Consider the following 125,020-nt stretch of genomic DNA (forward strand, 5'->3'; position numbering starts at 1 on the left):
GGAAGGTGGATGGGGTGTATATACGCACTCCACGCATTTGTGAAGGTCTTTGTGGTCGAGTAGGAGTAGTACGGGCTGGTTTGGATGTGGATGTAGCCTGTGATGTGGGGGGCGATCTTGAGGGCGAGTTTGATCGTCTATCCAGGAAGGATTAATGGCCGTGGCCGGGTTAGTTACGCCCATCCTAAGCAGTGTGCTGGCTGGAGGTGTTTTGAAAGGGCTGATTCGTTACATACTGCAATCTCGACGGCCAATTCCTCGACGCTGGGCCCGGGGAACTTGGGAGATAGCTCAATTGCTTCTTTGACGGATGCGGTGATCAGGTCCTTGTGCTCGGGCTTGGAGAGCTCTCCCAATGCGATTGCCTGGGGTAGTATGGTTTGGTGAGTAAATGATACTTAGGGATTGTCTCGGCTGCAGCGGACGACTATACAGTACCTGATTGGAAGTGCAATCCTGGAAGGGGCCGAAGGTTTTGGCAACTGATCATGATAGACGACAGTTTGGTTAGCTCCGCATTCGAAGCGATGGGTCTGATAATAAAAGCTGCACAGACCTTGCTCATCCATTGTATCGCAGTCGACAATGGTCCTTTGGCGGAGAGCATCCAGTGCTGTCTGCGGGGTAGCCATTGTGATGATGGTATGAGAAGGAGTACCAGGTGAGTTGATAATGGCAGCAAGTTAAGGAATGATGGAGTAGAACCGGAGAAGAGGAGGGGAATGTGCTTATAAGAGGGATGCAGCAGAATGGCCTGATCGGCGCATTGTCAAACAAAGCAAGCTCGTTGTTCTGATAAGCACTGCCAACTCTGTACTAGCTTGACAAAGGTACTATACCTACCTTCGTGTTTGTAATTGACACAAGGACACAAGGTCGTAGGATATCACTTCGCCGAATCAAGGAATTCGATATATGGAACAGAAACAGCATGTAAATTGCGGAGATAATCAATCCGATAACCACCGTTCCCCGCTGAACGATTGTCAGCCACTTCGCGTGATTTCATGTTTCCGTGGAACCTCTCAAGGAATATAGAGTACAAAGAATGGCATCTGCCTATTTATTTTACTTGCCTGTTGGCTTCAAGGCTCTTTGTCAACACGTTGCTTCCAAGTTGCAAGCACGAGAAGCAGACTCTACATACATCCTCACAATAACTTCAAGATCCATTCTAGCCGGCAACCATCGATTACGTACTGGAAAAAAGTCCCATATTATGGAAGAAGTTCACCGAAAGGACTTTGTCGCCATCGCCAGGGTTCTTGCTCCGCCAGCGTCGTCACCCCCCGATCCGTACCGCCGTGTGCGAGCTGAGCTTCTTGCTGCTGTCGAAGACGGACCACATTCACCACAATGCCCCTTCGTGTCATTTGCACCGGCGGCGCAAAATGACCTTCTCAACATGATTGGGACAATCGCTGGCCCGAAGGGCACACCCTATGAGGGGGGCTTGTTCCAGATTTCTCTCTCTATCCCCTTGTCGTATCCGAGCCAGCCCCCCCCCCAATTGTCGATTTGCGACCAAGATCTGGCATCCGAATGTCGGCCACGATGGCAGGATCTGCTTGAACATCTTGGAAGAGGATTGGAGCAAGGCTCTTTCTATCCGAGTGGTTCTGATCTCGGTTGCTGCATTGATTGGAAGCCCTGGACAATTTATGGAAGAGGAGGGCGGGACATCAATGCCATTGCGGCCAGAGGCGGCACAGATGTGGTTGGAGAACTCGGCAGAGTTTGAGAAGACTGCCCAGGAGTGGACTCGCCGATATGCCATGTCTTTCCAGACCGAGGGTTAGTTGGTATTCCGGAGAGACAGAAAGCCTGCAAGAGAGATTCGAATTCGAACTACAACCACGCAGTGACCAGACTCATGCAAAGTAGTATTTCTTGTTTGGTAGACAGAGAAAGATTACCTAGGTACAGAGCTAAGAATGATAGTATATATTATCATAGATGCATTCTTGTTATCCTAAGGTATAGTCAAAATTGGAGTATTGGAAAGGTAAGTTATAGATCACACGATCATAGCTTCGTAACTAGTAAGTATTGTATATAATAACACCCAATATCCTTCTCACAATAAAGACAATCCTTGCTTCCTATGTGTAAAGCGGCCCTCGATTTCTACCTTCTGTGCCTATCCGGGAAAACGGAAATAGTCTCATCAAGTATGGTTATCCATTTGCAGAAGGCAAAGTTTCAGGACTTTAGCTAACAAGACTGGTAAATCACTAGCTTTCGATGAATAAGCGTCACAATACAGCCTCCCACACTATCCCACTCAATTGTCTACTGTTTTGGTGGTTTGATAGTTGGGGTATTTTAGGCAATCGTGTTTAAGCAACGTTAACAGACTACTCCGTAATTTGCACCGTTTTAGCGACCAGTAGGAAAGTGCCTCTGACTATAGCACATTGGGTCAGTTCCTAGATAACAATGATATGAGCCTGCACGTGTTCCGTAAATCAGTAGAAACACCATATTGACAGTGTTTCTCTGCCTTCTGATACTAATCCAGCTGCTCACCAGACTATTGTACTGCAGTAAGAAATCTACTAGCCGCTATCAAAAAAGAGCTGCTTAAGAGAGTATCAAATTTCTTGCACCCCGGACCAAGCGATAACGACGTCTGAAAGGCTAAACTACCTGGTAAATTTTGAAGGCCAGTTTTAGAAGCATCCAGAGTAGTCGGGCGCATCTTCAGGACTAACAGCAGAACAGGCCACTTATACATCTGACTATAGTATACCTACCATTCCCCTCAGACAGTAAGCAGTGGTCATTTAGCCTAAATCGGAGCGGGGTGAAAACCATTGCTTGTCGATAATCCGACACGATTGTTCTTCCATTCGGCCCGATAGTTCTCTCGCCCTCGAAAGGATCATCGGCAAGAGAATAATCACTGGCGAATTGGGATTGGATATGCTGCATCAAATCTGCGGTGGGGTTGTTTTCCCTTATCAATCAGATGCCGCTGTCTCAGCCCTAACAATGCCGACATCTGAGGGTAGTCCGGGTTAAGGGTTGCTCGTGCAAACATCGGCAATTGATTGACAGTTGGGATACTGCTCATTTGACTGACTGTTCCCTTTGATGATTGGCCTCTTCCAGGGGCCAGTTGTTGTTGTTCTTGAGCCGCTAGTCGCGTACATCCATGATCATGTTAACAGTAGGTAGACAGACCACCGGCGGGCATCACTGCTGCAGGCCGCAGGAAGATGACCACTGTTCCCAGTGACCTAAACCCTGAATCAAAACTCTAAAATCAGAGCTGCAGGACTTCAATCAGGAGACGATCTCAGCTGCCAATATTGAAAGCCGTTTGACAAGCATCCGATTGTATGCACAGAGACTACAATGGCAACCAAGTACCTTTCAACTACAGACTACAGCATGTAACCCTGATATGAAACCCTTTCATCTCATTGACGAGAGACAAATGGGCGATTAACGACGGGACAAGTCCTTCTCAGGTATCTCATTGACCTCTGCGGAAACGACAGAATGCCGAACCAGTGAGGCCCTGCATACCACGTCAACATCATCCCAGATGGTAGACAACGTGTGCGGAGACCCTTGGGAGAAGGAAAGGAAAGGAAAGAGAGAGGAAGAGAAAACACGCACACAAATGAAGAAAAGAGCTCGGCACAAGCGCGGGCGGTGAGGGAATGGAAGATGAATCTTCCGAATGGTAATGCAGCATTGCTCATTGGCCCAGAATTCCCCTCCGGAGCTGGTCCCGTGACCTGGAGTCGAACCCGAGGTTGTCCGTCCCGTGATTCCGAACCGCTACGAGAGTCGGGAGTTCAAGGCTACTTTCTTTCCTGGTCGACCACGAACCTCGAACGACGACGACATTCCTTTTTCTGTCCACTGTTCAATCCCCAGTCCCTGCGCCGCCTGTCAGGTCCTTTCACACGCGTCACAATGCTTTCTCAGAAGGTTGCCCAGCAGTCGCTGCGACGGCGTACGTTCTTGCTTCTCGACCCTGCAGCCATGGGGCTCCGCTAACCGATTCGTTTGCAGTCGCCGTCCAGCAGCCCTACGCCCTGCGCTGGTCCTTGATGAACTCCGTCTCGCCTGCCGCCGTTGCTCTCGGAAGAAATGTTCAGATGAGGTGAGTCGCTGCGCCGAAGGATGGATGGATTGTTGCGACGGGCGTCTCCATTGGGTGGATGTCGCGATCTCGAATTCGACCGCAACCGCGTGAGGCGAAGGCCATGAGAGATTAGACACATGTGGGGATATAGCACACAGGATCGCTAAACTGTCTCGTCGGATTAGACAAGCTACCACCAGCACGACCACCTCCGACCCCAACAAGCTCCTTGCTGAGCAGCGTCTGCGCCGCCCCGTCGCTCCCCACCTTTCCATCTACAAGCCCCAGATCACCTGGATCGGCAGTAGTTTGCACCGTATCACCGGTATCGCCCTGTCCGGCAGTCTATACCTCTATGCGACTGCCTACCTCGCTTCTCCCATGCTCGGCTGGGACCTCGGCTCTGCCTCCGCCGTTGCCGCTTTCGGTGCCCTCCCCGTCCTCGCCAAGGTCCTCCTCAAGGCTACCATGGCCATGCCTTTCACCTACCACTGCATGAACGGTGTTCGTCACTTGATCTGGGATACCGGTCGCGGTCTCACCAACCCCCAGGTCATCAAGACCGGCTGGACTGTGGTTGGCCTGAGTACGATTAGCGCTCTGATTCTTGCTTTGCTGTGATTTCGCTTGTGCCATACCTTTTGATTCCTGCTCTGTCTAAAATGTTCTTCTTGCAATATATATTCAATAGCCAGTCAATGGATGACTGATTGCTTTTTTTTCTTTTGGAAAATCCCGGTCTCCTACGTCTTCGTCATGAAGACATGTTTTACACGGCCTGCAGAAGGAAGCGGCCGTGTACCATTTCGTAGGGCAATCCTCGGACATTGAGCCCCTGTCGTGGATATTGGTATAGGGGGGATTGATTCATACAGCATACGAAGACAGCACGCGAAAACAGCACCACATACTGCGCATATCACTAACATTGTAGCCGGACTAATATCATTCTCTAGAACATTTGCAACAATAACTCCAGAACCCCCATCTTCGGTCCAGTCTATAACGGTTTCCCTATTTCAATTTCACAATCCCTGCTAAACAAATTCTTCACGCCGATGATTTTCTTTTGTCGCCTTTGGTGCTTGAACAGCCGCAATCCTAGCCGCAGTATTGCCATGTGCCACTTCTTCGTCTGTTACATAGTTAGAACCGATACTTCTATGTCTTTGGCTCTCAAGGTGCGCATCTGCATGTCTCTCGCAGCATGTGCACGCTCGAGCGGGAAAGAATGTCCTCACCTATACAGGAATTCCTTATTGATCCAACGACTATCGATCATCATGGTCTGATTTCATGCCGGACTTGGCGGAGGGTTGGGAGGGAAAGGCTGAGGTGAAGGCGGATCATGGACCGAACAGTTACTCAAAGGAATTCCCTCCCTGTTGATCTCAACTGGAAGAAGGACCATGCCCGACCAAACTTCGGAACGGAAGTTGTACATTGTCCAGAGTGACATGTTGCGCTGTGAAGAATCGAACCGGATAGGCAGACTGCGGATAGCTCGGGGTATTTTCGTAGCCCGGAGAGGAGGATGTCTTGGGCTTGCTTGATACCACTGACAAACAGAGGGGGGAACAATTGACTGGAGCTGCTTCTGAGATATAAGACGAAGGCAATGCGAGGCACACACACGCACACAAGAGGTCTGATGAGGAGTCACTGCAGAGCGAGCTACAACCTTCCCTTTATATACTGCCAATTCTGAAGTCCAGAGACCGGGTCGAAATGGGCTCTGGACTGGGTCGTACACCGCTATACTGTTCGACTTCCGTCTCCACGGCAAGAGGCCGCGTGGGGGATATGACATTTCCAATGGCCTTAACGCCGATCACTCCGCCAGCGTTGATAGATCTCGATGAGTCTCCCGCCTTGTCTGCAAGGGACCGACGGGAATGAGTCTCGTCTAAAGATGTCGGACAGTGTGCTTGCAGCCGCGTGTCTTGGTCTTTGACTACAAGACAATACCTCAGACACACTGGAGAAAGAGAACAGAAGAACTATGATGAGCCAAGACATACTAGCAGACTGACCGATCACCGGCACGCTGTGTGAACTAACAAGCATCGAAACTCCCTCACGTCTTTTGACTATCGCAAGTCATATTACCTCAGATCTTAGAACCTGGGCCAGAAATTGAGGCTGGTATTTTCTGCCTGCTCTCCATACCTAGGGCCGAGGGTCGATGCACACACCTTGCGAACAGACCCTGGAACGTAGACGCCAGATGGACGTTTTACGATCTTCCACCCTCTAAGGCGATTCCGGCAGCTTGGCCCGAATTGTGGCTTCAGGATTCCCGGGGAATTGGGGGCGAGGGTGCGTTTGCCTTTGCATAGACGCGGCCCCAGAAAGTTTGCTTCGATACAGGGATTCTGGAGAGCTTCCATCTTTGCAAACAACCGGCCTCTGCAATACTGCGCCCATCGACCATCAAGCTTACAGTAAAAGTCAACCTTGAAGCATCTGGCAAGCCCGTTACTGGTGACTCGCTCTATTACGTGTACACTGTTCCCCATTTGCCTACTCGTCTTCCTCCAGATTGCCCATTTTCGCATCACCGAGGCAGGTCTTCGTCGGATCTTTCCAGTCAGCCTGGATTTCTAGAAGCGGTCTGCAAACGGCATGATAGTAGTTTCGGGTATATGGATATTCCTGTACGACGAAGGCCTCTTGGATGCCATGTCTATCACGCGGAAGCACGTGGACAGATTTCTGAGCTCGAATCCAAAGCACCCAGAATCGAAACGATTCTGACCCCAAGTCTCGGCAAATTGCCTGACCAAGCTCTTTCTTCTAAACGGCTAATGCATGAGACCGCCTCCAGTGATGTCTCAAGTCTTCCTCCCGACGGCTTCTGACGGAGTAGCTGCTCAGAGTCGGGTAGAAGGCGTTCAACGGCCGCTGGGCATCGTACTCCTTCCTAATCAAAGGATCTTGTGGTAAGTGGCTTGCTCTTGACTTCCTACTACTCACTTTACGGGTAACTGCAATTGGATCTATGTTCCCCGCAGAGCGGTGTCGTCCGGAGAACGGGGTCCAATACAAAGAATTGACACCTTGAGGGGTTCTCGTTGTTGGCTCAAGAGTTTCGGGGGCTTTGAGAAGGACTCGTCTCCTCTTCGCCTTGCGTTCAATCTATATCACCTGCCAGTGCAACACTGGCCCGTTGGAACGAGAATCTCCCGGTCGTTACGTTCCCTGTCAATAGCAGCTTTGAAGTATACTGTCCCGAGGGCGACTGGTATCACCTTGCTCCTCAATCTTGGCAGTGCGATAAAAGCGAAGCTCTTTACCGCTGGTCTGTTTGTGTCGGCCGAGCCTGTCTAAAATGATGGACCACGACTGTCCAGGGCATACGAAATATGCAGAGGCCGTTCCACCGAGCTCTTCCGACTCGTCCACTGGAGGGATGGATCTTAACAGCTCCATTGCACGTTGGATATACACAAGGAAGAACGGACCGACAGGGGTGACACGGAAACTGCCCCGAGGTTTCCGTCATCCGAAATTTCGGCTCCTGGTTGTTACACATTACAGACAGGGTAGGAAGTGATATGCGGCCCTTACCCCCCTCCCCTGTCAGGCCATATTGCGGTGTAGAAAGAGTCTCCAGGCGGGCAGCTCTCACTTAGGACGGGCAGGCTGGCTCGGGGCTGGGCGGTTTACTCTCTGAGGTTCCCGTCCATCCTGTCAACTGTAGCGTACGAATAGCTCTTCCGTAGATGACTCGTGTTCCGACAGGCTACAATCATTATTACATTTACATTGACGAAGGTCCTATCGATTTGGTGCTTGTCCCTCGTATCTTTCGTCTCGAACTCCGAAGTGATCTAGCAAGTCACTGGAGCTTACGGGTTCTTGCGCCTAGATCTACCCTAAGATCTCGCCCCATCGTAGAAGAGGGAGAGAAGGGGATTCATGGGGAAGTACGTAACCTTCCGTCGGTTCATAGTACGGCATTCATTGGCATACAGTGGGCCTTGAATATGATGAGAGAGAGGGTAGATACTCATGTGTCAACTTTGAGGTTAATGGCAAGATATATAGTACCAATGCCGGGTTCCGATAACGCGGAGATGTCCCCGGAGCCATTGTTGGAGATGGGTCGCGATATTGGTCCACAGACCCAGCCCGTTAGAGCTCGAAAGCCCTGTATTAGGCTAGCATAGCAAATTCAATTGTTATTACTGTGGCGAGAGGGGTAACTTACTCATGTATAACCTACAAGATTTGTTAAGGTACTATACAGTACAGTGCTGTAGCCGCTCATGCCCCGGCCCGCCAGAACGGGACTGAAGGGGAGCGCCGGAGGATGTACTAACCCAATCTGGAATAGCGCATCTCCGAATTCTTCCTGGAAGTCCATCATCAATCATAGTTGTTGTTGCCATCGACCGTGCCAAAAAAAAAAAAAAGAGAGACAGCCCCGGACTGGCGAACTCCTCACTCTCACACCCCTTCTCCACCACTCCGAGTTCCGGTCTCTCACAGATTCAATGGCTTCAACACTGTCCACTCGCGCGGTCAGGACACTCTCCGGCCCCGCGTGCCGCACCCTCGCTCGTCCCAGCGCGATCGAATCCGCTCTCCTTCCGCGGCGAGCGTTGTCGACATCCACGGAGGCCGCGCCTGCCAGCCAGCAAGATCGGCCGCGGTGGTCCTACACGCCCGAGCGTGCGAAGGCCCCCTTCAGTCTGCGCATTGATTCCAAACGCCCGGCCTGGAACTCCAACTCCGACCCCAAAGTCCTCGATCGGTTCTACATCGGCCTGCTCGGCCCTGATGGCGACAAGGTACTATCGGACGAGGTCAAATGGCTAGCGGTGACGCACAAGAGTTTTGATCAGGGACGGAGAGGTTACAACGATCGTTTGGCTTTCTTGGGTACGTACGGGGGAAGAAGGGAGGAAGAGGGGGGACGAAGGGCTTCCTTCCCACTTTTACCGATGACATGACGACGGCGGCGGCGGCTAACCTTCGATTTTTCCTTCTGTTGATAGGCAAACGCATCGTCAAACTACAGGCTTCGCTGGCTCTGGTGCAGGGTCCAGCTGCCAGCGCCCCGACTCCGGACGCCTATGGCCGCACGCCCTTTACCCATCCCGATCTGGAGGGCTTGAGCAACCTCTCTTACAACGTCAAGAACTTCATGACACACAAGGCCAAGATGGCGCAATTGGCAAACAAATACGCACTCCAGAAGGTTTTGAGATGGTCTCCTCGGCAGGTGAGTGAATTGCGTTGGGTTGGAATGAAAACCGATGCTCTTTTTCCCCCTAAGCCCCCCCCCCGGTTTCTATCATGCTACAATGGAGAGCGCACGTGAGATGGGGAAAACAGGCTGTGGCTAACGTGTGGTCTCTCAACCTCTCTAGCCTCTCAACCTCCAGGCTTCCGGATTGGAACTCGTTCTCGCTCACACGATGTACGCTATTATCGGCGCCATCTCGCTGGAGAAGGGCGGCGACGTCGCCAACAAGGTGGCACGTGAGCGGATACTCAAACCCCTGGGCCTTGGGCTCGAGGCATGAAGACGTCGGGGAGGCAGGACCGAATTTGAATTCTTCGGGGCAATTCTTCGCAGGGAGCATATCTAGGCGTTTATTTTCCTTTTTTGCCTTTTCTCTTTTTTTTTGTCCTAGGGGATCTTGGTTCCCACTTGTGTACTGGGGGATCATCACTTTTCGTTCGACCGTATATTATGTATTTTTAACCACCACCACCACTACTACGACCTGTGCTATATGGAACTGCAAATACCAACCCGCAAGATTTCTTTACTCGCTCCTGGATATTCGAGTACATAGCATGTAGCAGGTTAAGGTGGACAATACATAGATTAAGAGAAAAAGATAGGAATGTACGGTTCCTCTGACACCGCCCGAGTAACAGTAAGCAAAATACTCGGCCAGCTCTTATGGAACCCTCGAAAAATTCGATGCATCGTCTTCGCACCTTGGTATCGCAAGATCAGCCATGGAAAACCGAGAACAACCAACAGAATGTCGAGTTGAACTTGGAAATCGCTTGGATGCAATTTACACTGGCTTGCACTGTCTAGAAAGGGCGTATGGTACAAAGAAAGAAAAGAAAAAAAAAAAGCCGGAGGAAAATTGGCAGCAGAAATGCGAATTTATAGTGTGCTTGGTGTCTACTGCGCTAGACTTCTTTGAGAGTAGCTCGGCTCCCTGAGAAGGCTTAGCGGCACGTGTCCTGATGCCTGAGGCGTGGTTACTTACCAGACGTTAAAACTGGTAATGAATGGCCAGAATGCGAGGGGGTCTGGTGTAAGGTTTGTATCAGGCCAGACGGACAGCCGCAATCCAGCCCATTGACAACTTTAGGTATGAGTTCACTAACTGCCTTAACTTTAAGGTCAGATACACCAACCATCTTGTACTGTACGTGTATCTTGTTGCAGCGCTGTTGATGCTTCTCCTCCATTGACCTCAACTGACATTGTTCACCTTCAGCTCAAATCCCTCCCTTTTTCTAGATCCAACAAGCATGTCGAGTAACTAGTGGTCTGGCTGGCCTCCCCCGTTCACACTCGCCAGCGTCTCTCTCCCGCACCGACTCCCCTTCCCATCTCCATCTCCTTCCTGGCCAATTCTCACTCTTGACCACTTCCCTACTCCCTCGACGTCGGATTTCTTCCCATCCTTGTCGCCATGGCGTCGGCTATTTTCTTCCTGGATCTGAAGGGCAAGGTAAAACTACCCCAGCAGTGCCTCCGTGTCCATTCTCCCCCCCTGGTACCTGACCGTCTTAGTAGACCCTTCTAGCCCGGAACTATCGCGGAGACATCCCTATGTCCGCGGTCGAGAAATTCCCTATCCTCCTCAGCGACGCCGAAGAAGAGAGCTCCGCTGTCGCCCCCTGCTTCTCCCACGAAGGAATCAATGTACGTATCGACCTGCTTCGCCGCAACGCCGCCGCCGCCGCCGCCGCAGGTGCGGCGCACACACATGCACCTCCCTATTTACCCCCGCTGTTCCCCGCAGCCCGCACCCAGTTGCTGCTGGCTTCGTACCAGCATCACTCATCACCCCCCTCCCATACCACCTCAATGCGTTCTTGCTTGGAAACGTGGTGCCTACCGCAGCTATATTTGGGATTGGTTCGTTTTTATTAATTATGGCATTCGGCATAGTACCTCTACATCCGTCACAGCAACCTCTACATCCTGGCCCTGACTAAGAAGAACACCAATGCCACCGAGATCCTCCTCTTCCTACATAAGATCGTCGAGGTGTTTACGGAATACTTCAAGGTGTTGGAGGAGGAAAGTATCCGGGACAATTTCGTTATTATCTATGAATTACTCGATGAGATGATGGACTTCGGGTACCCGCAGACCACGGAGAGCAAGATCTTGCAAGAGTAAGTTTCTTGGATCGGTCTGCTGCTTGCCCAAATAAAAAAGCACATGGCGGATTCTTCCTCAAACAAAAACAGCGGGGTGCTGACTCGGGGTGCGCAATAATTCCAGATACATCACACAAGAATCACACAAGCTCGAAGTCCAAGCCCGACCACCTATCGCGGTCACCAATGCCGTCTCCTGGCGAAGCGAGGGGATCCGCTACCGCAAGAACGAAGTCTTCCTCGATGTTGTCGAGTCCCTGAACCTCCTCGTCTCCGCGTCTGGTAACGTGCTGCGATCGGAGATTCTGGGCGCCATCAAGATGAAGTGCTACCTGAGTGGGATGCCGGAGCTGCGGCTGGGCCTGAACGACAAGGTCATGTTCGAGACCACGGGCCGCGCCACGCGCGGCAAGGCCGTCGAGATGGAGGATGTCAAGTTCCACCAGTGCGTGCGACTCTCGCGCTTCGAGAACGACCGCACCATCAGCTTCATCCCGCCGGATGGCGAGTTCGAGCTCATGAGCTACCGGTTGAACACGCAGGTGAAGCCGTTGATCTGGGTGGAGTGTCTAGTCGAATCTCACTCTGGTTCGCGAATGGAGTACATGCTAAAGGTGCGTTGACCATCCTGAGAGAGGGGCAGATGCGATGTTCAGGGTTGGTTGACTAACGGCACACATCCGCTACAAACGATAGGCTAAAGCGCAATTCAAGCGCCGCAGCACAGCCAACAATGTCGAGATCCTCGTCCCCGTGCCGGAAGATGCCGATTCGCCGCGGTTCCGCACCAACATCGGCACCGTCCACTACGCCCCCGAGAAGTCCGCCATCATCTGGAAGATCAAGCAGTTCGGCGGCGGCAAGGAGTTCCTGATGCGCGCGGAGCTGGGACTGCCCTCCGTCAAGGGCGATGACGAGCACGGCGGCGGCATGACGGGCGGCTTCGGCGGCAGCATGGGCGGCACCGGCCAAGGCAAGGCCAAGCGGCCGATCAACGTCAAGTTCGAGATCCCCTATTTCACCACCAGTGGGATCCAAGTACGGTACTTGAAGATCACCGAACCAAAGGTATGTTGTAACGTCTTAATACATCCATTATAGATTTCTTGAATAGTTCGGTTCCCGCTAACCCGATGGCTTCGATAGCTACAATACCCTTCTCTCCCCTGGGTACGATATATAACCCAGTCGGGCGATATCGCCGTCCGCATGCCAGATGTACAATGATGTATAGCGTTTTCCAACCCTCCCACCCCCACTTCGCATGTCCCGTCTTTTTTTTTCTGTCTCTTCTTCTAGTCCAAATCAGATCTATTATAAATACTTTCTCCCCCTCCTTGCCCATGGATCAGCCCAGTACCTGGCATTTCTATACATACACAGTCATGAAAACAGGTTGGCTGTCGTGCTTTCCCCTTGCTTCTCCTTTGAGAGTCGTTTGGGTAGGGAAGAGCCGGACGCCGGAGCAGCCCTACTCGCGACCTCTTTTCATTTCTCTCGGAAGTATGATTGTATATCCCTCCTTCTATGTCCAGACGGAAGTATTCCGTACTTAGGGTGATAGTGCTGGCTTTGTAGTGTACATCCGCATCGTTGTCTCTGCTCTGCCTCAGGCCTCAAGTCTCAGGTCTCAGGTCTCAGGTCTCAGGTCTCAGGCTTCGAGCTCAGATGGAGAAAAACCAGCGGAAAAGCTAACGGTGTTTGGTCGGCGTCGAAGACATCGTCGGCGGGAATTAGAATCGAAGTCGGCCGAGAGAGAGCCGCCGGATAGACCATCCGTAGGGTTGGTTACTAGGTACTTACTAATAACACAACCTACTAACTTAGTAACCGGACACCCAATTGTGATTCCCGAAATGGATGTAGAAGAGGATGACACTAGGAAGAGAAGGAAGGCAGGCAAGGAATGAGAGGGTTGAGAGAATATATAGAGATATGTATGTAGGCTATCGAGTTCTTTGGAGAATCAGGTATAGGAATGAGGAGTCGGTGACGACTATGCCAAAGCATGCTTTGCGTGGGAATGGGACAAGGTAAGTAGTGGGATGTGGTCGAAGAAGTGGGAAGCTTTTTATTTATAAAGGATTTTTGAGCTGACAAGGCTTGAATACATACACAGATACATACAGGACAAAGGCTTAGGAGATTGACGATGCGGCGCATGATGATCAGGTTTGGAGATTGAAGGGTATCTTTGAAGGATAGGAGTGTGGGGGGGGAAGGGGAGTTGCATTGTGTGGTTCAATGCAGGCACTGAGATTTCTCCGGTCGGGGCCAAAGGAATTGGAAGCGTGGGTGTGGTGTCTAGTTTGCTTGGTGGTGCAGTAAGGTTGTTTGGCATGGGGTGGGATAGAGGATATAGGGGGGGGGGGGGGAGTTAGACCCTCCCTTTTTGGCCCCTTTAGACAGGGGGATATGCTCCTTGTTATGGTGGATGTGAAGGCGGAGAGCCGCGCATACGCTTCTTCCACATCGGACGGACCGCGTGCCATTGCTGATGAACTCTTGATGGGGAGGTCAATTTGATCTCTTGGTCGATTGCTTTGATGGTAAATCAATCATGCGCCCCATTGGTCCCGTCGGGCGATTCGACGGTAGGGAGCGGGAATCCATCGCCGTGGCCGGTGGCCGCCGCTTTGGAGAAGCCCTCGCGGGCGAGCATGGTGTTGAGGACGGCGCAGTTGTAGGCCGCTTCGCCGGGGGGCACCACCAAGAAGATGTAGGTGTTGTCCGTGAACCGGCCGAGGAAGACGTTGAACTGCGGGGTCTTGGTGTGCATGACGACGAACCCCGCAGACGCGGGCGTGGTGTGGGTGTTGCGGGCGGCGCAGTGCTTGAAGGCCTTCATGATATTGGAGAGGCGCTCGTGGCGGTCGTAGATCGGGTTCATGTCGCCGATCTCGGATGACACGGACGTGACGGTGAGGAAGGTGGAGCGCTCGAAGAGGATGACCTCCTCGGCATCCACGCGTTTGGCGAATGCGTGGAGAAACCGCTCGATGACCGTCAGGTTGGGGATGAGCTTGTGGACGATGCCAGCCCAGGCCTTGTAGAGGGACTGATCCCAGATGCTGCTGCCGAAGGTGTCGATGGAGAAGTGCTCCGACCGGCTGCGGATCATGGCGGAGCGTTCGTCGTAGATCCGTTGCCGGTGCTCGGCCTGAATGAGGTCGAGCTTGTGGACGAGGCAGAAGACGTGGGCGTTGGGGCTGTACTCCTTCAAGGCATTGATGATGGCGTTGTAGGTGTCGAGGTCGCGCTCGACCTCGCGGGACTCAATGTCGAAGACGTAGATGAGGACGGCAACGTCGGAGAAGATGTTGCCTCGTTGGGAAGCGAGGTAGGTCTCCATAAAGGCATCTTGTCTAGAATGAGAATCTTCGGTCAATGGATGGATTATTCAATGCAAGGCCCGAGGTGTTGATTGACCTACCCTCCGCAATCCCAAAGGTTAAGCGTGAGGTTCCCCATGAACTTGACATGACTATGCTCGACATCAATGGTGGCACCCAGGCGTCGGACATCCTTGGCCACGTAGTTGCTGAAGATAATTGATCGCATAGAAGATTTCCCCGAGCCACTCTTCCCCATCAGAAGAACCTTTCTCTTCTTCTTGCGGAGATCCATATTTGGGGGGGGGGGGGGGGGGGGATTACTATCCCGTTGACCGTACCCCGCACTTAAGAGAAGGATAGAATCTCAACCGGAGAGATCAGGAATGAGGAGGAGAGAGTGCTAATCAATGGGAGAAGAAAGGTAGTTTTCATCCATCTGAAAGTGGATCTTGCAAGGGGAGATTGGTAAGTGGAGGTAGAGAAGCTACAGAACGAAGGCTCGCTCAAGCAAAGGGCCGGAGGAGTTGGTGGACCAGCCCAGCCTCTCCCTCCCGTCCTCCCCGTCCTTCTCAAGCGTCATCGCTGTTTGGGTCAACAATGTTCCGGAGGCTGCTACCTTCCAGTCACGTGCAGTTACACGCATCGGGTCATTTCCATATTAAGCCTGGAGACTCACACGTGGGCTTCCCCTCAAAAGGTAGTCAAGATATATCATAAAGACTGTACTGTATGTACATACAGTTGTACAGTTGTGCAGTTGTTGATACAAGTACTCGAGAACCTCTTTGCGACTTCTTTCAATTCATTCCCCTGTAATGATTGATGTAGAATGTACAGACCAATATCCATGTGTACATGAAAAGTAAAATATCAGAACCCCCCCTAGTAGAAACAAATGTACAGCAGACGCCAATTAGGTATAACATTCAAGGCGTTCCAGTCCAGAATCGACCCGAATGGTGTTCTTCACACGCAGAGAGGGAGAACAGTAAATATGTAACAAGGCGAAGGAATATCCGGTCATCAAAGTCATAAGCACGTCCACCAGCCGTAAGGTAATCAGCAAACGCGAGCTGGCGGAGTCAGGTATCCAGGAAATCAACGAGGTATGCGATCATTAGAAAACAGTGCCGTCCGAGCGTATCATGATGGGAGGCTCCTTCGTATTGGGCCTGGATACTTCGGCGATCTCGCGACCACCCTAGAGTTGCTTGTCAGCATGTTTTCACCTCAATAGGTATCAGACATGGATTTCCAGCTTACCTTCCATGAGCCTGCCTCTAGCATCTGTGCAAGTGTCAACTGGTCTTCTCCTACCAGCCCAAGCTGCCCGTTGACTTCTGACAACAGCTCGTCTAGGAAGCCAACAGTGACGGCACGCCACTCCACCACCACATCATCATCCGTCGAGAAAAGGGGCACAACCTCGACATTTGGCTGTCCTTTAATCTGAGCATTCTCTCTGTATGCCGTGAGCCCGCGCTCCAGGTCTTTCTCCTTCAGACTCAACAGTCCCATATCAATCAGGAGGCCGCCGTTGCGATATTCGGGAAGACCCGTCAGCAGTTCACTGCCCGCAAAGTGGATCTTCATCAATTTCGACATGGGAACCATGATGGAGTAGCAGAGCCATTGCGTCAATTTGTGGAACGGGACGATGTTCTCCCAGGGCTGTGCGGGTGGCGATTTAGGTAGATCAGAGCAGGGCCATGCGTCTCCGATAGACAGGCCGTCGATCTGCGTTCTCGATGGAGGCCAGATCGGGGTGAGTCCGTCCATGAGCACACTCCAGAGGGTGGTGATAGGAACGATCGGAACGGACGAGGCGAGTGTAGACGGGTGGGAAAGAAGGTAATCTGCATATCGTAGGTTAGCCGGTGTTAGGCAGAAGACAGACCGGTCGGTCTTCGCTTACCTAGCAAGTTTCCGGGTCGCGCATCGACGCCGAAGAAGTCTTGGTTGTTCAAAGCTTCGGAAAGTCGGATCAACAGTCCAGCGCGACCTTGAATGCCTGCAAGCGGGTTCTGCTCCGAGTGTTGCATTCCCTTAGCAAGCACCTCCACGGTAATCTTCTTGAGCCCAGCGCCGTCCACCTGACAGGGTTCGGTGGGGTCGCTGCTGAACAAGCCACTCTTGAACATTTCCAACGTAGCTACTGCCAAGCCTTCGCTGCGAGAGTAGATCTTGCCCGACTCCTTGGATTTGTAGGACCATCCGTTCCCTGCGCCCGCATCAAGAAGAACGGAGACGACAAACAGATCGATCAGCCGACGGGTCCGTTCTTGCGCGTCAATAGTACTAGGCCAGGACTGAAGCAGTTGGTTGACGCGGGGTCGGCCACCCACGTCAAAGTGCTGCCAGCGTCCATGAGGAGGAATCGCGTCGTAGTCGGGAGCATAGTCTCTCTAGAAGGAACCAGCTTGGTTAGCACACCGAATCCTGAGACAAATACGACGGGGGGTCCCCAAAGTGCGTGCAGTTTCCTCTAACCTTGATGATAGATACAATGTACGAGGCAGTGGCAATGAATTTGCTCATATCAACATCAAAGTGGTTGAGTCTGTTTCTCTTCGCCTTGTTGAGAACGTATGAGCATCGTTCGCGGACGGCGTGGATGCTCCGCAAATAAGCTGCGGGATCCAGGGCTGGATCGGGCGGTTTGGCAATCGGCATCTCTGGTATGGAGGCAGGCAACCCGCTTCCCTTATACCCGGGGGATCTCAACGATGCACTCGAGGTACGGGCACTGTTGGCGGAGGCAAAGGATTCCTGCTCATCCTTCTCACTCTGGATCGAGTTCTTAGAGTCTTTGCGCTTGAAAAGACCCATGGTGGGCGGAGAGTGTGTTGGTTGGTTAGAGTGGGTGAGCGGGTGGGCGAGATAGATGGATGAAACACAGCGCTCAGAGAAAAGGAAAAATAGTTTGTTTTCCGTTGAAGAAGTCGAGGATGATAAGAACCGAGGAGAAAGAACGACAAAGTTCCAAGGCTAGACTGAACGTCTGGTGTCAGCAGCAGAAGTGCCGAACGCAAAATTGGGCACCCAGAAGAGAAAAAAGGTCGTAAACAGAACGAAGAGATCTGCAGTGGTTGCTCCTGGCGGGCGAGAGTGAGAATGAGGGGGAAAGAGAAAGAGAGAGACTGGAGTGACGGAAAGGAAAAAAGGACAGGGCCCTTAGTTTTTACATATGAGTTTACTTTTGGGATCTGGCTAGCTGTCTAGATTTTGCTTTTCTTCTTTTAATCTGAATGTGAATTTTATTTTTGGGGAGGAGGGGGGGGGGGGAAAGAGGGTGAATTATTTTTACATGAAATTACCATGTTTTCTTGTCATTTCTGTGCCTAGAAGGATTTTTCTTTTGTATTTTTATTTTTGTTTTTATTTTTCCATTTCTTATTTATTTTTTTCTTGTTCATTTAGATCAAGGTTAGCAAATGGAGGGGGGAAAAGAGTCAAACTACTAATAATAAGGAGGGGAAATAATAATAACAATAATAACGACAACAGCAACGACAGTGTAATACAGAGCGGGGGCAGTCGAGGGGAAAGTCGAGCTTAGAGAACATCAGGAAAGGTTAGGAAAGGTTAGGAACCTTAGGAACCTTAGCAGGGCTACTAAGACCTCCCTCATTGGCACGAAAAGGACCCGGGTAATTGAGCCACGGCCCTCTCTACGGCGCAGAACCAGTAACCTAGTCGAGTCTCGGAGTCGGAGGTGGAGAGCTTGGGAGGGGGAAGTTGTTTAAACCGGCTGCATGGCGGATTTTAGTCTCTGATAGAGACAGATGGGTTTTGGTTTCTCTAGTCAGTCTAGTCAGGGGGGGCCATACAGTGAGTGCATACTCCATACTGCATACTGCATACACACCAACTGTTAACCAAGTAAACATAACATAACAGGAGGCAACCACCGACAGTCCATGGAGCTGATGTTCAGTCAGACCTAATATTTCTGGCCCCGCAAACCAACTGGTGCTTCTAAAGACCTGAGAAGCTGAGGGGTCAATGAGTTCATTCAGTTTATACTCCGTAGTGTGATTGATGACCATCGAGGCAACACATCCGAAGCTAGTGATGAGGTCAGAGCCGTCGCAATCTCACCCTGTCCTTTGTATAAAGTCCTAGACTTGTACTTAGTAGTACTTGTAGATTGTAGATTGTGCAGTATGTACTACTGTACTGTGTGCCCTAAACCTCCTGCGATGCATGGCAGCTGCATCCATCTCAGTACCGCATACAGCTGCAATACCGGACTTTGCTATATTATACAGTACCATTCTTCTCTGGTACCATACCATACCTAATCAATACCTTCTCGTCACTACAGGACCACCCAGCACTCGTACTAACTTAGTTGTCTCCAGCTTACTTTTTCAGGAGTACCATGCGCCCCTCAAGGCAGCTATCAAGTCGGCCACTGTGTTAACTCGTTGAGTGCCAATTTCCCAGGTATGGGGCATCTGCTACGGAAATGGATCCAAGAGGGGACCGCAAGACGCAGGTCGAAAAGGCCACCTTCAACCCCCTCCCCTCCCCTCTCCTCCCCTCCCCTCCCCCCGTGCTACGGCCGACAGACAGGCAAGTCGGCTGTCCTGGACCCAGATCGATGGAACCAATGAAAAGTAAGTTTAACTAGTGAGGATCAGAGAAAAAAACTGATAGTCTAAGAGGAGCAGGGTGAGCACGGACAGACTCGCGCTCAAGGCTGTTCCGGGTCTTGGAGTCTTGTCTCTTGCGCCGCCGCCCTCTTTTCCCCCTCGCCCCAGTCATGCGGATCTAGCGGTTTGCCGGCAGCCATTTTCTTTCCACTCACTGCACATCAAGGACCTCGCTTATTTTCTGCCACCGTCTATCTTAACTCGATTAGGAATTACTACAATTGCATCTCACCTGAAAGAAATGGAAAGGAAAACAAAACCTTCAAAGACGCCAAAGTCTGCGGGCGGGGCAGAAAGCGTAAATGGATATGAAGGGTTCTGTTGTCGTTGTTGGTGGTGGTGGTGGTGGTGGTTATTGTTGTTGTTGTTGTTGACTTTGGGGCTTTGTTGACTGCTGTGAGCGATTTTGGCGGATCTTCAGCACATACCCAATGAAAATTCAAAGATACAAGCCTACTCAAGTGCCAGCTTCGAATTACCTTGCTGATTGACCGAACCTAATTCGACTTGCAAAAGCTCCCTGGTATCCGCGCGGATAACAGCCGAGCCCACCTCATTTGGGTTTCTACCCTATCGGTTGTTTTCCCCTTCCCTCGGGGACGAACACAGAACACAGCCCTGAGAACAATTGCTAGCGATGAAAAAGGCGACAACCCGAGGGCGTGCGCTGAGAGGTTAGCCAAGAACACAGGGGTTTTCGCACTGTGTGGGTGTTGGACGCGGAATGCGATACACTGAGTGTTTCGCACTATTGACCCCGTAAGTAGAATCAACGCCCTTTCATTGCCAAATATGCGCATTTTCATCTCATAATTGATTGACACACTACTCCAGCTTTGCTAGCGCTAGATGCCCCTAGCGATAATGACCAAGCTTTAGATCCACTGCCAGTGGCAAATCGGTCCCAGTCGACCCCGACACGGTGGCTGGAGACGGCATCAAGCGTCTGAGTACCAAGAAAGGCCTCTTGACTCTGACACATACCCCTCCACGGAGTCCGTCTTAGATTACGGATATCCAACCTTTGCCACATTTAGCACCCGGAATTATTGTATCGCCCATCTAAGCCTCAATAACAGTCCCGAATAAGCTACTCGAGTAGGTCGGAGCCTCGGAGGTAACTTATCGGCCCCAACCGATGATCTACAGGTGAGTCCGTTAGCAGAAACATGGAAATCCGATGCTCAGGGTTTTCACCTCTATGCAGGATTCTTCTCCCACTTGGTTGTCGGTCGCTATAGCAGGCAAATGCGAGTCAGTGACCGGAGCCATTACAGGGGAGAGTCGCAAATAGTTTGCTCCTGCGGGGCGCCGTTCCACACCAACTCGAGGATGATCATGGGGAAGAACCATATGACCCTCGAGTATTATTGAGCATTGACTACTTACTAGCCAAGGATCTAAGGCCCCTGCTTTCGACTATGGGCCATTTATGAGCATCACTTGGCCTTTGCACCAACTACTAAGGTCATTACATCATCCGAGCCGTCTCTCGCGTCCTTCACGGGTGAGTGCGAGTCGTCATGCTATCACTAATTCACTATTGTAGTGGCACCTCGAGACCTGAGTCTAATTCGGTACTAGCCTTTGTACTAGATCGGCAACTCTATTTGCATACTAGGTAGTCATCCACGAATGCGCGCTCCGAACGGGGACGATGCGCCGATGCGCGCGGCTATGGCTTGGAGTGAACCTTAATGACTCACGCTTCGGCCGGGACCTCCTCCACACCGGCGTCGATCTCAAACTGCAGCTTGTGTGTGCGAGATGTGAGTTTGTGACAACCACAAGTCTACAACTCATGTTCGCGTCCATATGCAATTCGGCTGACATGTTTTGCTGGTGTGCGAATTGCCCGTGGGCTTTGCGCGACAGTACGTGGGTCGTCGCGTATCTGAACCATGGATCGCAACATGTCCAAGCGCCGCCAAAAGTTTGGAACGGGGATCTGCCTGGGGCAACACTGGGAACAGCTCTTGACCGTGCTCGTGTGTGTGGGACACATATCCACTGACAGTGGATACTGGATTTCAGTGCCCGTGTGAGGCTGTCCCGCTGCAGATGAGCCGATAAGTCTCCTGCAGAGCGGGACTCAACATCAGCTCGAGCGAGAGTACTACTCGTAGCGCACTTCGGTCGCTGCTTGGCTCGACTGCGTTCAATCAGATATCGACGTTTCAACGCTACAAGCTGTTGATGTGGAGAGATGAGGTCTGCTAGCCCGTTGATGAGACTACCATTCGTGACAGGATGTACTGCACCATAGGAGGTATGTCGTACACTTGCTTCATATCATCCCCACAGATTCGAGTGCATTGTGATAGGCTCACCGACTGATAACTGCCGCTTGATCGGACGATCATCGGTACATCCATGCTTGGTTATGTGGTCACCTTTGTCACTTCAAAACGCCCAAGCCACCGACGTGAGCTCGAGCTAGAACATGTCCGTTGCGATAAAAATCCCCGCATTGGGGTCTTTGTTGGCGAAATCATTAGGTGGTCTGATGTTCTATACATCCGTAGGACTTCACTGTCTTCTGACACTATACTTTGTGGGCAACAATTTGGAAGGCCTGCAGGCACTCGAAAGCAGCGCCTTGTTTAATAATGCTCGGCTATTACTCGCCATACACTATGCGGTATGCCTTGCGCATGTTCTGATACCATGGGGACCGTGAATCCAGCCCGGTGCGCAGGAATACTCGTGCTCGGACATTACCAAGTACCTGCTTCTCGTCTGGAACGGGTATCATACCGCCCGCTTCTGACCCTGTTTTCAGCACCGTGGGTACAATACTATACCATGACTGACCCATGAGGGAGAACTGCCAACGGCTGAGGGTAAACTCAGTATGGTAAATCCATTAGCCGATAGAATAAATTTCCAAAGTGCATTCTCGCGCGTTCCCTCAAGTCGTAACACTGATATTGTCTCTCAACTCCTGTTGTCTTGTGTGGCCATAAGTACCATCCTCGCTTGTCGTTTTGATTCCCTGATCGGGGAACGTAATCAATCCTACTTAGCGGCCCCACCTCAGGGTACCTCAGCTCAAGTGGGAAAAACAACATGTGGCTGACAGGCTATACTAATTGCGCTCGGGTACCCAACCTCTCTACCTCGGCCAAGGACATGCATCGTACGACACTGTGGACAGCTTTCTAAGACTTGACGCATAACTCAGCTAGATCAATGGCTTCCGATCAGAGACACATGCTTGACCTCTTATAGCAAGACACTACTGCATAAGCATGTACTGTGTAACTATGTACTAGACTAAACAGTAGAACCTCCTGGCTTTCACCATGAGCCGGCGTGCCGCTAACGCAGAGGGACACGGTCCTGGCCGTCCTGCTGGGTCTGCCGGATTACAAGCTTTAGGCTCATCAGGTAGGCGTGTCAGAATACGGGTACGTACAATGCGTTCGGTCCCGTATTTACCCAACTGTACGTATGCTTGCTCTCCAGGGAAGGAATGCACTAGCCACGCTGCCAATTTATATGCTAAACATCGTCAACTGCGTGGGTAGAGCACGTTGGATCCGTGACCTACGCCATTAGACCCTTGAGATCTCTCAAATTGAGAACCTCGAACAACCAACATCGTAGGACTCCGGCTCTCATACATCCTTGCCTGGTGTGTCTCGCATAAAGCGCCTGGGTCATTCGACAAAAAGAAAAAAAGCAATCGACAGCGCTGGGATTCGAACCCAGGCACCCGAGGGTATGAGATTACTAGATCTGATGCGAAAAGCACACAGATGTTCAAGTCTCACGCGTTAACCACTCCGCCACACTGCCATAACTTGGAAAAAGTGGAACCCGAAAAGACGCCATACAGGCTCCGCGTCGCTAGTGCATCACGTGATACGCGATAGCTATACGATTGACCGTAGCCCAGTATACCTTATTGACAAAAAGCATATCGTAGTTACTTGCTCCTGGCTGTGTATTTTCGAGGGGAAGCCCGTAGTTGTGCAGCTGAGCAGCTTCTTGTTTACCCTTGTAAGAAATGGTCAATACCCCCGCAAACTCTATTCGTCGCAGTGCTTATCCACTCCGGGCATGATCACCGCCGTCAACTATTGACAATGCGCGTCCCTCATCTAAATGGCTCCTGTCAAATTTCGATGGACGGTAATTCTGGAACATAGAGTACCTTGCTGGTACTTTGTGTATTAACTGTTGCCCTGTCATGTGAAGACTTTTGAGTTCCAGCCATGATACTTGTCAGTTGCCAAATCGTTCGAAGCAACCCTTTCATGATGATAATCAAACACACTAGTTCTATGCCCCAGATCTGAAGGCAAACCAGCCTTATAATTCAGACCTCCACTTTCACCGTGAGAGCCTTCCCGCACAATTCTGCGAGTCTCGTGCATGCAGCACTCAATTCGAAGCGCGGAGATGAGCTTCATCGACTCTCCGTCGACACTAGACCCGAGAACGAACAGCGCACCAACGGAGCAGCCTGGAAAAGCTCTGGTCAATCTATCTTGTCATTACGAGACCTCTCGCCTAGAACTTCCCTTCACTGAGGGTTGATGATGCTGATGGAGTCACCGAGAGCCACCGGGACCCATCCATCCAGACCAGCTCTGCCCAATTCTGGCTAGGGCATATGGAAGTATGGACGGCATCGGAAAAGTTAGGGTTAGGATGCTAAATCTGGGCTGGAGTTTCCACTTTCTCCAGAACGAATTGCCGCGCTGTTTGGTCGGCGTCAGACCCGATTGCAAACCTACGGACCGTGTCATTCTCCCATTCGGGACGTCAGGATGTCTTTCTCCACCGGCTGGAAGGAATCCACTGCTGATCTGCCTCCTTGTGCCGTGACAGATGGGCTTTCCCTGCCGCTCCCAAGGGTCAGAGCCGGAATCCCTGGTCAAGTCTTCTCCGGGAGTGTCTGTGACTCTGTAGCCGTGATCAAAGCGGTAGAAGCCCTCGTCTATCCTTTGCATATATCATTAATCTGCTGCATGGCACACTAATTCGGACACTCTGCCTACGTACAGTAGCATGAGTATGAGTTCAAATGGAAGCTCAGATCCTCGTCCAATGCGTTGGACACGATCTTGCTTGATAAAACCTGATGTCTCTTCTACTCTCGTTTCCCCCAGATGAGAACTTTTCCAATCTAGCAGAAATTTCCGAGACAGTCAATAATCCCTGCAAAGCCCGATCTAGCCAAAAGGGTCTCTAAGACTAGATTCGAAACCCAATGTCGTTGATGGGTTAGTAAGCGGCTACGGAGGCCGAACGCATAGTCACGTGGAAATGAGCACACAGCCACATCGTCTCAGCCATGTCAGCCACGTCAGCCGCGGTGACGATCGCGGCCCTCCAACAGCTAGGCGAAGCTGGCGACAGCCGCGGATAAGGCCATCGGACTACCATTTCTGACTCTGAATTCGGATGCAGAGCCTGACACTCTTTCATTGAACCCACTGTGACCTTAGATTGCGGCTCATATCCCCAAGCTCGCCTCATTGCCGACTCATTCTACTCGAACCGCCCCCGCATGGTATACTACGTTCATGGTGGGTTCACCCTCACCTGCGAATTACTTCTCCGATCCTAATTCCAAGCGTCTAGGCCCAAGCCCATTGATTCCTCACACCCGATCACAATGGATGACTTAAGCGGTCTGAACTGGGCGTCTACCTCGTCCAACAATGACACCCGCAAGCCTCCCCCCATGAGTTCGGGTTCTTTATTCCAGAATGTCCGTCGCAGTGAACTATCTGGCCGATCCACGCCGTTATCTGCATCCTCCGGCCCCTCCAATCCGCCGTCAAAGTCCGCAACACCAGATAAAGACAGCTTTGCAAACCTGGTCTCCTTCAATGCAGCTAGCGCGAACAAGAATCTCTCGCTCCTCGAACAACAAAAGCAGCTAGAAGCGGACAGGGCCAGAAAGGAGGCGGAGAAGAGATCCCGGTTCGAAAATCAATATGGGGGACAGAACAACCAGTTCTGGGACAGTCTTGAGCGAGGGGGAACCCCGGCAGCCTCGGTGCCTGCCACTGCCACGGGACAGCAAAGCGCAGCCTCTGCCGATGAAGATGATATACTTGCCGCCTTCAATGCATCCGCACCCGTAGATGCCTCGACGCACTTTCCTGTACCTAGTGCAAGCCCTGCGCCGCCGGTCGGAGCAGGCTCCTCTCAGGCTAGCCATAACGGAGCAGGCGCACCGCTGCACGGAGGCAGCAGTATGGCTTTCCCCGACGACGACGATGATCCATTTGGCCTCAACCAGTTGAAACCTAAGCCCGCGCAACCATCGCAGCAGTCCCAAGCTGCCAACGATGATGACGATTTCCTCGGTTTGTTGGGTAAGCCAGTCTCTGAGCTTCCTCGGCCAGAGCCTCCCGCCAAACGACCTACACCCCTGGAGGCCGAGCATCATGCTCCATCCCCGAGACCTACAAGTGGGATTGATCACGCCATCGCGGAGCTTGTTGATATGGGATTCCCTGCGGATAAAGCCAGCCAGGCCCTGCGCATGACGTCATCTGGTACGGATGTTCAGGCGGCTGTTGGCTTGCTTCTCACTCAGGCGCATGAAGAATCCCGTCAGAAGTCCAGGAGTAGGCCATCCGGAGGTGATCGCGCCCCCGCTCATGCTGAGAGAAGCAGAGAACGGAATGAAAGACCTAGCCGCGATGTGCCCACGTGGATGCAACAAGAGCGGTCCCGGAGCAACAACCGCTCGCCAATGTCCGCGGAAAAGGACCCGTCTCAAATCGCAGCCGCATTTGGAAATAACCTGTTGAAGACAGCGAACTCTCTATGGAAGACTGGCAACAAAAAGCTGCAGCAGGTGGTCCAAGATTTCAATGTGGATCATGATCCCAGCCAGCCGCGATGGATGAGGGAGACACCCGCTCATGCTCATGGCGAACCTTCTGGTGATCATCCTCGCGAAGATCGTTCGCGAACTTCTACGCAGCCCAAGGCACGGTCTGAAAACATGACCGATGAAGCATTATTGCTCGAGTCAGGCGGCCCAGTTCGTTCATCACGAAACCCTGCACGGTCGAACGATGGGCCTGCGCCTCGCACTGCCAGCACCAACGTCAGGCGACAGCCGTCTCCGCCAAGGGATCGGCCGGTACAACAGCCTGCGTTCATGCGGCAGACACCGAGGAGTGAAATGAGGGATCCGAGATCCCGTTTGACAAAGTCTGCTGTGGAGGAGCAATCGGCGCAAGCTTACGTTAGCCCGGCAAGAAGAAAGCGCCCTGTCGCTCAGTCCCCTGCCCCGGAGCCGCAAGTCGACCTGTTTGATTCCGCAGCTCCAGTTCCAGCTTCAGCTTCAGCTTCAGCTTCAGCGCCGAAGTTGAAACCCTCACCTTCGCCCGCTCAACCCTCGCGTACCTCCACACCATCTAAACCTCTACCCACCCGACCCAAGGTTCCGGCACGATCAATCCCTCCCGTGTCGCCACAAGCACTTTCTTCGACCCATCGTCAACGCGAAATCGCCGCGGATGCTTACAAGCGGGGCGACTATGGTGCCGCACACGAAGCCTTCTCCGCAGCTCTGACACCTTTGCCAGATACACATCCCATTACCATCCTTATCCGCAGCAATCGCGCCATGACGGCCCTGAAGGTTGGTGAGCCCAAGGTGGCAATCGGAGACGCGGACACCATGCTGGAGTTAATTGGCCCAATGAAGGGCGAAGGCGAGAGCATCGACCTCTGTAATGGCGAGGCCGCCAAGCCGATGAAGGACTTCTTCGGTAAGGCGCTAATGCGCAAGGCCGAGGCGTTGGAACAGCTAGAGAGATGGACCGAGGCCGCACAGACCTGGAAGCTCGCGGTAGAAAGTGGACACGGAGGCAGCACGAGTATCCAAGGTCGCAATCGCTGCGAAAAGGCCGCCGGAATCAGCAAGCCCGCCGCCAAGCCCGCCGCGCCTGCCCGACGCCCACCTGCTCCTGCGCCGAAGAAAGCAGCATCTGCTCTGGCCGATCTGCAAAGCTCATCTGGCGCCTCATCAGAAGCCGTCACTCGCTTGCGAGCCGCTAACCAGGCGGCCGAGCGCGCCGACGAGGAGAAATTCGCCCTGTCGGAGAGCGTCGATGCCAAATTGGCGGCGTGGAAGGGCGGGAAGCAAGACAACCTTCGGGCCTTGCTGGGCAGTCTGGATAGCGTGCTCTGGCCCGAGGCCGGCTGGAAGAAGGTTAACATGTCCGAGCTCATCATGCCCAACAAGGTCAAGATCCAGTACATGAAGGGCATTGCCAAAGTGCATCCCGATAAGGTGGGTAACAACCTGATATGTTCATGCCTCATGATCGTCTTTCAGCAACTGACTCTTCATCTAGATCCCCACAGATGCCACGACCGAGCAGCGGATGATCGCCGGTGCAGTCTTCGGCGCCCTAAACGATGCTTGGGACAAGTTCAAGAAAGAAAACAACCTGTAAAATAAAATACATAACCTCGGTTCTCGCCCATGAGGTTCCCTCCGATTCCCCATGATTACCTCTTCTCCTTGTCAGCCCGGCCTCAGACGCTTTCCCAGATCCCTTGCTTGGGTGCTAAGTGATCTCAATCCATGATGTTTTTGAACATACACAAATTTCATATTCTCCCTTTTTTTTTCTCGTTGTACTCTGACGGCTGCTGACGACGAAGCTCCATGAAATATTTTCCCATTTTAGCATTTTATTTCTCTTGTACATAGATAGAAACTAGAAACGGGGGCCAGGGGTGGGGCCCATTGGGCAGGGCATCCATCCCCTCGTGTATGAATTTTTTTCTGATGGCATGAAGATGAGATGCACATTGTAGACTCTCTTGAATCGATCGATCTCCACGCAGAAAACCGAGCACATACTTTCCACCTTTCTTGTTCTTGCGACATGGCTGGCCAGGCTTGGTATACCCATCCTATTGGTATGGGGTATCCGTGTACATCAACCACTACATAAACATCCCTGGTGGGTTTGGAGGACAGGACAGTTTTACATCGCGTCTGGGAAGATAGGCCCTAAGCTTTTTTGTTGATAAGGAAAAACTAACTAAGCTTCTTCAGAGGCATCGGCCGGCTTTTCCCCTCCTGCTACTACCTCCTCCTGCTGCTGCTTCTGCTGTTGCTGCTGCTGTTCCTCGGCTTCCTCCCGCTGCAGTTGCTCGCGCTTGAGCTGCTTCCTTCCCTTGGGCTTATCGGTTTGCATGGGCTGATCGACGCGGTGCGGGGGCCACTTGTCGCGGCATCTCTGCTCGTCTTCCTCGGTCCACTCGCGCGGCAGGACGGCGAAGACCAGGTAGGAGGTGTGGGTCTTCAGGTTGTCTTCGGTGCGATGTACGAGACGGCCTTGTTTGTACAGCGGGATGTTGCTAGAGGAGGAGGAGGGGGCCGCAGCCTGTTCCTCCTTTGCGGGGACAGCCGGTCCCGAGGACGCGGGCAGAGGGGTATTGGCGGTGGTGGTGCTATTCAGAAGGTCATCCTCCTCCTCCTGCTGCTGCTGCAACTCGCGATACTTGCGGGAGTGTTCCTCGACGTGGCGCATCTTGGTGACGGCCTCGTCGACGGACTTGGGGAAGACGACGGCGCCGCGCACCTTCTCGTACTCGAGCCCGACCTTTTCCCGCTTCACGTCGATCCGGTGGTTGTTGACCTCCACCATGGAGATGTCCAGCCACGACAGCTGCCGCAGCACGCTCACCGTCCGTTGCACCTGCTCCAGGCAAGGGGAGAATGTGCACAGGTAGACCGGCGACGTCGGGTCCAGCGGCGACTCCGCGCCCGAGGCCGGGTGGCGCACGAGGTGCTTCAGCGCGAGCCAGGGCGCTGGCAGATCCAGGAACACCGCGTTGGCCTTGGGCGAGGTCCCCGTCTCCGCGTCCCCGACGAGGAACCCGTCCTGGTAGACGTCCCGGTGCGTGACGTGCACCAACCCGTCCAAGCCGTGTTCCTTGAGCTCTTGCCGGACCTTGCCGACGCGCTGTTCGTGGAATTCGAAACTGGAGACTTGGCCGAGGCGTTTCTTGTTGGGTAGTGAGGTGGAGGAGGAGGAGGATGAGGATGAGGGGGGTGGTGTCGTGTCGTCTGTTGTTGTGGTTGTGGGGTATCCGTTGAAGACCGCTCGGACGGCCGCGTGCGTGAACGAGCCGCTGCCCGCGCCGGCCTCGATGATCGAGCTGCCCGGCCGTGCGCGCAGCCGGTGCAGGATGTAGCTGTAGTCCGGGGTGTAGACGACCTGGGTGCGGTGCGGCAGGGACATGGTCCACAGCTCCGGGGTCGGGTAGACGAGGTGCAGGAATCCACTGGCCGCGGCGACGGCGGCCTGCGGCGAGCCGGATGGGCTGTCGTTGGCCCCCTCCGCCGAGTCATTGGTGGTGAGCACGTCCGCTTTGCGCTTCAGCTGCCGGTTCTTCTTCTGCGGGCCGCGGCCGCGGCGCGAGCCCGTGTCGACCTTCGAGGCGATGATCTGCGAACCCCATGGTTGGCCGGTGAGGGTGGTGTGCGGGAAGGAGCCGAAGCGCGTGGTCGTCACTTTCCCTTCCTTGTAGCCGGCGTTGTCTTCGTCGTGGAGCTGGAGGACGGTCGGGATGGCTTGGTCGCGGCGGAGGTGGAGGAGGGCAAGCTGGTTGAGCTGCGAGTGGGAGCCCGGGGTGAGAAATGGTGAGGCCATTTTCTTTGGGCTGAATTTGTGGGTGACCGCCGAGGAGGAGCGAGGATTGACCTTGGGATGCGATGGAAGTGTCCCCGTCGCCGAATTGAGGGCTTCAAGGCTACTTTCGAGCTTCTTCGACTTCTTCAACTTTCTTTTGCGACGGCGGCGTCACTTGCTGAAGATCCTCCGTTCTATACTCGATTGGGAGATTGGCTTAGGGCTTAGGGCTGTAGGTGTGGAAGGCGGTGAAGGGTGCAGAGGAGACGGCGCTGATTGGTCCCGTTCGTCTGTCAGCTGTTTCTACTCCATCGTCAACAAGTTTCGCTAGGTATCAAGAACGTTCCTATAGTTCAGAGGCTCTGGATAATGGGTTGAATATTTGTTCATATCTTGAAGTCTATGGACTCAGTACTACCTCTTGCTATCTGAATCTCGAGAAATTGCCCCGAAGGGGAGGGGCTGTGATCTCGGAGATTCATATCCATCATCTGATGAACTCGTCCATCACATGCTGCAAACTCCCCCCCGAAAGGGTCGATAACATGCCCATGAATACTGGGGTCAGGAACTAGAAACAACATACCAAGAACGTCCGGGGTCAAGAAGGTCTGGCTTGGCCTGGACTGTTTGTGCTAATCAATTCAAAATTGGTCATGCATCCATGCTCACTGGCCTTTGTTGTCGCCTCTTTCTATTACTGATCATTAACCTCGGGGCGCTGAACCTCGGCAACTTTGCTCTTCCCCACAAGGGGTCTCCAACGTCTTAACGCGGCTTTCCCCAGACTATCCCCAGCTATCCAAGACCGTTAAACTTCGGATCTCCTTAGAAGATAGAGACTTTTGGTTACAGTTCTTACTCGGTGTTTTCTCGCGTCATCTGAACCCATCGCAGCATTTATCCCCTAACACTTTAGCCGGTGGAATCGGTCGGCCGTCAACATGCCTTTCAACACCCTTCTTACCAGGAAACTAGGCATTAAAGGTACGTCCAGAATCAACAGACTGTCTGGCTCACCTGCTGATTATTTCAAGTCCCTGTTGTCCAGGGAGGTATGCAATGGGTTGGATACGCTGAGCTCGCGGCGGCAGTCAGCAACGCAGGCGGTTTGGGAATTGTACGTATCCGCGATCGCCTCAAAATCAGAATACGAAACCAAGAAAAGGCTAACCCATGGAGAACCTACTCAGCTCACTGCCCTCACACAACCCACCCCGGAAGACCTCCGCAAGGAGATCCGCAAATGTCGAGCCATGACCAAGAACCCCTTCGGAGTCAACCTGACCCTGCTCCCCGCCCTCGTTCCTCCCGACTACGCGGCCTACGCCCAGGTGATCATCGATGAGGGAATCAAGATCGTCGAGACAGCCGGAAACAACCCGGGCCCTGTGATCCAGCAACTCAAGAAAGCCAATATCATCGTCCTGCACAAGTGCACGACGATCCGCCACGCCAAGTCCGCCATCAAGCTGGGCGTCGACTTCTTGTCGATCGACGGATTCGAGTGTGCGGGCCACGTCGGCGAGAATGACATCACCAACTTCATCCTCCTCAGCCGAGCGCGCCAGGAGCTCAAGGTGCCGTTCATCGCCTCCGGGGGGTTCGCCGACGGACAGGGGCTGGCGGCGGCGATGGCCCTTGGAGCGGAGGGCATCAACATGGGAACCCGGTTCATGTGCACGGTCGAGGCGCCCATTCATAAGAATGTGAAAGAGGCGATTGTCAAGGCGGATGAGACGGACACGGCGTTGGTGATGCGCCGCTGGACGAACACGACCCGTCTGTTCGGGAATAAGGTCTCCAAGGAGGCTCTGAAGGTGGAACGGGAAAGCAAGACGGGCGAGTTCAGCGAGATTGCCCCCTTCGTGAGTGGCAAACGAGGTCGTGAGGTGTTCCTGACCGGTGATGTCGATTTTGGTGTATGTTGTTCCTCTGCCACCCTCTCTCCTTGCGGTCTTCGGAATCTCCTGGCCTCCGGCTAACTTTATCTTAGGTATGGACTGCCGGTCAAGTCATCGGTATGATCCATGACATCCCGACATGTGCTGAGCTTCTCGAGCGAATCGAAAAGGAGGCCGTCCAGGCGTTGGATCGGGTGAGGTCGTTGCACACAGCAACGGCCCAGAGTAAGCTGTAGAAGAGCCAACCTGATTGCTGACTGGACGGATCGAGAGGGTGCTACGGTACACGCGGGATATGTATTACGTTTAGTTCTTTATGCAAGGAATTAGACTTCATCTCCGTTTTTTTTTTTTTTTCTGCGGTATAGTCTTTTTCACGTCATGTATACAGAGGCGTGCTCACCCTTGCAGAGCGATGCGCTCTGTCAAGGGATGGAGGAAGGGGTGATGCTGAACGAAACAAAGTGTCTCGCCCTCGCCCATCACCCTGCGACCAGTCAGAAATAGCACGATGGTGCCAAAACGTTCTCCTTGATCAACACATGATGCATACCCCGCGGTGATGCAGCTGGGCCCTCTCCTTACATGCCCCTCCCAATACGCCGGAGAATTGCGATCGCCAGTCTACTGTACTCCCCATCAGCATCATTGTATGGTCTTGGAAAACGCTGACCTAGCACAGAAGAACTGCAGAGTCGCTGACGGGTATACCGGGTAACGAGGTTACAAAGCAGCTGCACTGAATCGCCACTCGGGATACTGGACGGCTATCATGATCTTAATTTGGACTTACCCTCCTTGCAGCTATTCAGTCAAGTCAAGGTCTAGACTAGACGTTGTGATACTTTGTACTATGTCCGGTTCGCTGACTAGAAGCTCCTAGGGATTGATCGTCTACTTGCAATGAAGCCTCTTCGGTATCTGAGACCCGGCGAACTAGCCTTCACTATAGTGGCATCACGATGCTATCACCACCTTACCAATATTTGCAGCAGGGGCACACTCTACTCGACAAGACCTGTATCTCGCCTATCGCAATCACACCCTCATATAGGGGTCAATGCAAGAGTTATCTTGACCTTCAAAACCCCCAGCGTCCAATAATCTAATCCAACTCAATAAATCCTCCTATGACCTCAAGACAAAAGATCGAGTTTGGAACTTTATTCCCTCCCCTCCCCTCCCTGTCCCGGAAGTATCAATCTCCCCGACAACGACCACAAAAGAAAGAAAGGATAAATCCAAAATCAGTGTTGAGACAACAAGTCCCAGCGGAGTCGGTAGCAAGTGACCAGAGCCCGACGAGAATCACGAAGGAATACTTCAACAGCAACAATCCCCCACCTCAGAATAATCATGACAAGATCAAGCGTGAACTCCGACCTCATGCGTCGACCCCGAAACATGGGGGTTCTCTTCACGCTCCTCCTGCCCTGCATTCAGGTGCGCAAGCTGCGACGCTCGCGCCGCCAACGTGATCACCATACCTCGTGGTCCTGCGCGGGAATCCCCGAGTTTGAGGAGCAGCACCAGCACCAGCACCAACTTCAGGGAACCACCGAGAAAGAACTTCATAACCAAGACACCGAAGGGTACACGGAGCTGTCGAGCTTCCCCGAGAAACCACAACAAGCCGCAACAGCAGCAACAACAACAACAACGCTGACGCACACGAAGTCCATTCGCCTGGTCAGCTGTGCGGACTCGGAATGCTCGACGCTGGGGCCGGACGATGGTCCGATTCTGGAGAAGGATGACGAGGCAGGGGACCAGGAGAGGGAGAATTTCCTGGCGGGCAAGGAGAGCGCGTCCGAGAATGGGAATGCGACTATGTTGTCGTTGCTGTCGGATGAGGAGACGGATGTGGAACAGTCGAGTGGTGGTGGTAGTCCGCCGCTGGTGCAGAGGGTCATTGCCATGGAGGTGGTCCCGTCTTCACGGCCGCCATCGCGCGCTGGCGCTGGTACTCCAAAAAGTAAAGATGATCTTGATCTGGAGCTGGCGAGCCGTCGGGTCCCCCCAATTCCAGCGGCTGATCGACGGCCCCGGCCGGCGAGTATGGAGGTTCACTCTTCTACCGGGGGCGCGCTGAAGCTTCCCGAGATCAAGAGTCGGATGATCGACGATATTCCGGAGGATGTCGAGGGGGAGATCGTCGGCGTCAAGGTCCGGCCTTTGAGGCAGGCTGCGAGGAAGAGTGCGGTTCTGAAGCCGACGGGTCAGGAAGAGGAGGAGGAGGAGGATGAAGATGACAAGAAACGCTCCTCAACCTGGCGACTCAGTCAACGCAAGTCAATGATCGAGCTTTTCAGTCTTCTTCAATCCACCGCCGCGGCCGTCGCCGCGGCCCCGAAGTTCTCGAACCTCAAACTACCTCTCACTCAGAGGTCGCCCTTCCGCTTCTCCACCAACGCCGTCGTCGATGAATCGCCCTCCTCGGTATACTCCACCGCAGCCACCACAACCTCACCATCTCGATCAGCAGCAGCACCACCCCCAAACGCAGCACCACCCACAACGCCAACCAAAAAATCCAAGCTCCCCTCCCCACCACCACCCACGCCTCCCCCGAAATCCCCCAAACAACTCCAACAACGGCCCCTCCCGCAGACCCCGCGACGCAAGCACCGACACAGCAGCTTCCAAGAGCAAATCTCACCCCCAACGGTAACCTACCGCACCACCCCAAGCCCAAGTCCCACCAAGAAACAACGCCGAATGGGCACCGTCCTCTTTCCTCTAACCTCCTCCTTCCGTCCCAGCGGTGGTACCAACAACAACAACAGCTCCAACGTGACGACGATTCCGACAACCAACCCTCCCTCCCCTTCCCGTCGTCAGTCTCATCTCCAAAAAAATGCACAGACTCTTTTTTGCTAGCCACGGAGTTCGGGGTACCGGTGCAGGGGTTCGGGTTCTCTTTTGTTGGTGTCTATGGTCTATCTCGGGGGGTTTGGTCGCTTCTTTATTGAGGGCTTTGTTCGGCTTCTGAGGACTTTTCTGTTACTTGTAACCCAAGTAATACCCCCTGTATCACTTTTGGGTTTTCTCTTCTCTTCCATGGTGTATTTACTTTCTTTGAGATGATTGTATCATCTGTTTTTATGGGGGTGTCTACTTTCTTTAGCTGTGTGTGTGTCGATTAGTTCCGGGCCTGATTGTTAGTTATCTGTTGATCGGGTCTGGGGTGTACCTTCTAGGGTTCTATTTCTGTGACAGTTGCTGGCTAGGATGACTACCGTATCAAATACTACACGTCGCTCCCTCTAGGTCTGAAGATGGAATGGACTGAATTGAGTTGGGAGAGAGAGAACAGTACGGACAATGCAGGAGCTTGGAAGTTTAATCATCATCATCATCATCTATCTCTTTCTTGTATACCACCACATGCACCTTCATTGATATCCACGCAGGTAGCTCGGCGGGATCATCAAATCCCTGAATCAAGACACCTTCTTCCAAAGTGTACTTACTGTATCTGAGCTGTGGTCCTGCACACGTACAATGGAACACGACTGACTCGCAACTCGCAATTCACTGCCTACTTTCCTACTCGATGATCAACCCCGATAGGAGTTTCCGTAGGATAGGGCCGACCTGCGGGTTCGGCTTTGCCTCCCGCTAACTTATGATACCAGCCAGCCTTTGATATGCGCCGAGAGCCTCGGTGATCCAATAACCAGAGCTAAGCCTATGCAGGCAGCGTGCGTGCAGGGTTTGTGGGAAAGGGTTAAGTGAGAGGGATCCTGAAAAAGAAGGCAGTGGAGTGAACAAGGTTTCTTTTTCTGGGGAATGCATACGGAATAAGAGCGTGGGTTGTTGTTGTTGGTGTGGTTCTGTGTAGAGGAGCGGGTGAGTAAGGGTGAGGTACTACTGCTACTGATGTTAGGATGCTATGTGATTTGGCTTGGTGGTACATGGGGGGGCCAGGCCGGGGCGTGCCTTGTGGGTGGGGCTCTGCTGTGAATGGTGGCTTGAAGGTAGGGTAGTTCAGTTCGGTGGTTGAGGATGGTTCGTCGGGGGAAAGTTTACCGTTCTACCTACCTAATAGAGTACCCGCTCATTTTAAGTGGTCATTCTATCTCCACAAGTCAATGGGTGAGCGGGAGTTTTAGTGAGGGTAGGTGCAAATGAGATCAGCCCGGGGAATTATAAGGAGGAGAGGTGGAATGTTAGTAGGGATTGAAATTGCAGAGGGGGATGTCAGATCATCCAATATGCCCAAATGGCATGGGCAACTACGAGGTAGAGGATGCAAGTGGAAAGAATCAGGTAAAGCAAGTCTAATGCATTAAAGCTATATGCCACGACACCGGCGCTGGAGCACCGGGAAATGCACAACTAATGATCAGATCATAGTTCCAAAAAGCAAAGAACACGAATCTTCTTTCTCCGAGAGTGCCACAGGCGCACAATTAATGGTATATCATCTGCTCAAACAGGAGTACACCCGCAATCCTCCAAGACCGGAAAATAACAAGGCGGCCTGTTTTCCTAGCCCCGATCCATGGCCCCGAAGGGCTTGACGAATAGTGGCCATAAGCAAAGACTGAACCCGCTTACAAGATAGAGCCGAGGGCAATGCAAGGCAGGGCAACGCCGATGAGGGAGTCGCTCTGTCGGAGAGGTTAGCAGCTGATATGGGCTGAAAGAGCGGCGGAAGACACTTACGGCGTCCGAGGGGGAGCCCTGGCAACAGGCGATGTTCTGCTTGCACTGCTGGTTGACAAGATCCTGGAGAGGGATGCCAATGATGGGGACTGCGGGTTGTTAGGAAGGCTCCGATGCAGCCATTCAAGGGAAACGTACTCTGGAGATCGAGCTTGGAGCACTGGTCGAAGAGACCGAGACCCTCAGAGCCGGAACCAGTACCAAGGAGGTTACCGAGGGTACCAGCGAGGATACCGTCGTCAATGGTGGTGGTGTCACCGGCGTAGGTGGCCTTGTTGCAGCAAGACAGCTGAGCCTGGTCACCACACTTGGCGGAAGCCTGCTTGACGGTCACGTCGTCAGGGACGGGGAAGCGGACATCGCTGTTGCCCTTGTTGCCGTTGCCGTTGCCGACACCAAGGTTGCCGTTGGCTTCGGGCTTGCTGGGCATGGCAGCGACGGTGGCAGCGAGGGCCAGAACAGCGGCGGAGATGGTGAACTTCATTGTGACTGTGGGGTTGGATTTGAACGAGAGAGTGAACTCGGATGAATTGTATGTATAAAGAACGGTAGGTCTGTAAGAGACTGGAGGGAGAGAATGCTCAAGAGAGTGATTGTGTGATGATGAAAAGAATCGACTGGAGGGCAACTTTCACCACCCTTATATAGACTTTCGTGGAGGCTCTCGAGCTCGAGGTCCATACACTGTCGAGCCTAACAAACCGGTGTCCTGCACAGCACAGCAGCAGCTGCTGCTGCTGTTGCATCCTCCTCAGCATGCCCCTTGTGGAATGCAGAATGCAAGGACGTGTTCGCCGTCCTCGTTCCTGAGGATCCATACTTGGCTCGGTCCCCACTCCCTGGGCCAAGAGCTCCCTCTGCTCCAGCAGACGGTATGGATCTGCCCTAGCTATCGCCTCTGGTTGCTTGCTTGCAGCCAGTCGGTACTGCCGCGATGCTTTCCAGCTCAGACTCGGCGCCTTTGCAGGATAACTGGGGTACATTGCAGCGAGACTAATGTCTCATTCCTCCGACCCATTCAAGTCGATCGTCATACAATCTCTTGCCAGCACACGTTTGAAGGTGCATGCTTATGCATTTCCCTTCGTCAAGATTCTTACCCTTCCTCGTTAGCTCACAAACAACCACCCCGACCCTGGACTCTCAACAATACCTCGAGAACCCGATGGCAGCCACTTTCCGCCACCGTATCTTGTCGTATGCCCCTTGCCACAAGCCCTACGGCCCCAGTCGTCCCTCCTCGCCGCCCTCACGCCTGACTCCGAAGACGCTCGTGCGGTATGCGGGTGGCGTGGCAAGCATTGTTGGGCTGTGGTCGACCCTCGAGTAAGGTTGCAGGGCATATGCAATAGCATGCTTCGAGCTGCAAGGGGTGGGGAGGTGTGGATCCAAGATCGAGGGTCTGTCAATCAATCCCTTTCCTCCTTGTTGTTCCCAAACACATACCCGGAGCTTGATGTCCATGTGGGCGGAGAGAGAGAGGGGGGGGGGGCTCTGTAGCGGTGGGAAAGCGCAAGGGGCACAAGATGACTAGTTGCTACCTAATTTCCGCGTGCAAGGACAAAGTAAACCCTGTTCGCGGAATTTCTTGCCCGTGCCCGTGAATAATCATGTTTTGATTTGTGTTTCGGAAGAAATAGTGACTGTGCAATCCTTTCCTTGGAATTTGGCTCTTTCGGAACAAAGAGACCTGGACCTGGTTGTCATGGGCAGCGGAACTCGGTTTCATTACTGGATTTGAGACACATGACGAGGCCGGATGGTAGATCCTTGTTTGCGGTGTCCATCCGTTGGTTGGCTGCTGGCTGCTCTGACCGCAGGATGGCTCATACTTGGGCTGAGTTGGTGAACGTACGGGTTGCAAGTTGGCGTTCAGCGGTGTATTCGATCTTGATTGTGGTGCAGTGCAGATGCTGGTTTGTTGTTCGATGCGGTTGGCGAACATGTGATCCTCTTCTTTTTTACTCGGAGCCTGAGTGCCTGGGTGCCTTTCGGCCTCGACTCAATTGTGAGGCATCAATCAGTCCAGGTCAGTCTACAGTACAGTGGAATAGCATGCACATATACAACAGAAAGATTTTGCAAGCAAAACCTGTTAGCTCTGTAATTAAGAAGGATTCATTACTTTGGTTGGGGCACATTCAACAATACTCAGATCATGGCTGCCGGTGTATCATGAAGTCAGAATATCTGATGCTTGTGCACAGAGGTATATACGTATATACATATATATCCTTCTAGTGTATGCTAATACCTCCTCTGAATCCCCACTGCTCTGGTATACATTATTAATTTTCAGAATTCTAAAATCAAGCCTACACTTCAATCCAGCTTTATCCTTCACAGAGCGAATGGTGGTCGAGGCAATTATGTTAGCCCATTGTAGCTGGTATCTCATTCCCATCACAAGTTTCGAGATGGAAAAGCCACTCGGGTTGTAGTGCTAAAAGATCATATGACCTATGTTCCAGATGTACTAACTTACGCAGATATCTTTCTTGTACTCGCATTTTGGCAAAAGAGACCACATCTATGAAACCACCAGGAGATAAAAAGTAGCCTCTTTACCCTCTATACCTTACAAAAGCCTCCAACCGACCCAAAGCCAAGTGTGTCGCATGTTCAACGCTCATCAAAAAACCCCTCATATGGATGGCCTGAGGATGCGAAAATGCAGACTCAGCCAAGTAGGGGCATGGACTGGTTCGGTCTTTGCCGATGATTAAGCCTGGTCGTCGAAGCAAGGGTGAATCTGAGCAGAACGGATGCTTTGTATTGAGCATAAGCACAAAGCTCTTCTACATTGCTGACATGGTTGTGTCTCTTTAGATGTAGGAATGCCAAGGTAGTTTTTACTTTGGACGGACGGTATGGGAATTGTCGTCTCGTAGGTCGCAGCAGAACTGTAGATGTAATTGGAGCTCTTGCTGAGACTTGATACAAAAGTGAAAGGTCTGTCGGTGCAGCTTGATTGATGGTGAAAAGATCCAGACCATGGGTTCGGTTTTGTAATTTGAGAGAAAGTCATGAACCTTTGAGCGATTATCAGGATATATAATCCACGAAGACGGTCACATTGGCTTTACTGAAGACTGAGCTCAAGAAATAAGTGCTACTTGCAACCCAGACTCCCTATATGACTGATACTAGTATCTCATATTCGATCACGATCTAAACCCTAATTCATTTGAAAGACTCCAACAAGAGGATAAGGTCCGAGGTCATCACCTATAAGGTAGGCGTATCCCCAGCTACTTCCACCTCCACCAATCAGAAACCCCCGAGATCGAGACACTGTCCCGGGACATCCGCTAATCCCAAACCAGCTAGCGTCCAGCTCACCCAGCTCGGGTCCGCTCCGACTCTCCCAGATGAGTAAGCGGTCTAACGGGGCAGCTTTCGCTATCAGCTTCCCCAATTCCTTCCACTATCTCTTCCTCTGCGCCGCCAATTCAGCTCCGGTTATCAGAGAGAGAAGATAAGAATTCGCTGAGAATCATATGCATCCAAAGGGTTGCTGACGCTCTCTGACTCGAGCTTCTTACGACAGAACACGGTCGCTACGTGCATTACGCGCGCCCAAAGCAAAGCCAAAAGAAAGAGAAAGAGAGCTAATCCCAGCATGTCCGCGACGTCGCCGCAAGACGTCACGGGTGGTGGTGGTGGCGTCGCGTCCCCCGCTCCGGAGTCTCCCTCGCGCAATACAGCGCAGGAGCAGTTTCTTGCTCCGAGTGTAAGCACGGAAGAGACAGCGTCAAGGAAAGAGGAAGAGGGGGCGGGACAAACACAGCGGCAAGAGGAGGATGTATCCGGTCAAGAGGCGGAAGAAGGGGAGGTAGAGGGGGAGTTGCGCCACGAGCAGGACGGCTCGGAGAAAGAAGAAGGGGAGGAAAAAGAAGAAGCAGCAGCAGAAGACCAACAAGACACATCAGCTTCGGCGCCACCGTTACCAGACGAAGTGCCCCCACCGCTCCCCAACGAAGTGCCACCGGGCGACGACGATGGATGGGAACCCGTCTGGGATGCCAACGCCCAAGCCTACTACTTCTATAACCGCCTCACCGGGGTATCGCAGTGGGAGAATCCACGGGTACCAGATGCCGCCGCCTCCGCCTCGTCCGCCGCCGGCGCCGTTCCCCATGACGACAACGGCGACGACGGCGACGACGGCGACGAAGACGGCAGTATCCAGGTAAAGCGCGCACGCGTCCTGGGTGGCTACAACCCCGCCATCCACGGCGACTACGACCCGACGGCGCCGTACGCGCAGCAGTACGAGCGACAGGAGGAGGCGGCCGTCGCCGGCATGGACCCGAACCAGGCGTACGAGGCGGTGGGCGCCTTCAACCGGTTCACGGGCCGGTGGCAGGCGGCCTCGCAGAACCCGGAGTATCACAATGACGAGAACAAGTCCAAACGGCAGATGTATGCGTTCTTCGACGTGGACGCGGCGGCCAACAGCCATGATGGCCGCAGTCTGCGGGCGGAACGCAGCGCCAAGAAGCTTACCAAGGCGGAACTCAAGATGTTCAAGGAGAAGAGACGGGAGAAGAAGGAGGAAAAGCGCCGCGCATGGTTGAGGGATTGAGGACCTTTTCAAAGCCGGCTTCGAGTCGGGGTTCTTTCTTTGTTGTTATTGTGTTGTGTGCTGAGATACCTTTTCCCCGTTCTTTGACCTTTTCTTTTGGCTCGTTTCGTTTTTGTGTATCTTTTAAGGTGGCTAGCTTACACTGGCGTTCTATGTACTTCACAAAATGCATAATAGAGCCACAAATGGTATATATGAATCAGTTGATTAGTGCCTTGTAGAGAGGTTAACTTGTCTTGATGAATGTGTGGGGGGTTCATGCCGTATGTATGAATATACCGGATGAGGAGGCGGCGATACAAGATAAGATCCACCGGGAATCGGGATGACAGTCACCTGACCGGGCCTCAAAGTTCTCCCCATCAGAAGGACAATTGGGATAGCTTCACATTGTCCGGAAGAGTTGGAGCCTCTCACATACTTAATCTAAAGGTAAACCTTGCGTTGATTTGCTGCCTTACACCTGCTATACACTTTCCAATTCAAATCATCAATTTGTGTGCAAACCCCACCCCAAAGTGACTGGGAGGGGGAGGGGGTGTATACCGATGACAAGCAAAAAGAAAAAAAAAATTCCGAAAAGGGAAATATCAGAGGATTCCAGGCCGCAGGCCAGCATCGCCACTTTCCAGATGTATCAGACCAAGAAAGCAGGAAGCATGGCACTTTGAGCGTCCAGCTATCAAAACCATCCACCCAATCCCTTTTTTTTTTCCTAGTCCAAACAACATCGCACCTTCCCGCATCCCATCTGGAAATCCTATACATAAACGCGGATCAAGACTCAACCCGCTAATCAACCTCGCAGATACCCCACTACATCCATCATCCTCCCAAACAGAGTGAAAGCTTTTTTTCTATCTCCATCAGTGACGAAAAGAACCCAAGCCAACCAGCCATTTTGCCCGTATTAGCCCAAAAAGCAAGGTCGACCCCCTTAAAAATGGCTTCAACGATCACCCTCCCCGCCGACACGATCGACGATCTCATCTACGACGCCCGCTCCGGCGATCTGGCCGCCCTCAAGGAGGACCTGACGGCCTGCAGCGCCCAGTTCCCGGACGTCTCGCTGGGCGCCGTCGTGGCCGCCGCCATCGACGCCGCCCCGGAGGCCGAGGGAGGCAGCGGATCCAGCCTGTTGCATTTCCCGGCTGCGAATGGGAATATCGGTGCGTAGTCTTCCTCTTGCCCTCACTCCCCTCTTTCTGGGGCTAAAACTAACCGACTGCACCAGAAATCCTCACCTACCTGCTCACCCTCCTCGCGACGGAGGAGGAGTCGACGCGCCGCCGCATCGTCAACCACCGCAACCACTCCGGCAACACGCCGCTGCACTGGGCGGCGCTGAACACGCACCTGGACTGCGTCAAGGCGCTCGTCGAGGCCGGCGCCGACAGCTCCGTCAAGAACGACGCCGGCCTCGATCCCGTCTTCCTGGCTGAGCGCGCGGACTGGTCGACGCAGGAGGAGGGAGGTGCTGCTGCTGCTGAGGCTGAGGCGGAGGCGGAGGCGGAGGCGGACGCAAATGCGGCGGCTGATCCCGGGAAGATGTCCAAGGGACGGCAGGTCGTGGAGTGGATGTTGAGCGCCGAGGTGGCTGCTGCTGGTGGGGATTCGGAGACGGTGGTGGCCTCGGCTGGGGTGCCGGTTACTGGGAATGGGGATGAGTAAAAGATTTGAGAATCAGAGATTATTCCCCTTCTTCTCTCCTGTGAACTGCTTACATGGTGTTTGTATTTGATTCTTTTTTTGTATGGTTAATCCCTAGGGTCTTCTTTGTTTGGTCGTGTTGTATAGAATTCTTCGTTGGTGTATGTTTTATACAGCGGGAAAAAATGTTCATTTTGGGGATGCTGTCTATCTTATGGTTCGAAATGGGTTTCGTCTAATGTCTTGCTGACCGTAGCTTGTCATGTCATCAATGCAGGTGGGATGTGGGTAAGAGGCAATTAGGTAGTGAATGGTCGCGCAAATCATACCGGTCAGGTTCGTTGGCTCATGGGTTCCCACTAATCTCGTCGTGTCTTGTTTCGATCCTGCGACGCACCCGACGGGCTGGATCGTGACGACGAGAGACCCGGCATCGTGCTCGTCGTGGCATCGCCATCAACAATCTCGCGCACCCGCATGTCAAGGCCGACCCGGAATCGGCGGTCCCGCCAGGTCACGGTGACCCCTCCGTAGAAAGCCCAGATCCAGATCGGCAAAGCCAGCACCTCGCGCCCCAGCCAAGCGGCCAGCCAATGCAGGAACGGACGACGGGTAACGGTGCCCTGGGGGGGCGGTCGCGCGAAGGACGGGGTATCCTCGTCGAGCTCGACGGTGCGGCCCGAGTGCAGCATGATGTAGACGAGCCAGTCCGTGAGGATCCACCCGAGCATGCTCAGCGCGAAGCACGCCCAGAAAGCGGGCCAGGTGGACAGCGCCGCCTCGGCCGCGGCGTACCCCTTCCTTCCGAGGAACTGCGCCAGCGCCATCGTGACCCCCCACGCGCCGTAGCACGAGCACAGGATCGACTCCGTCCCGGGCTCGACCAGCGTCGCCAGCAGCACGGTGAACTTGCGCACCCGGAGCCATCGCACCCGGCGGGCCACGTACGACTGCACGCTCATGTGTGCCACGGGCTGGAAGGCCAGGTCCCCGAACACCATTGCGTGCTTGCCCCACCGCTGGCCCAGCTCCTTCTCCTCGCGCACCGGACTCTTCCACAACAGGTCCCCGATCAGGTGATCCTCGCAGATGTTGTCGGAAAAATGGTCGATGCCCGGGTTGCGGCGGCGCCGATCCGCGGCCGCGGCCGTCGTCGACGGTGCCGCCGCGGTCAGGTAGTCCAGATGCGAGCGGCGGAACATGTTGGACTTGCCCACGATGCAGGGGGCGATGAGCACGGTGTTGATGGCGGTGTACATCTTCGCATGCGACGACGACAGGAACAGCTCCTCCAGCCGGCCACCCCCGGTCGTCAGGGGCCCGGCGGCGGCGGCAGCACCAGCAGCATCATCATCACCATCATCCCAGCCGTTGGTGTAGGACTCAAGCAACGCCTCTTGCTCCCCTCTTCTCGTCTTTAGACCTTCCTCCCCCGTCACATCCACCGCGACAGGTAGATGATGAACGAACTTATACCGTTTGCCGCCTGCTGTCCCGCACAATTTATCCACCATCCGCCCACACACCCCCTTCCCCACCCAGACATTGCAATCGATGATCCAAACGATATCGCCCTTGGCTTCCCGGTATGCCCGACTCATATTCCGGATCTTCGGGTTCGGACCCAGCTCGTAAGCGGGGGGAGCAGCAGCAGCAGCAGCAGCGGAAGCATGACCACCACCGTCCTCGGAATGAAGGAGCGGATCGTCGTCCTCAACGAAGATCCGCGCGTCGGCGTGCGGGAAATCCGACACCAGTTTCTGGAGGGTCGGGTAGGCGGGGTCGGTCTTCGTGGAGATGCAGAAGTAGACAGTCAGCTTGTCGCGGGGGTAGTCCTGGCGGAAGGTCGAGGCTAGACATTCGTAGAGGTGAGGCTCGAGGCCCTTGACAGGGCGGATTGCGGTGATGTGAGGGGTGTTATTGGGGCGGGCGGAGGAGGACGTGGTGGATTTCTGGGGTCTTTGGAGGCAGTGTTTCCATCTAGTTTGCGGTGATGATCAGCTTTTGGTGTTGATGAAGTCAAAGGGTTGCAACATTCGGTGGAAGGGGTGTTTTTTTTTTGGTTGTTGTAACGTACATCTGATAAGTGCCCAGCGAGCAGACCAGCGTCACGGTCGTATACCAGACCAAACCGACCCAGCCCGCGACGACTGGCCATTGGATGTCGCCATGGCCAGTGGCCAGTCCAAGCTCGGAGGCAAGCGAACGCAGGTGAAGCGTCAACATAGGCAGAAGCAGAAGTGGGTAGCAATGACAGAGTCATCCGACGAGGAAATCATTCTATGGAAGAGGGAAAACTGGCGAAGCGAGTGACAGCAGGCAGATGGACAGAGCACCAAACACACGTCGCGTCATTCAATCTCAATGCGGCCTCGACCAGACTGCAAGAAGGTCAGATGGCAATTCAAAAGAAGTGTAGTCAGTCCAATCAGACCAAGCTGTTACCTAGCAAGCAGCTAGCTCCAGGGTAGTTGGTCAATGGCTGGCTGAGAGAGGCTGAGACTCGATGCAGTTGCCGGTTTCCATTCGGGTCTCACGGATTCCGGGTTCGGCGCGCGCGCGATGGGGAAAGTGGATTTTCCCGATCGTCGGGCGCATCTCGTCGTTTGGCGCTTGATTGTTTGTAGTTTGCGTACTGTACCCAGTGATGTCCGCTGCCCCTGTCTAATTTCAAGTTTCATAGCTGCGTATGTCCATGTTTCAGGTAAGAGAAATGCGGTGAAGTGGTTTTTATTAAGTAGTAGTATGCTGATTGGCCTGTTGCCCGTTCCGTGGCTCTGATTAGTATTCAAATCCTAGGTACGGTTGAACTCGGCCTCCAGTAGTTCCCTCCAAATCCTGCTAAAGACAAATAGATAATGAAAAAAAGTGATGAAATCCCAGTATGCAGTCCCTAGAAAGGTAAAAGCGAAACGCGAAGATAGAGAAAGAAAAAAAAAAGAAAGAACAACCCAGGCTGACTATCCCGATATTCCCATTCCTACTGTACAGTGCACAATGCCCGTGCTTTATCGACCATCCTCGCTGCTCATAGTACTGTGCAAAACCATACGCCGAGCAGGCGAATCACTCCGAAGTTACGTCTTCTTCTTCTTGCGGATCAAATTAGCTTGTAGAACATTGACCCCGGAAGTTGACTCGGGTGTAGGAGTGGACGCTGTTGCATCTGCCGGCGGTGCATTGGCGTCTGTCGCGGGCTCCTCGGCGGTCTTCTCAATGCCTTCAGTTTTGGCGGGTTCATCTCCGACCTTCTTGCGTTTTCGGACCAGTGTGCTGCTGATGAGAGTGTTGACCTCCGTAGTCTGCTGGGAAGGATTGTCGGTGCTGCCTCGGCCCAGGACCTGTTGCCCGACCCAGAGTTGGTCAGCAAGTGAGGCAATCTTCTGCCCCCAGGCTCTTGTACTGGCGATAGAGACCTCCTGGTTGAAGAAGTCCTGCTCAATCAAGAAGTCAATCGCCGCCTTGTAGTCGGCTTCGCTGAGCACAGCGTGGCCACGCCCTGCCTCCGGCCAGAAGAAAGCACTGGCGGCTGTGGTGCGTTGTGCCGTGGACTCGGATACGGACAGGGACTCAGCAGTGGGTTGGGGGGCTGCGGCATCGACCGGCTGTGCGACACTCGGGCCTTCTGAGGCTTCAGGTTGCTCCAACGAGTCAGACTTAGAATCATTGGATTGTAGCTCAGGTACTGTAATCGGCGCACGGGCTCCGGCATGTCTAGCATCACACGAGAGGGTCTTACGGTCACCGAGGACAGACCGGGAGCTGGTCATCTGGACCGAATTGACCAGCCCCGGCGGGTTGATGACAAGCCACAGAAACCCGACCAATCGTCCCGAAGAGCACTCCTGGCGGAAAGACATCATCTCCCAGAACTGATCCAGGGACTTGACGCTCCGCCACTGACCGGGCGCAACCGAGGAGGACTTCCCGTTGTCCCCGGACTGCGGGGGAAGCTCATCGTCCAGGTCAATCAGAAATCGCGTTTTCGGGTCATCGGGGAAGCGGGGGACCAGACAGCGCGGCGGCGCCTTGGGGTCGTCACAGAGCTGATGCAGAGGATAGCTGTTGCGCCATCTGGGGCGTTCCTGGCTGTCCAGCCGGGCGGCACTGGGGAAGAAGCCCCGGGTTTCGAACTTGTCACACCCGGGGACTATCAGGAAGGCCGTGGCCGAGCTCTGCGCCGACTCAGTCTGTCGGTCCAGGGCGTTCTTCTCGTGCGAGCCGGACTCCGGCTCGTACTCGCGGAGAATCGGGTCGAACACGCGGCACCACCATTTGATCAACCCCCGATCGTCGAGGACATGCTTGCCCGCGTTCTCGATGCTGCCGGGGAACAGATACTGGTTCTGCGCGCGCGCGAAAAGGGACACCACGAGGCGGACCCCCGGTCGCTGATGCGTGCGGACCAGAAAGGAGAGAAAGGTCTGCGAAATGCGCCGGAGCAGGGAGACCTTCGGGGCGTTCTGGAGTAGATGTAAGAACCCGGTCGAGTCGGCCTTGGAGACAAAAATCGTCGTCAGGTGCGCGGTGCTGTAGATCAGCACCTCCACCCCCAACACAATAATCTCGGCGCCATCTTTGCCCTCCGCATCCACCGATGCAGTCAGAAAATGATTCTCGCAGAAGGTCGGCTCGGAGGTTTCGCCCGGGGGTGCGGCGAAGAGCGCAGGGCAGGGAGTGGGAGTCGAGGAGACATGGCGAATGGTAATCTTGACACCGGCGGGCAACACCTCGGCCAAGAGATCGCCTAATTCCACGTCGACCTGAGACATGGCTGGCCTGGAAAAGACCCTCGAGATGGCCAATTCAACATAAGATGTCCCAGGTATGAATTTGGAGAGAATTGCCCCGTCGGGTCTTTCTCCTGCGATATCCTTTCTCCTGGTCTTTTTTCGACCCCCTCAGACGCGTTCCATTTCACGGGCGCATCACGTGCCCGGAATCTGACTCTTTTCGTCTGCTGCTGTCAGCACTTTATCCCTCGCTTATCTCCAGAAGGAATTCGATGGAATTTATCAGGTTCAAGCAAAGTCGTTTTACTGAGAGGAAAGGTGAGAATTGAGTTGCATGAGTACTTATTTTGCCTTGCACAGCGGGAGGCAGCTCCCACAAACAGGAAAGATCTCGCAAAATGCATAGACGGACGGAACTGGATAAACCAAGTAATATTGAGACTCCCAAATTTCAAAAAGGACGTCCAAAAAGCTATCCATCCTTGCCTATCTATACACACCAAGAAGACTTAGAAGTAGCCCGCCACCGCCTCTAGATCGTCGGCGTTCAGCAACGCAACCCCCTCCTCGAGCAAAGTCCTCCAGATATTGTTGCGAGTACGGATCGGATAGTAAGGGGTACCCCAGTATCGCGCTCCGATTCCTCTCTTCTTCGCGGCTGCGATTTGCGCGCGGATGGCCTGGCTTTGAGTCTCATCCAACTCACCATGAGAAAGAGGACCCACGGCCGCCACGAAATTGGTGGACGCAATCGGGGAAATTAGACCGGTTACATCAGCGAATTGACCCTCGCCGAGCTGGTCAAGGGGTGCATCGAAGAAATAGTCTCTGTTTGCCACCGGTCCGACCAGATCCAGCGGCGTGTTACCGGTGCCTATCACTGTGACCGGTCCTTCGGTGATAGTCGTATTGTCTTTTAGAGTGGTCAAGTAGCCACGAGCACGGAGTGGCTCCAGGGCCTTGATAACCGCATCCAAGGTTTCAGGTCCGGAGGTCTTCAGGTCAATGAAGAAGTAAAGCGTTTGTGAGGTGTCAGTGTCGAAGACACCGCTGGTAGGAGTCAGCGCAGGCCACCGCTGATGCACCATTGATCACAGAGCGATCAAGCGATAAACAGGGCATCTTACTTTTTCGTGGGCGACGTCACAAATCGAGACGTGGGATTCTGGCGTTGAAGCACGTCCAAAATAGGGTTGATGTAGAGCGACTCTAGTGTTCGCTTTTCAGTCAGGGAAGACTCATCGTGGCCGACCTATCCATGTCAGCATCGGCCCGACAATGAAACGCCCTAGGGGACAGACATAGAGGGTGCCATTATACAGCCACACGTCGGCTTCAGTCGATATGCATCCCTGCGATAGGCCTACGGATATAAGTCACTAAGGTGCCATAGACCGGATCATTAAGACCATCCATACATACCCGAATAGAAAGGAATATCTCTCCAGTAGTCACTGGCACGAGGTCAGACATCGTACCTGCTTGGAGAATCGTCGATGCTGGCTTACTTGTGTGAATGGACTGGGATCTGTAGCCCGGTTAGAGTTGCCCTTCATGACGCCTTTCGCAGTGCAAACCCAAGCTTGGTATTGAGCATAAGAATTCAGGAGAACTTACAGGCATCACCCCTCTGGTGAAGTCGGTAGGGTACCCATACTCGTTGCTCATGTGGGTGTTCTTCAGCACGCTCTGTAGTTCCGTCACCGCGCCTGCGGCCTCCGTCGGAGAGCCAAGGAGGAATGCGGAGGCCGCAGCAAGCAGCGATCGGGAAAGCACCATTGTATAAATCGAGAGCTGTCTTCCAAAACAAAAGTACCTGTGGCAGTATCCAAACAGATGGAGGAGCAAAACAGTGTATCTAGAATAGAAACTATCGGAACAGACAAGGAACGGAGGCTGGCGTAAGGTACGGTCCGTCGGAATTGTTGTTGATCACAGAAGCTGGGGACAACTCGGAGAAGCGCAAACGGCCAATCGCAGCCTCACGTGGTGGTCCAGCCCTCATTATTATATCAGCCATTAGACAGCGCATAACATCCATCCCAAAGCTCGGAAAGTAGGCGCTTATAAGCTTTACTATCTATTATATGAAGAACTAATCGGTAAAGAAAATGATCAACAGGTTTAAAAATGCTTCGAAGGCCAACACGCGTGTAAAGAATTAAGCCAATCGTGCAAACGCTAATCAGGTATCATCTAAACCATAGAGTTCATCAATATAACGAAAAGGAAGCTAATGCATCTAAGTGAATCAAGGGATCCTCCCATTACGACCAATTGACTGTGAATGTCCAACGGAGCTTTGTAGTCGTCCCTCAGACCTCGCGAATCGAAGGTGGCCGAGAGTTGCTTTGAGAATCTTGCGTACTACTGCGTCGGAGACTCAGATTGCCAATGCGCTGCACCAGATTGCTACCCACTGCATCGACAGCACCCTTTGGCGCCAGCAGAGTAGGTCCTTGCGCGGCCGCCTCTTGTACCTTGAATAGTTTCACTCCGGTGCCATTCCACACTCCAACAGTGCCAGGTGTAGCACCTGACGCGGACCCAACAACCATTTCGCTCGAGAAGATGAATCCCCAGAGCAAAGATTCATACCAACCCATGGAAAGGGCCGACCATTCGAACGAATGGACACGAACGGGCGAGGGCTCCGAGACAATAACCTGAATCATTGGCTCCTCCACAAAAGTAGGGAGGTTAGTGATCAGCGTGCGTGCTTCTGGGCTGGAGGCAGACTGAAAAGCTGAGTCAGGCACGCGGGGCATGATGGCTGAAATGATGGTGAGAATCGTGTGTAGCGGCAGCTCAGGCAACCAGGATTCAAGCTATGAGTTTTCAGTCAGCAAATAGCACGCTCCATGAAAGTGGGATCTTACTTACCCAGGTAGTAGTCGGTGTAAATCCACTCGAGGATACCAGGAAGGCTGCCGACATACTGCTCTGGCTAGTCATGCTGTTCTGTCTGGAGAAGGTGGGCTGTCCGGCTGGCATTTTGCCACGTGCCTTTTCAGACATCCCTCGAAGTTGAAGGGGCACGCTTTCGTCAACGACAGAAGATATTGATTGCCGTCGAGAAGTCGGTACCGATGAAACCGAGGAAACGTCATGGGACGGCGATTTCGGCGCCTCACCTTCATCGTCGGAGTCATCTCCGCCAATTGCGAAGGGACTATTCTCTTCCGGAATGCGACCCAGCGATGCGCGTGCACCAGAGGGAGCTTGCGTGTCTTCTTCAGTCGGTGAGAGGACAGGGCTTGCGGCGAAATCATTTCCTCCTGACTTTCGCCGCTCATTTTGGCGTTCTATCTCTTGCTGTCCGCTCTCAAGCGTGAATTCGCGCACAGCCTCGAAGCGTCTTCGATTCTTGAGAAGAGAATAAACAAGATATGGGTTGTCTAGATCGAGTTAGCAAGTCAATCGAGACGAAACATATGCAAGCGTATCATACTTGTGAATTGGTGCTCGAGAATAGAATTGATCGATTCAAGCACGGATGCTAGAAGGACGTGGTTCATTTCGTTAGCGAGAAGGAAGCTGGGCGCCGACATCGAATAGAACAACTGCAGCAACTTTGAGCAGGACGCGTGAGACAGATGTTCAACATGTGCAGCAATGTTGTTGATAATTGCCAGTAGCGCAGGATAGACAGCCGTCAATTGTCCTTTGCTGGCGGTAATCAAAGTATGAATAGACTATACCGCTGTTAGTCTCGAATGTGCGAGTACGTACGAACAAGGACATACTATGATCAGGTAATCTGCATATGAACCCTTGAAGCCTGGGATCCGGATACTTTGCGGAAGGGTTTCTTGAGCTTCGAACTTGAGGTTCAAACTCTTGCCAAAATTGGGCTCCACACTCATTGTCTGCAGAATGAAGATGCACATCCTGACCAGGCCCTGCTTGGAGGGGTCGGATTTGTGCACGATGGCATAGAACAGACACAGGATAATGAAATCGTGCGAGCGGTTCGAATCGATGATAAAGGATCTGAAGCGTTTGTTGCACTGCAAGGCCTCCCAAAACAGAATAAGCATCTCGGGTGCCCATTTCACAGATTTTTGACTCCCGGGAAGATAGGAGTTGGTGACTTGCATCTGCACATTGAGCTGTCAGCAACATACGTACTGCAAGACGAATGTAGAGCTTACTGGCTGATTCAGGATTCGGGTCATGCCATCCACGAGAAATTGAAAGTCTTGCGGCCTATGCAGCCTGCCAAAATAATGGCGATAGTAATTCTTCGGAGGGGCCCCACGACCGTCCTCGGGCACTGGATATAGAAGGAGCACCAGAAGAAGCTGCAGGCAGTAGATGACCAGGATTTGTTTCGGGTCTTTCCACACGACATGGTCATACGGCACTCTCCAAGATGCAGGGTTGTATTTGATTGCCTACACGCCAATCCAAGTCAGACACAGGCCTGTTTCGTAGTAAATACTCAATGACTTACCGTGTTTAGTAACGAGCACAGCAGAGTCAAGACTGCCTGCTTGTCGGGACAAGTAGTGATGTACGTGATCGCTCTCACACCTTGCACAGGGAGTAGATCTCAAGAGCAAGTCAGCATGAAATCAGCGTCAGATGTGACCGCCGTGACTCACTTGAAGGCATGTACATCGCTTTCCCGGTCAGAGTCAGCAGTAGCCGTAGGACCTCGCAGCGGTTACTTTCCAGCTCCTTGGTCGACCCCATTGAAGTATTGCATCCCACTCCACTTTGCCAGATTGACCAGGACACTTTAGTCTTTGCAGATGATAGCTTCGGGATCGTAAAGTTGGTATAGAAGAGCAGGTCGAGGAGGGTGTCGATCAGCTCCTCAGCGAGGGGCTTCGCATCCTCCAATTCAGCAGCCCGCGGCGAGGCCTGATCCCGCTCTTCCGCCTGTGCTTCATCGAACAATACTTCTGGTGCCACTTGCGCCTCGCGGGTCTTCTTCTTGCGACGGGCCCAGAAGAACTTCTCCTCCCATTCCTCCAGATGCTCCGCCTCGTAGATGTATGGGAGCAGGCGGGTGAGGATGCGGATACAGTTGAGCGCATCGCGGTCGGGCGCGAGCTCCGGGTCTGGGAAGGAGGGATGGTTTTTCAAAACAGTGAGGCGCGAAGTAACGGAGAGAAGGAGGGTCTCGAAATTCGATAAGGCATGGTCGCGCGTGCGCCGAATGTCGGCCGGGGTGAACAGGCTGAAGACATCCTCCGTCGACTCTGGGAGCTCCCAGAACTGATACCAGATGTGTAAGTTTAGACCTCATCCTGCCGTCAGAAAGCCTCATGGAGCAGAGATACATACCCTGGTCCAGTAGGGATCGTCCGCAGCAATGTCCTTCTCCTCAGACAGACGGAAGATGCCCTGCTTGAAGACTAACTTTGACTCGGAAGCTCCCATCGTGAAGCCACCATGAAGGTTACAAGCCTATCAACCTCATGCAGTTGAGTGATATGGTCAGGGAGGGTAATGCTTGGTGCGAAAATGGTTCTTTCAAGAGAATTGCTTTGGGACGTAAGCCCAGTAATCCGATGCCGCGTGTGAATGGACTTGGTGGCATGTTGGCGTTCGGTCTTGGGTCATTGCCTTGGAAGCGGGTACGACTAGGCCCGCGGAGACCCGACGATCAATCAATCAATCAATCAATCAGCCATCAATAACCCGGGGTGTCCTTCTACCTATCTCTGTCTACTTCTACTGGCTGTAGTCTGGAAAATTTGCGATCGCTCTTCTATACGAAATAGGATTTGAATCTAACATACAAAATGCAGCATCCCTATGCTGATAACGGAGTCTAGAGATCCGGATGCACCCCGCTAGTAATAGCGAACAAAGAGATAAGAAAGGAAAATTCATGAGTTTACATCACCTCCCCTGGCTGCTTCACCTCCACCCACTGCCGCATCCGCCACCAACATCGGTCTTAATAACTGCTATTGCTTGCCGACAGTCGTCGACTTCTCTCGTACAACCACTTGTTGCTCAAACCTAAATTCGCACGCTTACCCCCTACAGGGGATGGACTCGCGGGTCCAAGGCTCGACATGGTTGACAACGACATAGATGACATGGTTGACATGGTCGATTCTTTGAAGGACGCAGTAGAGTCTTTGAAGGACGCGCTAGAATCCTTGAAGGTCGTGGTCGAATCTCTGTAAGGCGAGAATGATGTGCTCCGACCGAGCGGCGATGAAGATCCGAAGCTCGGTCTCCGTCCGCTTTCTTTCCCGCTGCTGTTGACCAATTTCTGGAACAGCGGACTAGGTGAAGGGGAGAAGGCAGGTCCCGAGGATACTCTGCGACCGGAGGCGCCAGCACTTGCTGACAGCGGGGATCCAGATCTACTCGCTGGGCTCGCGCCACGGGATGTAGAAAGACGATATTTAGGCGGAGTAACATAGCTTGTACCGGGAGTCAATGGCGGTGTAGCAGTGGGGTCCAGCCCGAGAAGCGAGCGTTGGGTGGGGGTCAGAGGGATGTCGGAAAGGTCGTCCTTCGGTCCAAATAGAGGAAACAGCGCAACGAGGATGTTGAGAACAAAGATCACGCGCAACACGAGGAGGGAAAGGTCAGGATAGGTAGAGAATTGGGTGATATGTTGAAGCCAAAGACAACTGTAAAGATTTTATTTAGAAGTGTCCCCGAGCCCCTGCATGTTATCACCACGTCACGACTGCACAACTTACTATGACTTGATAATATCCCCAAACACACAGGTAGCGAACAAAGCGGCGCCATTCCACACTAGCTTGTTGATGTTGCGATCTCCAAATGTCCCAGCATTCTGTCGACGAACCACCTCATCCAAGTGAGGGTGACGCCATTTCCCGGGCGTCTGGCTTTGGTCGGGGACTGGTACGACTGTAGATGCAGCTGTTGCAGCTTTGGGGGTAGAGGGAGGGGCCGAGGAAGCCATTGGGAGATACCACGATGAGATGAAGTGGTGGAGTATGAATGAAACTGTCCAGAATGAGCACAACCGCATACACTAGGATGGGAGTGAGGGGAGATTGACTTACCAAAAGGAATAGGGAAATTGGTCGTTGGGACTTACCTGGATGTCAATTGCGCACGGGGGAGGGGGCTGTATCACATGGATGGTTGTTATAATCTCCGATTGAAAGCCTACGACGAAAGTCCAGACAGGACCATAGTCGCAAGGGAGTACGGAGTAGCAGAAGAGCCCCCTGGGGGATGAAAGAGGAAGAGGGGAGGAGAGGGGAGGGGAGGGGAGGGAGGTGGAGTTGGAGATGCAGGGCGATTGATTGTTTTGGGTGATCGGTGCACCGGCCTTCACCAGGTCAGGAATCACAATGGGCAACCACAAGCGCCATTGCCGCGGCGGCGAAGTTTTCTATCGAACTTACTTTACCGCCCGCCCGCCCACACGCGCCCGCTGCCGTTCCCCACATCTGGCATCATAGCCTACCAGTGGTCCAGTAATGAGGTAGCCTTAGTACGTAAGGAACGCAGTCAGCTGTCAGCTCTCAGCTCACCATCAACCACACTCTTCCAATCTTACCAATTCGCATCTCACCTCAACCTTTAATTATACATTTAAATCTTGTGCCTGGCATATGTACACCCAAATCTGAGAGATTTTCAACCTCAGAAATGGACTCCGAGTCGTCCATCGTCGCCAAACTAGACGCCGTTGTGGCGGAGCTACTGGCCGACTGGAACATAGCCTCGACTGTGATTGCTGGTGGTATTGTTGCCTTTCTCATCTATTCATTCGTCACATCGCAAGACTCAGATATACATCCCTTTCTCCTCGCCCGGCAATCGAGCGCATTCCCCGTCCGGCACCCAGGCCAATCTGCTCCGTATAGAAGTCTCGAGACTCCGCATGGCTTTCCTCTGCGCACGGGACTGAACGTCAAGGACCCCGGGGCTCCCAAATGGACCAGTGGTCGGAAAGGTGACTTACGGGATGTCTGGAAGACTGCTGTCCGCGGATCGGTGGAGGATAACGGAGCTGTGACCGGCAAGCAGGGCAAGATCTATACTGTGCTTGGAAAGAAGGCGATTGAACACTCCTTGGATCAGGTCACTCAGGAAATCAACGTCATCGGAACCCGCCTACGAGATTCCAAGGTAAAGACTGTGGCGGTCTGTTTGACGGATTCGGTTGAACTCCTGGCTGCTATCTTCGGTTTGGCCTCCACTTCCCCGATCCTGCCGTCGATTTATCGCTAACAACGCTGTAGCTGGAGCTTTCTATGACTTCAAAATTGTTATTATTCCCCACAATCTGAAGGCGGAGAGTTTGTCGGAGCTACTGCAGAAGTCGCAAGCGGATGCGTTGATTGCTGAAGCTGGGTCTCTCGACTTGTCATTCGTTGCCAAGGATAACAAACAGCTGTCGCAAGTGATTTGGGTCGCCAAGCTCGGAAGCCGACACATGGACTGGAATGATGTGCCCCAGGACGTGAAGGGGACGTTGGAAGTCACCGTTTGGCACGAGCTGGTGGAAGAGAAGAAAGAGCTGGCCTGGCTTGAAGTACCCGACTATGATCCGAGCACCCCGACTCCTTCTGTGACCACTGTTTGGCCGTCCAAGTCCTCTCAAGGCGACTTCATTGAGTACCAGCCGGAGGTAAGATCCTCTCACATCTGTCATTTGACGCTGTCTGGTAGCTAACTACAAGGGATAGAACTTGGCCTCAGGAATCGCCGGCTTGTTGTACTCTCTCCCCCGTCAACAGCGTTTCGGCCCTAACGACGTGGTTCTCTCAATCGATTCCTTTTCTCGATCGTACCCCCTGTGCCAGATCATGGCTGCGCTGTTCGCCAATGCTTCTGTCGCCGTCAACTCCGTAGCCGGCGAAAGCGTGGACTTTGCTCTTGCGACTGTAGGAGTTTCTCCGACGGTTATTGTTGCATCGTCTCGCACCATGTCTGATTACCACACCAAATTCATGAAGCCTCACTCCGGGCCCGTATCTTCCCTCGCGCGTTGGATCCAGGTGCGAAGCTTGGATGCTGGATACATGCCGTCCCACGGCTTACTGAGTCAGCTTGCCAACGTTGGGCCCATGGCTGAGCTCTCTCTTGACAGACTGCGTCTTCTGTGCATCTCGCACCGGTTTGACGCCGATCCCGAGGTTCGCCTGGACTTCGAGCAGTTGACGGACCTACGTCTCTTCACGGGTGCGCGTATTGTGTATGCTCTGACTGGACCTGGAATTGCCGGTGCCGTGTCGCAGACCAACGTCTTCGACTACAGACGCTTCGAGGGCGCCAGCCACTTCGGTGCGCCTCTTAGCAGCGTCGAGGTCGTTTTGACAGGGCTGTCGGAGGGTTCTGAGAAGGAAGAGGGCCAGGTAAGCGCAGACAAACTCCGTACCCTTCTTATCGACGCGTGTAGCTTACGCACTCCCCAGATTTCTGTAGCCGGCCCTTCGGTCGTCTCCGGTAAGACAGTGCTACCCGTGCAAGCTCGCTTGCGCGACGACAACACCTTGGAGCTCTGCGCCTGAATTACCTGCCAAGCGGAGGATGAGCGTTCTTGCGTTATGAACTGAGGGCTTTTGACTATATGCATTGCATCGCCCCACCTTTCCCTGTGCATTATGTCTTCCATGCTGCACAGGCGACACAGAATGACTTTTGCACCAGCATCGTGATGAACGCCTCTGGATTTTATGAGTATAGTCTAGGCTCCGTATGTTGATGAATTGAAGAAAGGGATATGCATCTATTTTTGAATACACAATATAGCTCCGAGCGATTCTGAGAAAAGATCATGGTAATGTACAAAAAAAAGGCATAGACAAGCCTGGCGGCAAATTAGACAAAAACGATCTTGGCTTTAGATCAATTAACCAAGGCTGCGACCTGCCGAGAGCCCCGTCCGGGCTTTTGCCGGGCCAACGTTGGGGCGGCATTCTTCTGGATCTTGATCCACTGCCGCAGGGCCTGCTCGTGTTTTTGGAAAGCCTTCAAAGTTGTGGCGCTGAGGGGCAACTTCTGGGCCAGCCGGAGGGCGTGGAAGATGGGGACATTTTGCTCCAGGCGCAGTTCGGTCTCCTGGTAGTTTCGGTACTCTTTCTTCTGGATCTTCTCGGCCGCCGCGAGGGGGTTCTCGGACGAAGACGCGTTCTCCGCGACGTTCGTGGCCACGGGCACCTTGATCTGGGGCGGGTTCATGTCCAGGTGGAAGCTGTGCTCCAAGCTGGCGAGCAGACGGTCGCTGTAAGCGCGGACGAGGCCGTCGGCGTCCTTGCCGGCGAAGCGGTCGAGGGCGCGGGCGGCGCTGAGCTCGAGCAGGACGGCGATGACGGCGGGGCGGCGGCGGGCGTCCTGGCTCAGGAGGCGGTTGGCGTGGCGGGGCAGCGACATGACGTCCACGAACTCCTCGGCGAGCGAGAGCAGGCGGTCGAGCTCGGGGCCCTTGAAGCCCTCGGCCTGGGCGCGCAGGTGCAGCTCGAAGAAGATCTTCTCCGCCAGCCGCGGCTCCCGCAGTGAGAACCCGGTGCTCTTCGCCTTGGCCGCCTCCAGGATGGCGAGCATCGCGTTGTTGCGGCCCGCGCGCCGCACCACCATCTCCATGTTCAGCTTGCGGTTCACCTGGTGCAGCGCCGTCAGGAACGCCGGCAGCACCTTCCAGTCCTCCGCCGACCGCATCCGGCGGATCACCGCGTTGGCCTCCGCGTTGCGCGGCTGCGCCGTGAACTCCATCGGCCGCAGCTGGTACTCCTCCTTCTCGCTGATCGCCACCGTCACCGGGTGCTCGTCCAGGGTGCCCTGGTGCTTCTTCCGGTAGATCAGGAGCTTCTGCTGCTCCGTCAGGTTGAGCGGGATGAACACCTCATCGCGGAATTTATTGAGGCCCGGTTTCAGCTTCTGGGGCGCGCGCTTGAAGGTGGGCACTGGTCCGAGGAGGGTGAAGTTAGCTTGGGGTTACTTTCGTAGGGTACGGTTTCTCTTGTGTCATCCGGGGGAGATTGGGCAAAGGATCAGTTGCAATACCTTTAGTGAGGTACGTGCGCTTCTGTGAAAAAGATCCAACGGCTTGACCGAGGGTACTTGCGTTCTGGCAGCGCAATAGCCTGCTGCCCATGGCGAGCTGCGCCATTTCGATATGTGGTGGTGGTGGGATTGAGGTGAGGGAGACGTTTCCGTGAGGAGGAAGATAATTCGTAATTTCCAACAAACTGGAATTGACTCGGAACAACGAGATAAAGAGGCGCACACGTTCCCCAAAGCCGCTAAGAACAAACTCCGAATTGAGGATTTTCAAGATAAAATGGAAATGCAAATGCACTCACTCCCTTCCCGATTAATCGTGAAAGTAGCAGCGGCGGCGGCGGCGACGGCAGAAAATCTCCCGCATTGAACAAATGGGCGGACGACCCAAACAGGCAAAGGGCGGAAATTCTGCCGGTCCGAATTCCTCTCTCCGATTCAGCATCAAGTTGTGTTCCGTCGACTCTACCAATTCGATCTCTTCCCCCGAATTCCCAGCAAAGAACGGCTGCAAAGTTCGCACATCTCGCCATGGCGAACTCCTCCTCGATCCTGCAGCAGCTGGGCTGCTTCCGGTCGCTTCTCACCAAGCCCCGGGTAACGCCCGTCAACACCACCGGCCGCCGCATGCTCACGACCGCTTGGTCCGCCAAACCAGCCCTGATCCCCTTCCCCAAGGAATTGCCCGAACAATTCCACGATCAAATACCGAAGCGCTTCCGACCTAATCTCGGTACAGTCTCTGCCTACACCTACCTGTCCACCAAACCGCCCCCCGCTGGTTAGCTGGCTAGCTAGCGGGGAAGGAAACACGCATCCCAAAAAAACCCCCCAATGCTAACAACAACCCACCAAAAAGCCCCTAAGAAAATGAAGATCTACCCGCCCCCGGCGCAGCCCAAGTGCAAGGATCCGATCGACTTCATCGCGCAGACGCAACTGCAGAAGCTGGACCCGTCGGGCAAGCGGCGCGAGCTGTTCGACTACCGGCGGCACGCGCGCAGCGTCAAGCCCGGCGACATCATCCGCGTGACCTTCAAGAACGGCGACCCGTTCGCCGGCGTGGTGCTGAGCATCAAGCTGCGCGGCGCCGACACCTCGGTGCTGATGCGCAACCAGTTGACGCGCGTCGGCGTCGAGATGTCGGTCAAGGTGTTTTCGCCGAACGTTGAGAGCGTGGAGATCGTGCAGCGCACGCAGAAGCGGAAGCGTAGAGCGCGGTTGTATTACCTCAGGTGCGTTATTTGTTCCTTCTTTTTCTTGGGGGAAGGTTTGTGGTGTGGGAATGCTAATTTCGATCTTCTTTTCGCGGCACAACAGACAGCCTAGACATGATATGGGCAGTGTGGAGAATCTGGTCGCCAACTACCTTAGACAGAAGAGAGCGCTTACTGGTGCGAAGATGGGTGACAACCGGAAGCGGTGATTGTTGCGGTTCCAACTGCTGTTGGGGTGGGCTTGATGACTCGGACGCTCTCGAGGTTGCGACAACGGGCATGATTTGGGGCGAATGTATTTTTATGTTAACTAGCATGTGTATATTGGATCTTAGGTCCGGGTGTTTTTCTTGTTTGCATTTCTGTTTCGGATACAGTTCAAATCGAAAGATCTGGGATTTTCTCTTGGTTTTTTTTTTTTTTTTTTCTCTTCAGGTTTAGGCAGCATGAGAGGTGTCCTGGTCTAGGATGGGAGACTTTGCAGATGCTGTTTTCACTGCATACGTTTCGGATACGGTCGTCTGCATTGAGCATATAGCAATGAGCATATCTAAGGCACAACGCAGGGCTTGCGAAGCACACTACACCACCTTCCAACCCAAGCACCGTCTCCACGTCATCTAGTATATGTACCGAAAGCTGAATCCATATCAGCAGAGGACAATCATCAAAGGAAGAGCATCCAAGAAAAGAAAGGAACAAGGGCAGGTCTTTCTAAGAAATGCAGGAAAACACGAAGCGGCAGGACGTACTTCAAATTCTCCCGATCCGTCAAGTCTATGAAAGCCGTCGAGTCGAGATCTCTACCTTCCAAGCCTCCCTCGGTCTGAGACTGGATCCGATCGCGGCGCTGGTTCTCCCAGCGAAGCAGGAAACCCAGCGTGGTGATGAGGACAACCTCGAGCAGATGGCAGACGATCATGGACCAGATTCCGAGCTCGTAGGTTGGGCTATATCGACGTGTGTTCAAGGTGAGTTTGGGTTGGTCTTGTGTGTGGTGTGCAGAGCGAACTTACGCTTGGTTTGTCTTGTAGAAGAACGGACCTGCGATGTTGCCGGTGCAGTAGCCCAGGAACAGCACGGCGTTGGTGACGACTTTCTTTGTGTGGCCTGTTCGGGTTCATCAGCCATGAGCCTATGTTTCGGGAGTCTGAAGATTAGAAGTTGCAAGCAGGGTACGCACCCGCTGTGTTCGCGATTTGCATGCTGAGGACCAAGACGAATGCTGCATTGTATGGTCCCGTCAAATAGTAACAGATCAAGCGACCGACTTTCTGATCTTGGGGCACAAAACGAAGACCAAATGCCCCGGCTATGTTGGGCAACAGGAAGATAACAATGAAGAGGCAGCGCCTGTTCTCGAACCGGTCATTGAGATAGACACATGTCAAGATCGATAGGGCAATCAAGACTCCGTAGGGGATCTAAATAATGAGCAACATGATCTCTCATTCAAAAGAAGGGGAGTATGTATACCTGCATGAGGGTCGTGACGAGAGTAGAGAACCCAAAGCCTTTGATGATGAGAGTTCCAAAATTGGAGATTCCACCATTTGGTATATTGCCTGCACAGATGGCACTGGTCAGCCAGGGTTGAGACGGTCGAGGGATGGAGACCTTACAGACTAAGCCCAAGGCGAAGAAGAAGTATAATTTGTAGTCTAGGAAGGCTTCTCGAATTTGGTGCAGTTTGATGTGCTTGTTCTCAACACCAGTCTGGTTTTCTCGGAGGCGCTCGACTGCAATGCGACGCTCTCGTTTGCTAAGCAGAGGCGCTGTCACGGGCGAGTCAGGAAGCAAGAAGAACATCACTAAACCCCACGTTGAGCAGAGACAGCCACTGGGGTGCACGTGTCCAGTCAGCATATGCAAAATGGTACTTAGCAATGATCAACCCTCTCTTACATGACAATGAACTCGTACTTCCACGAAGGAAGCGCTCCTCTGATATGCCCTATCCCGTAGCCCAATAGACCACCCAGGGCAATTCCAAGACCGTTGGCCGTATACCATAACCCGATTCGTACCGGCTGCTCGCGTCTCGTGTACCACATGCTCGTTATAAGCATAAAAGCTGGGTCGGCACAAGCTTCAGCTGCGCCCCCCAAGGCTCGCAAGACAGCAAGAGTGGCGAAATTGTGACAAGCTGCCTGGATGATGAGAAAGATTCCCCTGGATCGAGAACATTAGCTGTGAGCTACATCAGCGAACGAACGTTGTGGAGGTTGCCTTACCACATGAAAATGTTTGCACCAAGATATTTGCCTACGCAACATTATCAGCTATTTATTCCAATTGAAGACATGTAGCCTTACCTATAGGCAAGCGTTGCATAAGAAAATTGGTCGGCTAGCCCGACATTAGCATGAGCCATCAATGTTCCAAGGAGGTCCGGACTCACAAAGGCCCATGCAAGGAATCCGAAGTAGAATACACTCGACAGCCAGCTGTACTGGGTGCCATGGAGATTCAGGTCCTCCTGAATACCAAAGATGGCCGCATAACTGAGTGTGGTCTGAATGCAGCATCGATGAGCAATAGGCAACCTCCGATGAAGCATAAATGGGCCGTGCGCACCTTATCAATATAGAAGAATGCATAGCAAACGGCCAGGTAAGGAAGAATCATCAAGTCGATCTTCCAAAGCAACTTCCTTGCCTCTACGGGGTCAATCTCTTCATGAAGGGCATCCGGGTCGTTGAAGAGAGCCATGGCAGTGTCCCCATCCGGCGGCGTCCTCGGCTTCCACCCCGGCTGGAAATGATTCTCATCATGTGTATCTGAAGGTAGATCGGCGATGTTCTCTGCATGGACGGAACTGGGTTCAGTCTGGGCTTTACTGCCCATATTTGAATTGGGTGTTTGTGGTTGTTCCGTAGGCTGAAGAGAGCTTCAAGAGTAATAGCCGAGGTGTGACGAAGGAAGAGGAAGAGATGTCTGGGTCCCTATAAAAGGCCTGGTGGATGAGTCTCATACCATGCCTAGAGCTATAGTGAGCTCTATCTCCCGTCTCACAAACTTTGCTCGGAACCTGATACCTTGGTGATTGGATGATCGTTCATCGAACGTGGGGGTAGTAGTCCTGTCAGTTGTGCGGAGATATGCGTTCTTCAGCTTATCATCCAATCCGCACAGAGATAGTGCATCATCCATGAGCATTAACTTTTGCACCTCGGTCATTCTCCGTCTGGAGACTCAGTAGGTAGCCATCCGCAGCATGGCTTTGATACGTGGGAAATAGATCTCGGAGTAAAGCCGAGCATGGCATGATGATGTGTAGGAGCTGGCAGACTTGAGAATGGCAGCTGATTTCAGGAGAAGAAAAACAATGCTGTGTGCTGGGATCCTCGAGACGATGGATGAAGTAGCAACTGAATGCGGGGAAGTGGAGAAGAACGACCCCGCGTGGGGGTGGGCAAATCTGGGGTAATTCCAGTCCGGCTGGTGGTTGTTCATCTCGCCTCCTCTCTCGGTATAAGTAAGCTACCTTGGAAGCATGATAGCAGTCGTCAAGACTGCTCCAAGCAGTTGGTTCTTTATCTTTAGATTCTCCTGTGCTGCATTCTGACTTGCTGTGGACAACCAACATACAAAGTCCAGCTTCATTACTTCCCAGAAGATATTCTTTTACCAGTGTGGAAGCTGCCACGCCCAAAGCTCAAGACTCAGGTTGAGGTATCATGAGAGGTACTCGAGAGAATGGCTTTAGACTGACTGGCCAGACGAGGCTATGGCTCACAACCTGGGATTCACTCTTTCTCTGGACAATCCTTGCACGCCTTCCCGAGATGACAAGATAGAACATACGAGGAGAGTGACAAGGCCACGGTATTGCTGTATTGAATATGCTAATATCATTCTACACCATGGGAGAATTGCACTGGTCAGAAAGAAGGCTGGAATCGTAAAAGAGTTCTTCCAGGGGATGGAGACGGAAGTAACCACACAAGCAACATCCGATCGATCCACTGTCAAATGAACTTGATCTTGCGGCCTTTGAGTCTGATAACTGCGTCTTACAGTCCAGTATAGGAGCAAGTCTAGTAAGACGCAGACGACCCTCCCTCGCCACCACACATGGCAAGCTAAACCCAGTCCATATGGGCGTGCAGATCCAGGGAGGGTCCCCCTGCCTGTATAGAGCCACAATTCTCGGGATATGAGTTGAAGAGTCAAACTCTAAATAGACTATCCAAGCCTAAGTCTAGGCAGATCCGCCACAGGTAGAGCCCGAAGTTGGCTCCGTGGCTTGAGAACCTATCTATGAGTATACAAGCTAAGAAAATGGCACTGATCGCCAAGTGCGGGCTATCTTGAGCTCCCTCGAGGACTAGCACGGTATTGGCTACCTGCAGTGATTAGCTTTTTTGGATCACTAGGTGTTGATCGGGCCACGATGCACAGTATGGGGTGATCCATGTGTTTCCGTCTGCAGTTCGATATGCCACATTGATGCATGTCCCTCGTGGGAGGCGCTTGAAATGACTCATTAGTACTTGCGTATTTGACCCAGGTTGCTCGTTGACTAGATACTCTGGTCAAGGCTCAGTTCCTCAGAAAGCAGGGTCACGAGTGATACATTCCCAATTTTCGCGCTCAGTCGACGCTGACCGGAGCATCGGTCCGCGGAGTCTGCAGTACGGATGGAGCAGCCGCCAATGGGGATGACCTTGAGCGGTGCTAGGTTGATGCGAGCCCATTATACCACAATATAGATGACCATAGCAGCGTGTGGATCATGTTAGGCTTGCCTACCATGATGTCCGAGAGTCAGATAATGAGGCACAACTCGATCTGCTCAACAAAGAGGGGTATGAATTGCCGTGCTCCGGAATGAATCAATTACAAGACTTCGTGGAGCTAGACGACAACACTGGACAGAAGTATAAACTGTCATACTAGCTCGGGTTCAATTGAGGTGTCATGGCAGCTTCCTGACGACTCAGGATCGTGGTACGCGCAATTCTTTCCTGAAACACGGCGTTGAAACACGGTTGGGACATCTCAGAATTGAGGCGCAGTACTTTTTGACGACACTGCGGATAATGATAGGAAGGTTCGTCCCGGTCAATAGAACGAATTGAGTCCTTCCCAGTCCCTGCCATCTCTCAATCCTGTACGGAGTATCGATGGTGCAGATTGTAAGGGGTGGGCGATAAATACAATCGGGGTAGGTAACTAACCTTACTCCCCCACCGTTTGAGAGAGGACGACGGCCAAGTCCGCCCGCCCCCAGCGTAAGCGCCCCTAAGAGAATTGCCTACTGCACACCGTCAGCCTAAGCCCCTTCTCCCCCTCCCGCCTAGCGGCATCATGCATTCCGGAGCTCTGCCGTCCGCTCGCTCGCTCCCTCCCTCCAATACCCGAGGGTCAAACAACGGTTGACTCGATCACTGGTCACACACCGACTTTCGTCCATCTGCAAGACTAGAACGACTACTACTGTACCCCGGCTGCAGGCTTGCATTTGGTGTGCGGGTGGAGTAACCTACAATTGGCCCAAGGCGCCGTCATGGGCCTGCAGATCGAAAGAATAGGTGATGGGTGGTGGTGGTGATGGTGGTGGTGGGATTCTCACATGCTCCAGCAAACCACCTGCGACGGCTCCTCCCCGGAGTCACGATACACTGAGGGGGCATAGAGTTCAGGGACTCCGGACTGTCTGAGAGTCTTCAGTAAAGAATTGATCCCGATCCTTCGCCGTGCTTGATCGCGGCTAGTCCAGTGCGATTTATTTTCGAGGTAGGGATCCGTCTCGCCTTGTTCCGGCCCATTGGCTGAGTATCGGAGTATTGCTGCATTAGTGCCACCACTAGCCAGGCATGGTCGTTTTGATATGGACATCCGAGCAACATGGTGCTTGTGTCTCTGAGCCTTCGCTTCGCACAACTTACCTTCCGAGATTCATTTATAGACCATCGGGGACAAGTAGTATCCTACATTTTCATGAAGTGCTTGCGCCAGTGACTCCGGCAATAGTCTGCTTGGGAATTGAAGGACTAGCGCCATTAGATTGGGGCATGAATGGAGGCCATGGGGAGACGGTAGTTAAGGCTGGTGTGCTTGACAGCCGAAGAACCATAAAGGGCTTTGCAACCCACCCCTGTTATGCCGCCACGATTCATATCCATCTGAGCCATGTAAATAGACTACAGGGTGATTATCGTTGCTTTATGAGAGATTGAAATCCTTGCACCGAAGACGAGAGTTTATGCAATGTCTCACTCGATGTTGATTCGAAAACAGAACACCCTCGAATGCAAACGGCCCATGAACTACTAGGTAGTTATAAGTGCCTATAGTACTCAGTGCATACCCGATCGAGGATCAGACGAGATTGACAACCCATTATTGCGGAGCACAAATACACTGGCAGCCAACGACCGCATTATTCCCAACCGAGAATCACAGCTACAGCAGTCCTAATGGCAGTTGAATTCGATTGACTAGGTTCTATCGCAGTCTTCCAGAAGACCGAGGTGTTCAACCATGGAACCGTTGGTTGACCCAGAAATGTCCTCAAGGTAACAACAGGACGGGCACTGGACATGTCGTCATGTTCAAAGGGTTGCAGAGAGCCATGAAAACAGAATCCGCCACGCAGATCCGAAGATCTCTGACGTGGGGGATTCCGGCGATTGGACGAGTTGCCATTTCCTGCGTTCTTTAAAGCTGGGGTCTTTTTTTGGGGGGTGAGTGGGAGAGGGGGGGGGGGGGGGGGGGGGGGAAGAGGACGAAAGATTCTTTTCTCCCCGCATTATGCGCGGTTGAATAGGGAAATGAACTCATATGAGAGGAACGTGCTGGGAACTATTGAGTAGGCTAGGTATCTCAACGGGGAGGCTAGAAACAACTACGTGGTCTTTAGTGGGAGTGAGAGAGTGGAAGAGGTGTAGCCGTTCGCGATGGATGGTTCCCATGGTGGTGGAATAATGATGAACGCACTGAATCATTATTGAAAAAGAGAGGGGGGGGAAAGGAGGGAGGGAAGAGAAACTAGAAGTGAGACCAACCCAATACGTAGCCCAGCCGGAAAACCCCAGTTATCGTCACCAGTCAGCCAGCCCTGGGCAAAGTCCCCTGCCCGGGAAGCCGTAGCCAGTTATGGAGTAACTACGGAGTAGGTAAGGTGAAGTGACGTAATGACCAAAATAGGTGTAACTCCCACTTCCCCCGAGCCACTGACTGTGAGCCGCAGCGGCGAGTTCACACGTTCTCTGCCCGTCCCTCTGTTTGTCTGCCCAGTGCGTGGTGCGACCTGCTCAGCCTAGAGGGCTTGCTTGCTTGCAGTGCCTTTTCTCTCTCTCTCTCTCTCTCTCTTTCTGACTAAGGCTACAAGCCCATTTGGCTAGTCAACTAACTGTTAATGAACTAGCTACTGCGGGAGAACACCACATTTAAATCGTCTTAATCACAGAAAAAAAAATAAAATAATAAAGAAAAGCATCTGATGGAACATGCAGCAACCACCCACAAAAAAAAAGGCTGCTGGTTAGGTACTGTACAGTAGAACATATAACTTACTGTAGAAAGGCTGCTTCTCCAAAATAGCATCCGGTCCTTTCCCCTCCGTCCCCAGGTCATTACATGCACCTTTAAGGGAGGGGAGGGGGGCCGCATTTCGTAGTTAGGGAGTTAAACACCCACAATCGACCCACTGCTGGCCACTTCTGGATAAGACGAAAAGTGGGTAGACTTACCAGTAGTGCCAGTGGCCATCCTCAGAAGTGGGACGCCCGCCTTTATAATGTCGACTGACCCTCCTCCATTCCGCTGGGAAAACGTCAACGCTTCGCTTGAAATACATAAGCAAGGAACCGAACTGGGAATCTCTTCCAGGTTCCTTTTTTCTTCCTCATAAACCTGTCTTCCCTCCGTCTCCTAATCAGCCGTACAACCATCCCTATACTATCTCGGACACTACTACTACTACCATTATCACCAGTACCACATCTCCCCCGTCGACCTCCAAATTTCCCTAGATTAATCGCCACTCGCCTTATTCACCATGTCTCGAACTAAGGTCCTGCTCGTCGGAGCAGCTGGTGAAACTGGTGGTTCCATTGCGAATGGATTGCTCGAACAGCCTAACTTCGTATGCTGTCCACGTTCATCACCTGCCTTATGCTCCCGACCCTGGTTCTAATTGCGTGCCTCTCGCCCTTACAGGAAGTCCATGCTCTTGTTCGCCCTCGCTCGGCCCAGAAGCCTGCCATCGTTGCCCTGCAAGAACGGGGTGTTCAGATTCGCAAGGGTGATCTCAAGGGTCCCGAGGAGTCGCTCGCCGACGTCCTCACCGGAATCGATGTCGTCATCAGTTGTGTCGGCCCTTCAGAACAACAGGATCAGATCCCTCTCGCCAAAGCTGCGAAGAATGCCGGTGTACAGCGATTTGTTCCCTGCGGTTTCATCACAGTAGCCCCGCCTGGCGGTATCATGTGGCTGAGAGACGAGGTATGCTGGCTGGCTCATCCGAATCTTACCTTCTCGATTAACCTTCCACACAGAAAGAGACGGTCTACAACCACATCAAGCAGCTCCGACTACCCTACACTATCATCGATGTCGGCTGGTGGTACCAGTTCTCTTACCCCCGCCTTGAGTCTGGTCGCATCGATTATGCCATGACTTCAGCTAACAACGAGATCGTCGCTGACGGAAACTCGCCCATTGCTTTGACGGATTTGCGGGATATCGGTCGCTATGTTGCCAAGATCATTACCGATGACCGGACATTGAACAAAATGGTGTTGGCGTACAACGAGGTCAAGACTCAGAACGAGATCTACGATCTTTTGGAGGAGATTAGTGAGGAGAAGATTCAAAGGAACTATGTAAGTGCTCTTTAGCACTACTCGTGCCACGACATCGACTGACGTCATAATCATCAGATTCCCGAAGAGACCATCTACACCCGAGTGCTCGCAGCCCGCCAATCTAGCGAAACCTATCCGTTCGATCCCATCAAGTTCATTCCCAGATATCTCGCCGAGTATCAACTATCCTGGGGTCTACGGGGCGACAACACGCCGGAATATGCCAAATACTTGGGTTATGTGACTTCCAAGGAACTGTACCCCGACTTCACCCCTACCGACTTCAGGGAGTACCTGGAAACCGTCGTAAGGGGTGCCGCCAAGGGTGTGTATACCGACCGCACCATTTCCAAGGCTCAGCAACGCTTCTTCCCTCGATCGGAATCTAGCGACTCTCTCTACACTCGGATCTTCCCTCGTACTGAATCGAGCGATTCTCTGTACATGTCTCGATGAACGACGACCTCGGTCCCTTGTTAGGAAGAAACACGAGTCGGCGCTAGATGCGCCTCCACCGTCGCGCTGCTCCGATTATGGTCGTGTGTACGGTGTCACTTGAAACAGTGAATACCACAGCACACAACGGCAGCCCTCCCTCCCTTGTTGTTTCTCTTTGCTTTTACCTTCTCATGGATCTTTTTTTGTTCCCGGGGGTTTCTAGACAGGCGTTCGTGTACCTATTGATGGCTTATGACTGTCTCGAGTGGATGAGTATGATTACGTCACCACCACGTTTATATACCAATGTACTTCGGGGGTTTTCTCCAATCACCCAGTGTCGGCGACAGGTCTCACGGTCACTGGAAAGATATCAAAATTTCAATTTTATCCATCATTCTTGCGTCGGGTACCACGTAACCAAATTGCCAATGGTGACAACATGGACGGCAAGTGCAAATCATCCCGTCTGAGTCAGGCAACTACACAATTTTCTTTTCCTTGTCAAGTCCAACTCAACGTTTTGAAATTCAAAGAATTTAGGCGCATCCCCAGGCACTCGAATTTTGATTTCTCCGGAGGCAACGCATCCGTTCTGTATGGGTAGCGATGGCTCCGGGAAAATGCGACAACGATCGAGATCATGATAGTGTCCCAACAACGATTGAAGGCGACATCCCTTCAATTCGTTCAATACAGCCTTCCTTCCACCCGCGCATGCGGCCCGTGATTCCTGTCTATGGAGCTTTAAGCCCGCGTCAAGTCAATTTACTCGGTGCGCGTTCGTCTGCCGAACTTAACCTCTATGCCTTACTTATCTTAGCAATAGCTATTGGAGGAGCGATCAATACTGGCCTCATGATTTGTGCAGGCCGTGCGCTTTCACAGTAAGAGCACCAACTCCATCAATTCCTCATTTCGATGCTGACCAGAGACCACAGCGCTGGGGTGAGTACCTTGAAGTTTTCGTGATCGATACACACTAACCACCAAAGCCTGCTTCTATACTTATTTCGTACACATTTGTTGGGTTCATTGTCTATCTGGTTCTGTGTGCTCTGGGTGAGGTCGCTTCTTGGTCCACAGAACCATCAATGGCCGAGAATGCGTCTCGATTCTGTGATCCGGCGCTTGGGTTCACATTAGGATGGATGTGAGTCAGCGTACCTCATAGAACCTCGCCACCTTATATGGCATGGTCTAATCCAGACAGTTATTGGCTGAAATTCATGGTTGTGATCCCCAACCAATTCGCAGCGGGAGAATTGCTGATAGCCTACTGGCAAGGTGATGAGAAAGGATATTCGATCTTTTGGATCACGTTCTTTCTCGCGACAATCATCGTTGCGAACTCGAAATGTAGCCAATATTTCGACAAATACGAGCTTTGCCTCTCCTGCATGAAGATCATTGTGATGTTCGGCCTAGTCTGTCTCTGTGTCGTCCTGGCTTTCGGTGGCGGCCCTGATCATGATAAGAAAGGCTTTCGTTACTGGAGCTATCCAGGTGCGTTTGCGCAGCACTCGAACAAAGAAGCAACGGGCATACTTCGCGCGGTCTTTCGAACAGTTCCTTCTGCTACATTGGCCTATCTCGGAAGTGAGCTCATGGGCATAACTATATTGCGCACGCATAATCCCAGGGAAGCTGCAGGGCAGGCCATCGAGTCCAACTGCTACCGCATCTTGGCCTTCAATATCGTCAATGTGGCTCTATTGGGGATACTGGTTCCCTCTGGTACCCACGTCTTGGCCTTAGGTCAATCCCCGGACAAGCCCCGGCCGGCATCAGCTTTTGTGACGATCGCACAGTATACTGGCTGGTCAAAGTTGCCACATATTTTGAACGCCTTTCTACTGGTCTGTGTTATTTCTGCCGCCAGCCAAGCCCTCTATTTGGCGACAAGAACACTATATGAGCTTTCTGTAGATCGACATGCTCCTTCTTTCCTCTGTCGAACCAATGATCGGGGAGTTCCAATATATGCCTTGGGTGTGTGCGCCCTCATAGGATGCACGGCATATCTGAATGCCTTTAGCCGCTCTCAGAAACTCTTCAACAGCCATGTCAACCTGGTTTCAATGTTTAGCATACTTACATGGGCCTCCATCCTGGTGGTTCATATCTCATTCGTGCGAGTTCGAAAAGTACAGATGATCGCCGACGAGGATCTGATCTTCCGGGCTCCATTTGGGGTGCTCGGCTCCTGGGTCGCCTTAGTGGCATGTATCTTTTTCTCCGTGATTCGAGTATTTGACCTTACAAGCCGTGATGCTTACCCACGGGGGTTTGACTATGTGGCTTTCATCACATCTTATGTGGGAATCCCACTATATGCTATACTTGCCGTGGGATACAAGCTTGCTTCCAGGAGCCACTCGGTGCAACCTGAGAGTGTTGACATGAGATCCCTCAAGGCTGAGCAAAGTTCGTTAAAAGCAGGTCGTACTCTTTCGACCCAGGGACGACCTGATCAAGTCTATCCAGACTCAGAATCAGCCCGCATGCGCCGAAGCATAATCTGGTGGGTGTTGTGACTGGGCGAAGGAATACTTGAGCTGGGGAGGGATTGCTCTGCGCTTGGTCGCATGGTTTGTGGGTCGGGTACAGTACGTGCTATGAAAGCTTGCTTACACGCTAGACATTTTATTTCCCGTCCAGATATCTGATTCAAACATAAATACTAAAGAAAGGGGAAAGGAAAAACAAAAAACTAATCAATGGATCTTCATTTCGTCCGAATCTTATGTTATAGTACTAACCTGGATCGTGGCATCAGACTGCTGCATGCTGGTGTCTGATTACGGCACTCGAGGGATGATCAAGGAGGTCGCGCAGCAGCATGAAAAAGCAAACATATCGAGATATGTGAGTTTTATGTGGATGTAGCTGCCCGCAGTGCATGGTAGGAACGACTTCAGTCGAGGTGACCGGCGTCAAGAGGTCGATTTGATTCGCTCGAGAGGGGCAGGTGGAGGGCAAGTGGAGGGGTTGAAGCTCGAAGCTGTCAGTCAATCTTTCTTTAGTTTCAATTCAACCACCACTTGACCCGATCTTCTTCTTTGGTTTGCATCTTCACCCACCACCCATTTCCCTCTCTTCTTTCTTGCTTTTACGTTGCTACCCTCGATTCTTCTCAAGACCCTAAATGCTCTAACGCCAGTTTTTTCTCAATGCTTGGATCTACCTCCGACTGATCAAAGGCGAGAGTCGAGGAAGGTGTCTGGCGCGGGTCGCCGACTCAATTGTTTACCATCCTCTGGATCAGTGGTTATCCGTCGTCTTGTGGAGAACCAAGTTTCCCAATTGGTGTACCCGCACAACTGACAGCTCCGAGGTCGATCGATACTGGACTGTGCAATCCCCGGGCTTTGACAAACATGGGCTTCCCTATCACTCCGAGCCGAAGCGGGCAAGAATTGATCCAGCTCATAGACGAGATCAACGAGAAATTCTCGCTGGAAATCCCCAATCCCCGCATCTACTCCCCTGGCGGTGACAACAAAACACCGGCATGGAGGTGCTATGGCGGTCTCAAGCGGCTCTACTTCAAAGGCCCTTTGTATCGAGTCCTCGAAGGTTTCCAAGAATGGGTTTCGTCTCGACCACTCCATCCATCCCGCTCGCATTCAGGTCATGAAAGGGAAGAGCGAATGGGATACCTGTTGCGATTGATCGACGATGAGCTCTACCTAATGACCAAAGGCTCCTTTCCGGCCAACCGTTTGATGGAGCAACTTTCGGCGGAGCCTGAAGATCTAACACCTAAGTCATTGAAGAGAAGACTTTCGGCCGATGAGGACGAGTTTCATACTGCGCCGAGCTCTCCGGTCAAAGAACCTGCAAGATCAGTTTCCCCATTGGAGACAAACGGTGGTTCCCATGTTGTCGGATACTCTAATCAAGGTAGCCATCGGCAGTCAACGACCGCGACTTTCCCTACAAACCTCTTCCAGAGCCCTCGCCGCCCTGACTCGGGAAAGCCTTCCAAGTTCGTAGAGAGACTGACCGCACCTGACAAGTACCGGCGATACGACGCTGTACCTGCTGCCCAGACCGGTCTGAACGTCAGCTTCGCAACAACTACTGCCTCATCCTCTGACTTTTTCGCTTCGCACAAGGTCTCATATAACACGTCCTTTCTCTCAACTACCACTGATGTCACCGAGCCCATGTCGGAGGAAGAGTCACTGTACGAAGACTCGGTGGTAGGGCATATGCTCAGTCAGGAGATGAGAACGACGTTTGAGCAGCAAAGCCGGGTGTCAGGTTCAACAACTCAGGAGTCTCAGTACACCGACGACGGACAGATCATGGCAGAACTCATTGAAACCGGACCTTTCAATTACGAGCAGACTTTCTCGAAGTCGACTCCACTTCGCTATCGATATGAGCTAGAAAGGATAGGCAGAGCGTGGAATGTACCTTTAAGCCGCATGCTCGTTGGTGACACCATCTCATTCAGAACTCTGGACGACTATTGGAAATGGATAGCGCGTCATAACCAGCGAGACGGCAAGCCACTTCCAGAGAAGCCAACTCGCAAGGCGTGGGAAGCCGCTACGGGTTATTTCAAAACAGATAAGCATTCCGAGGTGGTCGTCTTCACAGGGGACATGGAGTGGTGCTCTGGGTCCGAACGCGGTATTTTGAAGTTGAAATTGAATCCTCTGAAGACAGAACGAACCTGCCGCTTTCATCGGCGCTTTGGATCGGATCGCTTTCTCAGCCTGACGATGCCTGCCCCGGCGCGGCCGCCACCTCATCTCCGAATACCCAAAAATCCTACTCTCTTGCGAGAAAGCTTAGCTCTCTGGTTAACGCAACGGGTGCATCGGTGCCTCGGTAGGGAATGGAGGCCGTTCTTTGTGGAGGAAGTGAAGTCAAAGTCTAAGATTAAATCGGAACCGAAATTTCGAGTAGATTTCTTTGCTGTCGACGGCATTGATTTTGACCACAGGGTGAGAGTACCTTCGTCCCTACCTCTCCCAAACCAGGACAGTACGAACCGCACGCCGATGGATTTAGAAGAACTTATTGAATGGCACATGCCTTCAGAAGCCAATCTCGGCCAGTCGAACTGCAAGCTCTTCCAGAGGTTATCATTGGGTCTTTCCAAAACTTATGCAACGGTGGTGCTGCGAACATCGCAGATTCTGTCGCTGCCGGACCTCCCAGGCCGTCCGGTTATGAATGATGGGTGCGCCCTGATGTCAAGGAAGCTGGCCAGCCACATCTGCGACATGCTGGGGATTGCAGGAATAACCCCTAGTGCCTTTCAGGGTCGATTTGCGGGAGCCAAAGGGTTGTGGATGGTTGATCGACATCAATCACAGTTATCAGCTGAGTGTAATGACGACATGTGGATTCAGATTTCCGACTCGCAGCTAAAAATCCATCCGCATCCCCAAACCTGGCAAGAGCCTGTTGACAACGAGCAGTTGACCTTCGAGGTTGTGAAATGGTCCAAGCCGTTGCATCCGGTCGATTTGAATATTCAACTCTTGGCAATCCTCGAGCATGGCGGACACGTGAGGGAATATATCGGCGACCTCACCCGGCAAGGCATTCAAGCGGTGTATAAGGAGTTTGTACAGGTACTTCAGTCCGATAGTGCTATCCTTTGTCGCAGTCTTATCCAGAAAATCCGGCCTTCAGCGGATGACGGCTCCGGGCTGATGTCACACAAAGTCAAACGCCTGGAGCAGTGGACAGCGAACGATGCACAGTCGATAATACGGCTCACTGAAGCAGGGTTTGGACCTCGAAGCTTCTATCCGCTTCGCAAACGACTGGGGAAATGTCTCAGAGACCTGCTCACTCGATATGTGGATGAATTACATATAGAGGTCCCTCTTTCGACTTATGCCTTCTGCATTGCAGATCCCTATGGGATTCTCAAAGAAGACGAGGTACACTTTGGATTCTCCACCAATTGGCGCGATGGCGAAGGTCAATTTGAAGATACTCTACTAGATGGCGTGGAAGTTCTAGTTGGCCGACTTCCAGCCCACCTACCCTCTGACATTCAGCGCCGGAAGGCTGTGTGGAAGCCAGAACTTCGCCACTTCAAGGATGTCATTGTGTTTCCCAGTGTGGGTAATGTACCGCTAGCGCATATGCTATCAGGCGGCGACTACGATGGTGACACGCCCTGGATCTGCTGGGATCAGAACATTGTGCGCAATTTCTATAACTCGGACCTCCCAGATGTCGAATATTCTCCAGAGCACTTTGGTCTTACGAAACATTCCGTGCCCATGAGGGATATTCAATCTATGGACGAGTTTCTTCAAAGCGCGTTTACGTTCAATTTAACTCTATCGAATTTAGGGCGCTGCACTATAGAGCATGAAAAGATCGCCTATGACGAATCGATCAATTCGCGCAACGCCACGGAGCTTGCTTGTCTCCTGGGTCATCTGGTGGACGGCCGTAAGGGAGGTGTGCATCTGTCTGAGCTATCTTGGGTGCAATATCGGAAGAGGATCAGTCCTCGAGTTCGTGCTCTGCCAGCCTACAAAAATCCTGAACGGAGATACAAGAGGACCAATATTATTGACTTTCTTCGCTTCGAGGTGGCTCGCAAAGAGTGCGACAAGGTTCTGGCACAGTTGGAGAAGGCATTCCCCGAGGATGAAACTTTCAAGAACCGGGATGAAGACCTGTTGGGAGTATGGGCTCATGTTAAAGAGCAAGCCGCACAGGACATGGGACTAAAAACAGCACTGCAAGGTGTGGGCCAGAAGCTCAAGACATTGTATGGGCAGTGGAACGAGCACGTGCAGAGGAGCCAAGGGTCCTTTTCCGTCCGTGCTCTAGAAGCTGCTGACGAAGCCCAAGCCATTGAGCCTCCGTCAGGAGATCATCCTTTGATTCAAGTATGGGAGCACTGTCCGGGCGAATGGCTTCGGTTTCTAGCTTCCAGCACGTATCAGCGGTGGCCCCATTCCGGTTTCGTCATGCACGCCTTTGGTGAGGTGCTCTGTCAGATGAAGGCGAGCAATCTACCGGCGCGGACCGTGACGAATGAGATCCTTGCCGGTTATCGTGTCAACCAGAAGGTCATCGCGCAGCTTACGTCCCGGGACCCGATGGATGAAGGGGACACCGAGCCGGGCGAGGACGAGTACGAAGGGCACGAAGCCATCGAGGCGATGCACTTCGGGCTGCCGTCGACAGCAGCGGGCGGATACTACGATCCGGACGATGGAATGTCGGTGGAATGAGCGAGGTTTCAGCTTCGGATAGCATGGTTCATTGGCTGGAATTCAGTTCATGCATCTGTGGGGTACATTCTTGGTTATCGTGCTGCATGCATGTGCCTCCCTTGGTAGAAGTCCCGGATTCTTGGATAGAGTTCTCTAACTATCCTATCCTAAAGCACTGAAAAGAGAATGGGATAGGGTATTGGGCCAGATGGTTTGGATAGTAACAACGATCTACGAGACTTATTGTTTTGCCTTCGGCTGACCAGTTGGCCATGGGGTTTGGTTGGCTGAGTCGTAACTCACTCACTGACTAAACTCCAAGAATCAAGAATCATGAATCATGTGGAAGTGGACTTGAATCAGACCGGGCAGGCGGTGGGACGGTGCATTACTGGGAGGCGGGTGGAATCACATGTCAAGTCGTACAAGTTGGTGGTCCAATCTGACTGGAAACGGAAGCTTCCACGAGCTGCCAGGTGCTTTCGCTCATCAACTCTCGCTCAGTCTCGCTCAATTATTGACTCTCGACTAATCTTCGGCTGTTCCTCCCGGGCGAAACAACAACCAGGATTGACCAGAGACTTAGTACTAAGGTTCTCATAGTTGACTACCTAGTACCTAACTGACTTGTGACTCGGGTCAGCATGTGAAAGGGGGCGAGGAGAAACCCAGTAACAGTAACTTCATAACCAGTCCAGCAAGTGAAGATGACCGAAACTCTTGTTTGCATGTGCCTGAGGCAATAGAGGCAATAGGATACAGTACGGGACTCGACTCGACCACCAACCTAGCATCTCACCAAAATTCATGGTAGTGTCATTTTGATGTCGTAGTGCAGTGTAAGATGGTCTAATATTATAAGAGCCCGAGTAAGAATCAATATCTGAGTGGGTGACTGAGGAAGTGAGAGAGTGAGAGCTGAGTTCAAGGGTTTCATGAGTCGAGTTTCGTGACTGCCGAATCCACACCCAGTCAGTCTCGGCTCTTCTTTGGCCCGCCGCGCCCAACTACGTTTTTCTCTTGCTTTGCACGTGAAAGTCCCTCCGTCGAGTCTTGCACCTGCAATTCATCCACTGCATCCTTCCATCCTTCCAACCAAGCAGGCAATTAATCAATCAGTCAATCAATCAATCAATCAATCAATCAACTGCTCACTCTCACACTCAATCAAGCTTCGCTCGGGATCTCCAGCCTCTCTCAACTGCCTTTCCTATTATCCGCCCCTCTCCACTTCCTCACTTCTACCCCCTCTCTCGCCCCTCCCCTCTCCTTCCGAATAATCAGATAGTCTCAAACAAACGCGCCTAAGCCTAACCGATTCTCCGGCTCTTACTTCCCACGCCTCCAGCTTCTCGACTCATTTACCCGTTCTGGTTGTCGAAGGACAGCCATGGACCACCGTCCAACCGACGGCATCTCTGGTCCTGGTCCGAAGGCGTCCATTTCTGCTGTTCGAGACGCCACGACGCCGACCACCACCACCACGACGTCAGCCCATCCTTCGCCTTTATTAGTCTCCTCCACCTCGACGACTTCTTACACGGCGCCTACTCCCGCCCCTTATCCTTCTTTTCATCACCATGTTCCTCCCCCGTCGTCTCTGATGGATGTCGATCACACTACCGCGGCCGAGGATCGCTCGCGTCGAGCCACCAGTGTCCTGTCCATGGATGATATCGAAGCCGCCCAAGCCTTGGAGGGCTTGCGTACCGGTATACACCCCCACTCTCCTTCTCCTCAATTATAAGGACATCACATCCCCCCGTGTCTGCTGCTGTGCATTTTGCTCGCACCACCGTCCCTACTTATATGCTATGCTATACTGTGGAATAAGTTTTGATAATGGGTTTGTATATTGGCAATCTAGAATACGGTCAATCGCCCCGAACCTTGCAGCCATCCGAACAAAAAGCCCAGCCGGAACCCCTCCTCTCCCTCCTGACGTCCACTCACCCCCTCATCTCCTCGGCCATCAACGGGTCTGTTTCGGCCTATGCGAACTCCAAGTCATACTCTCCCCGCTTCAAGTCCGGGGCTGAGTTCATCGAGCGGAATATCGGGTCGCCGGTTGCCAAGTCCGTCGGGACGGTTGGTCGAAAGACCGGTGTCGAGAGCGGACTGCGCTGGGCATTGCAGCGTCGGGCGTCGTCGTCGGCCAACTCCGGGCGGTCGAAACGCCGCAAAGTGAATGGACGTGAAGATGTGCCACAGCAATCGGCGGGTGCTGATGTGGACGTTGAAAAAGGCTCCGCGGATGGTGATATGGAAGGTGGTGTGGATGGTCCCCCGCCGTACGATGATCAGAAATCCCCCAGCTATGATGAGATTGGTCGGGACAGCCCCTCGAGACAGAATCCGACTTGGCAGAGCCGGTTAATGATCTCGACATCTGGATTGGGGGTGGCGATGAGTGAGGAGTCGCTGCGCAGCCTGCAGTACTGTTTAACGTGGCTGCGGTGGGCGAACGGTCGGTTGGGCAAGGCTATCTTGGCGCTGCAGGGCGCGCTGAAGGAGTGGGATAACTCGGGCCAGTCCGCCCAGGGTGAGCAGGATGGGTCTTCACAGGCAAATCTCCTGTCACAGCGGATACAGGCTGTTAAGGAGGATGTCTTGTCCACCTTGAAGAGGGTCGTGGATATCGTCTCCAAGTACGCTGGCGGAGCGTTGCCGGAGAATGCCCGCAACCTCGTCCGACGCCATCTCACCTCCCTTCCCCATCGGTTCCAGATCGCTTCGACTTCCAACCCACCACCCGATTCAGCGGCAGCTGCATCCGACACGACGGTCAGCGCTCATCGGATCTTGGTCCTCGCTCAGGAAGGGCTTGACATGATGGCCCAGGTCAGTGGCGTTGTCAATGACACCCTTGTCAGTGCAGAGCACTGGTGCCAGCGACTGGGACGAAAGCGCCCCGAGAGTAAGAATGCCGCGGAGGTCAAGCAGCAGCCGGAGGAGCAGAAGGAGACTTATCCGGCTGATATCAAGCGACCTGTTCACGAGTCTTCCCCTCACGATGTGAGTATGTCAGGCATGGAAAAGGTCTGAAAGATCCACCTATTGATAAAGGTCGATAACGGGCTGTACCCAGTGAAAACCTGGGCGACCCTGCAATCGACAATGCTATATGAGGCAGTATGTCTGCAGATTCAGATTGACGACTTGAAACAGTCATTGTCCGCTGACGAGCGGACCATCACCTTCCTTGTTTGCGTGTTCCTTTTGTCATGGTCGATCTTCTTGCATGTGTTGGCTGTCATTGCCGCTGCGACTGACCTTCCTTACATGATAGCGATTTCATTTCCGGGATGAAGTATGGCGTTTCCCCCTCGATGATTTGACTTGCTCATTGCACCTGCATTATTGCGCTGTTCGCAAACAGAGACCGACCTACTTGCATTCGTTTGGGTTGTCGATCTGTCGGATTTCCGCCTTCGCTCACTATTCGTGTTCTTGTTTTGACCCAGGAAGAGGTTTGTGTGCGTGGCTAGCGATGCTCTGATAATCCTCAATTCCGTTGTATGAAGCAGAAAAAGTTTTCCCTTTCTCTTCCCTTTGAGACCGTGACACTCATTCATCGAGATCATGTGATGAGCTCTCCAAACGACCTCCCATCCATCTCGATCTCCCGTATGAGGTTCCGATCCCCGCCGGCCTGCGAACAATACAGCCTCACCTTGACACTGCTAGTTGCTTTGTGTTGTTGTGCCTGCGCCAGAGCGGCCAGTCGCTGCCGTCTCCGTTCCTCCATGATGAAAGCCCACCTGATGCGGACGTCCTCGACTCGTCGCTGCCGACTCAGCCCCCGTTTTCTCCATAGCGCCACCTGCGACGCCATGAGCTGGTTTGCATCGTCGGGCCAGCCGCCCAGTTTCTGGGTCCGAGGCAAGGCCGCCATCGGGCTTGGAGCTGGGTAGTAAGACTGGTAGGGATTGGAGGAGTAGTATCCTCCCTCTCCCTTTCCCACTGTCCCGCCGCCACCCTTTTCCCTGATGATCCCATAGCGCCAGTCCATCATGCCAGACTCGAGCTCCTCCAAGTCTATCAGACCCGAATCCACCGCATGCAACCGCCCGTTCCACCCCTTCAACTCATAGACATCCTTCCCATCCCGACAGATGCTCAATATTCCCCGCCCCAGCGTGTAGTGCACATGGATATGGTAGTCCGCGCGGTATTTCGCGAACGCGACATCCTCGCTGTTGCTTCCGTCGTCCGAGGTATCATCTTCTCCCTCAAGGAGATATCGTGCCACCAGCGCTTCGTACAGATGCCCCTGTGCGGAACCCGAGGAAGGGGGCGTGGACGGCGGGGTGAGCTCCGCGTAGCTGATGTACCGATGCTGCTGCTCCACCTGTGATTTCGGGGATTCCGGGGTCAGGCAGCGGGCTTGCCGACCAGAGTGGACAGCATCATCGGCTTCAAGGTCCATCTCATCGTCCTCTGAAGAAGTGGCAGGAGGCAGCTCGTGCGGCGCCAGATCGGGATCCGCTTGTGCGGGATTGAACGGGACGGTGCGGGCTGGATCGTACCGGCCGGATGCTGTGTCGGCGCGGAAGGTGGATTTGGGGATGCGGAGGATGGTGGTGCAGCCGGTGCAGGTTAGGGCTTCGTGGAGGGCGGTCGTCTGGGTGGTGTTAGCGGAGGGGCATTGGTGGGAGAATTGGGGAAGGGCTAGGGGGAATTTACCAGTTCTTCCTCTATTGCTGGTGTGGGTGTTGTTGCTGATGCTGATGTTGGTGAAATAGCCGTCGCGCCGGACATGATGGCCGCCGGTGGAGGCGATGGTGATGGGGTTGGCGGGAGCATCTTGGTGGTTGTGGTTGTAGAAACAATTCGAGCATATACTCACGTCATTCCACAAGTATCAATTGAGGTATACTCGACAAACAACCCTACTCCCCTGATCCAAGTTTTTGAGACTGTCGATTGCGGTGTTTTTGAATTATATGAATACTGTAGAGAATCCTTGCCCTAGGCCTAGGTGGTGAGTGTAGTATAGTGTAGTGTAGTGTAGTGTAAGCTAAAGCCGAGTTGGAGTCCGAGTCGGAGTTCTTTTCTGTCTGTCTGTGTCTCCTTCAAGCCAACTTCTCATATCCTGAGTAAGGGTCAATCCGAGTTGACTGTCCTTTTCCGTGGCTTGTGGTTCGTGGTGTTTGGTTAGTGTTTAGTGTATCGAACAACAATAAAGGATTGATTGTCCACAGTCACTGTATTAGGGAAGGGTCTTTGTTCGTGGCGCGTTTCAATTGTGGATGCCGTGGTCTATTGTTTCTGAGGAGTGTTTTTGGGAATTGGTTTTATTGGTTGGTGGGTGGGTGGGTGGGTGGGTTTCTTTCTATGTGTTTGTGGATGTGGATGTAAATAGAAGAGGTTTATTCTTGATTCGGAGTTGGTATAGTCGGTATAATTTATGTGTTAACTTCTTATTGTCAACAAAGAAAAAAGACAAGACAAGACCAGACAATCCCAGATGTTGAATGGAAAAACTGAAATGTGGAAAGAAAGGAGGACAAGCTTCAGCTATTATTATCTACATCCATATTCCTTCTCATCATCATCATCATCATCATCATCATCATCATCATCATCATTATAGCCAGGTTAGTGTCAGTCAGTCAGTGTTGGTGTCGGTGTCAGTCGAATTCAAATGTCGTGTCATCCTCCATTCTCAGCTGCGAAGGATATCGTCATTGGGGTTCCTTGCTTGTTTGGCTTGTTGGAACGTTGATGCTGTCGGCTGGAATCGGGAAGGGGGGGGGGGGGGGGAAAGTCACGCTGTGGTCGGTATACTGAGGATCGGGGGGGCACATGATTTCATAGATTGGGGGGATGGAGATGTGACAGGGTCACTGGGTTGAGGAATGTTGGGTTGTCTTTCTGGGGGGGTCGGGTGGTGCACCACTTGCTTACACTTACTAGCTCAGCTTAGCTTAGGTAACTTAGGGGTAGTTAGATGGGGGGTGAGGTAAGCAGTTGACTGAGCTGAGTAACTTGCTAAGGGGCTGGGCTTGGATGGGGTTTCTTGGGGATTGATAAGATCTTGATTGATGATTTGGGCTGTGGTTTTGGTTTGTGGTTTGTGGTTTGCATGTGCGAGGGAGGGGGTAGGTAGAGGCTTTTTTTTTTTTTACTTAGTAGTAGCTTATTGTATACTTGACATATATTTGGGGGAGATGTATACAGTATATGTTGTTCAGTCCGACTCAGAGGGGAAGGAAATGGAGTGTTGTGGACTGCAGTATCAGTATAGCCAGCTGGGTAGCTACTTCCAAGGGGCCGGTGGGATTATATACAGTCCAGCTCTGCCGACTAGTTCTTCTCTGTCGGTGGTATCCCCCCCTCTGCGATCCGTAACTTTCCTCGGGCTCTTAATTAGATGACTTTTGTCAATGCTCAGGGTGATGCGTCAGTCTAGAACAATGGAGAAGCTGGAGCTGGGTGCCTCTAGACCTAATACTTCACAACACCCTCATGCCAACAACACCGAGGTGCTTGCACCACCCAAACCCATAGCGCAAAGCCATTGTCCCTCCCCCTTTCAGCCCTACTCCACCCCTTTTGTCACGGCAATTGCATTCAGCTTCAACCTGGTGTTTTTACAAAATCCAAAATCCGCGAGAGTAGAGTAGAATTGTAGTACGTAGTGATGAGATATTCCTCCCACGACACCATCCACACCAAACCATGAATCTCAAAACCACCCAACATACCCCCTAAACGACACCACCACCACCACCACTTGCGATAAAATCCTGCAACAAGATGCCCTCCACCTCCTTCCCCCTCCTCCCAACCATCAGCCTCCTCCTCTCCCTCATCTTCTGCCTCTACCGCCTCCAAGGCCCCATCCGCACCTACCGTCGTCGTCTCCGAGCCCGATACAGCGGACGAGATGGCTACGCTCGTCTCGCAGCAGTCGAGGATGGGTATGTCATGTCATGTCCACTTCCACCCCCCTCCTCCCTCTCGAGTTTCCCCGGGGATTCTCTTGTTACTACATCCACCCCGTCGTATATAAGAACTGACAGACTACAGCAGCTCACCATCCCCAACCGCCGGCCAACCCCCCAGCTCTGATCTGGACAATGCTCATACTGAGAATCCAAGCACCCCGCTAGGCAAATACTTCGATCCGCAGACTGCCCTCCTCTACGCTGACGTGTTCGAGCGGAGGACGAGACCGTCTACGTCGTGGTCGCGGGAGGAGGGGGAACTCGGACGGCAGCGGGTTGTTGGTGATGGTGAGAGTGAGGGCGATGGCGATGGGGTTCTTGGGGAATGGTTTGGGCGGTTGGTGGAGGGCGTGGTGCGGTATTATGTGGGGTTGGTTTGGGAGAAGGGATTCGTTGAGTAGATCTCCGTACTTCGTACTCCGTAAGTTACTGTACATAGACTTGAAGAGAAGGTGGAATCGAGGCAGAAGCTTGGCGTGAGAACAAGCGGTGTGAATCATATCGGATGAGTCGCAATCGCTTATCTACCGTAGGAGTAAAGGGGTGGCGCGGCCTGATTGAGGACTGCAAACTTTCGTCGGCAGGCGGGGATGCAAGCCACTATGCATGGCTTCGTGGCGGTTGTGTGATGAGTACTCCGTACTTTGTGGTTCAGTGTCTTCGGTGGTTTTTTTTTCTTTTTTTCTTTTTTTTTTTTTTTGGAGCGGTGAGATTCTTACGAAACCTTGGGGGATGAAATCCTACTTGATGGAGATCTAGTTGATTTGTCTGGACTCTCGCGGGGATATTATCCATACTATCCCGAAAGAACTCCGTATAAACATGGCAATGGAAAAGGTATATATACGTGAGTGTGTGTTCGAAAGCCTACGGAGCACAGTACCCGCCGTCCACCACAAGATCAGCCCCCGTCGTGTAGCTGGACGCATCCGAGGCCAGATACAGGTAGGCGCCCTTCAGCTCCTCCGGAAGACCCTCCCGGCCCATGGGGATCTTGTCCCGCCAGATCTTCTTGGTGTCGTCCTGCACGAAGTTGGACAGCTCCGTCGCGATGTAACCCGGGGACACGCTGTTGGCCCGAGCGAACCGGACCCATTCAACAGCTAAAGACTTGCCTGGAGGCTGGTCAGTATCCACCGGCCGAAAGATATGCTGAAGAGCACCTACAAAGATGAATGACCCCCGCTTTGGCTGCGTTGTACGCCGCCTGCATCTGGGGGATGTTGACAATATGCCCGCTCATCGACGCGGTAGCCACAAAGCTCCCGTACGAGAAATTCTCCAGCGGGTTGCCGAACAGATCCGTGCCCTGTTCCTTCTGTCGCCGCCAGTGGCTGGCGGCCGCCCGGGCACAGTAGAAGGTGCCGTTCAGATCGGCGCCCACCACGTGCTCGTAGTGCTCCAATGGAGCATCGACCATCGGGCCCTTCACCCAGGCGACCCCGGCATTGGCGATGAAGACGTCCAGTCGGCCGTTGAAGTCCTTCACCACCTGGTCGACCGCTTCTTGCACGGCTTGGGGGTCGTTGATTTCAACCTTGTACGCCTTGGCTGGTGGATGTTAGCCTATGCATTGACTGTCCAGGGTACTAAGGGGTCAACCCACTCTGAACACCGTATTTTTCGGCAATCTTCGCCGCGCTCTCCGCCGCCTTCTCGTTGGTATTCCACCAGATGGCGACGTTGGCTCCGGCCTCGGCTAAACCGTTGGCCACGGCGAATCCAATGCCGGCCGTAGCACCTGTGACGATGGCGGTTTTGCCCTTGAGAGAGAACATCTGCATTAGGCTGGGGTGTGCGGGAGGGGTGGTGTTCTCGTGGACGAAGAGTCCATTCTGGACGGGGTTGGCTGCCATTCTGGTAACTTTGGAAAGCAAAGAGAGAGGTCTAGAAAGAAATAGGAGGGAGAATAGAGAATAGAGGTATAGAGGTATAGAGGATGAATGAGAGAAGAGCACGAGGGTATGGAGAATAAAAGCCGGGGTGCATCCCGGGAGGGAACGTGGATTTATATGCTCAGACCGGAGCTTAGATACATCTGACTATTAGCACGACCAGCCGCAAGTTGATTGAAGCTGGACAGCTCGAGCCCGCTCAGAAGCCGCCGATCCAGCTGAAGACAGGCTGAGTCGTTGCCCTCTAAGACTTCGAATGTTTCCGCCGCTCATAGCTCGTTGGACCGAGGTGCAGCATCCACTTTGACCACGCACTAATCATCACGGTGGGATGGAGCCGACGCTATGACATTGTCGGACGGACATTTAGAAAGCGAGTCGTATCTGTTGCTTCTTGCATGACAGCAAGCACCCCATGTATCTGGCCGCAAATGTGAATATATCCGGAGTACTGTGCTTCGCTCCAGCAGATAGCTCAGGCATCTATGACAGCATCTGATGTGCATGGAACTCATGCAGCATACCCTGTCGAGCAGAAAGAAAGAGACATCCAGTTCCTATTGCGACGGCTCTGGCGGATTCTCGCCGTCAACTCGAAGTGGGGGCATGTATACCACAGATTTACAGCCAAGCTACTATGCAACTGTGCTCAGTAGACAAAATCCGCCGGAAGGTAGGTGAAAACCGGCTCCGGCGGACTCCACATTGAATAAGGCGAATGATACTGATAGAACCCGCCGGAGCTCACCCGTGGTCTTATGACAGAATCATACAAATGCGCGCGTATGAGTTCAAAGTGCATCGATCGATGCTCCATCCAGGATCCATAGTTGAAGCGCTTCCCCAGCCGTTGGCGGGGAAGAAAGGTTTCTCCGCTTCCACCCTCTGCTTCCCGACAGTCACGGCGGTCCGATTTCCGAATCAGGAAAGTCAAGTCAACCGCCGCGAACAACAACATCCACAACGGTGGATGCTCTGGATAAAGTGGACAAGACACAGACATACCGCTCATTCCTATACTTGTCATTACTCGCTCAGATTGACCAGAGTGTCATTTCCCTTATTTCCCGATGTCTTACATCGCAATGGGAAGCTCACATAAACAGTCGAACCATGACTTCCCCGCAGTGGATACGCAACGAGGACTGTATTCCTACCGGGCTCATACCAACAAGATCATTGAATCTTCGTACAAAGTCAATAAGAAGAAGGACTGACATATAGCATGCTACACACTACTAAGCTAACTGAGTAAACTTACTGACTTATGCACGCAACCATCGTGCAACTAGCAGCAAGGTACCTGGAACGGCGGCAGTTGCCATTTCCCCAATGCATCCTCACTCACGCAGCAGTTGAAATATCTCAATAAACAATAGATAGCTGAATCATGCTCTACGAATAACATGCTCTGTTAAGCCCGCATGTTTCGTCTGGGACGGACAAAGACCAACCGTTGCTACATTCCTCACGCTCCCGACTGTTATGCTCTACACATTCTTCTGCCTCATCGGGGTGATCATAACAAACGAATCCTTCCTGCCTCCCGATTCTGTCCACTCCTTATCCAACATGCTCCCTGTTTGTCCCTCCATCCTGTGTTGGCGTGTTCGTGGCTTGCAGTTCCTCGTCTTGCCGGGTGCTTAACGCTGCTCAACGTCCTCCCAGCCTCATCTTCGGCCCTGACAGGATCTAAAGTCGTCGAAACGAGAAGAGTCGGACCAACAACACCAGCTTCGGCATTTTGAATGGGTGAACGCGCTCTTAACGCTCAGAAAACCAGGGTCGGTCGGGTCTAGTCAGGAAATCGCAGGAAGGAAACAGCCATGCCGCCACTGACCACCGTGATCGCGATAGCCGTCAGCTGTTCGGTTCTTTTCATAGTCGCTGCAGTCGTGGGGACGGTCATATGGGTCAGAGTACGCCATGACCGCTTGTCGCTGGCGGTGGCAAATGCCAAACACGGTCAATTTGGCTTGCAGCACTACCAGGCTGAGACGTTGACTGAACTCTCCCGCGAAGAAGGCACGGCGCTGAGACAATATGGCCAACTTCCGTATGGGAAGCCATCTGAATGGGGAGTGCTATCGTCTCGGGAAAGTCTGCCTACTTCTCCAGGAGACTCGGAGTCATCATCCCCTCTAAATGAAAAGGGCCGCGACTTGCGTCGGCCGATGTCCCGTTCTTTGTCTACGCGTTCTGCGCGAGTGTCGAAGGGCTTTCTAGGCCCGCCACGCCTCAGTTCTCTCTCACCGCTGACAGAAAGATCCGAAAAGCGCTATTCATCATCCCCGGTGGTTTCCTGTATCAACGAGCGCTTGTCGAGCTCCGCTGTTGATGGAGCGGTTGAATTGCCCACAGAGACGACACCGAGGCACACACCTGAGAGAGAAGAGGAACACCCGCGAGCCGAGATCACTATGCGTCCAATCTCCGGAGCGTGGCCCTTGGTCCACTCGCGGGAACGCTCTGGAAATCTGTATCCGGTTTTAGAGGACAACCCAGAAGGGATCAATCCCCCCTTTGCCCGAGTCCGGGGCGGAAGCATCACCGCTCAAACGGCTGGGACAATGCCAGAGCAGCCTGTACCCCCCCCACCATGTGCCTACCCGCCAAATCGCTTCCGCTTGTCAAAGAATGACTCTATTTGTTTCTCCTCGTTGAGTTTGGAGACAGCCGACAGCTCCATACTCGACGAAAGCCGACGGACATCGACCAATATCGAGAGCGACTTCACTTCGCCAGCACTACCGCCTTGCCCTACTTTTACGCCGTTCGATGCCAATGACGTTGGACGGCTGGAATTTGACAGGCGTAGCTTTGTGACGCCCATCTCAGTTGTACCAGCGCCGTTTGTGTTTCCTCCTACATCTGCTGCTGTTTGGGAGGGCCAGAGAATTGAATCAGGTCGTACTTCACCCCGTCGCAGCTTGACGGCCCGCAGCCCTACCTCGATGGAACGGAGCAGCCCGCCGCCACGACGCAGTGAGTCTGTCTCCGTGGGACATTCTCGACGTGATTCGGCTATGAGCGCCAAGCCGTTGGAGTTGGGTAACACGCCTATCCTCAACGCCGCTGGTCGCAATGCGGCCTTGCTGCCGCACTTCAGCCAGATGCAGAGAATCCCGCCGCAAACCGAACAACGACGAAGCCACGATCCTTTCTACGCTGGGCCTCATAATGCCGCGAACACCAACGCACAGGGTGCCCCTAGAAACAGACTGACCGGTTCAGCCACACCGGAAAGTTCTGCGCAGTCCCTAGCCGGCCTTGTGAAGCAACCCATGGCATCTGCGATGAGAAGCGGGAACAGTCTACGCAAGGGCCACCGGCGACAAAACTGCGTCCGCATCTCGATCCATCCCCCCGTCACCTTCAATGGACCTGTATTCTCTCCGACTGCCGAGGAGCCAGAAGACGTTGGGGAAATCGACTTTCGCCGTTCTCAGGTATCCGACCTGTCAGCATCCAATGTGTCGCTCCCCTCAAATGTATCTAGTCTCTCAGCGGGCAACAGTACTCGACATTCCCAGCAAAACGATCGCCTGCGCGTGATCGATGTCTCGGAAGACCGTCGAACCTCACGCAGAGGCACACCCAAGAGGCGAAAGCATACTCGAGGCGACTCGACGGATAGCATGATGAGCATGATCAATGCGGAAAATTCTTTGCCGGAGATTGTCACTACGCTGCCCATTCCGAAGATTGAGACCAGTCTGCTCAACACCCCCTCACCCGAGGCGAACAGTCCTGTTTGGATGATGTCCAGCCATACCAGTTCGCCATCTACATACGAGAACATGTCAAGTCCAGGGAGTCCGCGTCGGTCGGCCGTCAAGGGCCCGCGCAATCAGCCAGGCCGGCAAATGCGCAACAATTACCGCCCTTCACAGCCGTTGGAGGACAATGCAAAGTTGTCGCTACGAACCACCTCTCGTCCTCCTCACATGCGCAAAGATCCGGCACGGAAACCCACTGAGTCAGCCCAGCGTCCGAAGACTGATGCCCAGCAAACAGCATCGCCACGGAACCAAGATTCGGCCGGCCAAGCTCCGCCAGGCGCCCCGAAGATGAATCATCCAGCTATCGCAAAACAACAGCCACCCCAATCCCTGCGACAACACCGCCCTCACCATCGTCCTCCGCCAGCTGGAAGTAATCCCAAGTCTCCGATCATGCAAACCGGGGGCATTGTATCTATCTGGGAAGATGGGCCGCTGGAGCTGAAAGCACCGCCTAAACCCACAGTATCTCTGGTCAAGGAAGCAACAGAACTCCCCGACGAGCCGGCTGCAAAGCGCGTCGAAAGAACGAAAAGCCAAGGGCCTGGTGATCGATCACCGACCAAGTCGAGCAACACCCGATCCAAACAAGAGCCGAAGACTCCGACGAGACGGACCGTAGGTTTGGGCATTGGTGCTACCACCCCGGCCAGCTTGTATGACGGCGACGGATTCTTGAAGGAGTAGACACTCCAATCGATGCATTGCTTGGTGACTCAAAATCATGTTCGGTTGTTGTTTCGAGGTTTGGTTCCGGTTTTGCTTAGCGTGCGGGCGTTTCTGTTGATATCCACTGTCCGAGTAGTAGTAGGTAGGATAACTATGTAATACGAGCTGAGCAGTACAGCCAATGCAAGATGGGGGAGTGGGCCTTGTAATCTTACCATCTAGATATTAATTCATGACTTGACTATCTGTATAGAACTCGGAAGCATTGTGCAACTAATCCGTTCTTCTCCACTTGGTCTCCTCACTCTCCGCCTCCCCATTCACATCACCATCCTGCTGCGCTTCCGCACCGTCCTCCTCCCTCTGCCTCACCGTCCCCGCCCCGGGGCCCAGAGACAACGTAGGCTCCTGGCCGCCGCCGATCCAATTCCCATCCTCATCGAAAAACTCATGCATATTCTCCGCCGTGATCCACCCGGAACTCCCATCCATCGGCGGCGGCAACCCACCCGCTCCATTCCCCATCGCAATCAACCCCGACTGCAACAACGCACTATCTCCGTGACCTTGTCCTTCTTCCCCCTCATCCTCGTCGTCCTCCTCCTCATCCCCCGGCTCCACCGGATCGGGATGCAAATTCGAGCACGCCGAAACCGCAGCGTAGAGCGCCTGCGTCGGCGTTTCCGTTTCGGTCTCCGCCCCAAGCCCGTCTTCCCTCTTTTCCTCTGCTTGTTGTTCTGGGGCGTGTGACGGAGGCGGCACCAGCGTCAAAATCGTGCATTCCTCCTCGTCGTCCTCGGCCGAGAATCCCGCCGCGGACGGGGTGGCGATCTGCATGTAGAGGCCTTGCTGTTCCTCTTCTGCGGCCTGGCTGGTTGCGGAGGCGGGGAGACGCAGGCGTTGGATGGCGTGCAGCGAGATGGAGGGGTAGGGGATTGAGAGCCCTGCGTTTGTGGTGGGGGAGTAGAGGAGGAATTTGCTGGGGGGTTTGGTTAGCTTTGACTTTGAGGGGATTCCTTTCTGGGAGAGGGTAAGGTTGAATAGCTGGGAAGGGTTGGGGGGGGGGCAGCGTACTCGGATGTAACCCAGACGGAGATGTTGGAGAGCGTTAGTTCCTTGGGGGATGATGCATCCGCATCCGCATTCGCATTCGCTTCGCTGGTGGTGGTGGTGGTGGTGGTGGTGGAAGCGCCATTCGGGTTGCTGGCTTGCAAGGCGCGCAGGGTCGGGTTGGCGAGGAGGTCGCGCTCGAGGACAACCAGGTGGCAGCCTGTGCGGTGGTGGTAGAGGATGGCTGGGCCCGTGTGGAAGGAGCTTGGGGTGCGGGATTGGTGCTCGGCGAGGGGGGTGAAGGTTGTTGTGTCGGGGGCGGTGGTTAGGGGTTCCATTTTTAAATTGAAGGGGGAGGGATAGGAAGAGTGAGTGTGCGTTTGTTCGGAAAGTTGGGGATGTGAGGTTGGGGAGGATTTGAGGGGGGGGGGGGAAGAAATGAGAAAGAGAAATTGTGATCCATGGAGAGTTTGGGTCGGCGGGGAGCTTTACCACTAAGCTGCGGACCGCGGGCGGGAGCTGAGGAGCTCCGATTCGGGACGCCGGTCGTCTCCTCAGCTGCAGCTGGACTTTTTGGATGCGTTCTTACGAGATTTAGTAGCGGTGTGGCTTTTATTTTTGATACTGGTTAGTGCATAGGATGCTCTTGGGAGTAGGTGCGACAAGATTGCAATTTTGATGGTCTGGATTGGATGCGTAGCTTGATAGTAGCTTGGATTGTTTGTCTGAATCTACTCCGCTCAATGCCTTCTATGACATGGCAATCCTGCACTGTCCCATATCTTAACAATACTAGTCGTTCTTTCAATCTGTTTCAGCTCATGCAGACTGCGCCGCATGCTGTGTACCTGGAACCCCAGTTCCAGACACGACGGCGTGGTGATGCGAGGCTTCGCCGTCTGACGTGCCGCGGTCCAGCAAGGGGCCTTCTCTGCATGGCCCGTCTTGCGCGCGCAGCACCTATGACACGTGACACACCGACAGCGCCAAATAGAAGCGCGTATCTTCTAGGAGATAGAGTCCTCGTCGCATGAGCATGATAAGCTCCTCATGGCCCAACAGGCCCCAGCAGATGTGCCCCCGCTCATTTCACATTCAACCCCCCAAACGCCCGATCCAGCTCCTCTCCCTCATCGCGCGGTACCATCGACGGCAAGGCCGCCGCCCCCGGATCCGCAGCGGACAGACTGTCCAGCAAGCTCGATTGCGCTGCTTTCCCCTCCGGTGACCCCGACCCGGCGGCCGCGTTCATCGGCCGCAGTAGTTTCTCCTCCCGGTCCAGCCATCCGGGCGCCACGCGTCGCTTCTCCGCCAGGTCGCGCTGCACGATGGACTCCTCCCAGTCGCGGATGGCTTTCTCGGCATCATGGCGGGTTTTGTTCAGGTGCTGCTCCAGGGCGTTGCACGCCGCGAGGATCTCCTCTGGGGAGGCGGCGTGCTCCCCGCTCGAGGAGACTACGTAGCGGGGTTTGAGGTTCGGGTTACTGGGGTCGACGGTGACGGAGGGCGGGATGGTGGATGGGACCGACTTGTAGGTGTAGGGGAGGGTGACGGTGGTGGGGAGGTTGATGAACGGGGAGACGGTCAAGGGGACTTGGGCTAGGAGGGGATGAGGGCCTGGTTTGAGGTCAGAATGCTGAGAGAAGGAGAGGAGGAGGGGACGGGATACTTACGGTAGGATTCGTACATTCTGGTTACTGCTGAAATTTGTATGTATGTGTGTATGGTCAGTGTAGTCAGTGAGGATTGCTTCTATAGTGAATGCCAGAGGAGTAAGTTATATCGGATGCATGAAGGGAGGTATAGTTACAGTCCAGGGTAATTGGAGTTGGAGACCGAGAGTTCCCCGCCTTGATGGAGCAGTGGGAAGATTACAGGGACCGTCACGAGGCGGTAATCCCCGACTGCGGCTGATTATTACCTGTCAATACGGTTTGTTGGGTCTGACGTCGAATTGCAGCGGAATCAATCCAATTTATCCTACTGTAACTAATGCCAATGTTGCTAATGTGATTACTATCTAGTTATCATCTCCATCCATCAACTTAAAAAGAGAAGCACACGAGAGTGCAGAACCCGGTTTCAGCTCGTCTGACAGCCTTCCCTCCTTCCCTTCCCTTACAATAATAGCCCCTCTTGCTTATCTACAAAGTGTGTGTTAGTTATTCAAGAGTGTGGCACTGTGGTATTATTGTCTCAGTTTCTCTGTCTAGTCAAGCCTCGACTTGAAGTGACCCTCTTTCTCCTATTATTCTCTCAGTGTCTCTGTCTGTATTGGCCAGGCCTTCAATTCCCACTTCTTCCCCCCCCCCCATCTGATATAAGATCGTTAAATCCTTAAAAATCTTCTACTTTAGTGCCCACTGCCCACTGCCCACTGCCCACTAACTCTCCCCCTCTTCGACTCCTCCTTCCCGACCCTATTATCGGGTTCCTCTTCTCCACCTTTCTGATTTCTCTTCGCCCCGAGATCATCCCTGCAGCTCGATCTTGCCACAAGTTCTTCCTCTTGCTCTGCTCTTTCTCTGGTGTCTCGGCTGGGAAATCCCCCATCCCGCGCTTAACCCCCCACCAACACCACCACCACAACCACCAACAACTGGCCTCCGCGCCTGTCGCCCTTCCCCTTTTCCCCTCCTCTTCCTTCATCCTCCGGGGCACAACGTGTTTGCGATTCATTCTGATCCAAGTCTCAACCTCCTTTGTGCCTCGAATCCTTATTAACCATGGATCGCAACATCGCGCGTGCGGTGACGGAGAAGAAGCCGGTCCCGGAGATCGACTTCACATTACATGTCATGGAAGATGGCTCTCAGGTGTCCACCCTCGAGCGAGTCATCAAAGGTCTGCCACATTCCCCGCCTCAATATTTCGAGTCCTCTTCTGTACAAAGAATCCCGCTGATCGCATGGCAACCATCCAGAGGTGCAAGCGCCGGCGTTGAACACCCCGTCGGACGATCAGTTCTGGTCTCCTGAAGACCCCTCCAAGCCCAACCTTCAGTTTCTCAAACAGCACTTCTACCGGGAAGGTCGTCTTACGGAAGACCAAGCGTTATGGATCATACAGGCTGGAACGCAGCTGCTCAGAGCCGAGCCCAACCTACTGGAGATGGATGCGCCCATCACCGTGTGCGGTGATGTCCACGGTCAATATTACGATCTCATGAAGCTCTTCGAAGTCGGCGGCGATCCATCCGAGACCCGCTATCTCTTCCTCGGTGACTATGTCGACCGAGGTTACTTCAGTATCGAGGTAAGTATTCGTCCTGCCACCGTTGCCAGCCGCTTCGGTCTGACCCTCCGCAACAGTGTGTGCTCTACCTGTGGGCCTTGAAGATCTGGTACCCCAACACTCTGTGGTTACTGCGGGGTAATCACGAATGTAGACATTTGACGGACTACTTCACCTTTAAGCTGGAGTGTAAGCACAAGTACAGCGAGCGCATCTACGAGGCCTGCATTGAATCTTTCTGCTCGCTGCCGCTGGCGGCGGTCATGAACAAGCAATTCTTGTGTATCCACGGTGGCTTGAGCCCTGAATTGCATACTTTGGAGGACATCAAGGGGGTACGTATCTCTACTGGTTGTGTAGTGAGGCGCTAGCTGATGCACTCTGCTCAGATCGACCGTTTCAGAGAACCTCCGACTCACGGTCTGATGTGTGATATCCTCTGGGCCGACCCTCTGGAAGAATTCGGACAGGAGAAGACTGGAGACTACTTCATTCACAACAGTGTGCGAGGCTGCTCGTACTTCTTCTCATATCCTGCGGCCTGCGCTTTCCTCGAAAAGAACAACCTTCTTTCCATCATTCGCGCGCACGAAGCTCAAGATGCCGGCTATCGCATGTACCGCAAGACCCGGACAACGGGCTTCCCCAGTGTCATGACCATTTTCAGCGCTCCCAACTACCTGGACGTCTACAACAACAAAGCCGCTGTGTTGAAGTACGAGAACAACGTCATGAACATCCGTCAGTTCAACTGCACCCCCCACCCGTACTGGTTGCCGAACTTCATGGACGTCTTCACCTGGTCCCTTCCTTTCGTCGGTGAGAAGATCACGGATATGCTCATTGCAATTCTCAACACCTGCTCCAAGGAGGAGCTTGAAGAAGAGACCCCTACATCTGTATCACCTACAGCGCCCTCGTCACCTCCAGCGGCGCAGATGGATGTGGAGAGCAGCGAATTCAAGCGCCGTGCCATCAAGAACAAGATTCTGGCCATCGGCCGTCTGTCGCGTGTGTTCCAGGTGCTGCGTGAAGAATCTGAACGGGTCACTGAGCTCAAGACCGCGGCTGGTGGTCGTCTGCCGGCGGGTACTTTGATGTTGGGTGCGGAGGGCATCAAGCAGGCCATCACGAACTTTGAAGATGCGCGCAAGGTCGATTTGCAGAACGAACGCCTGCCTCCCTCTCAGGAGGAAGTCATGCGACGCAGTGAAGAGGACCGACGCATTGCTCTCGAGCGGGCGCAGCATGAAGCCGACAACGACGCCGGTCTGGCCACGGTGGCTCGCAGAATCAGCATGTAAGTTTTGCTCCCTTCCGAAGGTCAAACGGCAGGTTCTAATTTATCTAGGTCGGCTGGCTCGGGCAAGACTCGTCGGCAACGAGACCCTGCTGCCGTTTCCCGGGAGGCATGAGCGTCAGACAACATTTTAATCGAGAATTGCCGGGTTGGCGAACGTGGCACATGGACAGATATCCTTCCTTGAAATTTTAGGCGTGCAACTGCTTCACCCTTGTATTGAACGAAACTCACAGCTTCGAACCCCACGGGCGAGTGATCTTGCCCAGCGACGACCACCTTGGATTAGATGGCTGATCGCACTGGCGGCAAGCACTGTATCAAAGACTGGAGTTGGCGGACGAGGGATAAATCATGTAATTTCTGCGCACAAGCGGTTCCAGGCGTCCGTGACGTCTGAACTATGAGTTGATGAACTGATACACCATGAATTCTGCTCTCATCTTCCAGCCCCGCCCTTCGGCTGTTTAACATTGTCGTATAGCCAGCGTAGGAATCGGACCGTAAATGCCTAGATAATGAAATTAATGAAATACGAGAACAGACACCGCTGAAATCATGCTTGGTACCTTACATGTGGTGGAAGTTATCCGGCTGGTTTCCGGCCCGCCAAGACCAACCACCAACTTCAATCCGCCGATACCTTGCTTGCTCAGGCGGCCTCGCTTTCCTCCCTTTGTCTTCCATTTCATCCTTATTGCCAACCTTCAATTCACATCAATGCCTCCCAAACTACGCGGCTCGCTCACAGCGAGCCTTGCGCACGCGGGTCGAGACTCCGTCACAGTCTTTTACTGTCCCTCCTGCTCTACCTGGCGCCGAAACACCAAAACCGCCCTCACTCTTGCGCGTCGTGCCAACAGCACCATCGGCGTTGCTTCCTCCAACTCATCACAGCAATCACAGCCCCTAGATTTCCGACCTCACACTCATCCGATACCCTCCACACCTGCTCCGCGACCCCTCAATAACACCGTTCCTGTCGTTCATGCCGGTGGCCGCAACATCCCCCCGCGGCTGAAAAGTCTCCACACGACGCTCGACCAGCTCAAAGATGTTGCGCCCGAGCAAGTCAATCTTAGTCGGTTGCAGTTGGCAATGAGGGGCCTGGAGTCGGAGACCCCTGTGATTCGTGTTGCTGGTATGTTCATTCAGTGTCTTTCCCCTCTGTCCTGCTGGTAATTGATTGACAATGGCGATGGCTTGCTAACATTGCTTAGTGCTGGGCTTGAACGATGCCAGTGCGGCGCGCAGACTGGTGAAACTGCTGCTGGCAGACCCCCTGAACGGAAAGGAAAGCTGGGAGGACTTGTTGGAGGAAATGGGTGCGGGGGCGGGAGGTTTGGAGAGAGGACTCTTGATCCGGTGGGTCTGCTCTCTACAGAATCTACCATCAACAGGAAAGGAAAAACATTGGCTAACTTTCGCATCCTGCGATGAAAACAGTTACGGCCCAGTTTCGCAGAGCATACCCAATGATCTTCTCCCGACCATCTCGATCCCCTCGCCGATCCTGAAGAAAGGCAACCTGGAGATCCTGATCACCGGCCTGGGCGCGGATACCCGTGCGAATACCAAGTTCACAGCCGATACATTCCTGGTGCCGACGGTGACGATCCAGACCTCGCATTCGGGCCGGCACAATATGGTGCGGTACCCGGTGCACCGGAGCATTGTGTGCGGCAGCGGCGTCGATGGATTCTTGGCTTACAGCGGGCTGATGGCCCGCTCGGATCTCAAGAACGAGGCGGGGTCGGTCTACGGCGCGATCGAGCTGCCGGTGACCAACCCGGAGAAGTACAACAATGGACGGGTCGCGTTTGTGGACATCGACAAGGCGGACGAGGCGTTGGCCAGGTTCCGTGAGTCGGTGCAGAACGCCTCGCTCTACGAACGCGGGTGGAACAGCAGTGGTGTGCAGCCCGTGGTTGATTGGCTGACTGCGCTACGGGCGGAGGCGGGCAGTACGCTGGATCCCTCGCTGCGCAGCCTGATCACGTCGCTACTGGATGCGGCAGAGGCTGGTGTCGTCGCGGAGGAGACACAGAGGATCCAGGAGCAAGAACTGGGCTTGGTGCCAGTGGAGGTGAGGGATGGGTTGGATCGTTCCGTGTCGGAGTGGGCGGAAAAGGCGCACACGGAGCTCCGCGGCGCACTGGAAGAAGGGTTCGCCAGCAAGCCATGGAAGGGTCTTGCGTGGTGGAAGCTCTTCTGGCGCGTGGATGACGTGGGCATGATTACCGGGGAGATCCTGGATCGCAAATTTCTGCGTCAGGCTGAGAGGGAGGTCATCTGGACGGCTGGTCGGTTCCAGCAGGCCGGACTGGTGGAGACCACTCCGGGGTCCAGTCCAACAGAAGAACCATCGTGGCCGACTCAGATATCCACACGACGGACCAAGCTGGTAGAAACGACGGCGCCGGCACTGCAGGCGTTGGCGCAGCGACTCGTGCTGTTCAGCATGTCCACAACCACTCTATCTTCGGCGCTGTCGATCCTGGCCTATCTCTCTTGGCCTGCCGCGTCTGTGTACGAGACCTGCACGATGGCAGCGGTTGGTCTGATCTACTCGCTGCGCCGCCAGCAGCGCAAGTGGGAAAGCGCGCGGACCTGGTTCGAGAACGAGGCCCGCGAGGACGGTCGCACGGCTCTGCTCGAGACGGAGGACCAACTCCGTGGCATTGTGCAGCGAGGCGGACGCCCCGTGGAGGAGGAGGTCCCGGTGTCTCCCCTTGAGACTCGACAGGCCATCGATCGAGCGCGCAAAGCTCTCGAGGAGGTCGACTAGATACACCCTAGACTTTTCACCCTGTATGTACTGTACCACTATGAAGCAACAAAAATGAATATCGTACAACATCCCATCCATATTTTTTTGTCTTCAAGAGATCTCCACACTGCCCTCCGGCACGCCCTTCCAGCTCCTCAACCTCCTGGCTAAGAACTGCATGACGGGCAACATCTCGTCTCGATTTCTGGGCATCCCATCCCCGCGGCGAGCATACCGATGAACCTCGACAAACTCAAACCAATCCTTCGTCCTGCGTACCGCACTATCCGTCACAGCCACCGAATCCCTCCCCGCAACCACCAACACCGGCGTTCGATTCCTTTGGGTTGTTGTATTCTTGACCGCGGACAACGGAAACGGGGCCCCGATCGAAACCACCCCTGCCAACCACCGATCATTTTCCGCCGAGGACGACAACCCCAGTGCAGCACCAGCAGCAGCACCAGCACCAGCACGCTCTCCTTCTCCTTGTCGCCCAGAACCAACACCACCAGCACCAGCAGCAGCAACAGCAGCAGCAACCTCCAACCCCACCATCCCGCCCTGCCCCAAACCAAACACCAACACATCCCGCCACCGATACCCGCACTTCCGGACCAGGACCCCCGCAATCACCTCGTGGACGATCAGGCGCATCGCCCGCGTGAACCCGGCGTCCATGTCCAGCTCCCCCGCCGGCGTGAAGGTCACGTCGTCGCCCCAGTGGTAGCCGCCCAGGTCGAAGGGGAGGGGCTGCGGGGCTTGGAGGGTGAGGATGGTGGTTTCGGGGAGGTGGAGGGCGCGCGCGAAGGCGGTGAAGTTGGCGGCGGTGTCGCCGAGGCCGTGCAGCAGCAGGAGGATGTTGGGGGATTTTTGGGAGGTGCTGGGGGGCGTCGGGGGCGTGATTGTTAGGGTGAGGTGGGAGGGGAAGTCGGTGGGTTGGGGGGCGCGTGGGTGGGGGTTGGTCATTGTGGTTTGTGATGTTTTCCCCCCTATTTGCTTGTTTGTTTGTTTGCTCTAGAAATTGTTTGCTTGTTGGTGGTGGTTTGTGGTAGGGTGATGTGATTGTGTGGATTGAGCTGGAGGTGTTTGATGGAGGGGAGGAGAGGGAAGGGAATGGCTGCCCCGAGCTTGCAGCGGAAAGCTCATGTCTGCGCCGGGCAGCGGGCGGGCAGGTAACTTAATTGCCGCTTTCGGATTAGTCGGCTCGCTGTCCTGCATATGCTGCGCTGCTGCTGCTGCGCTACTGTTTACTGTCGTCATGCAAGAGGTTATTTGCATTATGACACGAGGTGTTCATTCAACATGCTCATACTCATGCTCACACTCGCAGTTGATCGCAGCGTGTCATCGCAGGTTTCCCATGACCGGTCTATCATGACCTGACCGACTATCGAACAATGACATGATGGAACGGAGAATGATCGTTGATTCTCCATGCTCGATACGGCTCCTGTCTGGCATGGCATGACGTCCCCATCCCATGCACACTGAAACGAGGCCAAGAGCGACCATCTGGACAACTGTGCTCCGACTGTAACAATGATGGACATGATGCACATTCTCCAGCTGAAGCAGTACGTAATGTCTTTCCTCTCCTCGCCTCATCCACTGGACCCAAGCCACATTCTGACACTGCCACACATTAGCCCCCCCCCCCCCTAAGCCACTGATTCAGAGGTCATCACAGCCGACTGACACGAACTCCGAAAGGACGCTACAGGACTTCCGGTCTCAGGCTATCGAACATTGCGGAGCCTTCGGTAGAATCAATCGGGCAAGTAGCTGTGGGGATAACGATCACTTTCGCACCTCGCATAGCCAACCATTAACCCCGAGCATGCTCCACTTCGTGCAGCATTGCGCGTGCCCGAAAAACATGACATTTTCAGATTTACCCGCCAGGCCAGGCCAGACACTACGTACCAGCCTAATCTGCATATGAGTAGATCTGGGGAAGATTAGATCTAATATCCAGGTCAGCTCTTGACTTGGGCCATTCGAGTTGCACAAGATAGGGCAGAGGATAAGCCTTGACAAGAGCTTCTTGGCGCACAATGTTCCTTCGGTTCAGCCGGCTTTCGTCCTCAACCCTCGCCAAGCCCGGGCGAGTGTTGTGGCCGAGGCGCTAAATCCACAGCCAGATGGAACTCACCCAGAGTTTAAGGCTGAGGCAATCCCCATCTGCATCTTGGCCCCCCAGCGGTGTCGCCCGTCCTACCCATGGGAATCGTGGGAGTTATGGGACACGTACGTATTTTCGAGGCGATGATCCTTGATAATCGCTATTCCCTAGAACGTAGGCACACAAGAAGGGCCTGGAAAAGTGAAATCCTGCGAATCAGTCAGCTAGTCCCGCATTAGCAATGGCCATCTCTCTCTCTATTTTCAGAGGCGCAGGCGGAACCAACGGACGAGGAGGGGTCATGATCCTGTCCGCCCCTCTTCTCTGGCGACTGTCTATTGTCTAGGCTACGCCATTGTTGTACCCCTCGGCCTCCTATCATTGGGACCCATGTTTCAGCTCACAAACAAGCCCACCGTGTCCTCAGCTGTACGGAAAGTACCCCTGGCGGATTTCCGAGCACAGTGTACCTCCGTACCTAGTAACCCGGGAGGCTCACTCCATGCGATCCGACCCCTCCGGACTGACTGTATGCTGTCCGATGCAGCCAATAGCATGATTCTTTCAGACAGCCTTCAGAGAAGCGCTTACACACACAGGCGGCACTAAAGCTGCTATGCTTACGCTGCCCCTCCGAGGCGCTGAGGTGAATTTGTGAAATGATGACCAACGTGGCGCGGGGACCAACGACTGGGAGTGATCTGCCTTTCCATCCACCCCACCTTGGAGGGGCCACACCAAAGCATCGCCATTCAGCCAATGACCCCTTCCCCCACAAGGCATTGAGAGTTTTGCAGACTTGCAGCTATTCTAGTCTTCACGACAGCAGTGGGTCAGGGGGCGCGGAGGGGTACCTAGCCGACGAGAGCTGAATTGGCTGAGGTGGGTTGGCTGAGGCACAGCTGGCTGTATATAAGGCGTCCATCGTCCTGCTTCTTGCCTTTCTTTTTCTCTCTCCATTCACTCACACCATCTTTCCTCCTTTTCAAACAACCTCTTCACACATTACATCAATCACAATGGCTTGGGGCTGGGGTAAGTTACTCCTATGCACAGCTGCTGACCCTCATCTGGATGCATCGCGGGATTATCCCTGTCCCGTTGCTTGCCCAGTTTGACTTCCGTAACCCGCATCAGACGGACATGTTTGTAACACAACTAACCACGTTTGCCTTGCAGACGATTCCAACGAGGCTCACCGTCAGGTCTACAACGGCGAGCAGCACCACGAGGCCAAGTTCTCCCACGAGCTTCTGGCCGGTGCCGCTTCCTTCGAGGGCATGAAGCTCTTCGAGGACCACCAGCGCAAGGAGGGTATGCATTGTCTCCCGTCTCACTACATCCCCCTTCCCTGTGTCAGACAGCCACGCTAACCGCCATGATATCCACCAGGCAAGCCCGTTAGCCACGCTTTCGCCAAGGAGCTTCTTGCTGGTATCGTCGGTTCTCAGATCGACAGACTTGCCGAGACCAAGGGTATGGATGAGGTCGACAAGATCCGTGCCAAGAAGCACGCCCAGGAGAACGCCCACCAGATGTACGAGGAGCACTACGAGCGCGGTCACGGCGCTCCCGAATACGACCCTCGCCTTCCTCCTCACCCCCACTTCCGTGACGAGGGCCGCTTCCCTGACCAGGGCCGGTGGTAAAGGCCGTGGCTGGTACTAAGCTCTAGTGCGATAAGGGATAGACTGGATCTGAACTTGTCGACCGGGGGTGTGTTGATATGATACCGATGATTTGTGTTCCCAATGAAAAATATTCCTCATAATTGTTTTTTGTTTCTGATCCTGAATCGTGGTCCTCTGCATGCGACGTGGCCTGTGGATTCGAGCCCTCTCGCGCATATATGATCTGTCCGATATGGTGGAGAGTCAGGTGAGCTATCATCGAATCATGAGAGTAGGTCTGGAAGAGTAGAAACCAAAACAAAACAGTCGTAATGATGAATCACAACCCGATGCAAGAGTTATGAAGGTCAAACGCTGAGCGCTGGGCAGGCTGAAACGCCCACCGCAAACTGCATGGCCAGTATGCAGGATTCCACCCAATCGGGCAAGTAACGCGGATTATCACGGAGTGATTGCGACTGACGGCAAGCAAGGATCGTCGGGAAGAGTGTGTGCGCCTATTTTCGGTTCCTGTGTGAGGATAGATAGTTTCCTGCGGAAGAGAGGGGCAGTTTTGGGATAGCTTTTCCGGGTCCTCAATTCCACTCTGGGAACCCTTTTTTTTGTTTTTGTTGTCGTATGTTGACCGATTCAATGAATCTCCCCAAAGGGCCCTGACAAGGGAATTCCAATTATGAGGAACAAAATGCGAAGCTGTCTGGGACATCCATGGGACTGTAAGTAGTGGAGAGGGAGTATACGAGCGGCAACCACCGTGTATGCGCGGCAAAACTCTTACTTTATGGGGATACTTTGTCCGGTATGACAGAGCAGCCAATGACTGATGTTGGCCACTCACCGCCCTGCCAAGGCTCCTGCAAATGAGCTCATCGGCTGCTGCACGTGCATAAACCCGGGCCTATCAGGCTACGATAGACGCTCAATTCAGGCAAGAAAGAAGGTTCACTCGTTCCTCACCAATTTTGATCCATGAAATCAGGTATCTTGCTCGCTTCGCTCTCTGTCGGTCTATCTGTCTGTCTGTCAGTTGTCTCGCTATGACGGGCGTTAGTGAACCTGTGGTAGCTTGCCTCTGGTCTCGCTTTTGACCTATTTCTCGCATTTTTACTTCTAGTTTTTCCACATTTGAACTTACTCGTATTTTCCTTCTTCCATTCTTATCTGCTTCTACCTCCGCCCTCCGTTCCACTGTGACATTCTATTTCTATCTTCTATTTTTTTTTCCTTTTACTCTGTCTCTTTACTCCCCTCTCCTCTTTCCCCTCGTCCTATATTGGAGAATCGTGTGCTTGTTCTACCTTCTCGGCCCAAGAATGAACTGATCGTTGTCTTGAGCTACTTTCCAATCGCCCTGAGCAATGAGATTACGAAGCCTACGAACTATTGGAGCCCTTATCGATTGATCCTCGGAGACCAGATTCCCTGTCAACTTGCTCCACCATTCTTCTGCTTCATCTTGTTGCCACTGTGATGGCACTTTCTGCGTCATAAATCCTCCTGGGTATCTGCTGTAATTTTTTTGTTAACCGTATTATGCTCGCTCATGCCTTTGCCTTCCCAGCATGAAATTCGCCAAGTGTGTCCCACTCTCACCCAACCCACCATTGCTCCGGAATGCTTGTTTTCTGTGAGGCGTTGCTGACCCAGTCATTGGCGACAGGGAGCTGGAACAGGAATTAGTTCCAGAATGGCGAGCTAAATATCTCGACTACAAGGTTGGTGCTTCCCCAGTGCTTGCTCCCATACGCGGGGGGGCTTGTGGTTCCGATTCTCATCATTGTGTGACGCTGGGGGACGACAGACCGGCAAAAAGAAAGTCAAAGCCATCTCGCGCGCCCTACAGAAAGCCAATCGCAGCCCTAGCCATCCGTCCATCCGCAATTTCTCCTACCCCCAACATGACCAGTCCGATCGCCTGCTGAGTTCGGATCCGCGCTCGTCGTTTCGAAGCGAAATCCGACACGATTTGCCCCAGGACACCCTCCAGGTTCCCTCCACGCCGGTGCGAAGTAATGGCTTGACACCACGCTCAACGTCGGCGCGCAGTGAACGTCAGCCCCTCCGGGCCCCTGGATCGCGCTTCTCGGGCGTGGTCGGCACGTATGGCAGTATTGTCGCCACACCGCCATCACAGCAGGCTGCTTCGTCGGATGTGGCCTCGCTGCGGTTGCCGGATCCAGCAATCGATCCTAAGGAGGTTGAGTTCTCGTCGCCAGAAAGAGAGGATGATACAGACGACCACCGTCCCGAAAGCCCGTCTCCGATTTTATCGCGATACGATAGCTTGCGACCAGCTACGCCTGCCAGATCGCGCCGGAGCCCCTCGACGCCACAACCCGCTGCCGGTGGTATAAAGGATTATAAGAGGAACACGGGTGCAGGCCCGTCGAACCGTAGAGGCTCCCTACTGCAGCGGGTGCTGTCTTACCAGGATTGGAATGCCCCCGAGAAGCGCGACACCACTGATACGTCGACATCGGAGATTGCCAAGCGGCAGGATGAGTTCTTCGCTTTCCTTGATGGCGAGCTAGCCAAGATAGATTCGTTCTATCAGATGAAAGAACAAGAAGCGGCGGAGCGTTTGAAGGTGCTCCGAAGCCAGCTGCATATCATGCGGGACCAGCGCACCCAAGAAGTGCTTGGGAAAACGAAAAGCGGTGGAATCAAGAAGGACAACGCGCAGGCAAACGGCTTTGGCGGATTCGCCAAAATCAAGGATGCTTTCCCGGGACGTCATTTTGGGAAAAATTCGAAGGCCCTGGCAGAGTTGGCAACCCCGGTCGGACAAGCGCAAGACCTACCGAACACCATCACGCGGAGAGATTTCGCACGACGGCCGGAAGAGTCCAACAACGCCGAGGTTCCGTATCGCTCCGCCAAGAGAAAGCTTAAACATGCGCTTCAAGAATTCTATCGTGGCGTGGAGTTGTTGAAGGCATACGCCTATTTGAACCGGACCGCTTTCCGGAAAATTAACAAGAAATATGACAAGGTTGTCAATGCGCACCCCCCGATGCGATACCTCTCTGAGAAGGTCAATAAGGCGTGGTTCGTTCAGAGTGAGGTTACGGAGCATTTGTTGTCGGCGGCAGAGGACCTCTACGCACGTTATTTTGAGCGCGGGAACCGCAAGATTGCCGCCTCGAAGCTGCGCCATACAGTCAACAAGGCTGGAGACTACTCGCCGAACACATTCCGTTCTGGTCTCCTGTTGATGGCTGGCATCCTGTTTGCAGCCCAGGCATTGGTTTATGCTAGCCGTAACTTGGATAATGACGATTCCGACGTGAAGCTAAATACAAGCTACTTGCTCCAGGTTAGTCTTGCATGCCCAGTACGCGAGTTCTTGGGTTATTTAACGGCGATAGATCTACGGTGGTTATTTCCTCATCGTTCTGCATTTTCTCCTATTCTGCTTGGACTGCATGGTCTGGACGAAGGCCAAGATAAACTACGTCTTCGTTTTCGAGTTCGACACCAGACACGCATTAGACTGGCGGCAGTTAACTGAGGTCAGAACTTCTATCTCGTCATGTGGATTGCCTGATATTGACGCGACTGCAGTTACCGAGTTTCTTCTTGTTCATACTAGGTCTCTTCATGTGGCTGAACTTCATGATGATCAACGACGCATATATCTATTGGCCTGTCGTTCTGATAGGTGTGACGGTGATAGTTCTGTTCTTGCCAGTGCGCACATTATACCACCACAGTCGAAAGTGGTGGGCATATTCCAATGTGAGTAGTGCTCTAGTTGACATACCGCAGCTGAAACTAACTACGCATGGTAGTGGCGACTTTTGTTGGCTGGTTTATACCCCGTCGAATTTCGTGACTTCTTTCTCGGTGATATGTACTGCTCGCAGACGTACGCCATGGGCGTGAGTATCACTCTATTGTTGCACGAACTCTGGCAGTGGTTGTTGATCGATCTTAGAATATTGAATTGTTCTTCTGTCTCTATGCGAAACACTGGAGTGACCCTCAGCAGTGTAACTCCTCTCACTCCCGCTTGCTGGGGTTCTTCACGTGCCTTCCAGGAATCTGGAGAGCTCTTCAGTGCTTACGTCGATATGCCGACACGAGGAACGCCTTTCCTCACTTGCTCAACTTCGGCAAATACATGTTCACTGTCCTCTACTATTGTACCCTGAGTCTCTACCGTATCGACAAGGTCTCGAGCTTTGAGGCGCCGTTCATCACGTTTGCGTTGCTGAATGCTGTCTACTGCTCCGTTTGGGATCTCGCCATGGATTGGAGTCTCGGAAACCCTCACGCGAAGAACCCAATGCTTCGCGAGGTGCTCGCCTTCCGGAAGCCGTGGGTGTATTATGTTGGGATGGTCATCGATGTCGTGGTCCGCTTCAACTGGATCTTCTATGCGATTTTCCGCAAAGACATTCAGCATTCGGCTGTCCTCAGTTTCGCTGTTGCACTTTCAGAGGTAGGCCGCAGAGGGGTGTGGACGATCTTCCGTGTGGAGAACGAACACTGCACCAACGTTCTTCTCTTCCGAGCATCCAGGGATGTTCCCCTCCCATACGAAGTTCCCAAACCACAGGCCCCGATGGCTCAGCCAGAGGAGGCTATGCAGCTTCAAGACCATCAACCTCTGGCGCCCGTGCCTACCATTGGCGACGCCGAGCAAGGAACCCCACCCACTCCAGGCTTGTCTGTCCGGAGCCCCCGTGGTCTTGCCCGGGTTGGTACCTTGTTGGCTGCGGCCCACGCCCAAGACTTCCAGCGTAAGAGGCGTCCTGGCGAGTTGCATAGCGCTTCGATAACCCGGGAGGGCCTGGATACGCCGGAAGATAGTACAGATGAGGAAGAAGGCTCGCGGCCGTCGTCCGAGGGTGGAAATGTGATAGTGGAGGAGTATCGAGATGATGACGACGACCGGGAGTAACAGCCTCTGAGCTGGTCGGGGCCGCGCATTCAAGTCCTAGCGATAGGATATCTGCATTCATGGCATATATTAGAGGATAGAATTTATACATAATATCGCATATAACAGATGATCATATTTTACGATGCTGCGAATCCGTGCCTTGTAGTTGAAGAGTAAATGTTCTGCCTAAGGCTCAGGAGAGCGATAAAGAGAATCAGGTGACGGAACGACGTCACGCGGCTCCCGAAAGGCGGTATCTCCGCCCGCGTTCTCGACCCTTCTCTCTCCACTTCACTTCGCCCCCCCGTCTTCCTGTCAGCCGTGAGATTTAAAGCATTAACCATCTCGTTCTCTCTGGATTGGTCTTCCCACTACTCCATAGAAGCTACCCTGAGAGAAATATGGCTGCCAATACTAGATATGAGCCCGCGCCGCAGCGCGACTCTTTTGAAGAGCGTGCTTACACTCAGCCCCCGCCCTCTTATCAGGCAACGGCCGATTACACGCAGGCGGCGCCTCGCAGCGAAGACGATAATGTTCCCGATGACTTCAAGGTAAAGCTTCCGTCCCGCACTCTTCTAGATCTAGACTGACAGTATGTGATGCAGTTCGGCGGCACTGTGGCGGAGGGCACCCTGCCCATTCGTATGCAGTTCATCCGCAAGGTCTATGCGATTCTGTGAGTGTCTCTCCCGACATACCTCGAACCGGAGTGTAGCCAGCTGTATGTGTTTACGACCCTAACACTTTTCTCAAAACTTCAGGACGGTGCAACTCCTCCTCACGACGGTGATGAGCTCGATCTCCTTCTTCAGCCCCAGCTACCGGAACTGGATCCAGTCCAACTTCTGGGTGATGATCCTGTCGGTGTTCGGGGCGCTGGGCTTTATGCTGGTGACCTACTGGAAGCGCAAGTCGTACCCGGCCAACTTGCTGTTCCTGTCGGGCTTCACGATCATGGAGGCCTACTCGATCAGCGTGGTGACCTCGCTGTACGAGAGCCGGATCGTGCTGCAGGCGCTGGTGATCACGCTGGGCCTGTTCGTCGCCCTGACGCTGTTCGCGTGCCAGACCAAGTACGACTTCACGCACTGGATGCCCTACCTGTTCGGCGCGCTGTGGTTCTTGATCCTCTTCGGCTTCATGGCCATGTTCTTCCCCGGCAACAGCACCGTCGAGCTCGTCTACGGCGGCGTCGCCGCCCTCGTCTTCGCCGGCTACATCCTCGTCGACACCCAGCTCGTCATGCGCCACTACCACGTCGAGGAGGAGATCGCCGCCTCCATCTCCCTCTACCTCGACATCTTGAACTTGTTCCTCGCCATCCTGCGCATCTTGAACAGCCAGAGCAATAACTAAGCTCGGGTCGAGTTCTGGCTTGATCCGCGCAAGCAGGTCCCCTAGGCTTGGGCTTAGGCTTACTACAGCTAGCTACTTATCACTACCTCCCCCCTCCCCCCGGTTCCTGTTCCCGTTCCCGTTCCTCAATCCCACTTCCATGACTCACCCCCAAACAACACCAAGGAAAAGAAACCATAAAGCTATTACACCAATACCAAACAAGATTGCCAAATCACATTAACGATCCATGGAGTTTCTTGATCTTGTTGTTTGCCTTCCGTCTCTCCCCGACCAGAGTTGCGCCGTCGTATTTCTCTAAACCTCTTACCTAATTCCATCTCTGCCCCTGTGGCTCATGCTCTGGACACAGTTCATTTCCGCGTTCGCCCAATCTCGAAATCATGAATTAGCAGTCTTGTTTCTTTTACATGCACCCAGCATTTTCTGCTCTTCAAGTCATGTGTACCGGTTCCCCCTTTTTAATTCACATTTGTAAATCAGATATGGTCTAGAATGCCAGGCCAGGTTGTGCTTCTTGAGTTACCTTCCCTCCCTTGGACACGTAGATTTCTTCCAACCTCCCAACTTGCCAAGACGTGTAGTATCTGCAGCCAACAGCGTGATAACTAGTGCCCGGGTAGGATCTTGTTGGATTACAAAATAACAACAACCGACGGAATCTGGGGGGAGACAACAATGCCTTGGGGGTGTGGGTTACTTATACTATACGAGAAACGAAAATCAGCGGAGAAAAAAATCCTGGCGAGCAACCCGGATATGTACCAACCTAAATAAAACCATGGCTTTCGCTTCGAGCAATTGGAGCGCGGGCGGGCCGGAGCAAAGAACAATCTCATTCTCAGCCCAAGCTGGTTTGGATATCGCGGCTTCGAATTGTACTGGGGCCCCCAAGAGACAATGGATGTGTATGCCGGAAAGAGGAACTTCGTTCACCTGTTTCCCCCTCTTAGGGGGTGGGTTACACGGGGAGGATTGATGGGAATTACCTAGGGCTTCTTTGCCCCCTCCAAAGCAGACTACGGAGTAAAATCATTCCAAATGGGTATTTGGGGAGAGGGCCTACGGAGCGCATATCATTATAGCCCGTTGACCATGCGCCTTTTCTCCCGCTCAAAACAGTCCAGCTGGGTGGTCGGACTCTTCTTCTCCAAGGGCCCGCGGGGCCTCCTCCCGTTTGCGCGTGGGATTCCCACGGAGACCCAGTGGCATTCGGCGTGGATCTTGTAGCCACGGAGCGCTCAAAGTCGATGAACATCACGCAGCGGGTGTGTTCGTTCCCGGTCATATATCCCGGGATGGGATCGATCGCCATAGAAGCACCCCTAAGATATGGAGTTTGGGCAGTGAGGTCTCTCGGCTTGTTGGATCATCTGGCAGCGATCGAGCGCATGCTGACGGGCTAGAGTCCTTCCAGCAAATTCCCATAAACATCATATGAACAATCTCAACAATGCCATCGTAAGAGAGCGGGCGGCGAAGTGCCAAGCTGCCAAGGAATTGACGGGCACGACCGTCCCTTGGATTGGGGCAAGACGTGAATACGTGTGAGCCTCTCGCGCTTGATGCCGTCCACAAATTCTCTCGGTGCGCCTTTTCCGACAAAAGTATAACCGGGAGACCAGAGAGTGATTTTAAAGAGCGCCCCCACGCGTCCCGTGTACGTGCAGCGATTCGCACCCCAATTTTGTATCAGGCTGTAGTTTCTTGGGAGAGAGCTGCTGGTTGAGCTGTCGGATAAGCGTGGTTTGGTTCAATCGATGGTGATCAGTCCCGTGGCCGAGTACATTTGGGCAGTTGCGATCCAATTTCCCACCTCGAACCCGGCCTAGAAGGCACACTTGTGTGCAATACTGCCGTGACTTCCCTTGGGAGCGTGAGGTTTGCGTTTTCTGTACGGTCGGTGAAGATGGGGGAGGAAGACGGGACCCTCGAGGTTGCCGTCGACTAGGCGTGTCGGGATCATAGCCATCATGAGTGTCGAAGGCCTGCAGGCCGCAACAACCGCAAATCTGGATCTGGTTTTGACGGGGGATACACGGCGGTATTCCAAACGACTTCGAGACGGTGGTTTAAACTCAGAAGTAGAGCTGTCCTCCTCTAGAATCTCCTCTAGAATCTCATCATATACCATCTCCCAGATCTGTAATGTACTTGATGTCCAAGTAACCCAAGCGACATCTCGGACTGGCACTTGCAAAGAGCGAACAGTAAGAGCCGACATTTAGCCCAGCGCAGTTAGATGCAGTCTATTATTGTCCTTTAGATCTCCTGTCCATCCTGTAGTCGGTCCGACGCCCTCCTTCGGCACGGAAAGGTAGTAGTAAACGGTAGAAGGGTCGTTTTCCGGGATGCGAAGATATATATACGCCTCACCAGTAGAGGCCAGGCCGAACTCTACCCCACAAAGAATCATATAGGAGGATGTTTGAGTGATGATTGATGCCACAATGCGACGGCAGGTTTGCTCCGGTGACTCCTTTGGCAGACGAAGGACTTCATCAAGGTCCATATCTTGCAGGCCAGCCTTGATGTGAGCTAGAGAAACCTTGTGGGGTGCTTTGTATTCAACGATAAAGGCCGGAACCTTCTCTTCCGGGCCCTTGTTGTACACACAGAACTGATCTGCTCGAAGTCGAGAAGTCCGTGTATCTTTCTGGCCTTCCCGGAGCGGCTGTGCTGAGGGATCAGCCCTGGATTTCGCAGCTAAGCGGTCGGACCGACGTGGTGGTCTTTGGGACAGGCTCAGAGAACCAACTATATTCGACTCGTCAGTCAAAGTATTGGCGTGATTTTCGAAAGTGATGTCGCCCTTTAAACAAAAGGTTTGTCGAAGACGGGTGTTTGTATGGAGCTGTTTTACAATAGAAGCAACGCGCGACTCCACGGTCTGTTGGTACAGTACCTACCTAGGCAAATCAGGGATGCGAATGGTACAGTCAGAAAAGACAGTATCTATCCATATTGAAGAGAGAGCATAGTTATACTTGTGGGATTAGTAAGTATTTAGAACAGATCCAATTAAATTGCTTGGTTATTGGTTTAGTTGCTTCCCCAAGTGGGTCTCGGAGCCAAGCTGTTGTATTCTAAGTGTCCAGGAAGGGTTAGGTAGTCGCTGACCTTGTTCTACTTCATGCATTGGGTTGTCAAGTCCCACTTCTAATCTGGAGTCTACAGGGAGATGCAGTGGGAGAGGGATCCCCTAAAAGGGGGGGGGGGGGGCAAGGATGAACTCAATGGTCATAAGTGAAGACAAAAAAAAAGTAACCATCTGCGAACTCTGAATTGATTGTTTTGTATGTGTATTTCTGATTCTCTGAGTTAAAATCCCAATCCCGACTCTGGTATATCCCAATGGAAATCAATTCAAATAAAAGAAAATGCGTAGATGTCTAACAAACGCATGAACAAGAGACAAGAGTTCCCCTGAAACGCCGGTGCCGTGGTATAGTGATATAGTTCCAATCAACTGTAATCCTGAATCAAGACCCCAGCTCTAATAAACCTGCACGCAATGCGGAAGGAAAGTGGGGGATAAGGGGGGGGTGGGGGGTAATGGAAGACAAAAAAAACCAAATGGAACTGAGATTGAAATTGAGATAAAATAGGAAAAGGGAAGAAATTAAGTAAGGGAAAGAGAGAAAAGATTGACAGAGGTTGGTAGAGGATGAAAGGGAATCCAAAGTCAAGCCTAGCTTGGCTCTGCGTAGGCCTGCCTTGAGTGCTAATGAGAGGCAAGAAAGACTGAATTCGTGATAAGACACACGACCATGACCAGGACTCCGTAGATCACAAGACCCAGACTCAGCTTGCGCAATAGTGCTCTGCGCCATTGACGAGTGCCGCGGCGAAGGATACCACTCTCCGTCAGCGGACGGGTTTGCGAGGTTTCGATGTCCTCATCGTCATCATTGCCGTCAGACATGATCGCATCGCCCGCCTCGTCGTCTTCCTTCATCAAGCGTTGATGGTGCGGCGAGTCAGGAGAAGAGATCTTGTAGTAGAATAGACCTGGAAGAATAAAACTGATGCTGGTACTGCCGGTGCTGCCGACATAAGCAAGCACGGCTTCGAGCGATGACACGGTCATGGCAACGATGTAGCTCAACACGAGAATAGTGGTGGTGATGATGGAGAATCGGAGGTCACTCATTGGCTCAGGGGCACGGTTGCCTCTCGACCCCAAAAGTGGATGCCGGTGGGGCGAGCTGTCACTGGAGCCCGCGGGCTTGGGTCTCCAGCGCAGTACCGCATCGACAGACGCCCGACACGGGTGGCATTGGAGCGGATAGGAAAACATGACAAGCATGACAATGGCGGCACGGCCGATCGTAGCATAGAGGCCTGGCGGGTACATGCCAACGATATTCCCAGCAACGCTGTTTCCAAACGAAAGGTAGCCGGTGATAGCCACAAGAATATAAGTCGCAGCGGCGCTACCGATGCTAGAGAAGACGACTCCGGTAGTTCGGAAATGGCTGTTGTTGCTGATCTCGTTCAAGATCGAGAACATCTGTTGCACTAGTCAGCAATGCTCTAATGACGCATCACGCTGGAAGGCATCATACATTTTGATGGCATGTAAAGGCAAAGACAATGACAGGAAGACTGCTGAGCGTGGGAACAGGGCCTGCCCAGTGTATCACGCGAATAGGACCCCGATCAGTGGTTGTGTCTCCGATCACGAAATGGTAGACAACCAATACAACCAAATATGCCATGGAGACGAGTGCGGCAATACTCGTATATTTGAGCGAGTCCAAGCGTCGGAGGTAGGAGAGAGGAATGACAATCAACCTGAAAAAGTAGGACACATTAGGATAGTCCCAGTATTAATCCCCATGGGGAGACGTACATGAAGGCTGTTACCCAAAAATGACGGTCTACCAGAAAGTCGTAATCCGGAGAACCCCCCACGAAACCCTGAACCACCCCCGGCATCAGATCTCCGATAATGATAAGATAGCTGACTCCGACTCCAAAGCATTTAATCGCGATCGCGGCATCGAAGATAACGGCCGCATTGGGGTATGTGAGCTGCGACAAGGCGAAGAACGAAGCGGTTCCGCGCTCCAGGTATCGTGCACATTGAGACTGAAGATATAGACCGAATCCTGCTGCCATTCCCGACCATAAAATGACAAAGACACCGAGTACGATGCCCATGTGCGAGATCGCGAGTGGCATGGCTAGGACACCGGCGCCAATGACTACCGGAGTTTATCCCATCAGAAAAAAACGCCAATATAGAGAATCCATTGATTGTGGATTGTTCCAACTCACTAGTGTTGACCAGATTGATCACGCAACTAATCCAACTGGCGTCGCCATGGTGTCCGGCGCTTCGTTTCCCTCTCCCGCCACGCCTGCAACAATAAACCGTCAGCGATAAGAAGCGCCGGAGAAAAAAGCAGGTGCGGAGAAAAAGGGAGTTTCTACCTTCGAGACGTACTTCTGGGTGAAACCACCCCAACGGAAGCCTCATCGTCCATCATGTTGGCGGCACAAGTTGAGGTTTAGTGAGAAAGTGATTGATTGATAAGAGGTGGCCACACGACAGGAGAATCCCGGGGTGGGTCAACCCGGCATACTATGAGGTCCAAGGCCACTTGAACTTGCGACAGCAGGCAGGAGAGAAGAAGAGAGAGGGAAAAGGGGAGGACAAGAGTGTCGAGGTGGTGTTCTTGAAATAGAGAAAGACGAGGGAGGGAGAGGAGCGAGGAGAGTAACGAACGAGTCAAGAGGGGCGGAGATAAGTTGGAGGGAGAGAGATTGGATTGTGGTCGGTCATGGTCACGGTTCTTCGTATCTTTCCCAATTTAGCTTCCTTAGTCAGACACCTTCCCTTGCCGCTCTTCTCCGCCTTTTTCCCTCCCCCCTCCCCCTTCCCCTCTTTTTATCTCAAATGGGTTAAGAAATGCGATGGACATACACCTATAATAGATCCACTTGATACTCTTTTTTTTCAATTATTTTTTTCATTCTTTTCTTCATTCTTCGTTGGCAGCACAATCTCACTATGACTGCTTCCCTACAGCAATGAAAATAAAATCTACAGCTTCGGCTTTCCCCAACCCTGCTGCGACAGCAAATCATATACCTCATCCTCCAGCTTATTGGCGTCCGACACCGTATTTCCGGGCCGCTGACCGGGGCCGGGATCATTAAAGGCACTAACCGAACGCACGGTCTTGGAGACCTCCAGAATCGTTCCTCCACTAACCATAAACTGAGGACCCTGACCTGTCTGATCCCCAATGATCTCGCCAACTTGATCTTGCTGGATCAGCGCCAGCATGACCTGAGCCACTTCCTCGGGGGTCACCCACTCATCGGCTTTGGCGTCGACGATCTTGATCTTTTCGGGGTGGTCCGTCCAGAGCGGCGTCTTGATCACCCCGGGAGCCACCGCCGTGACGCGGATCCCGCATTTCTGGTCGAGCTTGGCCAGGGACCGGACCAGGCCATTGATCGCATGCTTGGTGGCTACGTAGATTGGGGTTGCCAGAGCAGGATTCTGCCCGGCAATGCTGGAAATGTGAACGATGTGTTTGCGGCGTTGGTTGCTGCTGGTGCTGCCCTTGCGGAGGAAGTGCGCGATGGCTAGCTGCGTCGTGCGGATGGGATGGGTCAGGTTGATATCGAGCAAGGCGTACCGGCCCCCATCTCGTGGATCTCGACTCTCTGGCGTTCCCGGGGGTCGCCAGAAGTTGGTCCAATGCTGCATGCGAGACAGGCCATAAGCTAAACATCCCTTGCTTCTTCGGGGGGTTTTACGGGGTGCACATACAGGCTCGTAGATCCCTGCCCCGGGGCAGGCGATGTCCACTTCCCCGAATTCCTTCTCTGCTACTTCAAACATATGCTCCAGTTGCTTCCAGTCGGTCACGTCAGTCTTCTGGAAGACAGCACGGGGCCCATTGGAGGAGGCCGCGTACTGATTCACCAGCGACTGTGCTTCGGGGCGCAGCCCTAGGTCGGCAATGAGAACGCCGCACCCATTCTCAAGTAGAAGTTTCGCAAAGGAGAGGTTAATTCCTACATTAGATATATCAGTGACATGCCTTTATTCGCGTAGCAGCCGCCTGGAATTAGTGAAGGAGTGTTGACGCACCGGAGCCTGCTCCCGTGACGATGGCAGAGCGTCCCTTCACAGAGAAGGACATAATGTATGGAAGTTGGGTATAGAAGCGACAGAAATGGGCGCTATTATCGCCGTGCCACATGGACTTATGTCTTCTTTATACCTCGTTCGGGCAGTATCAATCCGAAGGTTCGGGGTGTTGTTACCCGCATTCAACATTGTGGACCGAGGGAAGGAGATTCGACGAAGCTGACCTGGACCCGGACAAAGACCGATGAGGGGAAATCGACTGGGTCTGGTGGTCCGCAAGAGTGAGTATCGTGTATCATGGTGCGTCGGGTTAAGTGGAAGAGCGTGGTCAGTATAGCCTTCGCGCGAATGGATGTTCAGCCATGGTTGCACAAGACCGTCCCGTGAGCAACGATAACTTGAAAACAATAAAAGAAAAGAGAGGGAGGGATCACATCTATGAAGCCTAGGATTCATAGCATGTGGGATAAGATGACCATGATGATAGGACAGGCACCAAAAAGGTGGGGAGAAGCCCCCGGCGAGGCTCGAACTCGCAACTTCCAGATTAGAAGTCTGGCACGCTACCATTGCGTCACGGGGGCTGTTGTTGTGAAAGGGCCAGCCCTATTAGCTGCATGGTCCTACACTAAGCTTGGTCATCATTTGGGATTTCTCATCGTAGGATATCCATCCTGATAGGATGGCAATTAGGTTTGCGAAATCCGAGATTTAAAGTTGGACAAAATTCTAAGCGAAGCAAAAAGAAAAAGGCTCATTACTATCACTATCCTTCACACAAGGAACAACCAAAATAACAGCCCCCGGCGAGGCTCGAACTCGCAACTTCAAGCTTAGAAGGCTTGCACGCTACCGATTGCGTCACGGGGGCAGTTGGTGATCCCAGCCCTCGATCTCTGAATTTATGAGGCGTTGTCAAATGAATGAGGGCAGCCCTATACACACGCACCTTACGACGCACTCACTAGCCGGCTTTGTGCAGCGTTGTACAACAGAGCATAGCAGCATATACACCCAATTTCTGCAGTTGCACTCACTTCTCCTTATCATGGTTCCCTTCGCCCATTCATAGATTGTAGGTGGGTTAGACAACTGCCATTCCTCGCCATGGTGACACAATGCCCTCGAGTTCAAAAGTTGGAAGAGTTCATCGTGGTCACACCGAAGATTATGCCACAATGCGTAGGAACTCGAGCCATTCCAAGTTTGTATGGTTCTTCGTCCGTACTCTGGGGAATACTATCGCGGACAGATGGAGCACAGTCGGAGGAAGTCCACTACTATCGCTGTATCGCATTGAGGTGCAGTGCCAGTTGGTCGAGTCCTGCAACAGCCACTATACCTGCTCATTTCTCCTAAGCATCGACCGTACAGACAGCTGCTACCACCAACCCCTCATCACCTCCCACTCGAAAGCAATGACTAGCCGAACATATTGGATCCAGTCGGCAGTTTTACGAGTCGCCTCGCACCGAAATGACTGGATCAGTGGACAGTGACGCAGTGATACCCCATTTCAACTCGCTTCGAACGCGGGGCGTCGGCAACTTACTCAAAGCAGTAACCGGCCCGCTCGCTGGTTTGGGCTTCCCGACAATTGCCCATGGGGTATAAGATACTCCGCAGAGGCCATTGGCCATTGGGGCTATCCCGATTCCCAGAGGTCTAATAGCTACGCAAGCTACTGGTCAAAATGACATTATCGAGATTAACAGCCAGGGCAACCGCCCGCGCCGCATCGACATCGACCTCAGCATCGCCGATGACCAAGGCCGCGGGCGACATCTCCAGTGTGTTCCCCAGCTTGCGGCCCGACTACAAACCAGAGCCCTTGCCCTCGCGGTTCCGCGATCTAAAACTCCAATACTTTGAGAAGAACGAAGAAGCATTGAAGGAAAGCTGGAAGCGACTTCTCTCCAGTCTCGAGGAAGAAGTTCACAAGATCAAGTCGAAGGGCAGCGACGTACGTTCTATGCATGCATACATCTCCTACATATCCCCCCTTATGGAAAACAACAACAAAACTAACGCCTGGATCCAGATTATCCCTTCCGTTAGATACACCGATGTCGTCAACGGCACCGTTCCCGAGTCCACTCTCGCCGAGATCCGGCACCGTGGCTCCGTAGTCATCCGGGAGGTCGTCCCGCGCTCGCAAGCCCTAACCTGGAAGACGCAGATCCAAGAGTACATCGCGGCCAACCAAGAGCGCGTGAAAGCCTTCCCCGCCGACTCACCCGCGGTGTACGAGCTGTACTGGACGCCGTCGCAAGCGGCGGCGCGCAGCGATGCCCACCTGCTCACGACGCAGCGCTTCCTCCAGCAACTGTGGCACTCGTCGGACGCGAGCACGCGCATCTCGACCCGCAACCCGCTCACCTACGCGGACCGGCTGCGCATCCGCCAGCCCGGCGACGCCAAGTTCACGCTGGGCCCGCACATCGATGGCGGCTCGCTCGAGCGCTGGGAGGACCCAGAGTACGCGCGCGTCTACGCGCCCATCCTGGCCGGCCGGTGGGAGGAGTACGACCCCTGGGACGCCAAGCACCGCGTCGCCGCCCGCATGGACCTCTACAACGGCGCCGGCGCCTGCTCGATGCTGCGCTTCTTCCAGGGCTGGCTCTCCATGTCGCAAACCGCGCCGGGCGAGGGCTCCCTGCACGTCTGCCCCATGCTGCGCCACAGCTCCGCCTACACCATCCTCCGGCCCTTCTTCGATGGCAAGACCGGCCAGCCCATGCTCGACAACGCCTTCCCCGGCTCCGTGCCGGGCGCGTGTCAGGAGTACAACCCGCTCACCCACCCGCACCTCGCCCTCGAGACCACCATGGTCTCGGTCCCGGAGGTCCAGGCGGGCGACTACGTCGCCTGGCACTGTGATTCGCTGCACTCGGTCGACAGGGAGCATCGCGGGTCCGGCGACTCCAGCGTCATGTACATCCCTGCCACGCCCATGTGTGAGATGAACGTCGCGTATCTGGTCAAGCAGCGGCAGGCGGCGCTGTCATACTCCCCGCCGTGGGATTTCCCTGGAGCTGGCGGCGCGGGTGAGGCGGGCTTCAAGGGGGCTCTAGACTGGGAGACTATCAGTCCCGAGGGTCGAAGGGCGATGGGTCTGGGTGAAAGTCCTTGGGAGGTGACGGCAGATATGAGTGAGGGCGAGAAGGCGGTGGTGAGGGCTGCGAATGAGATTTGTTTCGGGCGGACGTGATTTGGGGGTAGTATTCATTAGAGTTTAGCGCTTCTTGTATAGGTGGTATAGTGGACTGCTTATAGGAACATTGATTCATTCAGGACATGTGGACATGTGTTGGTTAGCTTGAGTTATGCGTGGTATGACTGCATGGAAATACTATCGGGCATCTTCTATTACATCTGAATAAAACCAACGACGTTCCCTAAGGAGCATTGTCCCGCCATGACCCTTGCCCTAGTTATGGCGAGTGCACGGCTTCATCGCGCATTGCAAGACGCAGCATGACGGCTGCTGCTCTGGTTGCGATGTTTATAGTCCGTTGAACAGTCTCAGAGGCGTAGAGACATAGAAGCTAGGGTTCACATTATACCGAACCTCGCTACAACAGTTTGTTCCAGTAAACGAACTTGGTTTTCACATTTTTTTGTCTACGCACGTACAAAGTAACCTTTACAGAACGAATGCCTTGCTGTAATGAAATGAAGGGGCATTCTCTAATTATCAGTGCGTTATAGCAAGCTCCCACATAATGGAGAATCGGGAGAAGAAAGCGATAGGAACTTTATTTCTGATGGCCGATAAGCATGATAAGGGAACCCCCGCAGGGCTAAGCTATGTAGGTGTGGAAACCACCTACTCCGAGCCGAGCACGTAGACTGCTATATGTACCGTACCTAAAGTAGTAAGGGCAACCCTGCACAGTTCATGCGGTGAGTTGGATGCTCCAAGCCCAGAAAATGGCGGTGTTGTGCATCTCGCCCATCAGCGTTCATTTGTCTCAGACAAGGGTTGCAGCAGCCAGGGAATATGTCTATCCCTGGTTGACTTTCTTTGATTCCTCGTATTTTAGGGATGATGCCCATTCTGGACTTTCTAACGGTTGGCAAGGGCAGTAAATATCCGGGGTGAGATTGTAGATTTAGGGCTCTTTCAACAGCACGCTTCTGTCACATGAAAATCAATCGAGTATCAACGTCTGAGTAAGCATCAGGCTGACCTCCAGATGCCCCTCAATTGTCAAACTTGGTTCAGTTCAAGATTGTACAAAATCCTCCTCCTATGTATGTATTTCGCTTAAGGCGGAGCAAACATATTTGTCTAGCAGTAGATTCGGTATGTACCAACGAAGCAGTCATCGCGATGGCGTCGTGGAGCAAGCACACCACGAAAACGGATTTCCGCCTCTATCCACGGGTGCATCTCAACTCTAATGTTTCAGAGTTTTTTTTTTTTTTTTTTGCGCTGTGTGTTGTGTCATTTCCCAAATCTCTTAACCTTCTTTTCTTCTTCCCGGCCACCGCTTAGAAGAAAGACCATTGAGCCGTCGCCGTCTAGAATGGGGGGCTGCGCCACCGGGAATGATCTGAGGGTGGCAACTGAAAATAGACCTCGGAGCAGCAGCATCTGCAGGACCCCAACCAGGCAAGCAGAGGGGGGGGGGCGGCGACGGCGGCGGCGGAGAACCACCTACAGCCGTTCCGCAATGTGCGCTACGTATCAGCTTTGAAGGAACTGATTGCTGCACCCCGGAATCATCACTGGGAAAGGGATGAACTTGACTTTTTGATAGTATCCATGAAGGGAGGGGAGGCGGGGAGGGGGTTTATGCTTTCTTCTACATGTACTATGTATGAGGGATGCGCTAAGGCCGCCTGCCCTCCTTATACCGCTGGATTAATTGCAGTGACTTGCTAACATGAACAACTGGGGAGATTATCAGGATGGGTCGGATATCGTGATGAGCCGCGATTCTCAGCCCTGTCGAGGGTCTTGTATAACATCCGTATATTTGTGGAATCAAATAATGAGGATACGTGCTTGCGGTGGGGTTGGCTGGTAGTCGAGTCCGAGTTTGGTAGTTTCTTGCTGTCACTTATTCATCACTAGTGATGATTACTTAGTATCAGCGGTCAGAATTCGTTGTATACATGAGTATGAGTAATTGCGGAAGGCAAACTTCGGGATCCCGTTGAGAAGGAAGGAGGCGATAGATGGATCGATGGCGGACAATAGCAAAGAGACTCAATGGATAGCAACAGCAAGAGCCAGCCAGAACCAGAGCCAGAGCAAGAATCTTACATATGGAAGTGGAATCAATGGGTGGGGGGAAGGAGAAAGTTGGCAGGGAAATGGCTGACTCAGCCACTACCGCCCCCGCCGGCCAGCCATTGAGGGTTGTCGATTGACCACGGTCGTAGCCACAGACTCCAGTGGGTTGGCTGCTGCTGAGTCGCTGAGTCCTATCGAAACTGCCCCTAAACTATATCCGGCGCTAGTGCGACCCATTCTAAGGAACAAGAAAAAATTTTTCTTTAAATTTTTTAATGGCTGAGCGGGTGTTGGGCGGCGAAAAAAAGGCCACAAAGCGATAAATATCATACCCCCCCAATCTACCCTGTTCCCCTCCTTTCCCTCCTTCTCTCTCTCCCTCTCTCCCCCCTCATCCTTCATCTCTCCCTTTTTTTCAAAAGAGGTTTTGTTCCTCTAAAAATTCTTGTGTTTTTCTCCTTTGTCTTTGTTGGACAAACAAAAATAGAGGCCGTTTTAGAGCGTGCGTTGCGTCTTTTGTGAATCAGACGCAATCTTTCGTGGGCCACCACCTCCTCTTCTCGAGATACCCTAGAACGTTTTTTCACACGTTCTCGCTTTTTATCCTTTTTTCTCTTACGATTCTTCGGAACCTTTTACGACCAAAATGCCTGCTGCTGACGCTTCTTCCCTTCCTGCTGCCACCAGCAAGGAGACTGCCCAGTCCGTGGCTGTTCTCGAGGACCTTCTCAAGAACCTCAACCTCTCCACCTCCCAGGATGAGGTCAACGCTGCCACCGACAACCTGGCTCACCTGTTCAGCGGTCCCATCCCCGAGCAGGTTCTGCCCCTGAAGTGAGTATCATCGTCGTCGTCATCATTGCGTGGTCTGGTCATTCGAGTTAGACCGAAAAATTCTGCAGACGGGAGAACCAGACTAACCACCCGGACTTAGGGCTGTCGAGGCTTTCAAGAAGCAGCTCGCCAACAAGAAGGATGCCAACGCCCGTGAGCGTGCCTGCAACGCCATCCGCGCCATTGCTTCCCACTCCACCATCGCTCCTGGTGTCGAGCCCCACCTTGTCGCCATCCTCGGTGACGTTCTCGCTACCGTCGGTGACAAGATGGTTCCCGTCAAGAACGCTGCCTCCGCTGCCGCTATCGCCATCGTCAAGGGCATCAACGGCAATGCTGTCAAGGCCGTCCTCCCCCCCATCCTCAACTCCCTCCAGAACGCCCAGAAGTGGCAAGAGAAGGCCACCGCTCTCGAGTGCATTGAGGCTCTCGTCGAATCTGCCCCCGCTCAGCTCTCTTTCCGTGTTCCTGATCTGATCCCCGTCGTCTCCGAGGCCATGTGGGACACCAAGGCTGAGATCAAGAAGGCCGCCTACGGCACCATGGAGAAGGTCTGCGGTCTCATTGTCAACAAGGATATCGAGCGTTTCATTCCTGAGCTCATCAAGTGTATCGCCAAGCCTGAGAACGTCTCCGAGACCGTTCACTTGCTCGGTGCCACCACTTTCGTCTCCGATGTCACCGGACCTACCCTCGCTATCATGGTCCCCCTGCTTGACCGTGGTCTTGTTGAGCGTGAGACCGCCATCAAGCGTAAGTCCGCTGTCATCGTCGACAACATGTGTAAGCTGGTCGAGGATCCCCAGATCGTCGCTCCTTTCTTGCCCAAGTTGATGCCCCGTCTCGAGAAGAACTTCGAGACCCTGGCCGACCCCGAGGCCCGTGGCAAGACCAAGCAGGCCTTGGAGACTCTTACCCGTGTCGGTGATGTCAAGGACGGCAAGATCCCCGAGATCTCCACCGCCGGTGACATCTCCACCGTCGCTGCTATTCTCAAGGACATCCTCAAGGAGAAGCACACCACCCAGGCCGAGGGCGCTGAGGCTGTCATCAACTACGTCGGTGCCGTTGCCGGTCAGCTCGTTGACGAGAAGGACGCTGAGGTCACCAGCTGGACCCAGAACGCCCAGCCCTACATTGCCGCCATCGTCGGTGAGGAGGATGCCAAGAGCGTCGTCGAGACCCTCCGCAAGAAGGCTTCTCCCCTCGCTGCTGAGGCTGATGCCGTCCTCTCCGATGAGGAGGAGGGTGAGGATCTGTGTAACTGCACTTTCTCCCTGGCCTACGGTGCCAAGATCCTGCTCAACCAGACCAACCTCCGCCTCAAGCGTGGTCAGCGTTACGGTCTCCTTGGTCCCAACGGTACCGGTAAGACCACTCTTATGCGCGCCATCAACAACGAGCAGCTCGAGGGTTTCCCCAAGAAGTCCGAGGTCAAGACCGTCTACGTCGAGCACGACTTGGACGCTGCCGATACTGAGCAGACTGTCATTGGCTGGACCATGAAGAAGCTCCGCGAGGTCGGTCTTGAGATCCCTCAGTCCGAAGTCGAGGCCAAGCTTCTGGAGTTCGGTTTCCTCAAGGAGCAGCTCGAGGGCCCTATCACCTCCCTTTCCGGTGGTTGGAAGATGAAGCTGGCTCTTGCCCGTGCCGTCTTCGAGGACCCCGATATCCTTCTGCTGGATGAGCCTACCAACCACTTGGATGTCAAGAACGTCGCCTGGTTGGAGAACTACCTCTGCACCTCGCCCTGCACGTCCATCATCGTTTCCCACGACAGCAAGTTCTTGGACAACGTCATCCAGCACGTCGTCCACTACGAGCGCTTCAAGCTCAAGCGTTACCGTGGTAACCTGAGCGAGTTCGTCAAGCGTGTCCCTGCCGCTCGCTCCTACTACGAGCTCGGTGCCTCCGAGATCGAGTTCAAGTTCCCCGAGCCCGGTTTCCTTGAGGGTGTCAAGACCAAGGCCAAGGCCATCATCCGTGTCAACAACATGACCTTCCAGTACCCCAACACCCCCAAGCCCCAGATCACCGACATCACCTTCCAGGTCTCCCTGGGCTCCCGTATTGCCGTCATCGGTCCCAACGGTGCTGGTAAATCCACCCTGGTCAACGTCCTGACCGGTGAGTTGATCCCCACCTCCGGTGACGTCTACCAGCACGAGAACATCCGTATCGCCTACATCAAGCAGCACGCTTTCGCCCACATCGATAACCACCTCGACAAAACTCCCTCCGAGTACATCCAGTGGCGTTTCCAGACCGGTGAGGACCGTGAGACCATGGACCGTGCCAACAAGATCGTCACCGAGGAGGACGAGAAGGCCATGGACAAGATCTACAAGATCGAGGGTACCTTCCGTCGCGTCATTGGTATCCACGCCCGTAGAAAGTTCAAGAACAGCTACGAGTACGAGTGTTCGTTCGCCCTGGGTGACAACATCGGCATGAAGTCCGAGCGCTGGACCCCCATGATGTCCACCGACAACGCCTGGATTCCCCGTTCCGAGATCATGCAGTCCCACGCCAAGATGGTCGCCGAGGTCGATCAGAAGGAGGCCCTCGCCAGCGGTCAGTTCCGTCCCCTGGTCCGCAAGGAGATCGAGCAGCACTGCGAGAACTTCGGTCTCGACGCCGAGCTTGTCTCTCACTCCCGCATGCGCGGTCTGTCCGGTGGTCAGCGTGTCAAGGTCGTCCTGGCCGCCTGCTCGTGGCAGCGCCCCCACGTCATCGTCCTGGACGAGCCCACCAACTACCTGGACCGTGACTCTCTCGGTGCCCTGTCCAAGGCCATCAAGACCTTCGAGGGTGGTGTTATCATCATCACTCACTCCCGTGAGTTCACTGAGAACCTGACTGAGGAAGTCTGGGCCGTCGTCGACGGTAAGATGACCCCCTCCGGCCACAACTGGGTTCAGGGTCAGGGTTCCGGTCCCCGTCTGGAGGATAAGAACGCCGGCGACACTGAGATCGTCGATGCCATGGGCAACAAGGTATGCTATTCCCTTCTATTTCCACTCTCGGCTTTCCGCCGCCCCCACCCCCTCCCCCCCGGATATATCCGATATTTTGATGAACCCTGATGCTAACTTTGACTTCAGACTGTCGTTGAGAAGAAGAAGAAGCTCACTTCTAGCGAATTACGAAAGAAGCGTAAAGAGAGAATTGCTAAGAAAAAGCGGGGTGAAGAGGTTTCTGACGATGAGGACTTTTAAATGCGTTTAAAAGGTCAAAAAGGGGTCGATTACATGCTACATAGCTTTTTTGCTTATGCTTTAATGTTCATAGAAGTCACGGTCATACGAATTCAAAACCTGGTTTAATGGCTTAAATAAGTGATTTGCTGCTCGTAATAGGTTCAGAATAGTGTATACGTGGTCGAAATATCGACGGGATGTTGATTCTGATATGACGTGTTGTGAGGTTATCTCGACATCGAGGTAGGGCAGCTGAAGGCGGGCCTGACCGCCTTCAGCATTCTGCGCCCCCCCCCCCTTTCCCCCTCTTCAAATCTAGTAGATGTTGGACCTTCAGCGCATCATCTCTTTGCACTTAATAATCCTAAGCCTGATGTCTAAGGTTCTCTTCTCAGACTACTGAGTAAGGTCGGACCAATCGACACCGTTACCAGCCTCGAACGTTCAGTTCGAGCCTCGGCTCGTAAGATATATCCTGACAGGTCCACTGATCGCAAAATGATCCAGCATCGATCGAGCCAACTACCATCTGCTTCTAACCTTTCAAACGCGTTTAAAAGTCCTCATCGTCAGAAACCTCTTCACCCCGCTTCTTACGTGCAACTCTCTCTCGTTTCTCCCGAGTGTTGAGAACTCGAGCTTCGACTTTGAGTCCACAATTCATCGACGACGGCAAACGTT

General features: G+C 53.3%; 46 protein-coding genes and 3 non-coding genes across 49 annotated transcripts; 26 read left to right on the top strand and 23 right to left on the bottom strand.

Annotated features, from left to right (window-relative positions):
- Window positions 1-1,219: 1,219 nt before the first annotated feature.
- On the top strand, window positions 1,220-1,799 carry BO95DRAFT_456634 (UBC-like protein; the record flags this gene model as incomplete). The annotated part of the gene is made up of 2 exons (XM_025588417.1): window positions 1,220-1,485; window positions 1,562-1,799. 2 exons carry the CDS (start codon window positions 1,220-1,222, stop codon window positions 1,797-1,799), a joined length of 504 nt encoding a protein of 167 aa, XP_025437864.1.
- Window positions 1,800-3,921: 2,122 nt separating this feature from the next.
- BO95DRAFT_517981 (succinate dehydrogenase cytochrome b560 subunit) lies at window positions 3,922-4,723 on the top strand (the record flags this gene model as incomplete). Its single annotated transcript, XM_025591936.1, has 3 exons — window positions 3,922-3,970; window positions 4,030-4,120; window positions 4,288-4,723. The coding sequence occupies exons 1-3, from the start codon at window positions 3,931-3,933 to the stop codon at window positions 4,721-4,723; spliced, it is 567 nt and encodes a 188-aa protein (XP_025437865.1). The 5' UTR covers window positions 3,922-3,930.
- Window positions 4,724-8,505: 3,782 nt separating this feature from the next.
- Window positions 8,506-9,919, top strand: BO95DRAFT_447018 (mitochondrial 54S ribosomal protein mL57). The gene is made up of 3 exons (XM_025587523.1): window positions 8,506-8,989; window positions 9,106-9,332; window positions 9,481-9,919. Exons 1-3 carry the CDS (start codon window positions 8,602-8,604, stop codon window positions 9,634-9,636), a joined length of 771 nt encoding a protein of 256 aa, XP_025437866.1. The 5' UTR covers window positions 8,506-8,601; the 3' UTR covers window positions 9,637-9,919.
- A 537-nt stretch (window positions 9,920-10,456) lies between these two features.
- On the top strand, window positions 10,457-13,169 carry BO95DRAFT_447020 (AP-1 complex subunit mu). The gene is made up of 7 exons (XM_025587524.1): window positions 10,457-10,506; window positions 10,579-10,815; window positions 10,881-11,009; window positions 11,259-11,488; window positions 11,598-12,087; window positions 12,170-12,541; window positions 12,620-13,169. Exons 2-7 carry the CDS (start codon window positions 10,777-10,779, stop codon window positions 12,698-12,700), a joined length of 1,341 nt encoding a protein of 446 aa, XP_025437867.1. The 5' UTR covers window positions 10,457-10,506; window positions 10,579-10,776; the 3' UTR covers window positions 12,701-13,169.
- An 858-nt stretch (window positions 13,170-14,027) lies between these two features.
- BO95DRAFT_435809 (Rag GTPase GTR1) lies at window positions 14,028-15,100 on the bottom strand (the record flags this gene model as incomplete). The annotated part of the gene is made up of 2 exons (XM_025585196.1): window positions 14,028-14,838; window positions 14,907-15,100. The coding sequence occupies 2 exons, from the start codon at window positions 15,098-15,100 to the stop codon at window positions 14,028-14,030; spliced, it is 1,005 nt and encodes a 334-aa protein (XP_025437868.1).
- Window positions 15,101-15,585: 485 nt separating this feature from the next.
- Window positions 15,586-18,011, bottom strand: BO95DRAFT_447022 (URC4/urg3 family protein). Its single transcript, XM_025587525.1, has 4 exons — window positions 17,299-18,011; window positions 16,724-17,213; window positions 16,072-16,664; window positions 15,586-16,009 (listed from the first exon to the last, which is right to left on the bottom strand). The coding sequence occupies exons 1-4, from the start codon at window positions 17,635-17,637 to the stop codon at window positions 15,926-15,928; spliced, it is 1,506 nt and encodes a 501-aa protein (XP_025437869.1). The 5' UTR covers window positions 17,638-18,011; the 3' UTR covers window positions 15,586-15,925.
- A 984-nt stretch (window positions 18,012-18,995) lies between these two features.
- BO95DRAFT_271662 (uncharacterized protein) lies at window positions 18,996-19,900 on the top strand. Its single transcript, XM_025581588.1, has 3 exons — window positions 18,996-19,094; window positions 19,173-19,430; window positions 19,477-19,900. The coding sequence occupies exons 2-3, from the start codon at window positions 19,280-19,282 to the stop codon at window positions 19,776-19,778; spliced, it is 453 nt and encodes a 150-aa protein (XP_025437870.1). The 5' UTR covers window positions 18,996-19,094; window positions 19,173-19,279; the 3' UTR covers window positions 19,779-19,900.
- Window positions 19,901-23,155: 3,255 nt separating this feature from the next.
- BO95DRAFT_t273 lies at window positions 23,156-23,267 on the bottom strand. Its single transcript has one exon. It is a non-coding gene; the product is annotated as a tRNA-Ser (tRNA).
- Window positions 23,268-24,835: 1,568 nt separating this feature from the next.
- BO95DRAFT_447026 (UBA/TS-N domain protein) lies at window positions 24,836-28,187 on the top strand. The gene is made up of 3 exons (XM_025587526.1): window positions 24,836-25,006; window positions 25,062-27,741; window positions 27,806-28,187. The coding sequence occupies exons 2-3, from the start codon at window positions 25,096-25,098 to the stop codon at window positions 27,905-27,907; spliced, it is 2,748 nt and encodes a 915-aa protein (XP_025437871.1). The 5' UTR covers window positions 24,836-25,006; window positions 25,062-25,095; the 3' UTR covers window positions 27,908-28,187.
- A 317-nt stretch (window positions 28,188-28,504) lies between these two features.
- Window positions 28,505-30,239, bottom strand: trm61 (tRNA 1-methyladenosine methyltransferase subunit GCD14; the record flags this gene model as incomplete). The annotated part of the gene is made up of 1 exon (XM_025584606.1): window positions 28,505-30,239. The coding sequence occupies exon 1, from the start codon at window positions 30,119-30,121 to the stop codon at window positions 28,505-28,507; it is 1,617 nt and encodes a 538-aa protein (XP_025437872.1). The 5' UTR covers window positions 30,122-30,239.
- A 621-nt stretch (window positions 30,240-30,860) lies between these two features.
- On the top strand, window positions 30,861-32,312 carry BO95DRAFT_271697 (NAD(P)H-dependent flavin oxidoreductase). Its single transcript, XM_025581589.1, has 4 exons — window positions 30,861-31,087; window positions 31,138-31,220; window positions 31,294-32,022; window positions 32,097-32,312. The coding sequence occupies exons 1-4, from the start codon at window positions 31,045-31,047 to the stop codon at window positions 32,238-32,240; spliced, it is 999 nt and encodes a 332-aa protein (XP_025437873.1). The 5' UTR covers window positions 30,861-31,044; the 3' UTR covers window positions 32,241-32,312.
- A 1,967-nt stretch (window positions 32,313-34,279) lies between these two features.
- Window positions 34,280-35,240, top strand: BO95DRAFT_447028 (uncharacterized protein). The gene has a single exon (XM_025587527.1). It carries the CDS (start codon window positions 34,300-34,302, stop codon window positions 34,882-34,884), a length of 585 nt encoding a protein of 194 aa, XP_025437874.1. The 5' UTR covers window positions 34,280-34,299; the 3' UTR covers window positions 34,885-35,240.
- A 1,323-nt stretch (window positions 35,241-36,563) lies between these two features.
- BO95DRAFT_373310 (hydrophobin family protein) lies at window positions 36,564-37,159 on the bottom strand (the record flags this gene model as incomplete). The annotated part of the gene is made up of 3 exons (XM_025583045.1): window positions 36,564-36,620; window positions 36,676-36,764; window positions 36,814-37,159. The coding sequence occupies 3 exons, from the start codon at window positions 37,157-37,159 to the stop codon at window positions 36,564-36,566; spliced, it is 492 nt and encodes a 163-aa protein (XP_025437875.1).
- Window positions 37,160-37,302: 143 nt separating this feature from the next.
- BO95DRAFT_271725 (uncharacterized protein) lies at window positions 37,303-38,177 on the top strand. The gene has a single exon (XM_025581590.1). It carries the CDS (start codon window positions 37,446-37,448, stop codon window positions 37,932-37,934), a length of 489 nt encoding a protein of 162 aa, XP_025437876.1. The 5' UTR covers window positions 37,303-37,445; the 3' UTR covers window positions 37,935-38,177.
- A 1,918-nt stretch (window positions 38,178-40,095) lies between these two features.
- BO95DRAFT_447030 (WW domain-containing protein) lies at window positions 40,096-41,444 on the top strand. The gene has a single exon (XM_025587528.1). The coding sequence runs from the start codon at window positions 40,298-40,300 to the stop codon at window positions 41,261-41,263; it is 966 nt and encodes a 321-aa protein (XP_025437877.1). The 5' UTR covers window positions 40,096-40,297; the 3' UTR covers window positions 41,264-41,444.
- Window positions 41,445-41,809: 365 nt separating this feature from the next.
- On the top strand, window positions 41,810-43,115 carry BO95DRAFT_447031 (ankyrin). The gene is made up of 2 exons (XM_025587529.1): window positions 41,810-42,432; window positions 42,498-43,115. Exons 1-2 carry the CDS (start codon window positions 42,207-42,209, stop codon window positions 42,932-42,934), a joined length of 663 nt encoding a protein of 220 aa, XP_025437878.1. The 5' UTR covers window positions 41,810-42,206; the 3' UTR covers window positions 42,935-43,115.
- Window positions 43,116-43,120: 5 nt separating this feature from the next.
- BO95DRAFT_456647 (putative ceramide glucosyltransferase) lies at window positions 43,121-45,139 on the bottom strand (the record flags this gene model as incomplete). The annotated part of the gene is made up of 3 exons (XM_025588418.1): window positions 43,121-43,318; window positions 43,387-44,872; window positions 44,991-45,139. 3 exons carry the CDS (start codon window positions 45,137-45,139, stop codon window positions 43,121-43,123), a joined length of 1,833 nt encoding a protein of 610 aa, XP_025437879.1.
- Window positions 45,140-45,990: 851 nt separating this feature from the next.
- BO95DRAFT_456648 (uncharacterized protein) lies at window positions 45,991-49,425 on the bottom strand (the record flags this gene model as incomplete). The annotated part of the gene is made up of 8 exons (XM_025588419.1): window positions 45,991-46,598; window positions 46,653-47,660; window positions 48,353-48,696; window positions 48,774-48,898; window positions 48,948-49,009; window positions 49,069-49,100; window positions 49,155-49,174; window positions 49,264-49,425. The coding sequence occupies 8 exons, from the start codon at window positions 49,423-49,425 to the stop codon at window positions 45,991-45,993; spliced, it is 2,361 nt and encodes a 786-aa protein (XP_025437880.1).
- A 536-nt stretch (window positions 49,426-49,961) lies between these two features.
- Window positions 49,962-53,037, bottom strand: BO95DRAFT_373313 (Hid1 family protein; the record flags this gene model as incomplete). The annotated part of the gene is made up of 8 exons (XM_025583046.1): window positions 49,962-50,474; window positions 50,530-51,044; window positions 51,098-51,341; window positions 51,393-51,746; window positions 51,801-52,043; window positions 52,103-52,200; window positions 52,254-52,872; window positions 52,942-53,037. The coding sequence occupies 8 exons, from the start codon at window positions 53,035-53,037 to the stop codon at window positions 49,962-49,964; spliced, it is 2,682 nt and encodes an 893-aa protein (XP_025437881.1).
- Window positions 53,038-53,506: 469 nt separating this feature from the next.
- BO95DRAFT_447035 (uncharacterized protein) lies at window positions 53,507-54,904 on the bottom strand. The gene is made up of 3 exons (XM_025587530.1): window positions 54,657-54,904; window positions 54,324-54,597; window positions 53,507-54,251 (listed from the first exon to the last, which is right to left on the bottom strand). The coding sequence occupies exons 2-3, from the start codon at window positions 54,551-54,553 to the stop codon at window positions 53,561-53,563; spliced, it is 921 nt and encodes a 306-aa protein (XP_025437882.1). The 5' UTR covers window positions 54,554-54,597; window positions 54,657-54,904; the 3' UTR covers window positions 53,507-53,560.
- A 207-nt stretch (window positions 54,905-55,111) lies between these two features.
- On the top strand, window positions 55,112-57,369 carry BO95DRAFT_447036 (uncharacterized protein). Its single transcript, XM_025587531.1, has 4 exons — window positions 55,112-55,792; window positions 55,848-56,236; window positions 56,295-56,963; window positions 57,024-57,369. Exons 1-4 carry the CDS (start codon window positions 55,252-55,254, stop codon window positions 57,117-57,119), a joined length of 1,695 nt encoding a protein of 564 aa, XP_025437883.1. The 5' UTR covers window positions 55,112-55,251; the 3' UTR covers window positions 57,120-57,369.
- On the bottom strand, window positions 57,344-58,943 carry BO95DRAFT_517999 (uncharacterized protein). Its single transcript, XM_025591937.1, has 2 exons — window positions 58,612-58,943; window positions 57,344-58,511 (listed from the first exon to the last, which is right to left on the bottom strand). The coding sequence occupies exons 1-2, from the start codon at window positions 58,715-58,717 to the stop codon at window positions 57,457-57,459; spliced, it is 1,161 nt and encodes a 386-aa protein (XP_025437884.1). The 5' UTR covers window positions 58,718-58,943; the 3' UTR covers window positions 57,344-57,456.
- A 129-nt stretch (window positions 58,944-59,072) lies between these two features.
- On the top strand, window positions 59,073-60,183 carry BO95DRAFT_447039 (mitochondrial 54S ribosomal protein bL19m). The gene is made up of 3 exons (XM_025587532.1): window positions 59,073-59,341; window positions 59,468-59,843; window positions 59,929-60,183. Exons 1-3 carry the CDS (start codon window positions 59,140-59,142, stop codon window positions 60,032-60,034), a joined length of 684 nt encoding a protein of 227 aa, XP_025437885.1. The 5' UTR covers window positions 59,073-59,139; the 3' UTR covers window positions 60,035-60,183.
- Window positions 60,184-60,429: 246 nt separating this feature from the next.
- Window positions 60,430-62,672, bottom strand: BO95DRAFT_398476 (putative MFS allantoate transporter; the record flags this gene model as incomplete). Its single annotated transcript, XM_025583804.1, has 11 exons — window positions 60,430-60,464; window positions 60,578-60,775; window positions 60,842-60,935; window positions 61,009-61,249; window positions 61,302-61,390; window positions 61,448-61,665; window positions 61,731-61,997; window positions 62,060-62,090; window positions 62,141-62,174; window positions 62,227-62,340; window positions 62,403-62,672. The coding sequence occupies 11 exons, from the start codon at window positions 62,670-62,672 to the stop codon at window positions 60,446-60,448; spliced, it is 1,575 nt and encodes a 524-aa protein (XP_025437886.1). The 3' UTR covers window positions 60,430-60,445.
- Window positions 62,673-67,193: 4,521 nt separating this feature from the next.
- Window positions 67,194-67,540, bottom strand: BO95DRAFT_272092 (uncharacterized protein). Its single transcript, XM_025581593.1, has one exon. It carries the CDS (start codon window positions 67,443-67,445, stop codon window positions 67,233-67,235), a length of 213 nt encoding a protein of 70 aa, XP_025437887.1. The 5' UTR covers window positions 67,446-67,540; the 3' UTR covers window positions 67,194-67,232.
- A 1-nt stretch (window position 67,541) lies between these two features.
- BO95DRAFT_272037 (aromatic alcohol reductase) lies at window positions 67,542-69,393 on the top strand. Its single transcript, XM_025581591.1, has 4 exons — window positions 67,542-67,920; window positions 67,995-68,279; window positions 68,333-68,659; window positions 68,717-69,393. The coding sequence occupies exons 1-4, from the start codon at window positions 67,834-67,836 to the stop codon at window positions 69,095-69,097; spliced, it is 1,080 nt and encodes a 359-aa protein (XP_025437888.1). The 5' UTR covers window positions 67,542-67,833; the 3' UTR covers window positions 69,098-69,393.
- A 403-nt stretch (window positions 69,394-69,796) lies between these two features.
- Window positions 69,797-71,616, top strand: BO95DRAFT_373250 (putative amino acid permease; the record flags this gene model as incomplete). Its single annotated transcript, XM_025583044.1, has 5 exons — window positions 69,797-69,854; window positions 69,909-69,966; window positions 70,021-70,027; window positions 70,075-70,232; window positions 70,293-71,616. The coding sequence occupies 5 exons, from the start codon at window positions 69,797-69,799 to the stop codon at window positions 71,614-71,616; spliced, it is 1,605 nt and encodes a 534-aa protein (XP_025437889.1).
- Window positions 71,617-72,038: 422 nt separating this feature from the next.
- On the top strand, window positions 72,039-76,466 carry BO95DRAFT_272069 (RNA dependent RNA polymerase). The gene has a single exon (XM_025581592.1). It carries the CDS (start codon window positions 72,460-72,462, stop codon window positions 76,306-76,308), a length of 3,849 nt encoding a protein of 1,282 aa, XP_025437890.1. The 5' UTR covers window positions 72,039-72,459; the 3' UTR covers window positions 76,309-76,466.
- A 908-nt stretch (window positions 76,467-77,374) lies between these two features.
- BO95DRAFT_422871 (putative clock controled protein (Ccg-8)) lies at window positions 77,375-79,335 on the top strand (the record flags this gene model as incomplete). Its single annotated transcript, XM_025584607.1, has 2 exons — window positions 77,375-78,002; window positions 78,158-79,335. Exons 1-2 carry the CDS (start codon window positions 77,681-77,683, stop codon window positions 79,333-79,335), a joined length of 1,500 nt encoding a protein of 499 aa, XP_025437891.1. The 5' UTR covers window positions 77,375-77,680.
- Window positions 79,336-79,870: 535 nt separating this feature from the next.
- Window positions 79,871-81,096, bottom strand: BO95DRAFT_435829 (uncharacterized protein; the record flags this gene model as incomplete). The annotated part of the gene is made up of 2 exons (XM_025585197.1): window positions 79,871-80,914; window positions 80,977-81,096. 2 exons carry the CDS (start codon window positions 81,094-81,096, stop codon window positions 79,871-79,873), a joined length of 1,164 nt encoding a protein of 387 aa, XP_025437892.1.
- Window positions 81,097-84,102: 3,006 nt separating this feature from the next.
- On the bottom strand, window positions 84,103-85,275 carry BO95DRAFT_272165 (putative carbonyl reductase). The gene is made up of 3 exons (XM_025581594.1): window positions 84,850-85,275; window positions 84,411-84,794; window positions 84,103-84,358 (listed from the first exon to the last, which is right to left on the bottom strand). Exons 1-3 carry the CDS (start codon window positions 85,097-85,099, stop codon window positions 84,111-84,113), a joined length of 882 nt encoding a protein of 293 aa, XP_025437893.1. The 5' UTR covers window positions 85,100-85,275; the 3' UTR covers window positions 84,103-84,110.
- Window positions 85,276-86,875: 1,600 nt separating this feature from the next.
- On the top strand, window positions 86,876-89,735 carry BO95DRAFT_272188 (uncharacterized protein). Its single transcript, XM_025581595.1, has one exon. The coding sequence runs from the start codon at window positions 86,965-86,967 to the stop codon at window positions 89,605-89,607; it is 2,643 nt and encodes an 880-aa protein (XP_025437894.1). The 5' UTR covers window positions 86,876-86,964; the 3' UTR covers window positions 89,608-89,735.
- A 67-nt stretch (window positions 89,736-89,802) lies between these two features.
- Window positions 89,803-91,059, bottom strand: BO95DRAFT_485542 (Voldacs domain-containing protein). Its single transcript, XM_025590405.1, has 2 exons — window positions 90,664-91,059; window positions 89,803-90,568 (listed from the first exon to the last, which is right to left on the bottom strand). Exons 1-2 carry the CDS (start codon window positions 90,975-90,977, stop codon window positions 89,863-89,865), a joined length of 1,020 nt encoding a protein of 339 aa, XP_025437895.1. The 5' UTR covers window positions 90,978-91,059; the 3' UTR covers window positions 89,803-89,862.
- A 263-nt stretch (window positions 91,060-91,322) lies between these two features.
- BO95DRAFT_422881 (uncharacterized protein) lies at window positions 91,323-92,572 on the bottom strand. Its single transcript, XM_025584608.1, has 2 exons — window positions 92,313-92,572; window positions 91,323-92,256 (listed from the first exon to the last, which is right to left on the bottom strand). Exons 1-2 carry the CDS (start codon window positions 92,326-92,328, stop codon window positions 91,724-91,726), a joined length of 549 nt encoding a protein of 182 aa, XP_025437896.1. The 5' UTR covers window positions 92,329-92,572; the 3' UTR covers window positions 91,323-91,723.
- A 793-nt stretch (window positions 92,573-93,365) lies between these two features.
- BO95DRAFT_373366 (serine/threonine-protein phosphatase 2B catalytic subunit) lies at window positions 93,366-95,288 on the top strand (the record flags this gene model as incomplete). Its single annotated transcript, XM_025583048.1, has 5 exons — window positions 93,366-93,483; window positions 93,563-93,894; window positions 93,951-94,208; window positions 94,263-95,173; window positions 95,225-95,288. The coding sequence occupies 5 exons, from the start codon at window positions 93,366-93,368 to the stop codon at window positions 95,286-95,288; spliced, it is 1,683 nt and encodes a 560-aa protein (XP_025437897.1).
- A 565-nt stretch (window positions 95,289-95,853) lies between these two features.
- BO95DRAFT_447051 (uncharacterized protein) lies at window positions 95,854-98,312 on the top strand. The gene is made up of 2 exons (XM_025587533.1): window positions 95,854-96,314; window positions 96,394-98,312. The coding sequence occupies exons 1-2, from the start codon at window positions 95,894-95,896 to the stop codon at window positions 97,959-97,961; spliced, it is 1,989 nt and encodes a 662-aa protein (XP_025437898.1). The 5' UTR covers window positions 95,854-95,893; the 3' UTR covers window positions 97,962-98,312.
- On the bottom strand, window positions 97,733-99,022 carry BO95DRAFT_447052 (alpha/beta hydrolase). The gene has a single exon (XM_025587534.1). It carries the CDS (start codon window positions 98,910-98,912, stop codon window positions 98,055-98,057), a length of 858 nt encoding a protein of 285 aa, XP_025437899.1. The 5' UTR covers window positions 98,913-99,022; the 3' UTR covers window positions 97,733-98,054.
- Window positions 99,023-99,068: 46 nt separating this feature from the next.
- Window positions 99,069-99,569, bottom strand: BO95DRAFT_272301 (uncharacterized protein). The gene has a single exon (XM_025581596.1). It carries the CDS (start codon window positions 99,503-99,505, stop codon window positions 99,224-99,226), a length of 282 nt encoding a protein of 93 aa, XP_025437900.1. The 5' UTR covers window positions 99,506-99,569; the 3' UTR covers window positions 99,069-99,223.
- A 1,518-nt stretch (window positions 99,570-101,087) lies between these two features.
- Window positions 101,088-101,736, top strand: BO95DRAFT_456666 (DUF3759 domain-containing protein; the record flags this gene model as incomplete). The annotated part of the gene is made up of 4 exons (XM_025588420.1): window positions 101,088-101,103; window positions 101,248-101,382; window positions 101,461-101,679; window positions 101,720-101,736. 4 exons carry the CDS (start codon window positions 101,088-101,090, stop codon window positions 101,734-101,736), a joined length of 387 nt encoding a protein of 128 aa, XP_025437901.1.
- A 1,295-nt stretch (window positions 101,737-103,031) lies between these two features.
- Window positions 103,032-105,678, top strand: BO95DRAFT_272315 (SPX-domain-containing protein). The gene is made up of 5 exons (XM_025581597.1): window positions 103,032-103,275; window positions 103,360-103,414; window positions 103,501-105,015; window positions 105,068-105,437; window positions 105,491-105,678. The coding sequence occupies exons 1-5, from the start codon at window positions 103,262-103,264 to the stop codon at window positions 105,532-105,534; spliced, it is 1,998 nt and encodes a 665-aa protein (XP_025437902.1). The 5' UTR covers window positions 103,032-103,261; the 3' UTR covers window positions 105,535-105,678.
- On the bottom strand, window positions 105,517-106,745 carry BO95DRAFT_272330 (uncharacterized protein). Its single transcript, XM_025581598.1, has 2 exons — window positions 106,190-106,745; window positions 105,517-106,126 (listed from the first exon to the last, which is right to left on the bottom strand). The coding sequence occupies exons 1-2, from the start codon at window positions 106,468-106,470 to the stop codon at window positions 105,763-105,765; spliced, it is 645 nt and encodes a 214-aa protein (XP_025437903.1). The 5' UTR covers window positions 106,471-106,745; the 3' UTR covers window positions 105,517-105,762.
- A 243-nt stretch (window positions 106,746-106,988) lies between these two features.
- On the top strand, window positions 106,989-107,946 carry BO95DRAFT_422899 (Bax inhibitor-1 family protein; the record flags this gene model as incomplete). Its single annotated transcript, XM_025584609.1, has 3 exons — window positions 106,989-107,141; window positions 107,196-107,266; window positions 107,352-107,946. The coding sequence occupies 3 exons, from the start codon at window positions 106,989-106,991 to the stop codon at window positions 107,944-107,946; spliced, it is 819 nt and encodes a 272-aa protein (XP_025437904.1).
- A 1,828-nt stretch (window positions 107,947-109,774) lies between these two features.
- On the bottom strand, window positions 109,775-110,170 carry BO95DRAFT_435840 (uncharacterized protein; the record flags this gene model as incomplete). The annotated part of the gene is made up of 1 exon (XM_025585198.1): window positions 109,775-110,170. The coding sequence occupies one exon, from the start codon at window positions 110,168-110,170 to the stop codon at window positions 109,775-109,777; it is 396 nt and encodes a 131-aa protein (XP_025437905.1).
- Window positions 110,171-111,670: 1,500 nt separating this feature from the next.
- Window positions 111,671-115,112, bottom strand: BO95DRAFT_456668 (uncharacterized protein; the record flags this gene model as incomplete). The annotated part of the gene is made up of 8 exons (XM_025588421.1): window positions 111,671-112,459; window positions 112,515-112,743; window positions 112,802-113,156; window positions 113,230-113,312; window positions 113,879-113,880; window positions 114,047-114,667; window positions 114,737-114,984; window positions 115,061-115,112. 8 exons carry the CDS (start codon window positions 115,110-115,112, stop codon window positions 111,671-111,673), a joined length of 2,379 nt encoding a protein of 792 aa, XP_025437906.1.
- A 460-nt stretch (window positions 115,113-115,572) lies between these two features.
- Window positions 115,573-115,644, bottom strand: BO95DRAFT_t272. Its single transcript has one exon. It is a non-coding gene; the product is annotated as a tRNA-Arg (tRNA).
- Window positions 115,645-115,858: 214 nt separating this feature from the next.
- Window positions 115,859-115,931, bottom strand: BO95DRAFT_t271. Its single transcript has one exon. It is a non-coding gene; the product is annotated as a tRNA-Arg (tRNA).
- An 891-nt stretch (window positions 115,932-116,822) lies between these two features.
- On the top strand, window positions 116,823-118,271 carry BO95DRAFT_373332 (DUF1479 domain-containing protein; the record flags this gene model as incomplete). The annotated part of the gene is made up of 2 exons (XM_025583047.1): window positions 116,823-117,023; window positions 117,102-118,271. 2 exons carry the CDS (start codon window positions 116,823-116,825, stop codon window positions 118,269-118,271), a joined length of 1,371 nt encoding a protein of 456 aa, XP_025437907.1.
- A 977-nt stretch (window positions 118,272-119,248) lies between these two features.
- Window positions 119,249-119,804, top strand: BO95DRAFT_272421 (uncharacterized protein). The gene has a single exon (XM_025581599.1). The coding sequence runs from the start codon at window positions 119,467-119,469 to the stop codon at window positions 119,761-119,763; it is 297 nt and encodes a 98-aa protein (XP_025437908.1). The 5' UTR covers window positions 119,249-119,466; the 3' UTR covers window positions 119,764-119,804.
- An 875-nt stretch (window positions 119,805-120,679) lies between these two features.
- Window positions 120,680-124,382, top strand: BO95DRAFT_447060 (putative translation elongation factor eEF-3). The gene is made up of 3 exons (XM_025587535.1): window positions 120,680-121,139; window positions 121,240-124,135; window positions 124,244-124,382. The coding sequence occupies exons 1-3, from the start codon at window positions 120,952-120,954 to the stop codon at window positions 124,355-124,357; spliced, it is 3,198 nt and encodes a 1,065-aa protein (XP_025437909.1). The 5' UTR covers window positions 120,680-120,951; the 3' UTR covers window positions 124,358-124,382.
- The last annotated feature ends 638 nt before the right edge of the window (window positions 124,383-125,020 follow it).

Source organism: Aspergillus brunneoviolaceus, assembly GCF_003184695.1.
Source record: "Aspergillus brunneoviolaceus CBS 621.78 unplaced genomic scaffold BO95scaffold_80, whole genome shotgun sequence".
Classification (NCBI taxonomy): domain Eukaryota; kingdom Fungi; phylum Ascomycota; class Eurotiomycetes; order Eurotiales; family Aspergillaceae; genus Aspergillus; species Aspergillus brunneoviolaceus.

Bases quoted from the DNA above. Each gene is read 5' to 3' on its own strand.
- BO95DRAFT_447036 (XM_025587531.1), top strand. From the start codon at position 55,252: ATGGACTCCGAGTCGTCCATCGTCGCCAAACTAGACGCCGTTGTGGCG. The intron at 55,793-55,847 runs GTTTGGCCTCCA...ACAACGCTGTAG, and splicing joins ACTCCTGGCTGCTATCTTCG to CTGGAGCTTTCTATGACTTC. The intron at 56,964-57,023 runs GTAAGCGCAGAC...CGCACTCCCCAG, and splicing joins CTGAGAAGGAAGAGGGCCAG to ATTTCTGTAGCCGGCCCTTC.
- BO95DRAFT_272165 (XM_025581594.1), bottom strand. From the start codon at position 85,099: ATGGCAGCCAACCCCGTCCAGAATGGACTCTTCGTCCACGAGAACACC. The intron at 84,795-84,849 runs GTGGGTTGACCC...AACATCCACCAG, and splicing joins CGAAAAATACGGTGTTCAGA to CCAAGGCGTACAAGGTTGAA. The intron at 84,359-84,410 runs GTAGGTGCTCTT...ACCAGCCTCCAG, and splicing joins AGCGGGGGTCATTCATCTTT to GCAAGTCTTTAGCTGTTGAA.
- BO95DRAFT_447035 (XM_025587530.1), bottom strand. From the start codon at position 54,553: ATGGCTTCCTCGGCCCCTCCCTCTACCCCCAAAGCTGCAACAGCTGCA. The intron at 54,252-54,323 runs GTAAGTTGTGCA...AAATCTTTACAG, and splicing joins GGGGATATTATCAAGTCATA to TTGTCTTTGGCTTCAACATA.
- BO95DRAFT_271725 (XM_025581590.1), top strand. From the start codon at position 37,446: ATGCAGAATGCAAGGACGTGTTCGCCGTCCTCGTTCCTGAGGATCCAT.
- BO95DRAFT_271697 (XM_025581589.1), top strand. From the start codon at position 31,045: ATGCCTTTCAACACCCTTCTTACCAGGAAACTAGGCATTAAAG. The intron at 31,088-31,137 runs GTACGTCCAGAA...GATTATTTCAAG, and splicing joins CAGGAAACTAGGCATTAAAG to TCCCTGTTGTCCAGGGAGGT. The intron at 32,023-32,096 runs GTATGTTGTTCC...ACTTTATCTTAG, and splicing joins CCGGTGATGTCGATTTTGGT to GTATGGACTGCCGGTCAAGT.
- BO95DRAFT_272037 (XM_025581591.1), top strand. From the start codon at position 67,834: ATGTCTCGAACTAAGGTCCTGCTCGTCGGAGCAGCTGGTGAAACTGGT. The intron at 68,280-68,332 runs GTATGCTGGCTG...CCTTCCACACAG, and splicing joins TCATGTGGCTGAGAGACGAG to AAAGAGACGGTCTACAACCA. The intron at 68,660-68,716 runs GTAAGTGCTCTT...CATAATCATCAG, and splicing joins AGAAGATTCAAAGGAACTAT to ATTCCCGAAGAGACCATCTA.
- BO95DRAFT_517999 (XM_025591937.1), bottom strand. From the start codon at position 58,717: ATGGCGCAGCTCGCCATGGGCAGCAGGCTATTGCGCTGCCAGAACGCA. The intron at 58,512-58,611 runs GTATTGCAACTG...TCCTCGGACCAG, and splicing joins GCGCACGTACCTCACTAAAG to TGCCCACCTTCAAGCGCGCG.
- BO95DRAFT_447022 (XM_025587525.1), bottom strand. From the start codon at position 17,637: ATGGGTCTTTTCAAGCGCAAAGACTCTAAGAACTCGATCCAGAGTGAG. The intron at 17,214-17,298 runs GTTAGAGGAAAC...GGTTCCTTCTAG, and splicing joins ACATTGTATCTATCATCAAG to AGAGACTATGCTCCCGACTA. The intron at 16,010-16,071 runs GTAAGCTGGAAA...AAGCAACTCTAG, and splicing joins TAGAGGCAGGCTCATGGAAG to GGTGGTCGCGAGATCGCCGA.
- BO95DRAFT_272330 (XM_025581598.1), bottom strand. From the start codon at position 106,470: ATGCAACTCGCCAGGACGCCTCTTACGCTGGAAGTCTTGGGCGTGGGC. The intron at 106,127-106,189 runs GTTCGTTCTCCA...AAAGTGCAACAG, and splicing joins GAGAAGAACGTTGGTGCAGT to CGAAACTGAGGACAGCCGAA.
- BO95DRAFT_272092 (XM_025581593.1), bottom strand. From the start codon at position 67,445: ATGCGGCCCCCCTCCCCTCCCTTAAAGGTGCATGTAATGACCTGGGGA.
- BO95DRAFT_447051 (XM_025587533.1), top strand. From the start codon at position 95,894: ATGCCTCCCAAACTACGCGGCTCGCTCACAGCGAGCCTTGCGCACGCG. The intron at 96,315-96,393 runs GTATGTTCATTC...AACATTGCTTAG, and splicing joins CCCTGTGATTCGTGTTGCTG to TGCTGGGCTTGAACGATGCC.
- BO95DRAFT_447031 (XM_025587529.1), top strand. From the start codon at position 42,207: ATGGCTTCAACGATCACCCTCCCCGCCGACACGATCGACGATCTCATC. The intron at 42,433-42,497 runs GTGCGTAGTCTT...CGACTGCACCAG, and splicing joins GGCTGCGAATGGGAATATCG to AAATCCTCACCTACCTGCTC.
- BO95DRAFT_447039 (XM_025587532.1), top strand. From the start codon at position 59,140: ATGGCGAACTCCTCCTCGATCCTGCAGCAGCTGGGCTGCTTCCGGTCG. The intron at 59,342-59,467 runs GTACAGTCTCTG...CCCACCAAAAAG, and splicing joins GCGCTTCCGACCTAATCTCG to CCCCTAAGAAAATGAAGATC. The intron at 59,844-59,928 runs GTGCGTTATTTG...GCGGCACAACAG, and splicing joins GCGCGGTTGTATTACCTCAG to ACAGCCTAGACATGATATGG.
- BO95DRAFT_272188 (XM_025581595.1), top strand. From the start codon at position 86,965: ATGCCGCCACTGACCACCGTGATCGCGATAGCCGTCAGCTGTTCGGTT.
- BO95DRAFT_447030 (XM_025587528.1), top strand. From the start codon at position 40,298: ATGTCCGCGACGTCGCCGCAAGACGTCACGGGTGGTGGTGGTGGCGTC.
- BO95DRAFT_447060 (XM_025587535.1), top strand. From the start codon at position 120,952: ATGCCTGCTGCTGACGCTTCTTCCCTTCCTGCTGCCACCAGCAAGGAG. The intron at 121,140-121,239 runs GTGAGTATCATC...ACCCGGACTTAG, and splicing joins GAGCAGGTTCTGCCCCTGAA to GGCTGTCGAGGCTTTCAAGA. The intron at 124,136-124,243 runs GTATGCTATTCC...CTTTGACTTCAG, and splicing joins TCGATGCCATGGGCAACAAG to ACTGTCGTTGAGAAGAAGAA.
- BO95DRAFT_447018 (XM_025587523.1), top strand. From the start codon at position 8,602: ATGGCTTCAACACTGTCCACTCGCGCGGTCAGGACACTCTCCGGCCCC. The intron at 8,990-9,105 runs GTACGTACGGGG...TTCTGTTGATAG, and splicing joins CGATCGTTTGGCTTTCTTGG to GCAAACGCATCGTCAAACTA. The intron at 9,333-9,480 runs GTGAGTGAATTG...CAACCTCTCTAG, and splicing joins TGAGATGGTCTCCTCGGCAG to CCTCTCAACCTCCAGGCTTC.
- BO95DRAFT_272069 (XM_025581592.1), top strand. From the start codon at position 72,460: ATGGGCTTCCCTATCACTCCGAGCCGAAGCGGGCAAGAATTGATCCAG.
- BO95DRAFT_272421 (XM_025581599.1), top strand. From the start codon at position 119,467: ATGTTTCAGAGTTTTTTTTTTTTTTTTTTGCGCTGTGTGTTGTGTCAT.
- BO95DRAFT_447028 (XM_025587527.1), top strand. From the start codon at position 34,300: ATGATCGAGCTTTTCAGTCTTCTTCAATCCACCGCCGCGGCCGTCGCC.
- BO95DRAFT_447020 (XM_025587524.1), top strand. From the start codon at position 10,777: ATGGCGTCGGCTATTTTCTTCCTGGATCTGAAGGGCAAG. The intron at 11,489-11,597 runs GTAAGTTTCTTG...CAATAATTCCAG, and splicing joins GAGAGCAAGATCTTGCAAGA to ATACATCACACAAGAATCAC. The intron at 12,542-12,619 runs GTATGTTGTAAC...TGGCTTCGATAG, and splicing joins TGAAGATCACCGAACCAAAG to CTACAATACCCTTCTCTCCC.
- BO95DRAFT_485542 (XM_025590405.1), bottom strand. From the start codon at position 90,977: ATGGAACCCCTAACCACCGCCCCCGACACAACAACCTTCACCCCCCTC. The intron at 90,569-90,663 runs GTACGCTGCCCC...CAAACCCCCCAG, and splicing joins TCCGTCTGGGTTACATCCGA to CAAATTCCTCCTCTACTCCC.
- BO95DRAFT_447026 (XM_025587526.1), top strand. From the start codon at position 25,096: ATGGATGACTTAAGCGGTCTGAACTGGGCGTCTACCTCGTCCAACAAT. The intron at 27,742-27,805 runs GTGGGTAACAAC...CTCTTCATCTAG, and splicing joins CCAAAGTGCATCCCGATAAG to ATCCCCACAGATGCCACGAC.
- BO95DRAFT_271662 (XM_025581588.1), top strand. From the start codon at position 19,280: ATGGATCCAAGAGGGGACCGCAAGACGCAGGTCGAAAAGGCCACCTTC. The intron at 19,431-19,476 runs GTAAGTTTAACT...TGATAGTCTAAG, and splicing joins ATCGATGGAACCAATGAAAA to AGGAGCAGGGTGAGCACGGA.
- BO95DRAFT_272315 (XM_025581597.1), top strand. The intron at 103,415-103,500 runs GTTGGTGCTTCC...GGGGGACGACAG, and splicing joins CTAAATATCTCGACTACAAG to ACCGGCAAAAAGAAAGTCAA. The intron at 105,438-105,490 runs GTGAGTAGTGCT...TACGCATGGTAG, and splicing joins AGTGGTGGGCATATTCCAAT to TGGCGACTTTTGTTGGCTGG.
- BO95DRAFT_272301 (XM_025581596.1), bottom strand. From the start codon at position 99,505: ATGTGCATCATGTCCATCATTGTTACAGTCGGAGCACAGTTGTCCAGA.
- BO95DRAFT_447052 (XM_025587534.1), bottom strand. From the start codon at position 98,912: ATGACCAACCCCCACCCACGCGCCCCCCAACCCACCGACTTCCCCTCC.